The sequence below is a fragment of the Gobio gobio genome (genome assembly GCF_949357685.1).
Source record: "Gobio gobio genome assembly, chromosome: 19".
In the NCBI taxonomy this organism is placed as follows: domain Eukaryota; kingdom Metazoa; phylum Chordata; class Actinopteri; order Cypriniformes; family Gobionidae; genus Gobio; species Gobio gobio.
The window spans coordinates 12,472,952-12,617,130 of record NC_137112.1 but is presented as its reverse complement, the minus strand read 5'-3'; the positions used below and the strand labels follow the sequence as shown (position 1 = coordinate 12,617,130).

The 144,179-nt window shown below is 40.5% G+C and overlaps 3 protein-coding genes across 4 annotated transcripts; all 3 read right to left on the bottom strand.

Moving 5' to 3' along the window:
• Positions 1-1,093: 1,093 nt before the first annotated feature.
• Positions 1,094-7,753, bottom strand: LOC307143246 (E3 ubiquitin-protein ligase DTX3L-like). Its single transcript, XM_079844623.1, has 5 exons — positions 7,679-7,753; positions 6,664-6,736; positions 3,616-4,536; positions 2,880-3,097; positions 1,094-2,752 (listed from the first exon to the last, which is right to left on the bottom strand). The coding sequence occupies exons 1-5, from the start codon at positions 7,747-7,749 to the stop codon at positions 2,683-2,685; spliced, it is 1,353 nt and encodes a 450-aa protein (XP_079700749.1). The 5' UTR covers positions 7,750-7,753; the 3' UTR covers positions 1,094-2,682.
• Positions 7,754-19,901: 12,148 nt separating this feature from the next.
• On the bottom strand, positions 19,902-32,113 carry LOC307143247 (zinc-alpha-2-glycoprotein-like). Of its 2 annotated transcripts, XM_079844624.1 has the most exons (11): positions 30,601-30,691; positions 29,206-29,748; positions 28,195-28,467; positions 27,762-28,049; positions 27,387-27,671; positions 27,119-27,244; positions 26,696-26,758; positions 25,397-25,450; positions 23,531-23,593; positions 22,269-22,322; positions 19,902-20,583 (listed from the first exon to the last, which is right to left on the bottom strand). In XM_079844624.1, the coding sequence occupies exons 2-11, from the start codon at positions 29,267-29,269 to the stop codon at positions 20,531-20,533; spliced, it is 1,323 nt and encodes a 440-aa protein (XP_079700750.1). In that variant the 5' UTR covers positions 29,270-29,748; positions 30,601-30,691; the 3' UTR covers positions 19,902-20,530. The 2 variants fall into 2 exon arrangements, with proteins under 2 accessions (XP_079700750.1, XP_079700751.1); XM_079844625.1 differs by lacking the exons at positions 29,206-29,748; positions 30,601-30,691 and adding an exon at positions 31,818-32,113.
• Positions 32,114-64,320: 32,207 nt separating this feature from the next.
• Positions 64,321-143,119, bottom strand: LOC307143245 (uncharacterized protein). Its single transcript, XM_079844622.1, has 16 exons — positions 143,031-143,119; positions 142,386-142,485; positions 134,744-134,803; positions 134,109-134,210; positions 133,890-133,940; positions 133,234-133,284; positions 114,950-115,030; positions 114,465-114,509; positions 94,738-94,833; positions 94,563-94,610; positions 77,394-77,498; positions 76,866-77,091; positions 72,323-72,477; positions 67,279-68,712; positions 66,172-66,389; positions 64,321-65,521 (listed from the first exon to the last, which is right to left on the bottom strand). The coding sequence occupies exons 2-16, from the start codon at positions 142,446-142,448 to the stop codon at positions 65,452-65,454; spliced, it is 2,805 nt and encodes a 934-aa protein (XP_079700748.1). The 5' UTR covers positions 142,449-142,485; positions 143,031-143,119; the 3' UTR covers positions 64,321-65,451.
• Positions 143,120-144,179: the final 1,060 nt, after the last annotated feature.

Sequence of the window (144,179 nt, the reverse complement as noted above, 5' to 3'; positions counted from 1 at the left end):
TCTTGAAAATACTTCTTTACTTACCAGTGAAGGTGACTCCAGTGATTTCTTTGTGGGTGATTAATTGGATGGAAATTAGTGAAAAATGCACTTTTCATTGGAGAAAATATGGAGCCATGTGACCTGTGCACATGTGCTGGAACAGGACACAAAATGGACCCCTGTGGGTCATGTGACCACTATTTTCCACTTTCATTGATTAGTATTTGAGTTCTTCTTCCCTGAAATAAGTTTGAACAATAAATTGGTGTTTCATTTTATTACAAATAAACTAAAATAGACTAGGTTGCCTGGAGGCAACACCGTACACTCTCAGAAAAAAAGGTACAGTGGAGGTACAATTTTGTTCCTTGGGGAACAAAACGCATAACTGTACCTTTAAAAGTACACAATTGGTCCTTAGGGTACAATTTCCCCTACAATTAACCATTAGCAGGCAAGTTCGGTCCTAGTGAGCCGATGTCCTGCAGAGTTTGGCTCCAACCCTGAAAGACATCTATAGAAACTCTTATTGAGAATTATCAGAGGTTTAGATGTTGGTTTTATTGAAAATTATGGCAATCTGTGTTTCCTTTAGTTGGGCAGTTTAACTCTTGGCTTTTTTATTTGAGTTTGTGCTTTTTGTTACAGTGTTAACAAAACACATAATCTGTTCAAATCAAAAGAAGCCATAAACAAAAATTGTCATAAATAAAGATGTTTGACTGAACTCATCACTGACTAAAACTATTAATAAATTATATTCACCAACAATGCTTTCTTGCCACAGATCAGGCATTCTGAATTTAGATTTTTAAATACATTCTAGGGGAAAAAAAGTTTAGATGCACACAGATATCAAGAATCAGCATATGAATCTGCAATGCATGCTGGGAGACATGCGTTTTATACTGTGGTGGCTTAGTAGGGTTGGCGCTAAACTCTGCAGGACATCAGCTCTCTAGGACCGAACTTGCCTACCCCTGACTTAGAGGTACAAAAATGTACCCTTAAGGGTACCACCCCAGTGACGGCCACTTGTACCTTAAAAGGTACAATTTTGTACTCTTTTTTTTTAGAGTTAAAAGGAAAGTACAGGGTTCAAGAAATAATTAGTTAACATCTTGTTTATTGGAGAGAAAAAGAAAACACCCTCACTGTTACAGTAAGGCTTGTATTTACAATAGAAGTAATAGAACCAATCTATAAACGTAAAAATACATTAAAATGTTATAGCCACAGGACAAACACGTTAACATGATTTCAGTGTGGGGTAAAAATCACGCAACCTTTTCTGTGTAAAGTTTTATCCAATATTACAAGTTTGTTGCCATGATGATGAGGTTTCAAGTAAACCCATCAGTAAGCAATTCTATAACACAAAAATTGTGTAGAACAAGAGGTTTCATCGCACTAAAATCATATTCACTTTATAAAGACCCCATTCACTTCAATAGTACAAATTTGACTATAATCATTTTATAACATTATTTTTTAAATAAATTCTTGTTACTTGTCCTACAAGTTACATGTAGCCTACTTAGTAATAATAAATTATGCATAATTACATGCAAATCTAAACCAATTCCTAATCCTATCCCTAACCCTACATGTACTTAATTAATATTACCCAGTACTTAAATATATAATTACTCTGTAACAATGACAACTTTAAATAGAGTGTAACCAAAATATTTTATTTAGTAATCAATATTATGGTACAAATTATGTTGACTGAGCTAAATGAGGGTTGATGAGGGTTCGTCATGATGAGGGTTGGTATACGGCCTGAAAGAGTTTGAAGGCTGGACATCAGTCCAGCCAGACAGGACCAACAGAGGATGAAGTTCAAAGATGGAAAATATGGTGAGAAATGGCTCGACATGAAAGTCTATTATTATTGAGGGTGGGCTCTGGGTCAATGTCTGGCATGAGCTCTGGCTCTCGGCCCATGGCGGGCGTGTGTAAGCTGATGGTTGCTGGTTCGATCCCAGCGGTCACCACCAGTGTGTCCTTGAGCAAGGCACTTTACTCCATGTTGCTCCAGGGGGATTGTCTCTGTAATAAAGGCACTGTAAGTCGCTTTGGATAAAAGCGTCTGCCAAATGCATAAATGTAAATGTAAATGTAAATGTGGTACTCAGGGATGAGGGCTGATGACACAAGAAGGATAGGAGTGGGCTGGGGGCTGCGACCAAATGGCACCGTTGCCTTCATCCATTCATACCTCACTGACAACATAGAGAGAGCCATGCAGCCATAATCCACATACCGAGCCAGGGTACAGGTGGTCGCTCCCACCGGCGTTAGTTGGGCCAGATACACTTTAAAAAAACTTTTTTGATTTGAGTAAAATCAAAACATTTACTGTTTACCCAATTGATTTGTCCAATGTATCTTCTCCAAAAACGTGTAAATTATTAAAACTTTGTTTTTTTTGTGACTATGTTTACAATGTCTTACAAAAAATATTTACAAAAGTTAGAACTCTAAATAATTTCTCTAAATCAAGTTCAAAACAAAAATCAATATTTATCATTGGAATCTGAGATGCAATTGTCTTTTTCTTTCTGAAATCAAGAGCTAAAAACGTGGAGATATTTACTGTGAAAAAGCAAACATTTTAAAAGGAAAAGCAACATAACATTAAAAAACATAAATACTAGGCTTAGATGTGCATTTGGGAACATATACATCAAATCGTCATTCAATGCCTTTGGCCTTTAACTCATCTTTCACTCTCTTCAGGTAGCCAGGGTCTGGATAGCCATAACTGTGGACAGAAAACAATAATAGAAATGCAAGTTCAAAAATACTGCTGTTCAACATAAAATTCAAGTAAATATGAAATGTTTTGCTGGACATGGTGGACAATTGAATGAGTTTACATGAATTGGTACCTTTGGGGCCCACCGTATTTACTGGTCTTATGATGAATATCATTCCAGGTGACCACATTATCTGCACCCGTAGTTGTAGATCTCCCGACAGTAAAGATCAGTTTTTGATCAAAAGCTCTCTTCAGCAGTGCAAGCACTTCATTTCCTTCACTATTGTCTGGCAAGTTTGCATGGCGAATTGCTCCATGATAAGGCTTTCCCGGGTTTGGATGCTCCTTCTAAAATTGATTTTAGATGTATTACTGTACCACAACATTAAAAAAAAAACTCTGTACATATAGAAAATGATCTACAAGGAGGTCACATATATCAGAGGATGTGTGGTTTATAAATAACAGCTAATTGTGAGAAAAGAGAAGTGTAGAAGTTACTTATACTTTGTACTGTATAGTGTGTTTGTGTTTTCAAAGTGCTTCCTCTACATCAGGGGTGTCCAATCATGCTCCTGGAGGGACGCTGTCCTGCAGAGTTTAACTCCAACTCCAACCAAACTCACCTGAACCAGCTAAGCAATGTCTTATTAGGCATAATAGATACTTCTAGGCATGTGTGTTGAGGCAAGCTGGAGCTGAACTCTGCAGGACAGTGGCCCTCCAGGAGCAGGTTTGGACACCCCTAGCCTAGAGGAATGATTTCTGCAGACCTTCTGCAAAGTGCTTGTCATATTTTGTACATTGTGATTGTGATTTTTTTATTAATCACAGGTCAATCACAATTCAGTTTGACGTATTCTTACCGTTTGAATACCACTTGGTAAGTTGTAGTTGATTTCAATAGTGCCACAATCTGGATATCCAGGGAGTCCCGATCTGCTCTTTATTACAGTCATTGTTCCATCCGGTTGGTTTCCCTCCAATATCCCATACACTTCCTTACACACAGGACAGATGGATCCCAGACTCTTCTCTGACGCGCTTATACAATCTTGACAGAATTCATGTCCACATTTCAGTTTTTTCTTGTCGGTGAAGCTGTCCATACAGATAGCACACATCTCCTCTTCAGCTTGAGCGTCTTTACTCTCATGTCTAGAACTGTCTTTTGATTCTTCATTGAATCCAGTGTCTGCTTCACTTCTCCTTCTAAGATTCACTCTCTCGTCCCATTCTGATCCTCCCACTGCTCCTGATCCATAATCAGGCGTCTGATGCCTTTTGATTCCTCTTGCGTGATGAATGTCCTCTGAGTAACCAATCGCTTTCTTCTTCTTGTCATCAAACACACTCTTCTGAAGTGACTTCTCAATGGCAGCAATGGCAGGACCGAGATGTTCTGGCAGTCCAACGAGCCTCCAGCGACTCAAAACATCTGCTGCAACAACACAATGATGCTGCTGCTGAAGTTTCACTAGTGTTGATGCCACAAGAGTTGATTCTGTAGGGTTTTGGAGTTCACAGGTGACAGCGGCTGAGGCAAGTTTCTGGTAGAGTTGTGTTAAAGCTCTGATGGCATGACTTTCAAGATTAACATGTTGATTTCCTTTGGATCGAGCTTGAACTTTAATGGTTACATTGTTCTGCGGTTTGTCTTCATGAAATGACACTCCGTACTTTGTTTCAAGCTGTGATAATTGCTCCTTATAGGAAAGTTTCATCAGATCCCAATGAACCGTGTCCATCTCAAGTTGAGCTGGAAGGTCCTTTGTGAGCTGGAAGACCTGCTTTGTGGAGAAAAGTTGTTGTCTTTATTCATTTGACTTGATTTGTCATTGAATTGGATTTCCATTCTTGCTTCTTCTACCCCTCTTTTAATTGTGTCTGTAAATTTATTTGGTCCAAAGAACGGGTTACTGGCAGATATCATCATCTTTGTCTCTTCTGACTGGATGTGACGAATGACCTCCTTCACAATATGAATGCATGTGACCAAGCAAATAAATATAGTAAACAATAAGATAAAAACAAAGTTTTTTGCCACAAAATTACATTTTATTATGTACTGAAAGCACATACTCTTTCTCCCGCTCTCTTTCCCACTCAAACACACACAGATTCAGTACGGACACTGTTGTTGTCAGCGCTGCTCTGACGATTTTATCTCTAAAATACTTAAAAGCTACATGGCATTTCTCACTTCTAGTGAGGTAATAACGGTGCTATTGTTGAAGCAGATATACGTACAGTTCCGCTATTATTAGTAGAGGCGCTGTTGCCGAAAACTGATGAGATGCAGACTCACATACGCTTTTCTAGTATGTGGCCAGATTTACTAACATCTTGCGTTAGCACAAACCCTCTTTTGGCGTTAAAAAGCTACTGTCAGGATATACTAAAGACACGCTGTGATAAATTAGCACTGAAAAGGCTTGGACAGGGTTATTTTTGCGGCTGAACCTATTGCATATGCATTTGTAGGAGTTTCCTTTTCAGACGAAAAATGTATGGGAGGAGAGTATTTAAATTACTCATGTAAGGTGATTTACTAAGGTTTGCGCTTGTCAATTTACTGGTATTTGCGCCATTATTTACCACACAAAAAAGCACGTCTTAAACCAGACGCTAACGGGTAGATTGTGTTGGTCATTATGGAAATGATCCGTCTGTATCTGTATTCTTTCATTTGTGTGTCATCAGTAGATAACGCTGTGCCAGGAGGGGCGTGGTGGAGTTACTGAGTTACTGAAAGTATTGTTTGTGCGAAGTGAGTTTTGTTAAGCGACATTGAGCGTGTTTATGTTTAAACACGCTCAATTGTTACTAACGCGCTGAACTTTACACTCCCATCTGCGCTTTTTTTTGGAATTGCGCTCTCATGCTAATTTGCTCTGCTAATTTGCTCTCTTTGAAATCTGGACCTAAACGTGGAGCTAGAATCAAGCTAAATGAAACTAAATTCTAATAAATTAAGTGAATTTTACAGAAGCTGTTTAATTCTGTCGTTGGGTCAATGTGTGGTCCATACAAGCCAAATGGATTTTGAATGTAAATTCCAAAAGACAAAAAAATAAATATTTTTAATTTGATAGTTAAGTTCCCTGATTAGGCTATTGTACTTAGTAATAGTAATAGTGCCCGAAAGTGCTTAATATGTCTATGTGACTACATATGTAATTTAGTCAACGTGATTACCAAATATTAAATACAACACAGTCGAAGGGTTTTTGCATTTAATGAGATCCGTATTATATATCAATATAAATGTCAGCCTTTTGTGAAAATGACGCCATATAATCTGTGTAGCAGGTGTGGCATGATAAGGAAAACAGACAACAGCCTCTGATTCACAAAATGAGCTTCCAAACACAGAGATAAGGAGCAGTTTAGCCTTGTGGTGTCCAAAGTCCTCACTTTAGGACTCTAGACACAGAATATTGTACAGCAGAATAATGCACAATATTTCTTATTTAATTTTGCTTCCCAGTATGTGTACTTTTGAATCCTAGTTCAAATATCATATGTACAAATCTTAAAATTGAAGGCAAGTGTAAAATATTTTAAACAACACCACCCATAAATGCATGTTTTGTATGTGAGAATAATTTCCACTTATTGATAAATTACTTCTAACACCAAACTGCCGCAAAACTTCTATCCCATTGACCACACTTTAACCGGACAGGACACTTCATCATGCACCTCAGAACACAATATGGGATGGACCTTATAAATGCTTAATCATTTTACAGTTTGATTAATATCTGTCTGTTGTATAAACAATTACAGCTTTCCAAACTAAATATACAACTTTTATGATGCTTTGTTCATAAGATATACAGTATATATTTATATAATCTGTAATGTCTTAGGTTATTTGTGATTCATGAATGAATTCTAAAGTTACTTACATTTTCGTCAATATCCATTGGCTCCTCCTGTGACATGGCTGTGAGAGAACCTCCAATCAGCAGCTGAAAGGCTCTAAGTAAATAAAGTAAAACAAACCAGATCATCAGATTAATTAAAGGGGTCATGAAATTGAGAATCAGGTTTTTCCTGATATTTTGACATACTGTAAAACTTAGGCTACTGTAAGTTTCAAAACTCAAAGCTTCCTCTCCCATCCAAAAAGAGCATTTGTTTTTATGCCTTATTTCCAAGAACATTTGTCAGAGAACTTAACATACAAACCACAGAAATCAATGGCATTGTACTTAAATGGAAAGGCAAGTCTTGGTGAACATTAAACAGCAATTAAATGAACAACAATAAAGAGATTACTGTAATAATCATAACAGCCAATTGATGATTGATGCCATATGCTGCAGGGATCAATGTGTATAATTAAGTCTACACCATGTAACGTTTGGCATTCTATTGGTTGAAAAAAATAAACTTTCAAGTAATTTGGATAGGAACTTTGTTTTGGAAATTACCAGCTATGCTGTTTTGTGCGGATGAATCTGATGGCTGATGCGTATAGCCTATAGCCTACCGGTGTGCAGTTTCCCATATGCTCCGAGAGCAGTATAAAAATAAATTATATATATATATAGGCTTTCCATAATATTAAGCAACCCAAAAACTGAGCAGAGGGACATGCATTAGCTAGGCTACTGAAGCGACAGTTTTTTGTTTCATTTTCGTTTTGAATGCTAGGCTAGTTTATACAGATTTATGAAAATAAATAGGCTAGCCTATTAAACATTATATTTAAATTTGTGTTTCTTTATGTCTTCATACATATTTTTACTTTTTATAATTTAGCCTATAGCCTACTGTAGATGGCGGTTGTTGATGACGGTATGTCCTTTGGTTATTAAATTTATATTGCGCATTTAGGCTATTGTCAACAAGTAACTATAGTGAACCATTAGAGAACAAATAAAAGGGAAAAAATCTGTCTTGTAGTCTTGTACTTACCGAAAACAGTGAGCTTTGTGAGCGGTCAACCTCTCTGCACGAGTCAACCTGATCAGCTGTTTCACTTTCATCAGTCGACGCGAGCGGAGCAACGCGACGCGTGCGACAGGTCCCAGACAGTTTTATCTTATTATTCTCTCTTTCTCTCACATTAATTCATTTTTGGTAAGCTCTGTTGTCTTGTGAACAAATGTTGTCTTGTGAAAGAAGAAATTGCATCATTGTACGTTTTCGAATAGCTATAGACACGAAAGACTATCGGCTAAAATGCAGAAAATTGTAACATGTTCATGGCTCAAGCACAACATGCTCAACATAAACTGAATATATAGTAGGGAAGAGCGAGGCACAACAGCTTTGTGACTTTCTCAGTTTGTGTAAATCCACTTGGTGTTCAGAGTATTTTTCCCACATTAATTTCACACGTCTAGTACAATTATGTGGTTTTGTTTCATTAATACAGTGTATAGCCTACTTTTTTCTTGATTTACCCCAAAAGAATGGAAGTGAAATGTGACATTCCCCAGGTGGCCCGGATTAAGAACACATAGGGCCTTGGGGCTATAACAAACCCAAGGGCCCCCACAGTGCCACGTTTTCTACCACAGAAATAAATATTTTTTTTTTTTTTTTTTTAACAAAATCTTCAAAGCAAAGAGATACAATGAGTATATACTGTCTGAATATTCAATTTTAATATTAAGTAGGCCTAGGCTATATATAAATATCCCAGGCTGCAAGACATTAACATCATAAATGCATTAACTCCAGATATGAGGTCAAACGAAAAAGGTTTCCGGAAACGACAACAACTTTTGAACATGCAACTGCCTTAAGGAGTTTTAAAACCTGTAAGGTCCCAAATTTAAGCTATTTGGGGGGGAAATTTTGATTTCTCTGATCTATATTATGTACATTTTAAGATGTTTAAAGGCTAAAAAAGTAAAAAAATTAATAGCTTTCAAAACCATGTTAGTGGGCAGTAGATTATCTGTCATACCTGCTCTCTCCTCATTTAATGAATCTCATCATTTCCATCACTCTTTCACTCTTTCTTTTTCCCTCCTAAAGCTGAGCTCTGACTGATAGTCTTTTCATTGTTTAACATTTCTATCCTAAAACAGCTGTCAAATATGAAATGTTTAGTTATATCTCGCACCATTTTACTGAAGCGTCACGCGACTCATGCAGCAGCTTCTGTGTACATAAAGGCGCCTACTTTAATTTGATTGGTCATCTCAAATATTTTGACATTGACGATCGGTGAGTCGGTGACAGACCGCAGGCAGGCCAGCTCAGATGAGAAGATATCCTTGCAGCACTAAAGTAGTGTTAATACTCTATTAGTCAATTATTTCACAACATGTACACCTCGGAAAAATACAGAGGTCCGGACCTTGGAGACCTCATATGGCCATTGTGTAGGCAGCCTATAGTTTACCTCAACACTTCAGCACTCCAGTAGCTTAATAACAGCGCTTAATATGTGGGGGTGTGGTGGGGTTTGGCGAGCGGCCCACTAGGAAAGGTTTAGCAGTCCTTCCAGAAAAATGCGGCTGTTTTTTGTGATTATTGCGGGCAAAAATCCTTGATTATGTTTACAAAACATTGAGTCAAATTGAGTTACAAAAATTGAGTTAAGTTCTGTAGCTTTACAAAAGGAATATGCTACAACTTCTGAAAAAATGAATAAATAACTTCCTGTTTTACAGAGGTAGCTATACAAAACAGACATTTGAGTGCTTCCAATACTCAAAGTGCTTAAAGGGTTAGTTCACCCAAAAATGAAAATTCTGTCATTAATGACTTCCCCTCATGTCGTTAGACACCCGTAAGACCTCCGTTTATCTTCGGAACGCAAATGAAGATATTTCAGTTGAAATCCGATGGCTTAGAAAGGCCTCCATTGACACAATGCACTGTGCACTCTCAAGACCCATAAAAGGTACTAAAGACGTCGTTACAAAGTCCATCTCACTACAGTGGTTCTACAATAACTTTTTTAAGCGACAAGAATAGTTTTTGTGCGCAAAAAAAACCTAAATAACGACTTATATAGTGATGACCGATTTCAAAAAATAGCATCATGAAGCTTCGAAGCGTTATGAATCAGCGAGTCGATTCATGATTCGTATCGCGTGTCAAACTGCTGAAATACGGGACTTTGGCGATCCAAACCGCTGAATCGACTCACTGATTCATAACACTTCGAAGCTTCATGATGCTGTTTTTTGAAATTGGTCAACACACTAGGAAACTGCTTTGCGCTGTCTTTTGCTGTTATTTTTGTTGAGAAAAGGGGAATTTGCATGTTTCATCATGGTTTCACCGATATCTATGGTTTCACCACAGGGTTTGCAGCTTTTCGATGACGTTCACGTCGGGTAATTACGTCACTTCAAAACGTTCCCATGGCAATAGGGGGAAATGGCGACTCTTGTGTGAAGTAAACAAACATTTTTCAACTTTCTGCTAATATATATGACTTTTTTGCAACGAAAATGTGGGGATTATGAAATCATGCTAGCCCCGCATATTTTGCACACGGAAATAGGCAATCTACGCGGCGAATGTGCGGCGTATTTGAAAAAATGCGGCCCCCGCATAAATATGCGGACTTTGGCTGATTATGCATTAAATCATGCGATCGCATAATCGTGTTTTTCTGGAGGGACTGGTTTAGGTGCTCCTGATCGATTGTCAATCATTTCCTCAGCCAATCATGGGCCCCCTCCGTGCTCCTAGCCCTTATGTTAATCCGGCCCTGCAGGTGGGGTCCCAGCAAATAGGCGTCATTTCGCCGTCTCTGTATAGACCTGATATAGTACGGCTATGCGTAACCCACTTTTAGCCAAACTAACCTTGAATTTGGTTACACGTCGTTTTGGCCAAAATAACTTGAAAAAAGATGTATGATATTTCATAATGTAAGCAACAGTGTCAACAGTGATTAAAGGTGTTTAGTTTATTTTCTTTCACATTCAGGGTTGCCAACTCTCACGCATTTGGCGTGACACGCTTTCAGGCTCTGTCTCACGCTCTCACTCTGCCCAAGTAAATCTCACGCAAAATTGCCAAACCTATGAAACAAAGTCTAAGCTTTTATTCAATATTTTTTAAGTTTTAATACGAAATTCAAACAATGAATGCCATTTTGGCGCACAATGTGGCATAACAGTTGAAGCCAGAGCAGTTGAAAAACAGAGTTGTGACATGCTTTCATCGCGCGGTGTACGGCGCGGCGGTCGTATGGTTCATGGAGCTCTCAATAGTTCTAAACAAACCAGCGCTGTCAATACATTTGAATGGCTTAAGCGGATAGACAGCTTCACTATACAGGTGTTTGCAGCTATTTTTGGTAAATTTGATTTGATTATTTAGACATGACTACCGGCAACGTGCGACTTGAAAGTTAACGGAGATCACTGTTGCCAGATCTCGCGAGAATTGTTTCAAATATAACATTAGATATGGGTAAGTCACTGTTTGCTGATGATGGGGCGTTATGGAAAAGAGGAAGAAATATTGAGTATAGAAGGGATAAATCAATTGGAAAGTTGGGGTGTAAAATGGGGTTTTAAATTTTCAAGTGAAAAGACTTGTTTTTTTTACAAGGAAAAAGATAAGAGGAAATCAGTTGAAATTGTATGGGAATTGTTTAGAAAAAGTTGAGTGCTTTAGGAGTTTATTTTGACAAAAAATCAACATGAAAGCAACATATAGTATACCGTTTATAAGTGCAGCAAAGTAATAAATGTCATGAGATGCCTCTTGAAATATATGTATATCGCAATGATAAGATCAAGATTAGAATATGGCTGCACTGCATATAGATCAGCATCAAGGTCTGTGTTAGCAAATTTAGACATAGTGCAAGCTCGAGCTCTAAGAATATTATTTAGGAGCTGTGATAACCACACCAGTATGTGCAATTCAGGTGGAAGCTGGGGAAATGCCTTTGGGGTTAGCAGCCAACTATTGGATTAATATAAGAGGGCGTAGGGAAAATCACCCAGTAAAAAAATGTCTTACAATTGAGTTGGGAGAAGGAGAAAGTACAAAGAGAAAGCTTTGGATGGACAGGACATCAAATAGCAAAAGATGTAAGAATATACAATAAAGAATTTGAGGAAACTGAAATATGGCCAATTAAACCACTAGAGTGTCCAAAGGTAGATTTAGAGCTACTGAAGATCAGACAATATGATAGGACATATGATATAATAGAAGAATACCTTAGATATAGCGATTACAAAGAACTATATTCAGATCTTTACAGATGGTTCTAAGGAAACAAGTAGAACCGGTTTAGGAGTTACTGCGCCTAAGTAAAGAACAACTGACTATCTAAGTGTGTATGCTGTAGAGTTAGTTGCCATTTGGAAAGAAGTAGAGTGGATTGTAGAAAGCGGTGCCAGTTTTTTAGTATAGTGACTCTGCCAGGGGCGTGGCACCAAATTTTGGGCCCTGGGTACAAACCATCTTGCTGGGCCCCCGTACCAAATACCATAGTGATACCAATGGGTGGGGTAGGCTATTGCATTTTTATCATAAAAACACTTAAAATGTAAAAAAAAATAAGCCACACTCTGATATATATATTTTTGTTTTATTGTCAAAAGTACTACTACTTACTGAGATGACAAAAGGTCTAGCAGGTCCAAACCTGGACTAAATCATATATACTGGCTATATCATCACTGGCTAGCATTTGAACAATAGTTTTCCTGTGCTTATCAGTAAGAGTTGATGGCCATAATCCTGGGTCCTCTGACAATCCCTCACCAGTATCCCTAAGTCTCTCATTCTCTTCTCTTTCCTCTTCAGCTCTGTCCTCCTGCTCCTGACTACCTTCATCACATTCTTCACTTTCCCTCTCATCACTTATATGAATATCAACCTCATCTTCTATTTCTGCCTCTGCTACAAGAGGAAATAAGCAAAATGGGTACATTGTTATTGTACACATTTAAACTTTAAACTGTAATTAGTAATTAGTTTAAAGGGATAGTTCACCCAAAAATGAAAATTCTGTCATCATTTACTCTCCCTCAAGTTGTTCCAAACCTGTATGATTTCCTTTCTTCTGCTGAACACAAAAGAAGATATTTTGAAGAAAGCCGGTAACAAACGACTGATGGACCCCATTGACTTCCATAGTATTACCAACCTTCTTTAAAATATCTTCTTTTGTGTTTAGCAGAAGAAAGGAAATCATACAGGTTTGGAACAACTTAAGGGAGAGTAAATGATGACAGAATTTTCATTTTTGGGTGAACTATCCCTTTAAAGTTTAAATGTGTACAATAACAATGTACCTATTTTGCTTATTTCCTCTTAACACTTAATTACTAATTACTAAGTGTTAAAACAGGCAATTCTGCTAAAAGCTCACCTTGTCTCACTGTCACATCCATGGGCGTGGTAGTGGGGGGAAAAATGGACCTGACTACCCAGGGCCCCGTCTAGGGAGAGGGCCCTTTGAAAAGTCTGGAATATATTTTAACATCGAACATGGGGGCCCATCAGGACTGCTTATGCATAGGGCCCAGGATTTTGTGCTACGCCACCTCACTGTCACTGCTTTCACCTGGCCATGAGGGGCCTGCTGCAGGGTCTGAAACTGAAATATATGGCTTCAAATGGTTGCTAAAATATCCTTTATTGTCACAATACCTTTTTTAAAGTGTAGGCTAAGTACAAGTTAATTGCTGATTATTTGTCTGTTTAAAATAAATGCAGACTATAGAATCACAGCCCAGGGTACACTAACCGCCAAACTAGACATTCAGTCTTTGAATTACGTTTTAAAATAAGTCATTTTCAATCATTAAGATGTGCATTAAACTGAGAACAATCCTGTAGCCTACTTAATGCAGAGCTGCCAACTCTCACGCATTGGCCGTGAGATACACGCATTTGAATGGTTTCACACGCTCACACCCCACACCCCTGGTTTCTCACGCTGAAGTGTCAACCTGGTCGGTCAAATGCCTGAAAGATGAGTTTATAGATCTACCAGTTACCAGCTACTCGTTATCGACTATGGTAGTTATGCTTTCAGTTTTGGGGTTCAAGATAAATTTGCAAATAAATAGGCTACGGCGGCGTAGTGCGACCAAAAGCTACATTCCGGAAGCGGTGCGGTGTGACGCTCAGCTCAAATCTCACGGCCCAAGCGAACACTCTAAAAAGAGATGTTCAAATTTAACACAATAAATGTGTAAGTCATTTTAACACACAAATTGTGTCAGGTAATCACATACTCAGATGTAATTTTAAATATAAAGTGAAACTAAATTATTAAGCATTTAATCAATAGTCGAGTACAGAACGCACGTGCACACAAGTACAATGTTTCAAACTCTATGACTCTATAAACTCAATTATTCACACTTCAACACCACATCGATGCCGCTTTTGAGAAAAGATCATGAAGAGATAACAGTTGACAGAGTTTGCGCTTTGAATTAAATTAAATTGTAGCAACTGATAAAACATTCTATATAAATAACTTTGATTTACTCAGGCCTGTTTGTTTGAGAACATAAACACTGCATACAATGCACAATGATGGTGTGTGTCGCGCTTTATAATATGATGTGTTGAGAACAACACAACCAGATGTGTTAAAAATTGACACGTTGTGTCAGTTTTAACACATGTAGTGTGTGTGCTCAGGGACAACACATTTTGTGTAGATTTTAACACATGTAGTGTGTGTGCTCAGGGACAACACAGGTTGTGTAGATTTTAACACATATTGTCTGTGTGTTCTCAGGGACAACACATGTTGTGTAGATTTTAACACATGTAGTGTGTGCTCAGGGACAACACATGTTGTGTAGATTTTAACACATGTAGTGTGTGCTCAGGGACAACACAGGTTGTGTAGATTTTAACACATATTGTCTGTGTGTTCTCAGGGACAACACATGTTGTGTAGATTTTAACACATGTAGTGTGTGCTCAGGGACAACACATGTTGTGTAGATTTTAACACATGTAGTGTGTGTGCTCAGGGACAACACAGGTTGTGTAGATTTTAACACATATTGTCTGTGTGTTCTCAGGGACAACACATGTTGTGTAGATTTTAACACATGTAGTGTGTGCTCAGGGACAACACATGTTGTGTAGATTTTAACACATGTAGTGTGTGTGCTCAGGGACAACACAGGTTGTGTAGATTTTAACACATGTAGTGTGTGCTCAGGGACAACACATGTTGTGTAGATTTTAACACATGTAGTGTGTGCTCAGGGACAACACAGGTTGTGTAGATTTTAACACATGTAGTGTGTGCTCAGGGACAACACATGTTGTGTAGATTTTAACACATGTAGTGTGTGCTCAGGGACAACACAGGTTGTGTAGATTTTAACACATATTGTCTGTGTGTTCTCAGGGACAACACATGTTGTGTAGATTTTAACACATGTAGTGTGTGCTCAGGGACAACACATGTTGTGTAGATTTTAACACATGTAGTGTGTGTGCTCAGGGACAACACAGGTTGTGTAGATTTTAACACATATTGTCTGTGTGTTCTCAGGGACAACACATGTTGTGTAGATTTTAACACATGTAGTGTGTGTGCTCAGGGACAACACATGTTGTATAGATTTTAACACATGTAGTGTGTGTGCTCAGGGACAACACATGTTGCGTAAAATTTAACACAAAACCTGTGTTGTTTCTTTATCACAGATAATGAGTGCAGATAATGACAATAATATTATAATAAATAATTATTAACAGTGCAAATTACTTTTTACAATAAAGTTTCAGATATCAAACACTTACTTAGATCAGCAAATGTATGCGATGATAACATTATCATCTGATCATAGTTTTCTCTTGGTTATTTCTGCTGCTTCAAATGTGCAAAATAAACACAAAGTCACAACAAACAGAGAAAACCTGAAGTGACAGAGTCAAGGGTCAAGAGCTCAAATAAAGGAGCCACTAATCACGATTCTGGTGACTTCAGATGAAACAGTCACTGAATCATCAACACCAAATCCTGTTAATCTCAGTAAGAGCTTCTGTCTGACAGAAATAAAGTCAGTCCGGTCAGTGATAACAAGTGAAAAGCGGGGAAAACATTTGAAAAAGACATTGAAAAAAAGGCATGATGTGATTGGCTGCCAAAACACCCACTGCTGTTCATCCAGAGTAACATATAACACACATTTTGTGTTATATCTACACAACATGTGTCAAAATACCATCAACACACTCAGTGTGTTGTTTTTTTAACACATCTCTTTTTAGAGTGAATGCTCCACTCATGAACTGCGTGCTCACCAGTAAAACAACGTTCGCTCAAATCCAGTTCTGACATGAAATTTGCCTGTATTTGTTGTAGGTGGGTCATTCCACGAAATCGATGCCTTTTGTGTCCCTAAGAAATAATCAGACATAGAATTATTATAACAACACATAAATTTGTGATTTAAAAACATAATAATACTATGTATTGTTTCCTCAATATTACATTAAATTAAAGTCAATTAAATATTATTTTAAGTAATTAAAATTGCTTCTAAGATGATAAGGGTAAGGTTTTTGCCATGTCCCTCGATATGATTGTTCTTTTTCAGCAGGACTTTTAATTTGCAAACTGAAGGCAAAATTATTCTAAAATCACATTTGCATATAGCTATAAGTATATTCTCATTGTTAAGCAGTGTTTGGGCATAAGTATACTTATTTTTTATTTTTTATTTTTTTTTTTACATATAAATCATTTTATCGTTGTCCCTTGATTCCATGTCATTCCTGTTACCCTCACCAAAAACCCCTTTAAAATAATTGTACAATCCAGTGACATCACTTCCAGAAAATTACATCATCTCTCATCATTATTCCAACAGTTAAAACACAAGTAATTTTCTCTCTCTCTTTTATAATGTTCTATTTTTGATGATTTATGAGGGTTGACTGAGGTGGGGACATCATGCAATGTCAAAACTGTTCCCATTTTTAAAGTATAAATTACAATTATTATTTATTTAACATAATGAAATCAATATCTACAAGTAATATCGCTTCAAAGTTTACACCATGTGCTTTTGTGGTATTGACTGTTAGCTAGCAGTTAGCAAATTAGCTTGAATTTGTCAAACCTGTTACCGTCAGCCCTGTTACTTTTCTAGTAACAGGTTTTGACATGTGGGTAACAGGGATGACATGACATGTGTCACCTAAGCCACACTGTTTTTAAAGTTTATCTGTGTAAAATGCAAACATTTTTAAATGTCATCCTGCGTGTATTATTGAGCTAATGCCTATATTATTCAGAGTGGGTGGTATATGAGGATCAGTTATCAGTTTTTAGTTAGAATTGTTGGTATTAGTATTATTGGTAATTAAAGTGTTAACTGTTTAAATAGTTTTAACATTTGTGTGATGATTTAAATTTTATTTTATATTTGCACTTTAATGCACTTTTTCAGATGATAGTAGTATGCCAGATGTAGTAAGTGCAGCAGAAAAACAAATGATATTGGAAGAATGTTTGTAACCAAGCAGATCTCGCCCTCCATTTTTTTCCTACTATGGTAGTCAATGGTAGTCAACATTTTAGATATCTTTGAAATGTAATGTGCTTCACTAATACAACTATGCCAAGTAAGTGCAAAAAATATAATGCAATTTAAAAAGTTTACAATATTATGTAAACAAATTTGTGCAGTGTATGCTGAAGAATGTGTGTCCTGTCATCCCTGTTACTCTGGTCAGTCCTGTTACCATGATGTCAATCCTGTTACCGTCATTAATTTTATAAAAAATATTAAACTTATATTTGAAATGGCCTTCCCAGTTTTTCCATTGTAAACCTATCAACATAGTATTTTGAACAAAGTCCTTCTTTTAATATCTCTCTTGTAAAAATATACATTTTTCTTAATTGGCATGTGATCATCCTCTAAAATTAGTAAATTCTTGGTCATCTGAATGACAAATATAAGATTGAAAAAAATTATCCAAAATTTGAAACAATCCAACTGAAAAGAGGGACTAAAATACTGCTCAAATACGTTAAAACTATAACATATTTCTAATTAAAACTATTGTATATATTAACGCTTGTGTCTGTAACAGGGATGACAAAAATATCAAAACATGAGGTAGATAAATAGTCATAAAATAAAAAATTTTGGAGCCTGAGATGGCACAATAGAATTGTCATTTTAAGCTGTCTTCATTTCATGGATATTTTTAAAACATAGATTAAACTTATTTTATATTTTAATTTTTCTAAGTTGAAAAGGCACCGATTTCGTGGAATGACCCAGCTATTAAATGTAGCTATTTTTTTTTAAATGTTTTATTAGCCAGTGCTATTTTAAATTTCATCTAGGCTATTATGAAAAGTGCATAGACAAAGTCAAAGACATAGGGTCAGAAATTATTTTTAATTTATTTAAAGTTAATTTCGTTTTGTATAAATTGTAGCCTATCTTAATTTTAATCAGTGTTCACTTTGCAGATGAACTGGAGCGCGTCTCAAATAAACCCAAACTCAGCAGCCTACTTGCCTCACAGACATGAGAAGTAGGCCTATAGAAAGCTTGAAATGTTACAATTTGTCCTAAACATGACACAGGTTTTATATTGAGGGCTTCAAAATAACTGGTAAGATATTTCACATGTAGGCCTATAGTTTAAAGCAGCTTGCCCTTTCAGATGCTCTGAGAGAGATAGGCTGACAGATATCTTTAAATAGCCTACTTGCGGTGTTTGTGGTGAGATGTGGTGCTTTCCTCAGTGCATAAACATGTAAATGTTAGAAAGTCGTGCAAATATGTCAATTTTGCTGTCTGGAGAGGACGAGCTTCTGCAAGTGAATCTCCGCTAAAATTCAAGATTCCGTGATCGAGCGCCGCCACCTGCAAATAGCTCAATAATTCTGACTAAAATATACACGTTTCTAAAATATTTGTTGTTGGACAGTAAATGTGCCATATGTGGAATTTTAAACCCACAAGTAAATATATTTTTATGAAAGTGACCATTATGGGGTAATCAAGTATTCTAATGCAGGATGTGAAATAAAATTATTAAAATAAGTACAGATTTATTTTTTCCAAATAGAAAAACTTTGCCATTGAAATGACTGGGGAAAAATGTCCCAATAACCCTGAAAAAAAAATAGCTTTGTACGGCGACAAAATTTTGGTTGGCCCCACCAAATCTCACTCCAAGATTTTTCGAAAAGTTGGCAGCTCTGGGGATTTAGATCATTTGTAAAGAAGTTGGACCCCACCTATGTTCTGCCAAGCTGTAAAACTGTTAAGATGATGGTCAGAGAGAAATACAAAGAGGAGAAGGGAACATCTGCAGAACATCCCATCTGTCTGCCTTACAGCTGATATGTGGACCTCCCTCACCATGGAGTCCTATCTGGGGGTCACATGCCACTACACTGACAGCAACACAGAACTTGGCTCAGTGATGCTGGGAGTATCAAAGTTCCCAAAAGCACATACAGCTGACAACATCAAAGAGGCTTTGTCAGATCTGATATCTGACTGGGAGCTCACAGGTTCAGTTGCTGCCATGGTGACAGACAATGCGGCCAACATGGTATCAGGAATTCAGAAGCTGGGACTACGGCATCTCTCTTGCCGATGTGCATACCATCAATCTCATTGTTAAGAGGTCAATTGAAGAACATGAGGTGTTTGCAAACATCCGTAAGAGCCAGGAGAGTGGTGTCTTTTTTCAGGAGCAGCACTAAGCCCACTGAAAACCTAATCCTTATCAGTAATTTAGTTTAAATGGTTAATTTAGTTTACATTTTTCAACTAAACATCGAAATAAATCTAAATAATAATGCTGATGCCATCATAGAGGTCAAGAGATCTGACTTATATAACTGACCCCCCTGGGTCCTGGGTACTCGGTTCCCTTAACCCCCCCAGTCCGACGCCCCAGGCTGTAATGTGCATTTTGGAAGTGTTTTGCCATAGGATAATCCAAATTGGCTTTTTTGATAGCATTTTTGTGCTCTGATACTCTATCTTTAAGACGTCTCATGGTCCGGCCTACATAAAAGCATGTTATACATCTATATGTTAGAAAATCAACAGTGTTAGGGAAGTTTTAGGTACTCTTAACCTAGAGTGGTTAATTAGCTACTTTTAAAAACGACAATATGGTTAAAGACACTTCAGTGTTCAGTGAATAAGTCATTGATATTCACAATTCTTAATATAGTTCCTAGTAGTTTTATTGGCTGTTATGAAAATGTTTACATAAAGCAAAATGAGTATTCATTAGATTGCTCAGTTTTTAAAGTAAATAAGACCAAACCCCTTTTATTACAAGTTTATATTAGCATATTAAAACATCAGAAACAAAACCACGTAGCCTACAAGAGTGGCTGTACCCTTTTTCCCATGAAACCCTAAATTAAACAGTAGACAGCAGATTATAGACAGTCCATTCTGACAGTACAAACTCTAAACTGTAAAATCATATTTTTTTGTCTAATAAAAGGTAAAAGTGCTATAACTAAAACCATGTTAATATTATAGTCTAAAAATATAAGAATAAAGGGATGCCACATAAACAACAGCCATATACTGTGCAATCAACTTAATATCATTAAAAATGATTGTATTCAACATAATTATATAATGCAATATTTCACAAGACATTCAAGAGTTTAAAAGAATACATATAATTTGTATTGGCATTCAGGATGATTATTGGGATTTATTTCTCAGGTATGCTCAGGATTATTTACATTGGTATTAAAAAGATCAAAAATGGTAAAGATAAAAAAAAATGCTTGTAGAACTGTCTATGTTGACAATGACAAATACCATGGATCTGCCATCACAATTTTTCCATGATGCTTGGACAAGGATTGCCATCATCACTCCCTTTTCCTGTTGAGGAACAGTGAAATGTCAACATGTTTCTCCAGTGCAATGCATGAAATCACATTAAATAGGGATGCACCAAAATTTTGGCCACCAAAAAAAAAAAAAGCAGAAGGAGGAAAATCAGTATGAGAAACAGTGAAAAGCATGCATAAAAAGCTCATGAAGCTTTTCACTTCTTGTATGTGATGAGATTCAGGAAGTGTGTATGTGATAAGATGTTTGGATTTCAGGAAGACAAATTATTAATTTTTTAAGTGATGAATTTTGAGTTTGGTGAATACTGATAAGCAAATGTGCATGATATAATAATCGTGCAGGTATACACTGCCGTTCAAAATAAATATTATTAATGTTTTTAGAAGAAGTCTCTTATGCTCACCAAAGCTGTATTTATTTTATTAAAAATACAAAAAAAATTGTATTGTGAGATATTATTCAAACTGTTTTCTATTTGAATAAGTGCACTGTAAGTCACTTTGGATAAAAGCGTCTGCCAAATGCATAAATATATTTAAAAATGTAATTTAATGCTGTGATGCAAAGCTGAATCTTCAACATCACTACTCCAGTCTTCAGTGTCACATGATCCTTCAGAAATCCTTCTAATATGATGATTTGCTACTCAAGAAACATTTATGATTATTATAAATTTTGAAGACAGTTGTGTAAAACTTTTTTTCATGATTCTTTGATGAATAGAAAGTTCAAAATTTCTAAATTCTAAATTTCTAATTTCTTTAAGTTCTTTCCCTAAAACAAAACAAAAAATAAAATAAAATAAAACAATTTTTACTGACCCAAAACTTCTGAACGGTATAGTACAATGTTGCAAAAGCTTTCTATTTCAGATAAATACTGTTCTTTTGAACTTTCTATGCATCAAAGAATCCTAAAAAAAATGACACAACCGCTTTCAACATTTATAATAATCATTAATGTTTCTTGAGCAGCAAATCATCATATTAGAATGATTTTGAAGGATCATGTGACACTGAAGACTGGAGTAATGATGCTGAAAATTCAGCTATGCATCACAGAAATAAATACAATTTTAAAATATATTATAATAGAAAATTGCCATTTTACATTTTAATAATATATATATATATATATATATATATACACATACATACATACATACATACATACATACATACATACATACATACATACATACATACATACATACATACATACATACATACATACATACATACATACATACATACATACATACATACATACATACATACATACATACATACATACATACATACATACATACATACATACATACATACATACATACATACATACATACATACATACATATATATATATATATATATATATATATATATATATATATATATATATATATATATATATACAAATATTTTTAATAAAATAAATGGCGCCCTGGTGAGCTGCTAAATGAAATATCTAAAACTTAATAATTAGCTAAATGATTTTCTTCCTCTTGAGATCTAGTGGCATAATTGAAAAAACATACATATAGAGCTCATGAAGCGTTGCACATCTTGTATGTATGTGATGAGATTCAGGAAGTGTGTATGTGATAAGATGTTTGGATTTCAGGAAGACAAATTATTAATTGAGTGATGCATTTTGAGTTTAGTGCATTATTAAAAAACCATGACATATATTTAAATAAGGGGCATATTCACCAGAGTCACTTGAAAGGCTTTCCTCACTTCCAGTTGCCTCATCTTGTCCCTTACCTACACATGTAACAGAGATATTCAAGTTAAGCAGCAATACAAGTCACATCAGAGATTTTAAACTGCACAGTGAAATGTACTTTGATTCTATGTATTTTTAGCAATATTTACTGCTGACATTTAATGAACAAGTTGTAAGTACATACAATAAGGGTTGGAACGGTATGAGATTTTCACGATATGATCACCGTCCCAGGAAATTTCAAGGTTTCACGGTATACAGTAATAAACAATGAGTTATTATTATCATCAGTTAATATATGATAGTTAAATGTAGGAAAACAGGTTTTTGATTGAACAAATGCTTTATTATAACAAACTTGTTTTGTTTAACAATACTTGATTTAATAATTGATTATGGATTAGATTAACAATAATAGAGTCCTATGAAATGTATTTTATTCAGAAAATGTGCATTTCTTTTTATGATTTAATACAAATATATTATCAAAAATGGTGATAATCAAATGAATACATAAAACTAATAATTGAACTCATATTTTGTAATATCATGTAATCAAATGAAAATGTAACAACTTTTATCCTTTTATTTTTGGCAAAGTACAGAGATTTACTAAATTAAAACATGGACAAAAAATTATATTCCTTAAATAATGTTTAAATAAATTGTATTATTATTATTTTGAGAAGTACATTCTGTTGTACAATAGTTCTTTGGATTTTGGAAAGACAAATAATTTATTTAGAGATGCATTTTGAGTTTAGTGCATTTAAGTCAGTCAGTTAAAAGCCTTCTGTCACTTCCTGTTGTTGCCTCTAGGTGTCCCACATCTAGACATGTAACCAAGATTTTCAAAATAAAGTCACATCAGAGATTTTAAACTGCATAGTGAAATGTACTTTAAAAAAAAAAAAAATAATTTTTGGCAATGTTTACTGCTGACATTTAATGAACAAGAGTTTTAAGTACATACAATTACGGTTGCAACGGTGTGAGATTTTATGGCATGATGACCGTCCCAGGAAATATCACGGTATACAGTTTTAAACAATCAGATATTATTATCATAATCAGTAAAAATGACAGTTAAATTAATGAAAGAAATGCTTTATTATATATTATATTATAAAACATAATAAGCTAAATGATTACCTTACTCTTGAGATCTATTGGCACCATTGTCTCATCTAACAACATCACCTGATACACAAGACTGATTAAATATTGAGAATGGGATAGCTGGTACCTGACAGAAATTTTTTCTTTTCATCTTCTTTTTGTTCCTGGACATCCTTTTTGCCATTGAAACCTAAAGGACATGGCAGATAAAATCATTTCTGAATAATCTTTGCACTGTAATACTATTTTTTTTAAAACAGTGGTACAAAATAAACACTGGGACAGAAGCATGTTAAGGCAAATGACGTAACCCACTATAAAATTATTTCAAGATCCATCCAATAGTATTTGTTCAAACATCTCTATTTGGACATTTATTTGTTAAAGCAATAGTGAAATGAAATCTGAAAATGATGTCATAGCTGTCAACATTGAACATTGAAAATAATGGAGATTTCCCAGAATCCATCCACAAAATAAGGGATTTTTTTTTACACGATTCTTACCCACAAACTAAAAAAAAAAGAAACACTAATCATTAACAGTCTAAAGAGTTTATAACTACACAATATATTTAGATTTTGGCCGTCAGCGTCCTGATCCATCATCGCACATCACACTCATCTACTCTACTCTCCTTGAAGTTCACTTCCCGCTACTTTTTCCCTCTTCCTCCCGCCTGCCGCTGCAACTGTTTTCTTCTTCGATAGTAGCCTAAGCCAGTGTTTCCCTACCTTTTTTCAGTCATGGCACCCTTTGAAAATGTGCTCCATTTTGTGGCACCCCCTCGCATACGTTACACTAGGGGTGTAACGGTAAAGATTGCTCACGGTTCGGTTTGTATCACGGTTTTGGTACGGTTCAGTATTTGCTGATTTTTTTTTAATACCGATAATCAAATGTGCATGATATAATTATCATACCGGTATGCACTGCCGTTCAAAAGAATATTAATGTTTTTAGAAGAAGTCTCTTATGCTCATCAAGGCTGTATTTATTTGATTAAAATACCCCCAAAAAATTATATTGTGAAATATTATTCAAATGTAAAATAACTATTTTCTATTTGAATATTTTAAAATGTAATTTATTTCTGTGATGCAAAGCTGCATTTTCAGCATCACTACTCCAGTTTTCAGTGTCACATGATCCTTCAGAAATCATTCTAATATGATGATTTGGTGCTCAAGAAACATGTATGATTATTATCAATGTTGAAGACAGTTGCATAAAACATTTTTTCCTGATTCTTTGATGAATAGAAAGTTCAAAAGAACAATATTTATTTGAACTAGAATCTGTTGTAACCTTATAAATGTCTTTACTGTCACTTTTGATACATTTATTGCATCCTTGCTGAATAAATATATTAATTTCTTTAAGTTCTTTCCCTAAAACAAAACAAATTAAATTAAATTTGTACTGACCCAAAACTTCTGAACGGTATATAGTACAATGTTGCAAAAGCTTTCTATTTCAGATAAATAATTTCAGATCATGTGACACTGAAGACTGGCATAGCGATGCTGAAAATTAAGTTTTGCATCACAGAAATAAATACATTTTAAAATATATTAAAATAAAAAATTGGCATTTCACAATATTATTTTTTTTGTTTTTTGTTTTTGTATTTTTAATAAAATAAATGCAGCCCTGGTGAGCATAAAATACTTCTTCTAAAAACTTTTGACCGGTAGTGTACCTTTACAACCCTTCATACAATTGACATCAACCTGCTAAACGAAATATTTAAAACTTAATAATTAGCTTAATTATTTCCGTCCTCTTGAGATCTAGTGGCATCATTGAAAAGTATGCATATAGAGCTCATGAAGCGTTGCACATCTTGTATGTATGTGATGAGATTCAGGAAGTGTGTATGTGATAAGATGTTAGGATTTCAGGAAGACAAATTATTAATTGAGTGATGCATTTTGAGTTTAGTGCATTATTAAAAAACCATGACATATATTTAAATAAGGGGCATATTCACCAGAGTCACTTGAAAGGCTTTCCTCACTTCCAGTTGCCTCATCTTGTCCCTTACCTACACATGTAACAGAGATATTCAAGTTAAGCAGCAATACAAGTCACATCAGAGATTTTAAACTGCACAGTGAAATGTACTTTGATTCTATGTATTTTTAGCAATATTTACTGCTGACATTTAATGAACAAGTTGTAAGTACATACAATTAGGGTTGGAACGGTATGAGATTTTCACGATATGATCACCGTCCCAGGAAATTTCAAGGTTTCACGTATACAGTAATAAACAATGAGTTATTATTATCATCAGTTAATATATGATAGTTAAATGTAGGAAAACAGGTTTTTGATTGAACAAATGCTTTATTATAACAAACTTATTTTGTTTAACAACACTTGATTTAATAATTGATTATGGATTAGAGTAACAATAATAGATTCCTATGAAATGTATTTTATTCAAAAAATGTTCTTTTCTTTTTATGATTTAATACAAATATATTATCAAAAATGGTGATAATCAAATGAATACATAAAACTAATAATTGAACTAATATATTTTATATTTTGTAATATCATGTAATCAAATGAAAATGTAACTTTTATCCTTTTATTTTTGGCAAAGTACAGAGATTTACTAAATTAAAACATGGACAAAAAATTATATTCCTTAAATAATGTTTAAATAAATTGTATTATTATTATTTTGAGAAGTACATTCTGTTGTACAATAGTTCTTTGGATTTTGGAAAGACAAATCATTTATTTAGTGATGCATTTTGAGTTTAGTGCATTATTAAAATAAGGGGCATATTCCCCAGAGTCAGTTAAAAGCCTTCTGTCACTTCCTGTTGTTGCCTCTAGGTGTCCCACATCTAGACATGTAACCAAGATTTTCAAAATAAGCAGCAATTCAAGTCACATCAGAGATTTTAAACTGCATAGTGAAATGTACTTTTAAAAAAGAATTTTTTTTTTAGCAATGTTTACTGCTGACATTTAATGAACAAGAGTTTTAAGTACATACAATTACGGTTGCAACGGTGTGAGATTTTATGGCATGATGACCGTCTCAGGAAATATCACGGTATACAGTTTTAAACAATCAGATATTATTATCATAATCAGTCAAAATGACAGTTAAATTAATGAAAGAAATGCTTTATTATATATTATATTATAAAACATAATAATTAGCTAAATGATTACCTTACTCTTGAGATCTATTGGCACCATTGTCTCATCTAACAACATCACCTGATACACAAGACTGATTAAATATTGAGAATGGGATAACTGGTACCTGACAGACATTGATTCTCTTCATCTTTTTTTGGTTTCTGGACATCCTTTTTGCCTTTGAAACCTAAAGGACATGGCAGATAAAATCATTTCTGAATAATCTTTGCACTGTAATACTATTTTTTTAAAACAGTGGTACAAAATAAACACTGGGACAGAAGCATGTTTAGGCAAATGACGTAACCCACTATAAAATTATTTCAAGATCCATCCAATAGTATTTGTTCAAACATCTCTATTTGGACATTTATTTGTTAAAGCAATAGTGAAATGAAATCTGAAAATGTTATCATTCATTCACATTCACACACACCTGGCTATGTTTGTTACGTGGAACTTAAAGGCATCATATGATTAAACAATGGTTAAATAATGAAACCGACAATAAAAATGTGTGTATCATAATTACTCAATCACTACTCACTAATAATATTTTTCTTCTTTAAGATGACAACCACCAAAACAACAACTAACAGCACAAGCAGACCACCAATCACTGCTCCAATCATAGCCGAGACTGTCGGTGGCGTGCAGTTCTGGCATAGTCCATCTATACAAATGCAAAAGATAAATATTTTAAATGAAGTGAGGATAATACACACTGAAATAAAGGGGGAAATGGAAGTTTGCAAGTTCAACCCTTTTTATATAATATTGCTATTTCTGTTTATAGGCGTAACTGCTTTAATTACCCCATTTGACGATAATAGGTTCTTTGAGTGTACTGTGGGACACAAAACAATCATATTCTGCTTTTTCATCCTCCTTGATCTTTACAATCTTCCTTTGCTGGAAGGTTCCATCATGGTTTGGTCTGATTCCTGAGGATTCAATCTCATCTTCAGGCAAGGATGTGCGATATTTCCTTATGGTAATTTTCACATCTTTGGGGAAGAAGCCAGTGGCCAGACAGGTGAGTTTCAGCTTGGTCTTGTCACTGGTACACTTTTTTGCAAACACATGCACATTTGGAGGAGCTGAGGACACAGGAATCAGTTTATCAGTGAGTTCTATATATATGACAGCGGCAGATAATCAACAAATACACATGCTGTACATTTACTCACAGCCATTTTTCAGCTCCTCATCTCCATATTCTCTGAATTTGTTGAGCCAGTCCACACACTCTTTCTCCAGGTAGCCCTTGGTGTACTGGTTTAGGATGGGCACATTATCCCACTTCTTCTTGGTTGGAAGAGCTGCATCAACGGGGGCAACCCACTGAGACTCCTTATCATCAAAAGACAGGAAGTTCTCACCATCATAGCTGTACTCATCAATGCCTTTTGAAAACTTCAATTCATTTCCCAGTTTCTCGATTTCACACCCATGTCTCCACTGAAGAACATGGACATCTGAAACAGAGAGAAATTTAAATGTTTCATGGATGATGATGATGATGATGATGATGATGATACAAAATTATATTAAAAAAGAAAATATCAATAGAATAATATAATTATATGTATATGCATTTTAAAATGTATCATTGTTCTTCACCTGATTCATTCTGTCTCATACGGTTCATCAGAATGTTGACATTCACATTAAACCACTGTTCTTTGCTCTTTCTTGACTGGGTGCCTTTTTCCCAGTAATCCTCCTGCATTTTCTCTTTCATCCAGTGCTGTTTGGGAATCTTTCTTTTGTCCTTGCTATTATAATAGTCAATCTGTCTGTCATCTAGCAGACCCATAGCAGTGAATTCATGGATGCCCGGCAGATCGACAGGTTTGGACAAAGCTGTGTATATGTAGTACAGGGAGTGTTTGTCTGCAATGAGAATGTAAAAATGAAATACGTATACATATATACATTATATATATATATATATATATATATATATATATATATATATATATATATATATATATATATATATATATACACACACACACACACATTTACTCAGAATAAGGGGATATAACTTAACTAAAATCAGCCATGAAAGTTTTTAATCCTCCATGGTCCATTATTTCAGTTAGATCTTATTTGTTTCCCTTTTAGATGCAGATTAAAACGTTTTGTTTCAAGAACAACATGTCATTATACTAGGCTATAAAATAAAATAAAAATAAAAAACGAATTCGCTTTTATTACGATAAGTCGCAGGTTAAAAAATCATTTTCATTTATTTCATTTCATTTAATTAATCTTTTCCATTTTAGTAGAGTAGGGCTATAAGATCTGTCAAAGTAAATTAACTCTCTTTCTGTCTTCAATGAAGTTAGACAGGTTCCTGAACTGAAAGTATTTCGATACCTGTCTACCTGTTTACCTGCGCCATTTTCCCGACACACCTTGAACAACGACGCGAACTAAAAACTAACAGACTTACTAAAACTTGGGCATTTATTAAAGTTAATTAAACACGTATATTATGATAATATAGTAGTAGCCTACGCATGTTGAGACATTGCATTAAATGATGACAACGCTTGTTTTGCTTTCAGTTTTAAGAAATAAAATAAACGAGAGTAGGCTATTCTGTGTTAATAACAGCAGACTCACCGCTCCAGGCAGGTACAACAGCCCCGAGGAGAACTGCCGAACACAGAACGGAGAAAAGTGTCATTTTTCAAGCCTGTTAAGGCTTCAGTGCCTTCTACGTCTTCTTCAACAGACGGCTTTCCTTAACTGATACCAGTCGAACAGGTACTCCGAAGTCCAAACTCCCCTTCCACACACTCCAGAGATTTTAAATAACCAATACTAAAACAGACAGTTCGCAGCGTCACCAGTAACCACGAGCGAAGGTAGTCACGAGTTTCTGCTCGTCTTGTGATTTCCTACTTAAATATATAGTCACTACTGTGTATGTTGCACTTTACTTCTGAATATGTTCAAGGTTGTTAAATTTAAAATGTATGTAGCCTACTTCGTTACAGTCCAACACTGTTTATTTTGAAAATGAAACTAACAAAATGTATTGTCAAAATATTAGCCTACATATATATATTATATTAAAAAAGGTTGCTAACTAGAGGTGTCCCATGTCAAAGTTTCCAGCCGAATCGTACTGTGGTGCATTTTCCCGAACAACGACGTTACTCACTGCCAGAGGTGGACAGTAACTAAGTACATTTACTTGAGTACTGTACTTAAGTAAACTTTTTGAGTATCTGTACTTTACTGAAGTATTATTTTTTAAGGAAACTTTTACTTTAACTTCACTACATTTGAAAGACAAATATCGTACTTTTTACTCCACTACATTTCTATCAAGGTCCTCGAAGTCAAAAGTCATTTCTGTAGCAGCTTTGCAAGTCAGTGGATGATTTTTTTTTTTTGCAAAATGTAAATATCTGGGAGAAAGAGAAGCAGACATATGGATGAATCTGAAAAAGCATGATGAAAGAGTTCAGTCTGTTTTTTTGTGCCTCTGAGATGCCAGAATTCGAGTACTGAATAGAGCTTTCTTTTGTGTTTTTTTCGCACTTAAACAGACCAATACACACAAAATGTCACAATTTTCATTTTGGAAAGTATTCACGTAAACAAAGTTGATTATGTCTCAAGTGAACGTAAACAGTTGGGGGAATATCAGATGTGTATCAGTGTGTAGGATTTGTGCATTCAGCCTTAAAGTGACAGCAGCTTTATAAAAAGCTTTGTAACTTTTAAGTATTTAAATTAGTTCAAGGTGGTCGTATGCTAGCATGTTGGCCCATGATGGAATAGCGTGCATTTATACAACAATGCAACAATAATGAAATAATGCATTGACATAAAAAAGGAAATTTACTTTTGATACTTAAGTACTTTTAAAAGCAAGTACTTCTGTACTTTTACTTAAGTAAAAATAGTTTTTAACAACTTTCACTTGTAACAGAGTAATATTTGACAAGTGGTACTTTTACTTTTACTCGAGTAATGGAGTTGTGTACTTTGTCCACCTCTGCTCACTGCTCAACTACCATAGTACAGTTGAAGAAATCAGCTATAGTCACGACTGTTTCCCGAAACCGCATTGTCGCCACATCTGTCGTTCAATCACGTTGGTTAATTTTTTTTTTTTTTTTTTTTTTTTTTTATTGAACCTTTAACATAGAATACAAGAGCTCGTAGAGGTAACCGTACCAAATGTAAACTCAAATACAATAATAGTCAGGAGATCTGCAATAAAATTTAAGAAAGATAAATAATAATAATAATAAAAAATAAAATAAAGCAATTCAATTAAAAATAAATAAAAGATACATTTAAATCACAAGAAACTTTGACATGTCCGATGATACTTTCAGAGCACGACAGTTTTTCAGTAACCCCAATGAGGAGTAAAATAATTTGAATTCACACATAAAATGTTCAAAGGATGGATGAGTATTTCTCCACTTACAACAATGAATATGGTATTTAGCAAGTAGGAAAACAATATTCACAATGTCTGATGTTGAATTATTTAAACCATCAACATAAAACAAAATATGGTAGATGCTGAATACAGGAATGTTTGACATTTTCAAAGTTAGCCAGTCTCTGACATCACTCCAGAACCGGCTTGAAATGGAACAGGTAAAGAATAAATGTTCTAGAGATTCATCAGAAAAATCACAAAACGCACACCCCGCCTTGTCAAATTTAAATCGCTTATGAAGAAAATTGGAAACTGGATAAATTTTGTGACAAATTTTCAAATGTGTTTCTTTGACCTTAGGAGGAATTGGCCATTTAACATATTTAGAAAATGCCTTTCCCAACAGTTCAGAAAGGTCTACAGACACACAGTTTTTATTATAATCATGGAACAATTTAGATTTAAAAGCATCTGTAGCAACCTTATTATTAAATGTTTTATCAAGTAACTTAAAACGACCAATTAATAAATTCGGCAATACAGGAGTGACATTAGAGTAAGTCAAGTTATTCTGTATTAGGTGGATCAAGGCTAAAGGAATAGCTTTACAAATTATTTGATACTCTCTATGAGTACAGATTAAATTATAACGTTCCACCACACCGTTATGAGACAGTAAAACACCATTACGAAAAAAAATAAAATAAAATCTAGAAGCACAGACCAATAGAAAATTAACAAAGAGTAAGCGCAGGAATGAGAAATCTTACTAGCCACAAAAAAGCCGTGGTAAATTGTACAGGCCTTATAACAGGTAAAAACATACCTTACAACAATGCCATTAATGTAAACAAAAAAGTCATTCTGGGTCCACCCTCTTGTTGTCGATTAGCGCATAGCCTTCCTTCAGGTACGCCCGCTTCCCCCTCCGACGGGCTTCTTGAACCACGGGCCACAGTTTAGCACGGGCTAGTCGGTCCTCCTTAGAGAAGTCTTCCTTGAAGCTGATGTGTAGATCTTTACAGACTCTAGCATCCTTGGATTTTCTCAGAACTTCATCCCGCACCGTGCGCATTCCAAACTGAATGATGACAACTCTGGAGACGTTGTTTGAGGTGGCGGCACTCTCTCTCTCTTGCCCAGCCTGTGCACGGTATCCACGGTGTCACGTAGTTTCTCATCCGATATCGGGATAATCCGTGTCAAAATCCCGATGACCGTCTCCCGAACATTCTCATCCTCTTTTTCAGGCAAGCCGATCAACCTTAAATTCCACCTTCTCTTATAACGAGCGTGTTCTTCACACGCGCTCTTCAGCAATGCATTCTCTTTTTTAAGATGCACTACTTGGGATTGCAGATCTGATATGTCCTTCTTATTCTTGTCGATGGCTAAAGAATTGACCGCAATCAGCTTCTCAAAGCGTATGAAACGCTGAGTTTGGTCATCCATTTTTTGAGTTAGCTCGTGTACCGCCTGGAGAATCGCGTTTGCCGTGTCTTCTTTGGCATGATCGTTAGGAATGTCATCTTTAGCAAGGTCGTCTTGTGTCTTGCTTCTTTTAGTTTTATTTTTATTTTTTATCGGTGTGTGTGGTCCCAGTTAACCTTGTTATCTTTAGACATGACCTTGTCATCGTTATCGTTAGCTTTAGCCTGGTCTACTTCAATCTCCACAATCATGTCTTCGTCACACGCTTCATGAAGAGCACTCAGGTTGTAAACATGGTCCGACATCATTGTTAGTAGATAAAATTACGGCTATTACAAACAAACTGGATTAAAAAATTGGCTAATTTGAAGTTTTGATTCAGAGCCTGCTGAGAACACGACCTCTCACACCGCCATTTTAGGACCTCCCCTCACGTTGGTTAATGGTGTCACACAGGTGGTGGAGTAAAAACTGCTTTTAATGAATTAGTTTAAGTTCGAATTCATGCTAGAATTTTTGCTATAAATTATGGACATGGCATCTGAGGACTATTCTTATTTTTCTCAGTTATTTTGCTTTATTTCAAGATTCATATAGACTCGTTCTTAGGTAGCCTACTAGAGCACGTAGCCTACATGCATGCGCACTCTTCAGGTGCTTTAAATCTCTTGACAAACTAAAATACATAAATTACATTTGTATGTATTCAAAATAAAATATATAGATTGTACTAAATGTCAGCTTGTTTATTTTGCTCAAAATAAGGATTTCATGCAAACAAGAAACTATGCTTCTAACCACAGGTCAAGAGCAATCGTTGCAACCACACAACTTTGCAAACAATTCAGTCAAACATACAAAATAAGCATAGTAGCTATAATGGTTAATTATCCTAAATAGCCTATATAAACTTCACTTTGCCCTTTGCCAAAACGATTTCCCAGGGAACAAATTATAGATTCATGAGACCAAAGATTGCCAGTTAGATATACACAAGACAAATTCTATCTCATGGCTAACCATTACAGAGACATCAGAGCCAGCAGCAAACGTCAGAAAAAGACTAGCTGAGCAAAGTGCCTGGTGATCGCCTGGATCTCACAACTCCAAAAGTCAGAACAAATTTTCAAATAGGCGCTATCTTTATAAATAAACCACAGATTTTAGCTTTAACCCTCTGGTTCTCTTCATTTAAGGGTCACACTTGGCTTCTTCTCGGTCTGACCGAAGCCTTAAAATGTATTTACTTAAAATGTAAAATGTTTTTTTTTATGTTGATTTGAAGTGTCAGTTTTTGCATTAATTTGATTACATTCAAACCTGAGCAGAGAGGAGAACATTTTGAATATATAACATCAAAATTAAAAAAAAATGTAACAAAAATTAACAGGTATGTTTTATCACAGCATAATAGATATGAAGCTAGCGCAAGTTCTGCCAGGAAGACTCAATCGTTACGTCACTATTTACCTTCTCTTCTATCCAATTATATCCTTTTCTGTAGCATAAAAAGGTAGTAATCACTCATGTCTGAGTTCGCAGATACTGTTGCTTCAGCAGTTGACAATCCGGATGTTCCGTAGCGGTCGATCGCTGGTCCTATTATAAAGTTAACAACAAGTCCTCCAACCCATACGACCATAAAGGTCGTGTGTCCATACCTTTAAATACGACCCAAACAAGCGTTCTCTATATTAGCGCCCCTACTGGCAGCTGGAGATATGTCACTCACAGAAACTCAGTGAGAAACTGGTTTATTTCTATAAAATATGGATTTTGGATTATGGATGACTTCGAGACACATACAGGTAGGGGTATCATCCATCCCGTAAAGTAATTGATCGTCCCGTATTTATGAATGAAATAAGGTGTCGTGTTTCCACACCTGATGCATTTTGTCAGATTTTTTCAAGCACCGGACGCCAGCATAGTTAGTATTTTTTATTGTAATATTAATTTGAAATTCGCATGTGGTGGGAAAGGGATCACGTTAAAAGTCCACACATAAAACCCGTCTCCAGCGTGATGACTCCGATTATTTGAATATTCCTATTTAATAATTGTTTAATCGACAGATCATCCTCAATAAACCTGTCTGCGGCTTGATGACTCCGATCTTTCAAATATTCCTATTTAATAATTGTTTAATCGACACATCATCCTCAGTAAACCTGTCTCCGGTGTGATGACTCCGATCTTTCAAATATTCCTATTTAATAATTGTTTAATCGACACATCATCCTCAATAAACCTGTCTGCGGTGTGATGACTCCGATCTTTCAAATATTCCTATTTAATAATTGTTTAATCGATACATCATCCTCAGTAAACCTGTCTCCGGTGTGATGACTCCGATTATTCGAATATTCCTATTTAATAATTGTCCAGTGTCGGCTCCGGCCCCAGAGACCAGTCCAGTGTCGGCTCCGGCCCCAGAGACCAGTCCAGTGTCGGCTCCGGCCCCAGAGACCAGTGTCGGCTCCGGCCCCAGAGACCAGTCCAGTGTCGGCTCCGGCCCCAGAGACCAGTCCAGTGTCGGCTCCGGCCCCAGAGCCAAGTCCAGTGTCGGCTCCGGCCCCAGAGACCAGTCCAGTGTCGGCTCCGGCCCCAGAGACCAGTCCAGTGTCGGCTCCGGCCCCAGAGACCAGTCCAGTGTCGGCTCCGGCCCCAGAGACCAGTCCAGTGTCGGCTCCGGCCCCAGAGACCAGTCCAGTGTCGGCTCCGGCCCCAGAGACCAGTCCAGTGTCGGCTCCGGCCCCAGAGACCAGTCCAGTGTCGGCTCCGGCCCCAGAGACCAGTCCAGTGTCGGCTCCGGCCCCAGAGCCAAGTCCAGTGTCGGCTCCGGCCCCAGTGCCAAGTCCAGTGTCGGCTCCGGCCCCAGAGACCAGTCCAGTGTCGGCCCCGACCCCAGAGACCAGTCCAGTGTCGGCTCCGGCCCCAGAGACCAGTCCAGTGTCGGCTCCGGCCCCAGAGCCAAGTCCAGTGTCGGCTCCGGCCCCAGTGCCAAGTCCAGTGTCGGCTCCGGCCCCTGTGCCCGCTCACGAGCCTGTCCCCGAGCACGCCAGTGCTGCCCAGGGGGGCGCACACGAGCCTTTCCCCGAGCTCGCCAGTGCTGTCCAGGAGGGCGCTCCTGGGTCAAGTCCAGTGTCTGTCTCTGAAGCTCTGGAGGGCCTTTCCGCAGCCTCCGAGTCTAGTCCTGTGTCTGTCCATGAAGTCTTGAGGAATGTTAGGTTGTTTCCTGAGTCTGTTCCCCAAGGATCCACCTTCCCTGCCAATGCAGTCATGGCCCCTGAGTTCTTCCCTAAATCTTTCCCCAGTCAAGAACTTTTCCCTAAGACTGTTTCTGACACCAAGGTCACCTTCAAACCCCACCCATTACAGCAAACCCATGTTCCCAGGAGGACCCCTAATTTTGTTCCTACCCCTCCCATCCCGCCCTCCCTGTTACCTGGCCCTTATGGGTTCCCAAAGTCAGCACCTCCCTGGTCAGTCCCTAATTACTCTCCTGGATTATTTTCCTCCCCAGTTCTGCCCCCCGGGTTTCCTGTCTGCCCTGGTATTCCCAGTTTTGTTCCCCGCCCACCCTCCCAATTTATACCACCTCTTTTTCCTTTGCCCAGTGTGGACGCAAGGAGGCGTCCGTTGGGGGGAGGGTACTGTCAGGATCCTGCCCTGACAGTCTTGTCTGTTTAGTGTTTCTTTGTTTGTCTTGTGCTTGAGCACATGGCTGTGTCTTTGTTTGTGTGTTCCTCTTGTCCTGCCTCCTTGTTTCCCTTTACCACGCCCCCTTGTTTAGTCCTTGTCTAGTCCTCATTTCACTAATTGTGCTCACCTGATCCTCATGTGCTCTGGTCCCTTTATATTGTGCTACTTTCCCTCATGTCCTTGCTGGTTCGTTGCGTTTGTTTGCATTCGTTGTCTGGCTTATCTTGTCCTTGTGATAGCTGTTGCTCTTGCCTAGTTATTGTTCTTAGCCTTATTTTCCCTAGCCTTATTTTTTGGTTTTCTCTAGCTTTGATTTTGTTTCCCTCTAGTTTAGTGGTCTTATTTTTCTCTCTCTAGTTTCCTGCAAGTTTGCAATTTTGTTTTATTTTTGTTCTAGTTCCAGTCTTTTATTTCTAGTATTTATCTTGTTTATTTTTAAATTATATATTTATATCTCTTTTGTTTTCTTTTTAGATTTCTGTTTCTTAGTTGCATTTTCCCTATTCTTTGTTGTTATTTTTGCTCTTGTTTATTTCTTGTTGTCTTGTCGTGTGTGTGTGTGTGTGTGTGTGTGTGTGTGTGTGTGTCTTGTGTTGGTTCCTGTCCTGAGTTCCCTTGGCCACTCTCTCCTTATCCCTGGCAATCAAGACTGGAGATGATTCTGGGAGAGGACATCAAGTCTCAGTTTCCTGGTGTTCCAGCCTGGGTTGTCCCACCATCTGCCTGGTGTTGCCTTCCAAGCGTCGTCAATTTCATGGTCTCCCTGGACTGGTCTCAGTGGTCATCCTCCCTGCCTGTCATCGTGGTGTCTGTCCCCTGCCCTGCTGTTTGAACTCTCACCTTACCACTTCCTTGTTGTGCCCTGTCTAGAGTCTTGTTAATAAAGTCTTTGATGTTCAATCTGCATCTGGGTCCTCAGTTTCAGAAACCCTGACAAACCTGTCTCCGGCGTGATGACTCCGATCTTTCGAATATTCCTATTTAATAATTGTTTAATCGACAGATCATCCTCAATAAACCTGTCTCCGGCGTGATGACTCCGATTATTTGAATATTCCTATTTAATAATTGTTTAATCGACAGATCATCCTCAGTAAACCTGTCTCCGGCGTGATGACTCTGATTATTAGAATATTCCTATTTAATAATTGTTTAATCGACAGATCATCCTCAATAAACCTGTCTCCGGCGTGATGACTCCGATTATTTGAATATTCCTATTTAATAATTGTTTAATCGACAGATCATCCTCAGTAAACCTGTCTCCGGCGTGATGACTCTGATTATTAGAATATTCCTATTTAATAATTGTTTAATCGACACATCATCCTCAATAAACCTGTCTGCGGCTTGATGACTCCGATCTTTCAAATATTCCTATTTAATAATTGTTTAATCGACAGATCATCCTCAATAAACCTGTCTCCGGCGTGATGACTCTGATTATTAGAATATTCCTATTTAATAATTGTTTAATCGACACATCATCCTCAATAAACCTGTCTGCGGCTTGATGACTCCGATCTTTCAAATATTCCTATTTAATAATTGTTTAATCGACAGATCATCCTCAATAAACCCGTCTCCGGCGTGATGACTCTGATTATTAGAATATTCCTATTTAATAATTGTTTAATCGACAGATCATCCTCAGTAAACCTGTCTCCGGCGTGATGACTCTGATTATTAGAATATTCCTATTTAATAATTGTTTAATCGACAGATCATCCTCAGTAAACCTGTCTCCGGCGTGATGACTCTGATTATTAGAATATTCCTATTTAATAATTGTTTAATCGACAGATCATCCTCAGTAAACCTGTCTCCGGCGTGATGACTCTGATTATTAGAATATTCCTATTTAATAATTGTTTAATCGACACATCATCCTCAATAAACCTGTCTGCGGCTTGATGACTCCGATTATTCGAATATTCATATTTAATAATTGTTTAATCGACACATCATCCTCAATAAACCTGTCTCCGGTGTGATGACTCCGATCTTTCGAATATTCCTATTTAATAATTGTTTAATCGACATGTCATCCTCAATAAATCCATCTCCGTCGTGATGACTCAGATTTTTTGAATATTCTGATCTAATATGACCCCTGACCTGTAAAGTTGCCAGAATAATAATAATATGCGGTTTGTTAATTGGCCAGAGGAGAACTGCCCCCCTGACTGAGCCTGGTTTCTCCCAAGGTTTATTTTTCTCCATTATGCCCTGATGGAGTTTTGGTTTCCTTGCCACTGTCGCCTCTGGCTTGGCTTGCTCATTTGGGGACACTAAATTTTCAACTAAATATAAAAAAAAAAATTTAATTACTAAACTAAATGAACTACATCAACTAAATTACTGATCTGCCCACATTGTCACTGTATGATAATTGAAATGAGCTGATGACATCACCGTTTTCTCCGGAGCGGCTGTACGGCCGAATGAAATTCTGTTGCATTATTTTCCTGTTTAACATTGTGAAGCTGCTTTGAAACAATCTGCATTGTAAAAAGCGCTATATAAATAAAGTTGACTTGACTTGACTTGACTTTGGAATTTGGCCAGGAAGCAGGTCTGAGGCCAGAGATGGTGGAGTCTTTGTTGGCGGGGGAGGATTCTGTGGGTACCAAGTCCAGCACTGCAGCCTGAAATCATCAGTTATCCAATGTGAAGACTGCATTCCCAAACAGCTCTACTGTGACAGCTCAGATGTTATGCCCCATGAAAGTAAACATCACAACCATGAGACAGTTGTTGTGGAAGAAGTTGCTTTGGCCCATACCTCCAACAACCTCCAACATGAGTCAATGGTAAGTCCAGTGCAACGATTATAAATAATACTATTGTTTATTTATTTACCACCTCCTAAATGCATGTTTTTTTATGTTAGGACTTCATCCCCTGTTTGAGAAAAAGCTACACTGAATCAGTAGTGCTGAGGAACTATTTGAGCTCTGTGTTCATATCACTGGTGACCAGTGACCACACATGGCCCATCCACACTGATGCTGTGCTGAAGATGGTTCATCAGTGTCTTTTCTTCCTCAGACAGCTGAGGAAGTTCAGTCTGAGCCCCAGAAACCTCAAATCATTTTATACAAGCACTGTGGAGAGCATCCTGACATGAACTGCACCACCCTCAACTGCAAAGCTCTGCAGAGTGTGGTACAAATTGCACAGAACACTGTGGAGCTGAGCTTCCCTCCCTCCAGGGGTCCATTCTTCGTACCTCGCCTAATACATCTGAGATGATTTAACAGATCCCAGATCTTTTAATCGTGATAACTGATGTCTCGCTAATTTGGTTCTTCAAACGAATTTGCGGATTGGATTAAAATATCTGGATTAAATGATCTAAGATCGAAGAACCAAACAATCCAAGATCATGCCAAATCGTCAACAATCAAATCCAGCTTATTGAGTTAGCGAGGTACGAAGAACGGACCCCAGGACATCTACACCAGGTGGTGTGTGAGGAAAGCATGGAGGATTATCATAGACTCCAGCCACCCGAGCGGTGGCCTGCTCTTACTGTTACCATAAGGCAGACCTTGCAGAACCTGCACCAGCTGCACCTATACCGTCTGCGAGATGAGTTCTTTCCACAGGCAATCAGACTGCTGAACTCGTACCAGTAATGCCACACACAGCAACCCTCATATGCACTGCTCTCCATCAGTTACACTGACTGGACTCTGACTCAGTATTATACTGCACCCTGACAATCTATTTGCACTAATTCATACTGAACTGCAACGGTATATGTATACTGTGATTTATTGTGTTTATTATTGTTTTCATTTAGTGCTCTGTGTATAGTATTGTACCATATATGGTTATCTACCTGTATCGAGTCCCATATGTATACTGTGTATATTGTTAATACTGTATATGTGTTGCGTATATATTCTATACTTGTCATGTGTACTGTCATGCTGCGGAGTTTGCACAAAATAATTTAATCACCTGTACATTTGCATTCATGGTATTGTGACAATAAAGTGATTTTATTTGAATTGGTTACGTCTTTTGTTCATCGTTTGTTCTGCAAAGTGCTGGATAACAATTGCAAATTGTATATAGACATGGAAGAAGAAGATTATGATAGGGACATGGACAGGCAAGCAAGAGGAAGAAAACCAGTATAGTTCTGATGATGAAAAGCAAAAACTGGATGTGATTTCACCATGCATGCATGTGTGTGGAGGCTTCATTTGGGAACTGATAAATATCATGGTTTTAACATAACCCATTTTTATTTCTCTTGAATATCATGTCTTTTATATGCTACGTTATCTGTATTCTCAAGTAAAGTTTTGGATGAAGTATGGTGACTATTCCGTATCAAGGATGGTGTTTAGTAGATACACAATTTGATTTAGTAAAAAAAATACATAAAATTACCATGATTGTTTTAATTGAGACATGAACATTTAGTCATATTAATGACATGTAGGACAACAATTTGCTAGAATGTAACCACTGCATATGCTTAGTGACCTAGATGCTGTGTCGAATACAGTAAATATGCCACATTTCAGTGAAGGGAAGGCTGAAAGATGCATTAGAAGAGACTCTATATGCTGTATTTTTACAGGCACTTCTGACACACTGAGGGTGATATACCAGGGAAAGATTAACATGGATCCTGTACTACAAGCAAGATGAACATGCATACAGTACAATGAAGTAACACAAGGTGTATTGCTTGTTTAAATAGATGTATTTGTTTATTGTTAACACTGTATTCTTGTTCTAATTAAATAAACTGATAAGCAGGTTCTAAATGAGCATTTATGTTAATTTTGGGGGTTTATTCTTGTTCTGTTGTTAACTATGACTGAATGAACTTATACAACAACTTATTACAAGTCGTTGAAAAGACAATATAAATTTGACTCAACACACTTGTCCATGATGAGAATACATCTGCATGTGTTTTACTGCCCTTCCATCCCCAGGGGCCAGATATAGTCCCCCAGAAGAGCAAAAAAAGTGCACAATTCAAATGGCTGTAAATCAAAGTCTGATTATAGTTTCAAAAAGAAAATTAGCATGACAACTATTTACACTGTGTTTACTAAATAATGTTGGACCCCTTTTAAAATATATGTAGGAAAAGGTGGTATAAAGTTGTTTTTGAAAATGCTCAAGTAAAATACCAAATTGCAGCCTGCCTCTCAAATATCTCATAGAGGTTTGCACAATGAACATGATTAGATATCCCTTTGTTCATTAAAGATAGTATTTTTTTCAATTTCTTTATTACACGTTTTAAACTACATTACCCATAAGCCTCTGTCACTATATTGATGGAAAGCTATAGTCTTTGTTTGTAGTTCAGTGAAGTCACACTTAGGGTTAGGGTTAGGATCTCGGTAAAGGGGTCATTTCACACAACATAGCATAGCCGCATTGTTAACTGAATGGATTACTGACGTGATAATAACAACAAAACGTACTTAACAACATTAAACGCTTTTTAATATGTGTTAAAAGGTTGTCCAACCACAACCAGTCCTGTCGGTGTCAAGGCCAATGACAATCCAGTTGAGCAGATGCGTCACACTTACTTGCCCATATATGGTCTTATAAGACAGAACCTCCAGGTTCTTGTGAAGAATGGACAGATTATCAGTTAAACATGTATGTGACCCCATTAAATATAAAACTAAAATGACAGATTGCATTGGAGGGTAGACCTGATGCAGCAATAGATTTGTTGATTACAGTGATTTTAATTTTATTTTCCCCAAGCAAGGGCCTAATGGTTTCTATTGTATACATTACCCTACTATTAATTCATGCATTTACATTTAAGCTCAAACATTCTGCAGTTGCACACTGTAAGACAAATAAATATAAAAATAATTCAAAACGTTTCCTCTGTTTTACAAAAACTACTCCTCTGATAATTATTCAAGCATGCAGTATTTCTGGACCAAAGATAAGTGCAGCTAATATTTAAACAAAGCGAATGTAAAATTAAAAAAACAAACAAAAACAAAAAAACAATGAATGTACACATTTTGTAGTCATTTCACAATGTTTTTTGATATGTCAAACTGTTTAAAGACAAAAATAAGTGCCCAGCACAGCATCCTCTGTCACCCAGGTACTTCTCCAGTTTGTGGCACTATAAAGAAATGAAAAAAAATATATATTAATTTTATATATACATAATAATGTACTACATAATAATGTACATACCGGTAATATAATTTTATATAACTCTATTCAAGTACAATTGTTTATATATATATATATATATATATATATATATATATATATATATATATATATATATATATATATATATATATATATATATATATATATATATATATATATATATATATATATATATAAACAATTGTACTTGAATAGAGTTATATAAAATTATATTACCGGTATGTACATTATTATGTAGTGATTAATATAGGTGTACAATTATACATTATGTACAATTATAGAGAAATATAAAAACTTAAAAAAAAACATTGATAAAGTAATATGTAACTGTTACTGTTCAGTTACATAAGAAATATGTAACGATTGATAAGATTCATAATACTTTTACAAACCAGGAGTTGCAAGGCTCCTATTTTCTTCCCTTTAAGGAAAAAACAAGCAAAAAATGGTTAAGAACAATAATTTACAATATTAATTTAAAACTATACCTCCTGTAATCATAGTTTGCTTCTATTGCAACTACATGTAGGTAGATAATGCAATTCAATAACATTACTGTAAGTTGACACAATGAAGGAAATAATGATCATTTTTACATTACCATTAATATTTTTCCTTGTCTTCCTCTGTTATGTAGAATAAAGTGGTGGTAATGACAGTAGTGCTCATAGTAGAGATTGGACTGTGTGTGTGTGTGTGTGTGTGTGTGTGTGCGCGTGTGTCTGAGTGAGTGAGTGTGAGTGAGTGTTAGTGAGTGAGAGTTAGTGTTAGTGAGTGAGTGTGTGTGTGTGTGTGTGTGTGTGTGTGTGTGTGTTTGTGTGTGTGTGAGTGTTAGTGAGTGAGAGTTAGTGTTAGTGAGTGAGTGAGTGAGTGAGTGTGTGTGTGTGTGTGTGTGTGTGTGTGTGTGTGTGTGTGTGTTAGTGAGCGAGTGTGTGTGAGTGTGTGAGTGAGCGAGTGTGTGTGTGTGTGTGTTAGTGTTAGTGAGTGTGAGTGTGTGTGTGAGTGTGTGTGTGTGTGTGTGTGTGTGTGTGTGTGTGTGTGTGTGTGTGTGTGTGTGTGTGTGTGTGTGTGTGTGTGTGTGTGTGTGTGTGTGTGTGTGTGTGTGTGTGTGTGTGTGAGTGAGTGAGTGAGTGAGTGAGTGAGTGAGTGAGTGAGTGAGTGTGAGTGAGTGAGTGTGAGTGTGTGTGTGTGTGTGTGTGTGTGTGTGTGTGTGTGTGTGTGTGTGTGTGTGTGGACTGGTAATCATCACGTTATGGGGACAAAATGTCCCCACAAAGATGGCAATATCCGAAATCCTCATCCTTGTGGGGACATTTTTAGGTCCCCATGAGGAAAACATCTTATAAATCAGACAAAGTGATGTTTTTTGAAAATGTAAAATTGCAGAATGTCTCCTGTGAGGGTTAGGTTTAGGGGCAGGGGCAGTGTAAGGGGATAGAATATACGGTATGTACGGTATAAAAACCATTACGCCTATGGAAAGTCCCCATAAAACATGAAAACCCAACATGTGTGTGTGTGTGTGTGTGTGTGTGTGTGTGTGTGTGTGAGTGAGTGAGTGAGTGAGTGAGTGAGTGAGTGAGTGTGAGTGAGTGAGTGTGTGTGTGTGTGTGTGTGTGTGTGTGTGTGTGTGTGTGTGTGTGTGTGTGTGAGTGAGTGTGTGAGTGTGTGTGTTAGTGAGTGAGTGTGTGTGTGTGTGTGTGTGTGTGTGTGTGTGTGTGTGTGTGTGTGTGTGTGTGTGTGTGTGTGTGTGAGTGAGTGTGAGTGTGTGTGTGTGAGAGAGTGAGTGAATGTGTGAGTGTTAGTGAGTGAGTGTGTGAGTGTGTGTGTGTGTGTGTGTGTGTGTGTGAGTGAGTGTTAGTGAGTGAGTGAGTGAGTGAGTGAGTGAGTGAGTGTGTGTGTGTGTGTGTGTGTGTGTGTGAGTGAGTGTTAGTGAGTGAGTGAGTGAGTGAGTGAGTGAGTGAGTGTTAGTGAGTGTGAGTGAGTGAGTGAGTGTGTGTGAGTGTGTGTGTGTGTGAGAGAGAGTGAGTGAATGTGTGAGTGTTAGTGAGTGAGTGTGTGTGTGAGTGAGTGTGTGTGAGTGAGTGTGAGTGAGTGAGTGAGTGAGTGTGAGTGAGTGAGTGTGTGAGAGAGAGTGAGTGAGTGTGTGTGTGTGAGTGTGAGTGAGTGTGTGTGTGTTAGTGAGTGAGTGTGAATGAGTGTGTGTGTGAGTGAGTGTGAGTGTTAGTGAGTGAGTGTGAGTGAGTGTGTGTGTGTTAGTGAGTGTGTGTGTTAGTGAGTGAGTGAGTGTGAATGAGTGTGTGAGTGTGAATGAGTGTGTGAGTGTGTGTGTGTGTGTGTGTGAGAGTGAGTGAATGTGTGAGTTTGTGTTAGTGAGTGAGTGTGTGTGTGTGTGTGTGTGTGTGTGTGTGTGTGTGTGTGTGTGTGTGTGTGTGTGTGTGTGTGTGTGTGTGTGTGTGTGTGTGTGTGTGTGTGTGTGTGTGTGTGTGTGTGTGTGTGTGTGTGTGTGTGTGTGTGTGTGTGTGTGTGTGTGAGAGTGAGTGTGTGAGTGAGTGAGTGTGTGAGTGAGAGAGTGTGTGTGAGTGAGTGTATGCGTGTGTGTGAGTAAGTGAGAGTGTGTGAGTGTGAGAGAGTGAGAGAGGTGGAAGTGTTAGCTTTTAAAAGAACCATTGGGTTTGATAATGTAGAGAGCTGATGGAGAATGACTAAACAATCCATGAGAAATCCTGCAAGACAGAATGAAAGATAATTTTATTAAATTAAATAAACAATAAAACCATTGACAGCCAATCAGAATCACAGCTTTCTAAAGCTTGATCACTTAAAATGGCAGACAACATAACCAAAGCATGTGCTTATAATAAACAGAACTTTATTGCCCGTTGGTGAGGATGTTAAAATAGTTATCATCATTATAGTTATTGGGCTTGGTGTGAACGAACTTAAGTGATCTGATGTGTCACGTGACATGTTAAATTAGCATTTCCAGACTCTTGCTTCTTAAACAGATGTGTTCAATAAAAATCAACATGGAGAAAAAAAAGGCAGACTATGAGGTGGTCAGCAAATATCATGTACGGTTGTTAACGGAAGAGATATTCCCAATTTGTAAAGGTTAATAAAGAATAAATTGTAAATTACTTAATATAAACTTTCTGATATAAACTGTCTGACTACTTACAATGGGCACGAGAGTTGAGGCAATAGCCAATGACAGCAGCAGGAATAAAAGCTATAGAATTTTGTACAAGTTTGCTTGTCCAATATCTTATGAATTTGCTGACATGGTAAATTGTGTGAATTATGGGCTTTTTTCACACAGAAAGCGTGTTTGCTTTTAAAAACGCGAGACACGGGCAGTGGAATGGGGACGACCACAAGGTCTCGTAACGAGAAGTTGAACTGACTTTAACTTGAGCTCCGAGTTTTTAGAATGTTGCAAAAGATGTAAGGCGTGAGCGCACCGGTTATACACATCAGTCTAGTGCGTGTTTACATATAGAATAAAATGGAAAAGTAGCGCATTGGAATGGAAAAACTCGATCTGTGTGAACTACTACTATATCAACATGACACTTTATTACAGGGTTCCTCAAACTCGGTCCTGGAGGGCCACTGTCCTGCAGAGTTTAGCACCAACCCTGATCAAACACACCTGAGCAAGCTAATCAAGGTATTCAGGATCACTAGAAATTCACAGGAAGGTGTGTTTGATTAGGGTTGGAGCTAAACTCTGCAGGACAGTGGCCCTCCAGGACCGAGTTTGAGGAAACCTGCCTTATTAGGTTCTTACTGATGGGGCAGTGTGATATGTAAAGTAACATCCAATGCTGTGCAAAATGTAACTGCTGTAATGTTCAATCAAGGGCAGTGTGATATGTAAAGATACATCCAATGCTGTGCAAAATGTAACTGCTGTAATGTTCAATCAAGGGTTAAGACCAACTCAGACATACCACTGGAAATGTTTGCCGTTGCAGCTTTTTGTCTTCTCCATAAACACACAAGATGGCCAAATTCATCCCTCTCCATGAACAAGACAGGTTTAACAAGCCCTTGACATCACTTCCTTTTCAGCTGAAACAAAGAGAAATTATAATATATATATATATATATATATATATATATATATATATATATATATATATATATATATATATATATATATATATATATATATATATATATATATATATATATATATATATATATATATATATATATATATATATATATATATATATATATATATATATATACACACACACACACGTTGAGACAGTGTGTTAAACATGATCTGTGATCAATATATATATATGAGAGGAAGGACTTTAAGTAAAGTTAATAACAATAAAATATAATAAAGATACATTCCTTAAAGCAAATCTGTTACAGCTAAATGTGTTCAACATTACCTGTGAAGGGTTGAACCTTTGAAGGACTTGTTCAGCCTCCATGGCAGCTTCTTCAGGATCAGCATTGGGAGCTTTGAGTTCAAGTTCCCTGTTAATACAAGCAGCTTTCTGACATAAATGGTCAAAATTTGGTTTTGAGTTTTAAAAATATGCCAAGATGAATAAGAGAAAGAAAGAGCAAAAACGTGTAAATTAATTACAAATTCAGTTCAGAAAAACAAACAGTAAGTGAGCTTTTGTGAGAGATGGCTTCTTAAAAGAGCTGTTGGATTTAAGGTTGTTGATGGAAATGGAGATGGAGGAGTAGGTGATCTGAAGTAACTGCAAGACAGAAAAAATATTAAATTACAATAACATAAATATTGAATTACAAAAGAGCATTAAAGGCATGGCAAGTGTTGTAGTCATTGTCATAAAACTATGGTAAGGTGTTGTTACTATGCTTTTACTACAACTACCACGTTAAAACTATGGTTACTGAGGTAAAAGCATGGTAAGTGTTGTGGTTACTGTGCTTTAACAACAAATACCAGAGTAAAACTATGGTTACTGAGGTAAAACCATGGAAATCGGTGTTTATTGTGCTTTAACAACAAATACCAAAGTAAAACTATGGTTACTGTGGTAAAACCATGGTAAGTGTTGTGGTTACTGAGCTTTAAATACAAAATACCACAGTACAACTATGGTTACTGAGGTAAAACCATGGAAATAGGTGTTTATTGGGCTTTAACAACAAATACCAGAGTAAAACAATGGTTACTGTGGTAAAACCATGGAAAAAGGTGTTTAATGTGCTTTATCAACAACTACCACGTTAAAACTATGGTTACTGTGGTAAAAGCATGGCAAGTGTTGTGGTTACTGTGCTTTAACTACAAAATACCACAGTACAACTATGGTTACTGTGGTAAAAGCATGGTAATAGGTGTTTATTGTGCTTTAACAACAAATACCAGAGTAACACTATGGTTACTGTGGTAAAACCATGGAAAAAGGTGTTTAATGTGCTTTATCAACAACTACCACGTTAAAACTATGGTTACTGTGGTAAAAGCATGGCAAGTGTTGTGGTTACTGTACTTTAACTACAAAATACCACAGTAAAACTATGGTTAATGAGGTAAAACAATTGTAAGTGTTGTGTCACCATGCTTTATAATAGCTAGTAGCCTACACAGTGAAACCACAGTTGCTGTGGTAAAAGCATTGTATAAGTAGTTACTGTTTTAACTACAAATACCACAGTAAAACCACAGTTTTAAAAGCATGATGCTTTGTTCCTATTATTTAAATACAAATACCACAACAAAACTACAGCTACTGTGGTAAAAAATATGGTAAGCTTTGTGGTCACTGGGCTTTTAATAACAGGATTGAGCTAACGTTAGTTACCATGGTAAAATCGCATTCGTTCAGTGGCATTCGCAAATTATTTGTCAAACTGCACTTACACATGACTTGCAGAAAATCAGAAAGATAACTTACAAAGAACATAAAATAAAACCCACCTGGATTATGAGGTTCAGGGTCACTCCTTCCTCTCATTCACCGCGGTCAAAGTTCATTTGATGACGACACACCCGACGAACGAGACTGTCGTTATTCATCAGGCCGCTAGAGGGAGCTCCATTTCAAAACGTGAATATAGGTCGTAACAGCTGCACCTATGGTGTCGTTTTTCAGAGGAGGACAGGCTGAAAGTTAATAATGTGCATACAGTGGCGCAGTAAAGTCCATGTCAGCCTATCATTCTGTTCACTGGGCTGCTGCGGCAACAGACGCGAGTGCCTTCACTAACAAGAGCAAAATCACACGTCAGATTCAGAACAATCACTTTCATGGAGGACTATCTGGGCATGTTATCAAAGACACGGCTGTGATCTTCATCACCATTCTGGCGTCATCACTACATCAGCATTCATCACAGTGATATGTATATGGTTATGCATTCTGATGCCGATTGGGTGTAGTATCTTACTCTTTCTCAATTTTGTCACAAGCATGTCTGTATAGAGGAGACACATGCATCGTATGAGACGCACACAGGTGTCTGCCGGTCTGCTTGTGCACCGTGATCGCTCATTGCTTGTTGGGTCGTAACTATCCATAGTGCTCGTAAATGATTCGCGTGACACTGGTTACCGTCATTTTTGTTTAGAAAAGCTGAAACAGAACAGATGGCACAGCATATTAGACTCTATCATTCTCCCAACGAATGCAAGAAAAACAACACGGGTTTTATGCTGCCTTCACGTGCTATCGGAATTATCGTAAAAACGAGTTTCCTAGGTAAAAATTGCACATGAACGCCCTCTGATGTCGTGTTTACCACTGGGAAGTACGGAAATAATTTTGATACCCCAATTCCCGAGATGGGCGTGTCATAAGCTTTAAGCCCCCCATCCCCCCCCCCAAACAGCTAGGTCGTCTTGTCTTGACATTAATGTAGTACATATTTACATGTAAGAGTAATCATATGAAGCGTATTGTATGTTTGGTACACAGCGAAAATAGCCTGCATCTGACAGATTCAGCAGAAAGCGGACTATCTGGAATGTTAGTACATATTTAGTACTATGTACAATGTTAGTACATAGTACATATTTTTCACCTGGGTATAAGATTGTCGGTGCATGGGAGACTACATATGATGTTGGTTTTAATAAGATTTTCCCAATAAATAGGCAAGAATAAACTGGTGTCCACCATGATTCCTGTTCACTCCGACAACAAAGCACTTGAATGCAACAAGCTCGTAATCACGACTCCTAAAGTGGGAATTAGGATATTTCCGATAGCACGTGAAGGCAGCATTAAAGCAACATGCACCCATTTAATCGGGGCTTCACGACGAACTGAAGTTAAGCTGAAATCGCGAATGGGTTCAGTGTTATCAGATCGCTAAAATTGAATTTAAAAACTATGCTGAGCAAATTAGCATATTTAAGTACAGCACCGACACATATTATTAAAGGGTTAGTTCACCCAAAAATGAAAATTCTGTCATTAATTACTCACCCTCATGTCGTTCGACACCCGTAAGACCCCCGTTCATATTCGGAACACAAATGAAGATATTTTAGTTGAAAGCTGATGGCTGAGAAAGGCTTCAGATAGGCCTCCATTGACATTCAGTACACTTATACTCCCAAGACCCATAAAAAGCACTTAAAACGTTGTTACAAAGTCCATCTCACCACAGTGGCTCTACAATAATTTTACGATGCGACGACAATACTTTTTGTGCGAAAAAAAAAAATCAAAATAACACTTATCCAACTTGTTCTTGTCTTCCGTGTGTGCCTCCACGACGCATGCGCGAGAATATGACGTAGCGCCAGCGTTCGGGAATCCATGAAATGCACACTTAAGCCCCATTTTGAGAACTACGCCGAGACCTAAAGCACGATCAATGTAGAATTCAACAGCTTAGACACGCGCGTCTTCCTCTGCTTGTAAACAAATCGCTTCTGGATCATGTGTCCGAGCGCCGGATCTGCGTCATATTCTCGCGCATGCGTCGTGGAGGCACACACGGAAGACAAGAACAAGTTGGATAAAGGTGTTATTTTGATTTTTCTTTGTAACGACGTTTTAAGTGCCTTTTATGGGTCTTGGGAGTATAAGTGTACTGAATGCCAATGAAGGCCTATCTGAAGCCTTTCTCAGCCATCAGCTTTCAACAAAAATATCTTCATTTGTGTTCCGAAGATGAACGGAGGTCTTACAGGTGTCGAACGACATGAGGGTGAGTAATTAATGACAGAATTTTCATTTTTGGGTGAACTAACCCTTTAAGTGCTTTGAGCCGTTCCGACTCAGTGTGTTAGATTCATCTTCCATGCGCTGTGAGTTCGTCACATACAACATGCAATTAAACTGACACAACATAGTTTCAAGCTTAGAAGTGTTTTGGCCCGTCATCCAGCAGAGTACACATTTTGCTCAAACATACGGGGCACCCAGTGTTGGAATGGCTTCCTTTCGTGATTCGACATGGCTTTCTTCCCTATGAGGAAGAACTGTAGCGTTATGTGCACATATAAAGGTGCTTTTCTTATTGCATTATAAATATGCGCTACATATTAATACATTTGTTTAACAAATGTGTATCTCGTTGTACTCTCAGCACATATGTCGGGTAAGGTTTGCGAGCAGATTGCGCTCCCTTTATAAACGCATTAAACTGTCAAATGCTTCAGTTCAGATTAACTCCTACACCAGTGGAAACTGCTGTGGCCAATCTGACTACACCGAATCATGAATCTATTGCATGTTCTATTCTTCGTTGGTCAAACGTATGCACTAGAAGGCAGAATTAGCCAGTGAACAATCGCTGAACCATTCAACCCTGATTGCGTGTATTCTGTGATATGTTAACTCCTCCAATTAGGCATTGCATTCAAGCGCTCAACAGACATTTACATTTACATTTATGCATTTGGTGGACGCTTTTGTCCAGGGCAACTCGAGTTGCATTCAGGGTTCACATTTGGCATTTTTTTCGGGTCTTGCTTTCCCTGGGAATCGAGCCCGTGGCTTGGCGTTGCTGGTGCCACGCTCTACTGTTTAAGCTACAGAAAGACATGTCAGTGATCGGCTCCACTCGCATTGTAAACGGCAACTTTTTTAATTCTATCGAGACTAACACAATATACAGGGGAGTAAATATAGCATTGACCGCTTGACACAGTCTGCACATGCGTATTGATTCCTGGCTGGACCGCAAATGACGAGCTCTCTCGCAGTGAGCTTTTTCTCTTCACTAAAGCTGGCACACACGGTGCGCTTACAGTCATTGTGATTCGTGCTTTTCAGACTATGATTCTGATGTCACACTGTGGGACCTCAGTGCATTAATGGCAGGCTGTACGTTAATCAGACGCACGAGGACTTGTCCGGAGTTTTACATCAACCATTCACCTTAGTGAAATTATTTAGGCCAAAATTTTATCATGGCGTTGGTGAGCATGTCAAACTAACTATTAAAGCATCAGATTTTATTCCAGGGTCAAAGGAATTTTTAGGATTGCGATATTTGTCTCACTGCCAAACGTGGCCAAAATCACACAGTATTGTCCTGGCTTAGGTTATCAAATGATGAATCTCGCATTGATCTCTTTCATAGGTTCGGTAGCTGTGTCGGGTTCTATATAGCTAGTTATGGTTTTATTAGCTAGTAAAGCTTAACCATATAAAACATTCTTTTCTTTTGCAAGGGCATCGTCCGGTGTTCTCAATCACATGCGCATGTTACGTATTTGTCATGCTGATCTGGTTTATTTTCTTTTGGGGGTTCTCTCAGCAGGTTTGACGGTTAGATGGCGTCTATCAAGCTGTGAGCGGGAGCTACGCCCAGGGGTTTATAATCCTCCTAACTGCAGATGGAATGAAATGTGTTCTGCAACTCACCTGTGCATGGGCCATTCTTTCAGATTGGTGTTGCTACGAATATAGCTCAATGTGTGGAGTTGGCATCCTCTACCAAGGTCTCCCCTATCAAGAAGCATCTGAATGCGGGATTCCATGATGGTCAAGATGGGTTTTTTTTCCAGCAATGCTCAAACCATCAGGCATGTTCAGTAAACTCTCCCATAATTCCAAAGGTAAAACTAAGATTACCTACTTGTCTTAACAAGCGGCAGGTAATTTCAAAGCTTTTATTTTAACTCCTAACACTTAAATCGTAAAGGTCGCTCTTCCACTTACACCGATATTCTGCTAGAAGCCGTGTTTTATCAGCCCTTTTCGGCTTCATGTGTCCAGGGAAATTCACTTTAGAAACTAATCAGTTTGATCCTACTCTCTGTCTTTCCTATTCTGATCTTCACTTCTCACTCAATTTCTTTACTCTTTTCCTTAAGCATTCTATAATGACTCCTAAGGTTCTGGTATCACATTAACAATTTCTAAGATGAAGAATAATCTCTGTTCCTTCACTTCCACGGTAAAATATCTTCACGTTTGTCCTAAGACTTCCGACCACTCCCCCCTATTTTATCTATTGGAGCACCTCTCTCTAAGGCCTGGTTTCAGACCCACTTTTATACTGACCTTAAAAGCTGCAGTCTACCTCCTTCTCTTCATAACGGACTTTCCTACAGCTACGACTGTGGAATTTCTAGGCCAGCATTCAAGCTACGGGGGAGACAGTGTTCTTCTGCATTCAAGTCTTATATAAGACCTGATTCAAAAATCATCCTCAAGGCTCAGCAAGCTCGAGTAATGGTTCAGGTAAATCCCTATGCAACTACTGGTGGTGGTGTTCCTGCCAATTCGGCTCGATACGTTATGATAGCGTGGTCTTTCTACTATATCAAAAGATGGCCTGTGGTCCATGTGTCCTATCAAAAGATGGTCTGTGACCCATGTGTCCTATCAAAAGATGGCCTGTGGCCCATGTGTCCTATCAAAAGATGGTCTGTGACCCATGTGTCCTATCAAAAGATGGTCTGTGACCCATGTGTCCGATCAAAAGATGGCCTGTGGTCCATGTGTCCTATCAAAAGATGGCCTGTGGCCCATGTGTCCTATCAAAAGATGGTCTGTGACCCATGTGTCCTATCAAAAGATGGCCTGTGGCCCATTTGTCCTATCAAAAGATGGCCTGTGGCCCATGTGTCCTATCAAAAGATGGCCTGTAGTCCATGTGTCCTATCAAAAGATGGCCTGTGGCCCATGTTTCCTATCAAAAGACGGTCTGTGGCCCATGTGTCCTATCAAAAGTTGGCCTGTGGCCATGTGTCCTATCAAAAGATGGCCTGTGGCCCATGTGTCCTATCAAAAGATGGCCTGTGGTCCATGTGTCCTATCAAAAGATGGCCTGTGGCCCATGTTTCCTATCAAAAGACGGTCTGTGGCCCATGTGTCCTATCAAAAGTTGGCCTGTGGCCATGTGTCCTATCAAAAGATGGCCTGTGGCCCATGTGTCCTATCAAAAGATGGCCTGTGGTCCATGTGTCCTATCAAAAGATGGCATGTGGCCCATGTGTCCTATCAAAAGATGGCATGTGGTCCATGTGTCCTATCAAAAGATGGCCTGTGGCCAATGTTTCCTATCAAAAGACGGTCTGTGGCCCATGTGTCCTATCAAAAGTTGGCCTGTGGCCATGTGTCCTATCAAAAGATGGCCTGTGGCCCATGTGTACTATCAAAAGATGGCCTGTGGCCCATGTGTACCCTGTGGCCCATGTGTCCTATCAAAAGATGGCCTGTGGCCCATGTGTCCTATCAAAAGATGGCCGTTGGCCCACGTGTCCCATCTGTGAATCTCGTGTCAGGAACCACGATGGCCGGTGGTTTCGCATCTTAACCCAAAATAGTACATGGTCTAAAATCTATTTTTTTTTTCTTCTCCGTTAGGAACTTAAGGATTCAGGACCCGTGAGTATACTTCATAAACCGTTCTTTGGGGGTGGGCCCCGTACCCGGTGGATCCTCCTTCCACCTATATTTGGGGGTGGGCTGCGCCCTTGCCTTCGTCTTCAGGCAGGATACGCAGATTCCGTACCCTCGGAATGCGAATTACGAATGGGGCCTACGCCAAAGAACTTGATTGCTTGCTGAGCTCCTAAATAAATGTTTATTGTTACAGCATTAATTCTCCCGAGTCTTTCTGGTAGAAATGAAGCTAGCGCAAGTTCTGCCAGGAAGACTCAATCGTTACGTAACTAATTACCTTCTCTTCTATCCAATCTTATCCTTTTCTGTAGCATAAAAAGGTAGTAATTACTCATGTCAGAGTTCGCAGATACTGTCGCTTCAGCACCACCATCCTCCCCACCACCACCAAGATGGGACCTTTCCTCCATCCCCTCCTACACCACCAGTCGGGCCCTCCTATCATCCTCAACACCATCAGATGGGCTCTCCCCTCTACCCCAAAGACTTCAGGATGTTCTTTTCCTCCATCTACCACACCACCACCAGATGGCCCCCTTCCTTACTTCGCGGGGGTGGGCTGCGCCCCTGCCTTCGTCTTCAGGCAGGATACGCAGATTCCATACCCTCTGAATGCGAATTACGAACGGGGCCTGCGCCAAAGAACTTGATTGCTTGCTGAGCTCCTAAATAAATGTTTATTGTTACAGCATTAATTCTCCCGAGTCTTTCTGGTAGAACTTATTTTAACGTCTTATTTGAGAATTTTAGTTCAATTTTACCACATTGATACAGCCACACCAGTTCATTTGTATGGGTATTATATTGTGGTTTGTGTGTGTGTCTTTGAGTGTGTTTACATGAGTGTGTGTGTCTGTTTTGAACTCTTGATGTTTTAGAGTGTAACCTCTTCCTTGCTGTTTTTATTTTTTTTTACTGCATTGTGGCTGAATTATTGATTTTGTTTCACACATTTGCAAAAATGTGCTCTGTGTTATAGTCGCACTAGTTCATATATGTGTGGGGGGAGGGGGGTGGGGGTTGGTTGTGTCTATTTTGCACTCTTGATATTTTAGAGAGTCACCCCTACATTGCTTTTTTCTGGATCAAAAAAGTCCACAAGAACACAAATACAGACAATAACGCATATTGAGAATTTGGCTTGTGTTGTTGCTGAGTATTTAAGCAGTCCCTTGATTGAAGTGCTAATTGAAAACAGGCGCGGGTGATCAGTCCAGGGAGCTTTGCAGGGCAGATGTGACACCTGACCAAGGGGAATCCAGAGGGACGAGGGAGCTCGGCAGACCCTGATGTTTGACAAACCACCGTGGAGCCAAGGGAGATGGGAATGGGTCAACAGGCTGAGGAGGAGTCATGGGTTCGGAGGCCCGAAGTGTCTGAGCACCTGGGACAAGCTGAGGAGTGGGAAGCCCAAGGGGGAGCTGGATAGAGCCAGTGGAAGGGGATGAGCCAAGGAGCTGGACAGGAGCAGCGAGGGCTTTTGGCGACCCCCAGTGTCTTAAGCCAGCCTATGTGGCTGAGATAAAGGAGCTTGGAGGCTGGACACCAGGAAAGGAAGAACTTTGGACAGGACTAGGAAATCAATTCAGCTGGATGGGACCGGCAGCGGATGAAGAAGTTTGAGTGTGGAAACTATGGTGAGAACTGGCACAGCATGAAAGTCTCTTAACATCTCCTCACTTGCCTGTTTCAAGGTTGACATGGCTACAGGCTCCGGCTCCTGCGGGGATATGGTGGAAGACTCTGAGACAGCTCTGAGAGCAGATTGACTCCATATTGAGTGTGGGCTCTGGGTTCATGACTGACATGGGCTCTGGCACTATGGTGGGTGTGATGAGGAGAGGGCACAGACTAGGGAGAAGTTCTGAGCTGATGTGGTACTCTGGGATAAGGGCTAATGACACAAGAAGGATTGGAGTGGGATGGGGAGGGGGCTGCAAACGAACGGCACACCATCATCTTCATCCACCTCACTGAGGATGTATGGAGAGCCATACAGCCACAGCACATAACCCACATACTGAGCCAGATTCAACAACAACAATCCCATTAAGTTCAGTCAGGAATCTTGGGGAAATTTTTGATGACCAGCTGACCTTCAAAATCATATTGCTACAACGACACAATCATGCAGATTTGCACTGTACTACATCAGGAATATCCAGCCCTTCCTAACTGAAAGTGCAACACAACTTCTCGTCCAAGCCCTTGTCATTTCTGGCTGGACTTTCAACATGTGCAATCAAATGATTCAGAACGCAGCGACTCGACTGGTCTTCAACGAACCTAAAAGAGCCTGTGTCACAACTCTGTTTATCTCTCTTCACTGGCTCTCGGTTTCAACTCACATCAAGTTTAAGACATTAGTGGTTGCCTACAGGACAGCCATGGGCTCCACACCCTCCTGCCTCTGCTCTCTCTCACGACCACACATGCCCTCCAGGAGCCTCAAGTGAGCAACGCCTCGTGGTACCATCACAAAGAGGCACAAAATTGCTCGCAAGAACGTTTTCATTCACCGTTACTTGCTGAAATGATCTTCCCAACCCTAACTGGACAGCTGAATCCCTGACCGTTTTCAAGAAGCAGCTGAAAACTCATCGCTTCTGTGAGCACTTAACTGCAATTTATATATATATATATATATATATATATATATATATATATATATATATATATATATATATATATACTACTATCTACTTAAATATATTACTTTGTCTATGCTCCTACTATTTCTTAATCCTTAGTTTGTACTATCCTGAGTGATGACTAAAGCTTTGTATTTTTTACAGTGTCTAAGCCTTGATCATGAATTCCCAACGGACCATTTGGTAAGGAAGAGGTGGCAATAAGGAATACAAACATCTTTCTGTAAGACTTTACCCAGCAATACTACCTCCAACCGCTAGGGGTCACACTCCTGCCATGATCAGCAGTATGGCTCCCAGTCACAAGGGGGCGCAGGAGGTCTTTTGCCTGCAATCCTCCTCCCAGTTGCCAGGGGGAAACCATTGGCAAGGACTCTCAGTTGTACCTAACAATCAGTGTTGATGATACTCACCTGTGTTGGGCCCTATTTAAGTTTGCCTTCAGTCATTGCTTTTTGTTCAGTCTTGAGCCTACCTACCTGTGTATCCCAGTGCATTCCGTGAGTCTTTTGTGAGCCATTGTGCTTGTTTTGTTTTCCTTTTTGTGACCATTGAAAGCTTTGATGCTAGTTTTTTTGTTTGTACTTTGTTTCTTTATCATTCTACAAAGTAAAAGCTACTTTGAGTTTATACCGCTCGTCTCCTTGATATTTTTGTTATTCCTCTGCACTTGGGTCTCAAAATCCTCAACCTTGAGTTAGCTCACTCAGGAAGAACATCAGCTCTGAGTCCAGGAGACCGGGGTTCTAATCCTGTTAAAAACAACATTCAATAGTTCCTGCTTCTGTATCATTACAGCAAGACTGAACCAAACGATGGACCCAGCAGAGAGTCAAGGCCCTTCATCAAATGTGGAGAGAATACAATCTGAGCTCACCAATCAAGCAACCGCTATTCAGCATCATGAACAGATGCTCGCAGAGATTCTTCAGCGGTTGAACCTTCTAGCTTTGCCTCAAAATCCTCCATCCCAGGAGGTCTCTGAGTTACCCACGCCACCTCTGGTACCTCCAATTTTTCCCCAACCTCAACCTATTCCGGCAGTTCCTCTTCTCGAGCCCAGGCTTCCACCTCCTGAGAGATACGATGGAAATACCAGGGGCTGTCGGGGCTTTATCACTCAGTGTGCCCTAGCCTTCCAACTTCAACCCAGTAGTTTTCCTACTGACAGCAGTCGAGTGGCTTATATCATCACCTTACTGACTGGAAGAGCGTTGGAATGGGCTACAGCTCTCTTGGAACGTTGTTCACCATTTACTTCTAACTCTGAGCAATTCCTAGCAGAGATGAGGAGGGTATTCCATCATCCAGGAGGAGGAGTCGGAAATGACCAACGATTACTTCAACTCACTCAAGGAACGCGCAGTGTAGCAGAAATGGCTATTGAGTTCCGTACCCTGGCAGCGGAGAGTGGCTGGAATGAGCAGGCTCTTCAAGCAGCATTTCATCAGGCCCTTGCACCGGAGTTAAAAGATGAATTGGCCTTCCGAGATCCTGCATCTAACTTAGATTCTCTCATTGATGTTGCCATCCGAGTGGATAACCGAATTAGGGATAGGAGGTCTGAAAGACAACAAGACCGACTCACAGCCCAAAGCAACTTCAGTCCAGTTCAACCTGCATTCCAAACTCTTTGCACAGAGGAACCCATGCAGCTTGGCAAAAACCGCTTATCACAATCTGAACGGGACAAACGTATGCGGGAGCGGCGCTGCCTGTATTGTGGAGAACTGGGGCATTTTCGAACAAATTGCCCTGAGCTTGTGGGAAAAGAGATTTCTCGTCCAGAGAGAGGGGGGCTGAGACGAGAGAAATAACTGACCCCCGATCTTCAGCTGGCTTTTCGACGGTGATGCACTTCTCCTGGGGTAATGGTTGGCACAAGAGTTCTGCATTCATCGACTCAGGTGCTGCTGGCAATTTCATGGACAGTACTCTGGCCAAGAGCTGGAAGGTACCACTCATAACTCTCCAGGATCGGCTCACGATAACCTCCTTAGACAACAGACCTCTGGGGTCCGGCCAGGTAACACACCGTACCATTCCCATTTCAGTTGAAGTAGACTCTCATCAAGAATCACTGTTTTTTTTTATCATTGACACACCCGAGTTCCCAGTTATTCTTGGTTACCCTTGGCTAATTTCCCACAATCCTCAGATTGACTGGCCAACTAGCCGTTTCACCAGATGGAGGTGTGCATGTCCAACGGCTGGAATTCGTTCATCTCCTGATTCTATTTTGGGGCCTAAACGACAACTCGGGATCCAGCATGAGTCTAATATGCCAAGAACTAAGGTACTAGCCGTTCCTCAGGTCAAACTTACACCCCCTGCTCAGGTTGTTCCTTCTCCTGACCTATCTCGAGTTCCTCAGGAATATGTTGATCTCCAGGATGTGTTTAGTAAGTCGCGGGCCGATACTCTTCCTCCTCACCGACCCTATGATTGCGCCATTGAGTTGCTGCCAGGAACTTGCCCTCCAAGAGGTAGACTTTTCTCGTTGTCAGCTCCAGAGAGGTCGGCAATGGATGAGTACATTCAGAAGGCACTAGAGAATGGATTTATTCGGCCTTCCACGTCACCTGCAGGGGCTGGCTTCTTTTTCGTGGGTAAAAAGGATGGAGGTCTTCGGCCATGCATTGACTATCGTGGCCTAAACAACATCACCGTAAAGAATCGATATCCACTGCCACTGATGGCCACAGCTTTCGAACTCCTCCAGGGCGCTACCATCTTCACTAAGTTGGACCTCCGGAATGCGTACCACCTGGTGAGAATCCGGGAGGGGGATGAATGGAAGACGGCTTTCAACACCCCTACTGGGCATTACGAGTATCAGGTAATGCCCTTCGGGCTAGCTAATGCCCCAGCCGTCTTCCAAGCCCTTATTAATGATGTCCTGAGAGAGATGTTGAACCAATGTGTGTTTGTTTATCTCGATGATATCTTAATATTTTCCCAGAGTTACGAAGACCACATTCAACACGTTCGGCAAGTTCTATCTCGTCTGCTCATGAACAACCTCTTTGTCAAGCTGGAGAAAAGTGAGTTTCATGTCACTACTGTCTCTTTCTTGGGTTTCATCCTTTCATGTGGCAGTGTGCAGATGGATCCCAGCAAGGTTCGTGCAGTCCTGGAGTGGCCCCGCCCTGATTCATTGAAACAAGTCCAACGCTTCCTGGGTTTTGCCAACTTTTATAGGAGATTTATTCGAGGCTTCAGTTCCATTGCAGAACCTCTCACAGCTCTCACCAGGAAGTCTGGCACACCCTTCCAGTGGACCGAGAAGGCTAACCAGTCATTTGAACAACTCAAACGGCTATTTACTTCAACTCCCACATTGACTCTACCAGATCCTGAGTTACCATTTATTGTTGAGGTGGACGCATCAGATGTTGGTGTGGGAGCCGTTCTATCCCAGAGAGTGACTAGGGATAATAAACTCCATCCTTGTGCCTTCTTTTCACGTCGGCTGACAGCAGCGGAGAAGAATTATGATATTGGGAATCGGGAGCTGCTGGCTGTTAAGATGGCATTGGAGGAATGGAGGCACTGGTTGGAGGGGGCAAAACACCCATTTCTGATATGGACAGACCACAAGAACCTCACCTACATCCAGGGAGCCAAAAGGTTGAATCCTCGCCAAGCTCGGTGGGCCCTTTTCTTTAACCGTTTCGACTTTGTCCTCTCTTACAGACCCGGTTCCAAGAATATAAAGCCCGATGCTCTGTCAAGGCAGTTCGAGTCACAGGGAGAAAAGGACCGGTCGGAACCCATCATACCAAGGTCCAGAGTGCTGGCAGGCATCCAGTGGGACTTGGAGACGGCAGTACGAAAGGCTCAACATCGCCAACCTGACCCAGGTAATGGCCCATCGGGTCTCCTCTTTGTGCCAAACACCATCAGGTCCAAAGTACTGCAGTGGGGTCATGCCGCACCTTCATCTGGACATCCCGGAGTCCTTCGAACCCTGAAGCGGATCCAATCTAAGTTCTGGTGGCCCAACATGGGGACTGATATCCGGAGATTTGTTGCTGCATGTTCCACTTGCGCCCAGAATAAGGAACCTAGAGCCCTCCCTCAAGGTAAACTACATCCCCTCCCTATCCCGAGACGACCTTGGTCCCACATATCCATGGATTTTGTTAATGGCCTACCCAACTCTCAAGGTAACACAGTGATTCTTGTAGTAGTCGACAGATTTTCTAAGGCATGTCATCTCATTCCCACCTCTAAAATTCCTACAGCAGGCCAGACAGCAGAACTTCTCATGCAACATGTCTTTAGAATTCATGGTTTTCCTCAGGATATGGTCTCTGATCGGGGTTCCCAGTTTACCTCAAGATTCTGGAAGGCTTTTGGACGTCTAATCGGTTCCACCATCAGCTTGTCCTCAGGGTTTCATCCCCAATCCAATGGTCAGACAGAGAGAGTGAACCAGGAGATTGAGAAGACCCTCAGGTGTCTTGTTTCGCACAACCCGAGCACATGGAGTTCCCAGCTGGTCTGGGCGGAATTTGCCCATAACACTCTCCATCACTCATCATTGGGTATGTCTCCATTTGAATGCCAGTTTGGGTTCCCTCCCTCTATTTTCTGAACAGGACGTACAAGCACCGGTTCCAGCAGCGGCCCAGTTAGTCCAGAGGTGCCGGGGGATCTGGCGGAGAGCTCGGGCAGCCCTGTTAAAGTCGTCCCAGGAACAACAGAAACAGGCCAATCGACGTAGACGGATAGGTCCATCGTTCCGTCCTGGACAGAGGGTGTTGCTTTCAACTAGGAATCTGCCATTGCGCCTCGAGTCACGGAAACTTGGTCCTAAATACATTGGACCTTTCAAAGTTCTCAAGAAAATAAACCCGGTTTCTTACCGACTCCTATTGCCCAGGTCCATGCGCATACACCCCACATTCCATGTCTCATGCCTCAAACCTGTCATCTACTCTCCTTTGTCTCCTGTAGGTAGACTACCTCCAGTTCCTCGGATGGTGGAGGGGCAACGTGTTTACTCCGTGCAAAGATTATTGAACATGCGCAAAGTACGGGGAGGGGTCCAGTATTTGGTCGACTGGCAGGGCTATGGTCCAGAAGAGCGCTCGTGGGTACCAGCTAGAGACATACTGGACCCGGACCTCATCAGGGACTTCCACAGACAACAGTCAAACAGCACTAAGAGGAACGTCAGGAGCCGTTCATCAAGAGGGGGCTCCTGTAAGACTTTACCCAGCAATACTACCTCCAACCGCTAGGGGTCACACTCCTGCCATGATCAGCAGTATGGCTCCCAGTCACAAGGGGGCGCAGGAGGTCTTTTGCCTGCAATCCTCCTCCCAGTTGCCAGGGGGAAACCATTGGCAAGGACTCTCAGTTGTACCTAACAATCAGTGTTGATGATACTCACCTGTGTTGGGCCCTATTTAAGTTTGCCTTCAGTCATTGCTTTTTGTTCAGTCTTGAGCCTACCTACCTGTGTATCCCAGTGCATTCCGTGAGTCTTTTGTGAGCCATTGTGCTTGTTTTGTTTTCCTTTTTGTGACCATTGAAAGCTTTGATGCTAGTTTTTTTGTTTGTACTTTGTTTCTTTATCATTCTACAAAGTAAAAGCTACTTTGAGTTTATACCGCTCGTCTCCTTGATATTTTTGTTATTCCTCTGCACTTGGGTCTCAAAATCCTCAACCTTGAGTTAGCTCACTCAGGAAGAACATCAGCTCTGAGTCCAGGAGACCGGGGTTCTAATCCTGTTAAAAACAACATTCAATAGTTCCTGCTTCTGTATCATTACACTTTCTTAAAGGAACACGCCACTATTTTTGAAAATAGGCTCATTTTCAGAGTTAAACAGTTGATTTTGACCATTTTCGAATCCATTTAGCCGATCTCTGGGTCTGGCAGTAGCACTTTAAGCATAGCTTAGCAAAGATCTTTGAATCAGATTAGACCATTAGCATCCCATGGTACAGCAGCAAAATTCTGTGATTATTACGCAGTAATGAGAGTATTGTTCCAAACCATATTAGCCTAGAAAATCACAACTTTTCATTTTCTGTTGGTCTTATACACAATCTAACTACAGAAGAGTCAAGTTTTAAATAGGAAAAATATAGAAACTCTTTGGTAATTTTTGAGCGAGATGCTAACGGTCTAATCAGATTCAATGATCTATGCTAAGCTATGCTAAAAGTGCTACCGCCAGACCCAGAGATCGGCTGAATGGATTCAAAAACGGTAAAACTCAACTGTTTAACTCGAGGGGAGTTGGAAAATTAGACTATTTAAAAAAAAAAAAGTGGTGTTCATTTATGTTCAGTCCAAGAAGAGAAACAAACTATAGCAAAAACTTGTAAATTATTAAAAGATTATGCTTTGTTTTATTTGTGACAATATGTTTACAATGTCTTACAATTTTTTTTCCCAAAGTTAGAACTCTAAATCATTTTGTATTATAAAAGTTGTCATTTCATCATGTCAGAATTTGATTTGAGATGCAATTGTCTTTTTCTTTCTGAAATCAAGAGCTAAACACATTGAGATATTTACAGGGGAAAAAGCAAACATTTTAAAAGGAAAAGCAAAATAAAATTTCAGAGACAGTGTACAAAAGTTACGGTCCCCCTTTATATTAGGTGGCCTTAACTACTATGTACTTACATCAAAAAATAAGTCAAATGTGTTCATACTGTATTGCAAAATACTTTTGCTGATATTGAGGTGGGATGCGGGTAAAGTTAGGGACAGGTGTGGTGGTGTGGGTAAGTTTAAGGGTAAAGTTAGGGACAGGTGTGGTGGTGTGGGTAAGTTTAAGGGTAAAGTTAGGGACAGGTGTGGTGGTGTGGGTAAGTTTAAGGGTAAAGTTAGGGACAGGTGTGGTGGTATGGGTAAGTTTAAGGGTAAAGTTAGGGCAGGTGTGGTGGTATGGGTAAGTTTAAGGGTAAAGTTAGGGACAGGTGTGGTGGTATGGGTAAGTTTAAGGGTAAAGTTAGGGACAGGTGTGGTGGTATGGGTAAGTTTATGGTTAAAGTTAGGGACAGGTGTGGTGGTATGGGTCAGTTTATGGTTAAAGTTAGGGACAGGTGTGGTGGTATGGGTCAGTTTATGGGTAAAGTTAGGGACAGGTGTGGTGGTATGGGTCAGTTTATGGGTAAAGTTAGGGACAGGTGTGGTGGTATGGGTAAGTTTAAGGGTAAAGTTAGGGGCAGGTGTGGTGGTATGGGTAAGTTTAAGGGTAGGGCTAGGTGTAAGGGAAGTGTCAACAGTGTAATTATAAATGTAACTACAGAAATGAATTACAGATGTAATTACATGCAGGTAATTTTTAAAATTTAATTACAGTGTAAAAACATGCATGTACACAATAAGGGCATTGTATCAAATTATTAATTTAAATGTTAGTACATAGTAGTTAAGGCCACCTAATATAATAACTGGGTCCAAAGTTACTACCTTCCACCACTAATTTGTTCTTTATGAATTTGACCATTACATCCATATATGAATTTAATATATATATTTAAAAAAATCACATTAAAATAAGTACTAAATATGTTTTATTATTATTTGAGGGTCATGACAAAAACACAGGTGCCTTCACTTGTACATTATTTGCTCACTTGACTCTTCATATTTGCAGCAATATAACTTCAGCGTGAAAATCACAAGAAAACTAGGCTAAAACATTTTATTACAATTAAACATCATGAAAGCCCATCACCTAAATTAAAACATATAAAGTGCCTGGCAAAAGTATTTAGACCCTCTGAAAAAAATGTCTCCGTTTTTTTTATCGCATATTTATCTGCTCTAAGCAAAGCCAATATGAGGTGATGAACTGAATATGAGTAAAAGTGAAATATTTGACTTGCATAAGTATTAAAACCCTTCACATTAATAGTCGATCTAGCCCCCTTTTGTTGTTGTGGGTTAAATATCTATCAGTATTGCACACTGACTGTAATATTTTCCCATTCTTCACAGCAGATTTGCTCATGTACAGCTCTGGACCACTTAAGGGTTCTCTTAATTTTTTCCAGAGCTGTATGTTCCGGTTGGTTGTAGACTACAATTTTAAAATAGCACCACAGATTGTCAATAGGACTCTGATCAGGACATTGACTGGGCTACTGGGTAGTGAATAATTGGGTGTGATATTCACCTTTTGGTTTAGCCATTCCAATTTGACTTTTGGCTTCAGATTCCTGCTGAAAGGAAATGTTCTCCCAACCTTCAGATTTCTAGCAGAGTAAGGCTCTCCTGCAGTATTGCTGTGTATTTTGTTCAAAATCAAATGTAAGTCATCAAGAGCCACAAAAGAAAAAAGTCTTTGATGTTGTACTCTATTTCACCTGTGTAAACGTGGAGCTCCAGAGCAGAGGGACTGCATGTTTTGCAGACTGAATATTTTATTTTTAATTAAATCCAGAGTCACTTTTTAAGATGTATTTCACTTATTTTTGAGAGTAAAATATTTGCATATTGAGTTTGACAAAAAATATAAGTTCAATGTATAGATTGTTTTTTTTACTAAACTGCTCAAGGGTCTGAATACTTTTGAAAGTAACTATAATATCAAAAATATGTATATTAAAATCTAATAATCAATAAAGCGTTTATTGGTAAATATTAGGCTTAGATGTGCTTCTGGGAGCATACAAATTAAATCCTCATTCAATGCCTTTGGCCTTTAACTCATCTTTCACTCTCTTTAGGTAGCCAGGGTCTGGATAACCATAACTGTGGACAGAAAAAAAAAAATAGAAATACAAGTTCAATACACTGCTGTTCTACATGTAAGCCAAATAAATATGTAGTATGTAATGTTTGATAAGTGGTTTTGCAGGACATTATGGACAAATGACCATTCGCAAAGACCCAACCCCTTTAGATACTGTTGTTATTTCCGACAAGCCGCGCTCTCACACCACACACACGTTCTCACGCAGTGAAAAACATATCGCAGAGCAAAGAGGATACTGAAAACGCACTGACAGGACAGAGCAGGTTACTTTTAATATGAAACAAAGACTCAACTCTAAAATATTGTCATTTTTTAAATAAATCTAAACAATCAATACCGTTTTGTGGCTCTTTAATGTTTGGTGACAGGTCGCTGTAGCGCCTCAGTTAAAGCTGCTTGTGAACCCCTCATCTCTTCCATCGAGTTAATTTATAGTATCAAATAAACATGAATGAACTTCAGAAGGAATGTTGTTTCAACCGCAGAAAGACATCAGTACACACCGTTAATCTACAAGCTCTCTTGACTGCTTTGTGGGACAAAAATGGCGGATTCGGTGAATGGTGGATTATGATTGATCAGATCGCCTGTCAATTAAACTCCTGGCGAAGGGTGAATTGAAAGCATACTTTAAATGAACTCATACCTTTGAGGCCCACCGGATGTGTTGGTCTTATGATGAATATCATTCCAGGTGACAGCATTCTCTGCACCCGTAGTTGTAGATCTCCCGACAGTAAAGGTCAGTTTCTGTTGAAAAGCTCTCTGCAGCAGTGTGAGCACTTCATTTCCTTCAAGGTTGTCAGGCAAGTACGCTCGACGATGTGTCCCATAATAACGTTGTCCCGGGTTTGGATGCTTCTCCTAAACATTTTTAAAAAGATGTATTGCTGCACCATAACGTTAAACAAAACTACATAAAAATAGAAAAGGATCTACAAGAAGGTCATAAATATCAGAAAGGGTTCTGGTTTAGCTAATTGTAAGAAGTGTAGAAGCTATTTACACTTTTTATTGTGTTTGTGTTTTCGTTATTTTTTTCTGCAGTTCATGTGCTTATATCTGCTGGGGCCACTGTCCTCCATATTTTAGCTCCAACACACTTGTCTGGATGTTTATTGTAACCCTGAAGACCTTGATTATCTGGTTCAGGTGTGTTTAATAAGCATTGGAGTTAAACTCTGCAGGACAGTGGCCCTCCAGGAACAGAACAGCTGGTGTTGTAAAGCCCAGCAGATTTCATCCTAAAAGATTGTGCATATGTGCATCACCACCCTGTCTCCTCCCCAAATATGCTCCATATATTGAGCTTACAACCCCAGCTTTACTATACATAACTTCTTCATTTAACTTTATCTTCATTTAATTTTCTATATGCATATTCCCATCCACATAATAGCACATTTAACAGTAAGCTACAAAACATCAGGAAAATATGAGATACGAACTATAAATGCAGTTTGCGCAATCAGATTACATTGTTAAAATCAGTCAGTATTGTTTGAAAATAAATACTATATACTACTACTATATCAAAATATGCTGTTTTTTTATTTTATTTGATAAATTACGGTACGTGCATTTAAAATAGCCAATGCAGTTTTTTTATACGTACGCAACATTTATACATCATGCCCCAGGTTTTCCTAAAGGAATGGCTTATTGGCATAACAGTCTGCAGACCTTCTGCAAAGTGCTTTGATTTTTGACAAATCATTCAGTTTTACATGTTACACATGTTAAACAGTCTTACCGTTTGAACACCATCGGGTATGTTGTAGTAGATTTCAATAGTGCCACAATCTGGATATCCAGGGAGACTCGATCTGCTCTTTGTTACAGTTATTGTTCCACGTGGTTGGTTTCCCTCCAATATCCCATACACTTCCTTACACACAGGACAGATGGATCCCAGACTCTTCTCTGACTCGCTTATACAATCCCGACAGAATCCATGTCCACATTTCAGTTTTTTCTCGTCTGTGAAGCTGTCCATACAGATAGCACACGTCTCCTCTTCAGCTTGAGCGTCTTTACTCTCATGTCTAGAACTGTCTTTTGACTCTTCATTGAATCCAGTGTCTGCTTCACTTCTCCTTCTAAGATTCACTCTCTCATCCTGTACGGATCCTCCCACTGCTCCTGATCCATAATCATTCTGATTCCATTTGATTCCTCTTGCGTGAGGAATGTCCCCTGAGTAACCAATCGATTTCTTCTTCTTGTCATCAAACACACTCTTCTTAAGTGACTTCTCAATGTCAGCAATGGCAGGGCCGAGATCTTCTGGCAGTCCAACGAGCCTCCAGCGACTCAAAACATCTGCTGCAACAACACAATGATGCTGCTGCTGAAGTTTCACTAGTGTTGATGCCACAAGAGTTGATTCTGTAGGGTTTTTGAGTTCACAGGTGACAGCGGCTGAGGCAAGTTTCTGGTAGAGTTGTGTTAAAGCTCTGGTGGCATGACTTTCAAGATTAACATGTTGAACTCCTTTGTCTCGAGTCTGAACTTTAATGGTTACATTGTTCTGCTGTTTGTCGTCATTAAATGACACTCCATACTTTGTTTCAAGCTGTGATAATTGCTCCTTATAGGAAAGCTTCATCAGATCCCAATGAACCGTGTCCATCTCAAGTTGAGTTGGAAGGTCCTTTGTGTCCATGTCCAATGAAGACCTGCTTTGTGGAAAGAAGTTGTTGTCTTTATTCATTTGACTTGATTTGTCATTGAATTGGCTTCCCATTCTTGTTTCTTTTGTCTGTCCTTTAATCATGTCTGTAAATTGCTTCGGTCCAAAGAACAGGCAGTTTCTGGCAGACTTTGTGAACATCAGCTTTGCATCCTCTGACTGAATGGCATGAAGGGCCTCCTTCACAATATCTGAATCCATGTGATTATGATTAATGTTAGCATCACTAAAACTACCCACACATCCCTGAACAAGTTTGTTAAAGTCCTCAGTGGCTTTAGACACAGAATCAAACCTTGAGCTCTTGGTAGGATTGATGAAGACTGACACTTCTGCACAAATAGAGACTCCATGCTGTTTCTCAATTTGCTCCAACTCCTTTCTGTGAGTGTGATGCATGTACCAGTACTGATAGAGGGGGACAGGGAGTCCACTGTTAGTTGCAGACACGTTCTCAACATTGTTTTTGTCTTCTGATGCTACAGCGCTGTCCACCTAAAAACATGTAATAGGATTTTATTTAATCTACCCACAGTGACATTTAAAAAATAACTCAATTAAAATGCCAAATTATTGTTACATGTCATAAATGAGTTCTCTTCAGTGGAGGATCTACCAGGGTCACAGAAAAAGCATTGCAACCCCAGAATTTGGTATCCCAATGTATAATATATATATATATATATATGTAAATGTAAGCAGTATAAATTATCCTCGTGGACACACCCAGTGTAGTCCACTTCAAGAACAAATGGCTAACGAATCAGCTCTTTTAAGTTTGTCAAAAACAAACAGTGTATTCCAATATGTGAAAAAAAAAAAAATGTGAATCTGAAAACTAATAGGTTACGCAACCTGTTTTGTTCCATTGACTTCCATTTATACGCGTGCGAATGCGGGAGACTGGAAATGCAAGGTCATGTGAAGAAGTTTCGTATTTCAGCACGTTTGGTGAACTCTGACCTGTTAATTTGTATCACGTCAAGACGGTGTGCCAATATAAATTCAGTAAATGTGACCTCTGTCCTGGATTAAAAGAATGCACAAATTTTGCAATTAAGTTCTATATTTTTACTCTTTGGGATTTATTATTTGTTATATGTGGAAATGATGCTTAAAACACACCTCAGAATGTGACATCATATCAATGTCCATAGATATTTCACATGCTCAAAGTCTAGCGTTACCACGGCTTAACTCTGAGGTCCTCTGATCTAATCCCATCCAGACAGGATGTTTGTGCTTTTGGTTTTATTATCCACAACAATTCTCGTTTAATTTGATATTTGTTGAGTACCATAACTAGCATTTTCTCCTGGCCCACGGATTCTGCAACTGCTCTATTATCATTATAAATATAGACCAGGGGTGCCCAATCCTGATCTGGGGCTAGTTGTTCAAAAAAATGTAATCTGGATCAGAATGATCTGGATTTGGAAATCCCATGGAAATTTGGAAATCCCATGTTTTGCTTTCCAGGATCAGATAATCCATCTTGTTTTTGTGCCAGTTGTTCAAAGCAAAATTGGATAGGATCACCTTGATCCAGATACACATTTTTTCAGATTACCAAATCTGGATTACTAGTGCTCTACGGAGCCCCTAAAATGACATGAAGATGAAAAAAACAAAAAACAAAAAAACATTTCAATGCCCTTGCATTCTCTCCGAAAATGTTTGCATTGTGCCAATGTAGTTTACAAACAGTGATAAAAATAAAAATAAACCTTTAAAATTAAATCTATTTTTGTTTGATATTTACAGCTGTTTGAGGATTATTTTATGGCACCAAAAACAAATTTTTACTTACTGTAGGCTACCAAAAGGCTTAATAGGTAGCCTAATGTCTACTTCAAATTTATTACTTTAACAGTTAAACTAATCAAGAGCTAAATCAAAAGAGTGTGTGTGTGTGTGTGTATATTACATGATACATATGTTTTATTTTTTTAACCAATTTTAAAGTTTTAGTAATTTCTTGTTCATGAAATCGTCTTGGGTTACTTGACTGTAATCCTGTTCCCTGAAAAAACAGAAACGAGATGCTGCGCTTGATTTTAAGCACTATGGGGAATGCCTTTTGGTGTGACCAGCTATGAATATGTGTGCAACATGTCAATGAAATTGACTTTGAACTTTTATAGCCTCTGCAGTGATCTCGTCGGATGTCGTCCTTTCTTTTACTTAAATTTATTTTCTTTCCGTTGAGTCTCGTGTTCTAAGTTAAGTTTCGCTGCAAAGTTCTCGACGAATCTACAGTGAGCGCGCTTCAACTTCAAACAACTGCACCCACGAGACTTCCCATCCAGCCGCCAACACGCCACGTGATTGGCTTCCCAAAACCTTGATCAAAAGACACTATAAGACCTTCAGTGAATCAACGAACCGGGAAAACCCCTCTCCAGCCAGGACCGAAAAGGGAATTCCCATTCAGACGACACGAGACACAAATGCAAGTAACCTCCAGATTCTAACTGAGCTGGTGCAACTGATATCAAAGTTAATAACCCCGCCTAAGAAACGATAGGAGGGTTAAATGAATGATCGATGGTTCATTCAGGGTATGTGTCATAAATGCATATATTGCTAGCAACTTGGGATTTCATAATTTCTCTCTCTTAAAACTCCTTCTTTCCTCACTTTCTTTCTTTCTGCAACGTGTGTGAATGTGTGAGTGCATGTGTTTGATATTAGTTTTACGTGTTAGAGTTATCAATAAAGTTTTGTTTGTATTTAAAGATAAGTGTTCTTGTGTTATGTGCTTACGAATTTAATGTCTTAAACAGCTGATCTATGTTACCTGGCTATTTAAATAGTGTTTCACTATTGTTTGGATAGGGTAGGGTAGTCGGATAGTTCGGATTGTCAGGGCTGATGAATTGAGAAATCAACTTTCCCTTGAGCTTTTGATATATAAAAGGTCATGGTAATATAAGACTATCCTGTACGTTTCAGAGCTGAAAACTTCCTTGTTAGTCAAAGAAAAGCTTTTATTGACACCAGGCCCAGCAAACGATCAATTTCAGAATGTGCCCGGCTATGACGTGAGAGTGTAGTGAAGCACCGCCTCAACAGAAGAAGAACAACGCCTGATTCTGTAGCCCCGCCCACCGACTCGTGCCACTAACATGACAGCAAAGAGCAGCATAGAGCTAAACAGCATCGAATTTCTAAGCAGTAAACATACCACATAAGCTTTTCGGATTCTGATTTTTAAGCATTCGGATTCCAATATTATGAATGCATGGATGAACTTTATTTTTAATGAATATCCAGCTCGCGTGGGGAAGACATTGCACATATGTCGCACATATGCACATTGCACAGTCGTTTGTAAACAAGAGACTGGATTTGCAGACAGGATGAGATTACATGAACGAATGAAGCAACACACTAATGTGAGTAAAAAATGTTTTTTTATATGTGATAGTATTGCATTGTTACAGATCGTTTGATATCTATGGATTATGTTTACGTGTCTAACAGAACATACCTTAGCACGCTGTCACAGGCTGGAGAATCCTTTATGTATGGTGTTCTTGGTTCATTACTGTCTTGATGTGCGTTGTTCACTCTCTTGACTCGATATTTGAAGGGCGCGTGCGTGGGTGTGTACGGTTCGCGGTTATATGATCGGGTGGGCCAAGTAACGTTAATAAAAAATATATTTCCAATCAATTGCGGGTGGATGAGAGATAAATCATTGTGTTTTGCAAGCCCTGGCTGTGGGCTGGGCGATTCATTCTGGTTGCCGTTTCGCTTTGACAGAGTCCCCTTTACTATCCCATGAGGCCACAGGAAAGGATTTGTGAATGACAGTGAAACGATGTAACTGACATCGTGCATGACATGACGGCATAACACATGTAGTGTGTCCGGATCACACGCATACTACATAGAACATTCTTTTTTAGCGGTCGCAAAGTAATTACTTATTTTGAATATGATTTCAGACACAGCCTGAAACAGGAAATAAGCACAGGAAACTAGAAGACAGTAACAACAAAATGAAAATAACTTCAAAATAAGAGTCCTCCAGAACATATACAGAACAATGCAAAGAGTTGATTGTGCCCTTTGCCATAATTATAGATTAAGTAAGTACCTTTGTTGGTGAAATTCTTTTCTTGTCCGGCATGGATGAGTTTTGTGGTACAGTCAGAGAATGTGTTTCATCCTGACAAATCAATGCAGTCACTTCCTTTTTATCATTTTTTAAGGTCAAAGGTATAGACTTGAGCTTTTTTAAATCTTCCAAAGCTACAGAGAAAAATAAGAGAACATTTAATGCACAGTCTTAAAAAAGTAATAATACAAATTTGGCAAAAAATAATGGACTACTGCATGGACTACTTAAACTATGACATATAAACTAACAAGAAACAAAACATACTCAGTCCCTAATGTAACCTCGGTTCCCTGAGATGCATCATTATTTGCCGCTATGGGAAAACTCCTTTATCTCCGAAAACTGAAGCCTGATTGAATCAAGCAGTGAAACTGCACAAATCTATGCTACTATATATCTTCAATCTTTCGATTGAAAAGCGGTGAGCACTGAGTCAGGCAGTGCAGTAGCCCGGCCAGCTATGCAATACTCGTTCCAGTTATCTCAGGGAACCAAGGTTACGTTAGTAACTTAGTACGTTCCCTATCGATATGGTTCACTCATATTGCATTGTTATTTGACGCTATGGAAACGCAATCCATTAGCACCGTGCTATAAGCACAGAACAACAATCGTTCTATGGCCCTGACCAAAGGCACTTGAGGATAAGGGCCCTGAAGGCAAAAGATAGGGTGAGGGGATTCACCCAAGACTAAGGGGCCCGGACCACGAGGTCGGAGCCCTGAGGGATAACATTGAGGGATAACATGCTTGCATAGAGGTTAAAGTCCAGCTAAACAAACAGGACTCATGCTTGCAGAGCAGGGGCGTCCAAGTTGTAAAATCTGGCGAAGGTGGCCGGACAGATGTTGCCAATGTATACTCCACTGGACCCTGCCCAGGAGGAGGCCATGCCTCTGGTGGGGTGGGCTCTCACTCCGATGGGGCATTGAAGGCCCACAGAACCATATTCTAGCGCAATTGCATCCACTATCCAGTGGGATAATCTCTGCTTTGTGACCGAATGCCCACTGGTGCGACCTCTGAAGCACAACAAAAGCTGCTCTGACTGCCTGACCTGGAAGTGCGCTTGATATATACACTTATATATATCCTGATATGAACCAGACAGAGTAAGTGCAGACCTGAAAGTGCAGAGTAATGACATGTGCTCTGAACAGAGAGGAAAGCACCTTAGGTACATAATGTCATACAGACATACAGTCATTTGGCCCGAACTCAAGGCAAGACGCACTCACAGAGAGTGTTTGCAAGTCACCCACTTGCTTGACTGATGCTAGGGCTAGCTAGAAGCTCGGCAGACTAGAGTGGCTCGAAGGGTAGGCATCGGAGGGCCCTAAGGACTGTAGACAGGTCCCATGTTGGAATAATAAGGGGACTGCACACCAGTCAGAGAAGACAGACCACTTAAGGGCATATAGGTTTCTAGTGGACGGGGCTCTAGCCTAATACTCTCATGGGGAGGCTCGTAGGCTCCTGTCGAGGGGCCAGACATGGAGGGCCCAGAACTCGGGTTGGGGGTGCCAAATTGTCCCTTTCGCCTGGGAAAGGAGGTCCTTCCTCGGGCGGGGTGGCCAGGGAGCTGCTGTCAGCAGCTGCATCATCTCGGGTAGCCATGACTGGTTCTGCCAGAGAGGGGCCACCAGAAGGACTGCACGTCTGTCCTCCCTGATTCGTGAGACCGGGGGGAAAGATTATAGGGGAAGGCTGGGCCATTCGTGGCTCCCTGTCTTTTGAGAAGAATATTGGGCAGTGAGAATTATCTTCTGAGGTGAAAAGGTCGACCTCTGCCCTCTCGAAGATGCTCCTGGTCATGTGAACCATCTGGGGATGGAGCATCCATTCCCCTGGGGACACATTCCCCTGGGACAGCATGTCTGCCCCTTGGTTCAATCTGCCAGGCACATGCGCTGCCCTCAGCAAGTGTAGGTTGTGCTGTGCCCATAAGAGGATGTGTCTGTTAGGGATGGGCGATATCTTATCGTTTGCGATATACCGGTAAAAATTCTCCCCACGATAAGAATTTGTTTTCCCTTGATAATAACGATAAAGCCTAGTTGATGGCGCGACCCATCCGCACAGTGCCGCCGCTGGCCGTGTTGATGCCCTAAGCGTTATTACTTTATGATGGCCGCTGTGGCTGCGTTCGTCACTTTGTATAGCTGAACTTTTCTTGTGGTGCCCCCCGCAGCATTGAATCCGCATCTCACGTGCAGAGCTGCGGAAGAGTTTATATCTAAACGAGGGGCTACATGAGGGCAATCTGAACCTGTACATACAGATGTATTTTCACTCGCTGAGCACTTGGACTGAGCGCTTAAGAGATTCGCTCTGTCTCAATCGATCGGTAAAGCACACTATTTCAGTTAATCTCAATGAATGCGCAGTGTATTTGACGCACAATAAACACTAGTGTGAGGCGCGCGACTGAGAGCGCTCAGTGTTTCACACACACTCAAAGAGAGAGCGAGAGAGTCTTACACAACAGAAGAATTGACGTGCTACATGTAAACAATATCCTTTGTTGTATTTTCCTGTAAAATAATGGTGTTTATTTGGAATTATTCAGCCTTTCGTGAACAGGAAGAAACGAATGCACAAACGGGAATCTCATTGGCTGGCGTGCACCTATTACTGTGCCTGTTTTGATTTCAGCAAATCAGTTCGAATGAGCGCTGACAACGTGATTAATATTCATGAACCCAGAAGCTCATTAATCCTTAGTGCAGTTTATTTTTATTAGTTGAAGAATTCGTGGTATTATTTTATCAACTCAAATTACTGAAGTTCTATCATTAAATCCTTATTTGTAACTTTTTTGTAATCTGAAGACATATTTGGGATAATTACTTTTGCTGTTTCAGCTATTTTTACCACTGTTTGCACCATGAGTGTATGAATAAATACAGAATCGGTTTATATTTAAAAGTTGTCATTGATTTGAATTATTATTGTTTGTATTGTGTGATGTTTTTCAGCACAGTTGCACTATTTCAACATTACCTGCACTTTTACAGAAGACAACTATATCTTCAACTTTTCCATTTCTGAAAAGGCTGGTGTGGAATTTTACATCAAAAAAATAAATGTATATATATTATGTATTATAGGAGCCTATTTGATGACAGGTACATTTTACTTAAGATCATTGTTTGTTTTTCTGAGTCTGCATGCAGAATGCATGCAGCTCTCACTTGTATCCAAAAACATGGGGAATGATACTACATTTATCGTCATTGATATCGTTATCGCAATAAATACTAAAAAATATCGGGATACATTTTTAAGTCCATATCGCCCATCCCTAGTGTCTGTATAGAGGCCTCAGGTTGAGTCCACCTTGGTGGTTTATGTACAATACCACTGCCATGTTGTCGGACCGGACTAAGAGGTGGTGCCCCTTCAGGTCTGACAGGAAGGTTTTGAGAGCCAGAAAAACCGGCAGCATTTCTAGGCAGTTGATATGTCGTTGTTTCTCCGTGCTCGACCAGGAGCCGGATGTCGGAGCCACGTTGGATGCATCTGTCGTGAGCAGTGGCTGCATGTGCAGCAGGCCCAGCAGAACTACTGAGGATACGGCCACCATTAGGCCCAGAATCCTCTGAAAAGCTGAGGGGAAGGGAAACCCTGACTCTGAGAGCGTTCTGGCGTGAACTAGGCCCACATTTGGGCCAAATCGAGAACTGCTCCCAGGAAGGAGATTTGCTGGCTGGAAGACAGTGAGCTCTTGGCTAGGTTGATCCTGAGTCCCAGACATTCCAAATGGCTGTGCGTATTCAACTTGACCTCCAACTGGGCCAATACAAGCCAGTCATCGATGTAATTCAGGATGCATACTCCCTTCTGTGTCACAGGGGAGAAGGAAACATCCATGCACTTTGTAAATCATGTACATTTTAGTGCTGTCAATACGTCAATATTGTATGTTTAAGTCATTCAGTGTCTATGGAAACGTAAGTAAATGTACTACGCTTTACGTAAAAATACACACGAATACTCATGAGATCTGCCTCTCACACCAAGGAAAATAACAATGATGTCAACTATAGCCATGAAGTTTTAAAAATCGCTTTAACTCTAAGAGAAGAGAATAGAAGAGTCTACACTATAATGATAACCACACAGAGGAAGGAAGGAATCACTTTCAGAGCAATTTTTTTTTCCAGCTAATGAATGTTAAAAAACACTGACAACAAATCAAAGTCTATCTGATTTTAAAGCAGTTATGTTCACAGAATGTAACTGAAGCGCATTCTTAGAATAAACATATCGTTATCATTCTTTGGTGTGGATGCTAATATACTTGTTATACGTAGTTATATAGCTATAGTCATCGCTTTTGGTTTGAAAGGCACCTTAACAGTTCTTGTCAATCGTAACTTTAAAAAGTAGCATTTTTCTTAATATATTACTCTTTATTTTGATGGATGTATTCTGTAACTGCTAGTATTTCAGATGCTAGCATGCATGAGATTTAAACTGAAAAGGTATTAAAGTGAATGATCATAAAACATATCACCTGTTGATGGTGTTATCTGCACCTCTGCATAGCATGGATTATCCAGGAGTTCAAGACTCTGAACAGATGGTTTTCCTTCTTGTTTGAGCAACCAGCTCTGAAGGGCTTTCTGTAATGTTGTTTTCCATTTATCTGGAAATGGTCCTGTCCAGTCCACTTTGATAAAAAATTTAGCAATATCCAGCGGTGCTGAAGGTTGGGGTTTATCCCCAGCTTTACAACTGTCCTGTTATAGGTAAAATAGCTATGAATGCAGATTCATATTTCTATGTGGAAACTCAAGTAGTGTTTATAAACTATTTTATGTTAAAGAATAGTAAATGCAGACCATAAACTACACCATATAATTAGTACTTAATGTTTTCTTATTTTATATCGTTTCTATCATATATAAGAGCATTTTGTTTTGTAGCTTTTAATTGGACAGCTGGCTGTAATAATAAAAAAATAAAGTAAATTTAAATATGACACTGCCATCCATGATAGTTTAATAATTATTGACTATAAACGCTACTCTTCAGTCAGTACCTCTTTTGGCAGTGAGTCTGATTTGTGTGTTTGATCCATTGTGTTCTTCCTGACATCCAGAGTTGGTCTAGAGTCTTGACCTTCAGCTCCTGCTGTATGTGAGCCCTAAAATTCAAAGAAAATCTACATGAAACATCATATAAAAATAATTTTATATTTAATGTTATATTTTAAAATAAAATAGTAAGTAAAATATATCAAATCAATATGTATAGAAAGGAGGTTTTTTTTTGGCATCAACAAAAAGTTTTAGTTGTAATTTATTCTTCTCAGAGTTTTTATTTATTAGCTTTTTAGATTAGTTTACAACTGTTTACACCTGGTATGCGTTTTGGTCGATCGGATCACAAGTAGACGAGGGAGACACATTCCCGTTTACACCTGGTGTTTTAATCCATCTCTTTTGTCCACCCTAAACCACTTCTGTCCTGATTTTTTCGAGGGGAGGGTAAATACTGTATATGTTTTTTTAATTCAGATCTTTGGATCTAATGGACGAAATAAGCTTGTGCAATTTACATATGAACACAACCAGAGACAACGGAAAAAAACAGAGAGCAGCAGCTTTCATCTCTGCTCTGACAGCCACAAGACCAGCCGAATGCTGTGAGTGTGTGTCTGGAATCAGGAATGGTGAGAGAACATTATGATTGATACGTTTTTCATCTTCAAATCAAACTTGGGTCTTCAGCTGACAAAGTTTAAATCCCAACTGGCTAGAGTGTTTGTTTACGCATTAGGTCAGTAGGCAGAGAGTAGACAGTCACTTGTGATCCGATCGACCAAAATCCATCTTAATACCAGGAGTAATATGTGATGTCACCACGTCGTACTTGCGTTCTGCCTGCCTAATGTGTTTTCTCTCCTAATCCGTGTTCACATACTGTATTTTAAAATAATATAATACAGCCGACTGTACAATAAATATGTTCTCATTTCCTATTTCTTTTTGTCATACAATAGAACGAGTATAATATAGTGAATGACAAAATTTTTATATGTGTAAAATAATCTGACTTGAGAGATGTCATAAACTGGATAAACTAAAGCTCTGTGATAATAAGTAATATAAGTGATAAGCACAAGAGAAGAGCTCGCAGGACAGTACTGGCAACATTTTTAAAGTAGCTGACGTTTGTTCAAAAAGTCGCTAGATTTGTCGCTAGTCCCTTTTTTGAAAAGGCGTTAAATATAGTGACAAAGTCGCTAAATTGGCAACACTGCGCATCAGAAATGACTGATGGAATTAGATACGGACTATAAATGCCATTTGTGCCTTACACAGTACATTGTTGACAATCATCCAATATCTTTTTTATGTTTTAGAATAAATATATCAAAATATCCATAAAAACAAAATTGTATAAAATACTTCTCAGATATTTTTTTTTAAATAAAGTTAATTAATTCATTTCCAAGGGGCAAATGTTATTTTAATTTAAAATATTTTGTTAGTTTTAAACCCTTTGTTGGGGAACAATTTAATCACAGAAGATTTAATCTTCCAGACCTGTTTTCTCTATTGTGTTTTAAATGAGTCAAATCAATGAGGCCCCACCTGTGGGAGCCCAGACATTGCCCCTTTTATCTTTTATGGCTCTTGGAATTGGAGTTCCTGGCTAGCATCTATGCGTTTGAATAGTTATGCTGATTAGGAGTAGGTGATACTCTGTCTGTTGTTACAGATGAAGGACCATTGTGTTTCTTGCTTTTAATTGCTCAAGGCGAAACCTTCAGTGGGTTTCGCCAGATGTATGGAAAATTACTGAGGGGGTTTGTTAAAGGGGTGGTAAAACACATTCTTTTGAAGGTTGTATTGTGTTTGTGGGGTGCACTGTAACATGTGTTCATGCTTGGTTTTAAAAAAAATTGCCTTATTTTTCATATATTTGACCTTTATTCTACACTGCTCTGTCCCTCCTTGTAAAACGGTCTGATGCTTTCCGGGTTGTATGAAGCCAGTCCCTCAAAAATACGCAGTGGGCTCTGATTGGTTAGCTGGCCCAGTGTGTTGTGATTCGCTAACCGCAGTGCACGTCGGAAACGTCACGCCCCTTACCTTTACCGGAGGCTGTTCAGTATTAGAAACAACGGCGTCAATAAAACCATATGAGCTCGAATCAGACCCAGAACATTTGAGTGAAGATGATCGAGCAGAACCTGTTCAGTCCTCGAGAGTAAAGACTGCGGATCTATAATGATCGCTACTGAATGGCACTGTTACTTTTGTATTTTTAGAACGATTATAGCCAAATATCTGTCACAAGAACTAACCCAAAACAAACACTAAGCACTGGCTTTAACTAGTAAGTTAGCCAAATCACACACAGAACCATGTTTAGCAAGCCTGTAGATAAACAATATATAAAAGCTCTAATCAAAGAATCATTTACACTAATGCCAGGTTCGCTGTTGAGATTTTAACGTTAGTGTTTATAACGATAGGTGTTCGTCGGATAACGTTAAGTATGAATGAGCATTTAACAGACTGGTTTGCAGAACAGTGTTGTCATCTGTTTACTTCCTTGCTACAACCTATTACAGGAAAACACATCGATGAAAAATAAATCAGACTTACAGGTTGTGGCCCGTGAACAGCTTCTGTTTGTAAATCCAGCTTTCAGGACAAGCCATTGTGCATATCCTGTATTGAACTCGCGAAGTTTGTGGAAGATTGTGTTGTCCTCCGTGAAATGTGCAGCGCGTGCGTCGTGCATCCACGCACCGGCAGTGTTTTTTTCACGCAGCTGACGTTGTGCAAATCTGGCATTGAAATCGCGAAGACGGTGGATGCAGGGAGCCCTGCGCGCGCCTGATTCCCCGCTGACTCAAACACACGTGCATATAACATGCTGTATGTTAAAGGCTCTGCAACGCACCCCCGTCCCTATGAAGGCTGAACAGTGCAAGTACCCCAGACCTGCAATCCGGATGAAAATAACAGCGTTTCTTCGACATTGCGGCAAAAACACAGCCTACTAACGCTTCCCCGCGGCGATACAAAATTGCCTCGCCCCCCTTATTTCATATTCCCCGGAGGAGGGGTTTATGTAAATATTGGGCCTGGTGATGTCAGCAAAACCTGGGTGAATGTGTAGTAGTCCCTAGCGGCCGTTTGCTGTAGTCCTTAGAAACTGATTTCTTTAAAAGCAAATATCTCCCTTTGCTTTAAACTTTGAACGTTGTAACTTTGCAGATGTTGTTTATGCTCAAGCAGCAACATTACACGTTAGCTAAAGTTAGAATAGTGAAATCGTGGTTTACCACCCCTTTAAAACATTGAGGGTATAAAAGTTTGTGCTTTCCTTTGTTTTAGCAGTTCACACTCAAGGTAGCCTCGAATGGCTACACTGACCGTGGCTCTTTCTTGCAAGAAAAATAAATCTTTATAAAGAGAATTGGAAAATGGTTTGTCTCTTATTAGTGATGTCAATGAATTAATTTTTGCCATAATAATTGGTGTCAGAAGTGGGATTCCTTGGATGTGCCTTCTGGACCCCGAGAGCAGACAGTGACCGATCATCCTGGACTTAGAGTCACAGCCTTACCCCGAAGGATTGAGGGAGAAGGACTGACTGCTCTGGGGGTGTCCAGGGGGTCCAGACACTGGAATCAGAGAAAATCCGATGGCAACGGGGCGCTTCTGGTAAGAGACAAATTTTTCTTTTTTAAATTCAGGGGGAAATGTTTTTTATTTTATAGAATTTGGTTAAATTGAAAATTTAATTGATAGGGATAAACCATTAGGCGAGTCTGACTCTGTGGCAAATGCAGCGTGAATTGATGTTTTTTACGAGGTAGAAAAAAGAACTGAAATCACGTGGGCGAATAGGGGGACTGAGTTGTGTGCAGTCCGGGGACTGAGCTGTGTGCAGTCCCGAATTGGGCGCTATTGCGAGCGTCCGCCCGGCTGATCTTGGGTGAAGAGATCAGATCTGTACGGAGACGTCCAACAGATTAATAGCGCGCGCGTGAAAAGCCACAGAATCAGACTGCCAATATGGGGAAATCCCAAAGCAAGCTAGCTGAATACGAGACACCGGTATTTTATCAAATGAGAAATTATATGGCCAGAAATGCATGCAATGTATACGAAGTTCATTAAATGTCATGATTTGAGTGTCACCGCTGAGTGGCCAGACTGGGACTGTGAAAGAGTCAGTTGAAGGAAAAGGATCAATCGATGGGTTGTTGTGAGAAATGTGAGCAGACACTGAAATGCTGGGTGTGAGAGGCATTGACTGTGGAGAAATCAAACGGAGAAATTAAAATGTTGTCTCATCACGCAGAAGCCACAGCTGTTTAAAGATCGCCGGTGAGTATGAACTTTGACTAAATTTTAGCTAACAATTTGAGTGATATGATCAGTAATTTGATTAGATGGGATAAAGATTTTGAGAAGAAAGAGAGCAAATGCTGTAAGCAGCTCCGCTCTGAAGCCCTGACTTCATAGAAATTTGCTGGACTGATGAAGGAAATGGGCAGAAATGTTTTTATTGTAATTAGAAAGTTGATCAGCAACTTGACTGGCTACAAACAAAAGAGAGAACAAGAAAATTCAAATTTCTAGATGTTTGTGCTTATTCATTAATTTATAAAATAGGTGAGGTATCATACTAGAAGGGAAAATCCCAGAAGTGACTGAGATATAAAATTGAGTAACTAAAAATGATGTTGGTGAAAAGAAGAGTAGAAAGTGTGGCAAATCAGGCCACTAGACTAAATTCTGTAAACGAAACTCAGTAAAAAGAATAAAACAGAGATTTACACTCTAAGAAAATGAGAAAATAATAGGCTTAATAAAGTCTTTAGTGATTACTTTTGAAGGACTTGAGATAATTTTAATATGAGGTTAAAATTAAAGATAAAGATGATAAAACATGTTGCAAAAATATATAAATCCTGATTAACCGAGTTTTAAATGAAAAAGATATAATAAATATGTTCTTGCTCTTCTCACGTTTGCAAAACTCTGAAAATGATGATTTGACTGAATATTGGGTTGTTGAAATAACTATAGGTGTTAAAATGTTGAAAACCCTAGAAGCTGATGTTTTGTTTTCAAAAGATGAGCTTGTGCTGAGCTAATAAACAATTTGTTATCTCAATCCGGCCACCATGTGGCCTAACTTGAGTAACAGAGACTCAATCTGAGTGGAAATTTAGTTTCTAAATTCATTATGGGGGCGAAAGACAAATATAAAGTTATGATCATTTGAAAATGGGATTTCTGTCTAAGGATAGAGTTAAAAGGAAAATGTCTGATGTTTATTTGAAAACAAAGCCAGATCTCACACTGAGCTAGTGTGAAGAGTGAAACATTTATGAAAATGCAGTGTACCAGCCCTGAAGGCCTCAGAGTCTCTCTCTCATCCCAGACCAGCTCAAAGCTGATATCTGAGCCTGTGCCACAGATGATAGTAGATATTGATGAGTAAAAGCACAGGGTATTATGTGAACATAATAGACAGTTATTTGTTAAGATATAAAAAAGGTGCCATCAAGAGGGCAATAAGACATGTTTTAAAAATACAGACTTTTAATGTACTGAAATTTTGATTAATGTATGATACGACCAGTAACTTCTGTCTACTCTTAGCCTTCACCATGTACAGAAAGTAAGGCAGTGGCCTTAGTCACAGATGTAGCAGAACATTAAATGGAATGGAGAGTTGTTTTGGCTAAATTCACTGAGTGTAATCCACGCACTGTTAGGTTGCGTCTTTGAAGAAGTATGATGGATTTTAGTGATTAAGTTGTGTTATAATTAACCTCTCTCCATATTTTTACTAATTTGAAAGCAGACTAGATGGCTCTGGTGACTCTTGAATGCACTTTCCAAAAGGCTCCAGAAAATATCTGATCCTGTTGAGGGTCAAAGATCTCAAGCGATGACCAAATGAGCACGAGGTGGTTTCCCAAAGACGGGTAAGACTTCCTACGGCCTGACAGGTAGCAACCCAAGCCAGGGAAATCACGATAAGTTATTTGGGACCCAAAAAAAAAAAAAAAAAAAAAGGAGGAGGAGGGGGTTTTATGTGAGGTGTGTATGAGAGGTGAGGCAGATGTCTGTGAGGCCAGCAGCATCACTGGTGTTGGGAGGAGAAGCTGTGTTTCGTAGGGGCCAAGGTCAAGACTGGACACAGCAGCCCCTGCCCTAATAATGGCCCCTCTATACCGCTCACCAAATACCGCATAAATTGAGAGCCAGGAAACATCCTGAAGAAAAAAAAAGAGCTATGAATGAGATTGGCATTCAAGAGCCAGCTGAGACCATGCTGTGATTGTGATTGATAACTTTGTGGAACAGAACAAAATTTATTTGGATCAGTAAAACTGTATGATATTGAACTAATATGTCTCTATCATAGTCTTAATCCTGCAGGTCATTAGGATGGCAGAGGATAATTTGGAGACATGGTGATGGCTTTAAGATGAGGACGGCTTTTGAAGTTTAAAGAGAAGGTCTGAATAACAAAGAAATCTAAACTAAAGATAACTTGAAACAATAAGTTACACTACGAAATTTCTAAACTTTGTGAAGGGTTAATGATTTAAGGGTTAATGAATTTAACATTATAGTTAAAGTCTTAGAAGACTGTTGAAAAGATTATCTGGGTGAGAGAGAGAGAGGCTGGAAGCAGGGACTGTACTCTATCTGTTATCGCTCAGTTAAAGCTGAGACTACACAAAAACAATGATATCAGAACAAAACAACCCAGCTGACTTTTCTAAAAATAAATAACTAATGAACAGACATATTTGAAACTGGTTAAGAGACCATGTAAAAGCACATTTTGAGAATGAGCAGTTCATATTTATGTGTCATGATTGAGTGTAGTGTGTCAATAACCTCTGGAATTAGTGTCTTTATCATTACAGATGGGTTAAGTTAAACAAAAAAAACTTTAGAGGAAGTTGATTATTCCGAGTGAATCTGATGAAAAGATGATCAGAACATGGGACGAGCTTTAAGTGGATTGGACATCCAGCTCTGTCTGTCACTAGTAATTATGACCAAATTTGTCATGGATGAAGACTATTTTAATTTATCTTTGGATTAATTAAGAGACAAAGTGACAATTTAACTGAAGTCACTATACAAATGATCTAGAGACTCCCTCATATTTATGAAAGGCCGGAGGGCGAACCAAAAAGATAACTTCTAAAAGGATATCTAGATAACTTCTAGACATATTTTGATTCATACAGGAAACAAAAAATAAATAAAAAAAAAAAATTTCTGACAGGGATTATGAACAACCAAAGTCAAATTAGGCTAAAATGGATATTGAAATATGAATGCTTTTTAAAATACATATTGGTTTTAACCAGCGTTAAAGAAATTGATGTGGCAAGTTTGATGATAAGAATCACTGCCAAATGACATGATGTAAGAGGAGTTTTAATGGACAGGGCATGGAGAAAAGGGTACTTTAAAATAAATCCTAATTGATCAATTAATTAATTTTGTATACTGATAACAGGAGCTGAAAAGATTTTGATAAAGAATTGGGTATTGAGTATGATTAAGTATGATGTCACGAGATAAAGATGAGCGAACGAGCTGATTGAACGTAATACGAATTGATAATTTTGTCATTTTGATGAAGTATATTTAACATTAACAAATTTAGATTTATATTCGTTAATGGTTAAATATGATGTGGGCCATGATGAGTGAAAATGGGTCTGTTGGAAATAGTAAGTAGGGTAGTTTGTGAAGAATATTGAAACGACTGACTGAAGGAAGGTTGATAAGAATGTGATGCACAGTGAGAAACTGGGCAAAGCACAAAATGTAAACTGAAGGATGTTTTATGTAGAGATTTAAAGCGCTAAGATGGATTATTATCTATCTTACTTATTTGTATTGTTTAGTTTGAGTTTGAGTGAATGCCAAAAAGGTCTGTTATGATTTTGATTAATCAAAAGAACCACTGATTGTTTGTTTTTCAAATATGTTTTCTAAAGCGTTTAGTCTCTGAGGAGTGACTGTAGGTCTGACCTAGGGATGTGTGTGTCGTCAAACGGTTGATAGCAGAAAGTTGGCATGTTTGGATTTTGGAGGTATCACACACCCCTAACATGATGGGAGAGCAGTGACAGTGATTACTGACTTAGCCCGGCTTACAGAGATGAAATATGGATTTGTCTTTCATTTTATTAGATATTTTCAGTATGTTTATAAGTAGGGTTGGGAATCGTGAGAAATTTTCCGGTTCCGGTTCCGGTTTCGGTTCCGCCTAACGATTCCGGTTCCGATTCCGGTTCCATTAAAATTATTACACAAATAGTGGTAAAGGAAAAAGGCACAATACGCAACTCAAACAATCCATTTTGTGTTTATTACTTGCTCTAAAATTAATTTACAGGTTGGCAATATCAAAAAAGTCCTGTACTGTACATATATTACAGTATTAATTAAGCCATTCTTGCAACACATTGTTTTTCAAATGAACACCTCTGAAATTGTCTTATTACATTTTATCTCTCTGTCTCTGAATAAAACCAAGTTATAAATTATATTTATTAGTTATATTTATTAATTAGTTGTATATTAATTTAATAGTAATTCAGTTATTCAGTGAACTTGTAAATAATAAATTGCAATTCAGCATTACAAAGGTAATTGTGCCTAAACGCTTACCTAAACCATGGTGACTCAATATATATATATATATATATATATATATATATATATATATATATATATATATATATATATATATATATATATATATATATATATATATATATATATATATATATATATATATAGGCATTTCACTATAAATCTGGTATAAGCCCTGAGGCACTCTGTGCTGTAGCAAATGTTTTGTCAAATTGCTAGTGCAGCCTCCTTTGCATGTTATTAACTTTTCACATTTTGCTTCATTATCATTCATTCTTTGGAAATGAATCCATACTTGTGACTTTCTCTTCGCCATGCTGGTGGTCAACAAGAAAATATCTGACGCAAAACCGTAAATGTGTAGCGCGAGGGCTTTCAGGCTGAACTGCTGCACTCCTGGAAGCGGCAGGCAACGTAATTAATATTCATGATGAGGTGAGCCAGAGTTGCCAGGTTTTCACAACAAAACCCGCACAATTGCACAATCGCTTCAACCCGCGGACATGAAACACAGCCCGCGGCAACAGTGGAAAACGGGAAAGCGGTAAAACCACGGACTTGGCAACACTGGCTGTCACTCGCTATGAAAGGATACGCTTCCAGCGCTTCGCACACACATTGCACCAGAACCGTTTTCGGAACCGAAACTTAGGAATTTCGCGCGGTTCCGGTATTTTTCAAAAATCAGTTTCGGTTCTGAATAAGAACCGGTTCTCGGTTCCCAACCCTATTTATAAGAAACTTTCAAGTTAAGACTTAAATGCGCAGCGTAACTAACAACAAAGAGTTTATTTCAAAAGGAAACCGTGAGAGCAGATGCGGCTGCGAAGGCCGCGGCAGCACAGCAGTCAAAGGAACCAGAATGTATTTTATTATCTGAAACTAACAAAAATGGTTTGATTTCCTTTCAGAGTATGCAGGCATTTGCCACAGCAGCGGAGAAGCACCTGTGGAGACGTGGCTGGAAACTTATGAATGATGTGTGAATGTGCAAAATGGCGTCTAGACAAGAAGTGATGGCAAGCCTTGTTTACCCCAACAATATTTTCAATGATTATGATAAATGGCTGCATGGGCGAGCCTGCAGCCAAAGGGGGAATTGTAATGGTAATGGTACTCAAATGAATGAAGTTTATAAGGGGGTTACAATATTTAATGGTAATGGTAATGGTACTCAAATGAATGAAGTTTATAAGGGGGTTACAATATTTGCTGAAAATTTCGCATTTTGATGCATATTGAAATACATGAAAACGAGAAAAGGCCTTGAGTAAATCTGAGCCCATTTGAGACATTTTTGGAAGACCACCATTCATGGGAATGGAAGGGGGTAAACAATAGCTTGCATCAATAGAATTGTGAATTATTGCAAAGAAATGTCTTCTCTGTTGTCTGGTGTATGTGTGCAGGCGAAAGCTGCTACAGGGGAAACCGGCTGAGACTCCCTTGCATAACATCAAGCCAGGAGATCACGTGGTAAAACAGGACCTGAGTACGAAGAGCTGGAAGGCGGAAAGGTGGCTAGGGCCTTTTGTCAGGCTTCTGACGACACTGCCGTCAAGGTAGCGGAGAGAGCGACGTGGGTGCATGCGAGCCATTGCAGAAAGGTCCCACCAGTGATCGGGGAGGAGGAGCCAAGAGGAAAGAGAAGCAGGAGGCAAACGTCTGTGCGGGCAGAGATATAAACATCATTTGCCGTTATCATCTCAGGAGTAGAGACACTGGCACAACGTGGTGCTGAGCCAACCAGTTTTCAAGTTAAACCCTATTTCAAGCCTACAGAATCCAGTAGGTGGTGCTTAGAGCTGCAGCGGACATCGAGCAAGGGAAGGTTCCAACAAAACATCCAACGTCTGCTCGCAAGAGAACGCAGCGGTATAACCACACAGACATGTTGATTACACCATTGAGAGTGATGCATGTTCAAGGAGATGTGTGCGTGTGCTCACGAGACTGAAGCTGAATGTGAAAGCAGGGTGATCTGACTGCAGAGTCAGAATTGACATCAAGAATTCGACCACAGGGAACTGCACAGCGGTGATAGGCGGTCTCACAACAGGTTTTACCTGTACGTTTAGCAAACCAAGTGACACTTCGCATGCGGTAATTTGGGTTTGTGGTGACAGAAACCATTTCATGCCACAGAAAGACTGGACAGGTTGCTGTTACCCAGCTTTAATGAATGTGATGAGTGACTTCAATTCGCCTGTTCTATTATTTTTATTTTATCATTATTTATTTATTTTTTTCATTGTTTTCTAATTTTTTTTATCATTCCTTTATTATCACTTTATTATTATTGTTTTATTACTACTTTTCAATAAATATTTTTGTTCTCTTTTAATGTTTTATTCTTATTGTTTTATTATTACTACTTCTATTTTTATTATATACACATTTTACATTTTTCTTTTTTGCAAGTTATCAAAGAATGATAAAAGGGGGAAATTGTTGGGGAAAAATTTAATCACAGAAGATTTAATCTTCCAGACCTGTTTTCTCTACAGGGAGTGCAGAATTATTAGGCACGTTGATTTTCTGATCATATTTTTTTTCCAGGCACATTTGACCAATTCCAAACCACAGTAATCCTAATAACTACTATTGATTTAGTATTTAATAATGTATAAGTGATATATAATTGTTCATGAAGGCTGGAAATGAAAATCACCTTATATTCAGGTGTGCAGAATTATTAGGCATGTTTTCTTTTACAGATAAATGGAGCCAAAAAAGAGATTTAACTCAGACTGAAAAGTCAAAAAGTATTAAATGCCCATGAGAAGGATGCAATACTAATGCAATACTAGACATTGCAGTTAAGGCATGACCATTGGACAGTGAAATGCTCGTTGGGTCTGCAGGATCTGACAAAAACAGGTGGTGAAGAAAAGACACCTGTTAACTGCAAAAGAATTAAGAATTAAGGTGAAGAATTAAGGTTGAAACCATCAGGAACCCTTTAGTCTCCAGCGCCACCATTTTCCAAAGCTGCAACCTACCTGGAGTCTCCAGAAGTGCAAGGTGTCAGGATCTCAGAGACTTCAGTTAGGTAAAGAATCCTAAAAAATGACCCCCACTAGATAAGAATCACAAGCTGAAGTGTTGTAAAATACATGAAGAAGGTTTTTTTATAGGCTTTATGGACAGATAGGTTGAGAGTGACTCTTGAAGGACCAGCACCACATCCTCTAGTACCACTGTTTGAAGAATTCATCTTCCAGAATCTGGCAGTACGTTTTGGGAGTTAATTTTAGTCCATCCTGAAGTCCGTTTTGCAGAGATGGACTAAAAATGAACATACATGAAAGATGTATGGAAAATTACTGAGGGGGTTTGTTAAAACATTGAGGGTACAAAAGTTTGTGCTTTCCTTTGTTTTAGCAGTTCACACTCAAGGTAGCCTCGAATGGCTACACTGACCGTGGCTCTTTCTTGCAAGAAAAATAAATCTTTATAAAGACAATTGGAAAATGGTTTGTCTCTTATTAGTGATGTCAATGAATTAATTTTTGCCATAATACCTTCAACTCAAATTCATGCAGTTTTGCTGATAATGTGAACATACAGGATGTTTAGGCTATTTTAATTTAAACAGATAGGCCTACTTATTTATTGTAGCGTAAATACAATCGTCTGACTCAGAGTGTCACTGACGAAGTATTTTAAAAAAAGAAACGTGCAAATCTTAATTTTTTCTTCAAGTTGTATCCTTCAAATACAGTGGTATTTTTCATAATTTTGTGAAGATGTCTTTACTCTCCGTGTCCGTGCAGCTGTGGTTGTACAGTAAGCTTATCATTGGACCTATTCAAACCGGATAATGGACCGTTCGACCACCGAATCCTGCAGTGTATGTGATATCGAATTAAGTGTGCGTAACTGATCATCGTTCTCGCTAAAACATATTTTGTCATAACATGAGATCTGCAGTTCCCTTTCGAAAGGGAACTCTCGCTGCATCAGCTGACGCTACGGGGAACGCCTCCAGCGTGACAGCTGTCTGAAGCTAGTATCGAATCAAGTCAATCCTATTGACCGGCGACAGCCCATGATGTCATCAATGTACGACCCGGAAGTATATAAGGGTGCCTTGCCAACACATACACATCCTCTCGTCTGAAGGGACTGTTCAGCAGACAGGCCCCGAGGCATGGCAACGAGACGCAGCGTTTCGTTCCCTGTTCTCAGGGAACAGAGGTTACATACGTAACTTGAGACGTTCCCTTTCGAAAGGGAACTCTCGTTGCGTCAGCTGACGCTACGGGGAACGATATACCAACGCCGCCATGCTGAGGGGAGTGTCTGCCTATTGGCAGTGACAACAGTCAACACAAGTTAATTCAACTGAAAAACCTGAGCAACTCCCCCTCAGGTCACACTGGGCTGTCAGCGACAGCATTCCCTACGGTCATAGCCCAAGCTATGCACCTAAACGGAACCTTAACGCAACTGCGTGAGGTTCTATCTAGACTGCTCAAAGGCCCGGGACCACTACTTCAACAGAAGGGGTCCCTTTAAGGGAATGTGGCTAGGGGACCCGAAGGAGCCCCAGCCAGTCACTACTCGGGAAACAAGTTATCCCGAGTGCCACAAGGGAGGCCTGACCTGGTGCCCTAAGTGTTATGGACACTTCGGTTTAGCCAACCCTGTCTGTTCAGAAACAGAGCCTCTGGATGGTGCCCTGGAGGCATCCAAACTAAGGGACGGAAAAACTGGCAGACCTACTCAGCCCGGAACTCAGAGACGGGTTATCCCAAAGAGCAACACTCAGTGTAGTGCTTTACAAGCCTTGCTAGCGAGGGGAGTCTGCCTGCTCAAATCAAGGATCTACCAAGTGCTTGTGTTCCAAAGTAGTAGGGCGGCCGGGAAGGCCTACGGACTGATCTAACAAGGAGGCCTCACGAGAGGCCTGCGACCGTCTGACCAGGCTCAGGCGACTGAGTGCTCATAGACGACCCTCAGTGAGGGGAGCAGCTGTAACCCCCAGCTGTAGGCTGAGCCACCATAGGTTCTACTCACAGAGAACTGGTAACCGAGAAGTGCCTCGACTTGGGAACTTCGCCTTCAAGGAAGCCCCGTAGGGCCTACTACCTGATAGCAGTTGAAGCCGACTGTCAAAGTAGTTGGAAAACGGAAACTCGTTTTCTCAGGGAGGCCTAATGAAGGCCTACTACCTAACAGTCAAGCTACATCAGCTAGCCGAGCATCCTGACTCGGGAACTCACCCTCAGAGAGGCCTAGTGAGGCCTACTACCTGATAGCAAGCCTTTAGGGAGGCCCGGAACGGCCTACTACCTGATAGCGAGCTATGCTAGCTACCCGAGTATCCTCACTCAGGAACTCGCCCTCAAGGGAGGCCTAATGAGGCCTACTACCTGATAGCGGGCCTGCAGGGTGGCCCAGTGCGGCCTGCTACCTGCTAGCGACTCGTGCTAACTGTTTCTCAGGTGACTGGGTCCCAGGAACATGCCCTTGGGGAGGCCTGGTGAGGCCTACTACCTGCCAGCGAAGCATGCTAATCCTGAGCAGCTGAGGCCACCTCTAGGGAAGCCCAGTGCGGGCCTACTGTCAGATAGCAATTCATGCTAACTGTTCAAGTGACCACAACCTGGGAGATCACCCTCAGGGAGGTCTAGTAAGGCCTTCCACCTGATAACCTGCTAGGCCGCATACCCGGACGCCGTACGTCGGTGCTCGCCTTCGGAGAGGCCTGGTTAAGGCCTTCCAACTAACAGCAGGCCTTCAGGGAGGCCTGATGAGGCCTACAACATGATAGCCGGCAGGCTAGCTGTCCCGATGTGAGGAACATCGGTACTTACCTCCAGTGAGGCCTGGCGAGGCCTTCCAACTGATAACATGCCTTATCCAGGAGGCCTGGTGAGGCCTTCCACTTGACAGCCGACCCTCAGGGAAGCGCAATGGCCTATAACCTGATAGCCGGCCAGGCTAGCTTTACCTCGATGCCAAACATCGGTACCTGCCTTCAGGGAGGCCTGATGAGGCCTACCACCTGATAGCCTGCCAAGCTAAAATACACCCGATGCCACACATCGGTACTCACCTCCAGGGAGGCCTGGCTGAGGCCTTCCACCTGACAGCCGACCCTCAGGGAGGCTTACTGTGGCCTATAACCTGATAGCCAGCCGGGTTAGTCATTACGATGCGCTGCATCGATACTTGCCCTCCAGGAGGCCTGGTGAGGCCTACCCTAATAGCAAGTCATGCTAGCTGCCCGAGTATCCTACCCCGGGAGCTCACCTTCAAAAAGAAGCCTGACGAGGCCTTCTATCTGATAGCAAGCCTACTAGGGAGGCCTAGTGAGGCCTACCACCTGCTAGCATTTACTTTACCATGCTAACCGTCAAGTGACTGAGACTCAGAGCACTCCTCCAGCGAGGCCTAGCTTTAGAGGCCTGCCAACTGATAACAAACATGCAAAATGTGAGTGTAACAAAGAAGACCCTGGAAGCTCGTCTTCACGGAGGCCTGATGAGGCCTACCATCTGATAGCCAGTCAGGCTAGCCATACCGATGTCACACATCGGCCCTCGCCCTCAAGGAGGCCTGATGAGGCCTACTACCTGATAGCAAGCCATGCTAGCTCCCCGAGTATCCCACTCAGGAACTCGCCTCCAAGGAGGCCTGGTGAGGCCTACCACCTGGTAGCAAGTTTACAACTGACTGCTACGAAACCCTTAACAGTTAGACCACTGGCTGACTAATAACTACCCATTGCACTGCTATGGGGACCCGTCCTCAGGGAGGCTTGTAAAGCCTACAAGCTGTAAACGAGTCTTACAATAGTCCAACGTATCTGCCAGACATTTAATAAAAACTGGCCGCTCTGACCAAACGACTCTCAAGTGAGAGGAGGCTAACATACACAGGGATGGTACAAAGGGTTCAGAATCACTTAGTGAACAGCCAGAGGTAACAGTGCCTCAGCAACGCACCTCCCTCATCCACATAGCCTAGGCCACATGCCCAACTGAAGCTCCAGCGTCAGTCTCTAGTAAACACACTCTAAAAGAGACAAACTACTCTAACGTGCGGTGGCTTAGGGAAACCGAAGACACATAGTAAAAAAAAAAAACCCTAAGCGGTAGAAAAACACTCCATTCTCCCAGAAGGGCGTCCTACCGCTTAGTACTCTGCAAACATTTCAAAGAAAAGAGCGGCGGCCTAAACACCACTCTCACCATGAGAGGAGGCCCTAATTACATACATATGATACCATGAGCAGTGGCCTGCCTCGCGATATCTTGACCACCAAGGGAAAGCCAACACACGCTCACCTCCACAGCCCAGCTCCTGGTGCTGCAATAAGCCACATGCGTGCGTACACTTTTAGTAAGGTTTATACGCAAAGTTTTATAAATGAGACCCCGGGTCTCCACTGCTCTAGAGTCCAGTGGTGGCGTGCTTTACACCCCTGCATCCGACGCTTTTCATTGCACTTGGTGAATAAGGCTTGGATGCAGCTGCTCGGCCATGGAAACCCATTCCATGTAGCTCTCTACGCACTGTTCTTGAGCTAATCTTAAGGCCACATGTAGGTCTGTAGCTATTGACTCTGCAGAAAGTTGGCGACTTCTGCACACTGTGCACCTCAGCATGCGCTGACCCCGCTCTGTGATTTTATGTGGCCTACCACTTTGTGGCTCAGTTGCTGTTGTTCCCAATTGCTTCAACAACAGTTGACCATGGAATATTTAGTAGTGAGGAAATTTCACGAATGGACTTATTGCACAGGTGGCAACCTAAGTCCATAGGTTGAGAAACTTCAGAGCAACTTCACAGTACCACGCTTGAATTCACTGAGCTCCTGAGAGCAACCCATTCTTTCGTCTGCATGCCTAGATGCTTGATTTTATACACCTGTGGCCATGGAAGTGATTGGAACATCTGAATTCAATGATTTGGAGAGGTGTCCCAGCACTTTTGGCAATATATAGTGTACTAGCCACAGAGCAAAAGCACAGAGTAACGTAAACATAACTTTCAACGCACATGTATATTTTGTATGATTTTATTGGGGACCAGTAAAATAAGTAAAACAGGCCTGGGTTACCTCACAAGTATGATGGATGTTAAACATGGATGTTTAACATGACTTTAATCATATCTTTAACCATAAATAAAACATAAACAGAATGGGAAAAAAAGTGGCAGAGTGCAGATTTTAAGCATAAAGACAGGCTTTCGGCTGGCCCTGTTTTATACCACAGTAACATTATCATAACTCTAATACGGGACTGAATTGAGCTTATGACTCAAACACGTCATCACGAGTTTGTGAACTGCCTATGCAGCAATGTTCTCAGGCAATGTTGGTTCTTTATAAAATACAGATACATGATTAAATTTAGACCTAAATTCAATGTGTATTCAATTCAAATACTAAAAGAAAAAAGTATGACCAAAAAAATAAGATAAAAGAAGCATGTGAACAATAAAAACTACATTTTACTGAAATATGCGTTAGAGGTGAAAAAGTGTATATTTCAGTTGGGGATGTTTCTGTTACTCACCTGATCCTTAGGAAACTGACCATAACTGCTTAATGAAGATGGGGTCTGCTGAAAAAAAAAAGTTTCCTGTTTTAATATTAATACAATCAATAATAGCAACAGTAATTTGTTCTTATTTTGTTCTCTGCCACAAGACTCATTATCTATGGGCCAATTTCTGCTCTTTAGTCAGTACCTCATTTTGCTGTGAGTCTAAACTGTGTGTTCGATTCATTGGGGAGTTTTGAGTTGGTCTAGAGCCTTGATCTCCAGTGGGTGCTGTATATAAGTCCTAATATTCAGGAAAAAAACCAACATTCGAAAAATATGCAGTTTATATATTTTAAATATATGTTTGTTTTTAGTAAAATTCATATTTGTCAAGTGATACTTTGGATTTATGAATTTAACAGACACTCTCATCCAGAGCAACTGCTGCATTAAAATAACACATTTTATCAGTTCTTGTATTCTTGAATCAGGATATTTTTACAATTATCTCGATTTTTTTTGTCTATCCATTTACTTTTTGTTGTGCAGTAGCATACAAACAGCACTAGAAAAGATTGTTTCAAACTTTGAATTGAATTTACAAAAAAGACAAGACAAGTAAACAGTCAATAGTCAGTAATAAAACTATTTACTTTAGATAAGTAAATAGTCAGTAATAAAAAAATAGAATAATAAAATAGACAGTGCTTTAGTTTTTTCAGGTGGGTCTAATAGTAATATTTAGGTACAGAAATACTACAGAAATGGAATCAAATGTAACATAACACTGGACAGTCTTGTAAAAATTAAATACAGAATAATCCTTACAACTGAAGTTAAAAAGGCAAGAACAGTGAGTGATTTTATCTTTCTTTTGTTGTTTGATTAACATTAATGACAGACAGTCGCTGGTATATTAGGCTGCTGTCACTTTAACTGCTAATGGGATCCAATATACTGAGGCCCTGTCCCAAATGGCACACTTCATGTGCACTTGCAGTCCACAAGCCTGGGCTCAGAACAAGTTCCAGAACAAGCAGTGTACATTCAGGGTCGGTTGAATGTGGGAGCAGATTTACTGTCCAGACAGAATTACAGATGGGGGGGGGGGGGGGGGGACTCCACCCAGAAGTAGTCAACAGACCTGGACCAGATTTTACAGAGCGGTGGAACCTTCATGTTTGGCCCCTGATGGGTACCAATTGAGGGACACTGGGGCTTTTGCCTGCAGTTATTGAGAACATCCTAAGTGCTAGGGTGTCCTCCACTCTGAGAGTTTATGCAATTAATGGAGTGTCTTTGAAAGATGTATGTATGACACATAATGCAGACCCAGTCAACTGCCAGGTTGCTTCAGTTCTGGATTTTCTGCAAGAGAAATTGTCATCAGGCATTTGCCCCTCCACTCTCAGGGATTATGTGGCCGCTCTATCGGCTTGCCACGCCCTGGTGGATGGGGTGCCGCTCGGGAAGGCATCCTCTGCTCGCTCGCTTCATTGTGCCAGGCAGTTGAAGCCTCCAGTAGGAACCAAGATCCCTTCATGGAGCTTAGTTATAGTCCTTGAGGGTCTGGTTGAGACCCCTTTTGAACTGTTAGAGTCAGCGTCTGGCAAACTTCTGACTCTAAAGATGGTTTTTCTTATGGCTATAACTTCTCTGAAGAGAATTGGTTATATGCAGGCTCTGTCAATATCGCCATCCCGCTTATACTTTGCCACAGGCTTGGTGAAAGTGATTTTGCATCCTCATCCTGACTACCTTTCTAAGGTTCCTTTTTATTCTGTACATCTTGTCACTCTTGAAACCTTCTGCCCTCCGCCGTTCACAGCGCCGGATCAGGAGAGACTTCATAGACTGTGTCCAGTCCGTGCTCTTCAGGCCTACGTCCACCGCAATAGCCAGTGGCATAAGTCAGAGCAATTGTTTGTTTGCCATGGGGACCGTAACAGAGGTTCTGCCGCCACCAAACAAACCATGTCACATTGGGTCACAGATGCTTTTGCTCTTGCCTATGAGGCTCGCGGTCAAGCTTTGCCTATAGGATTAAGGGCTCACTCCACCAGGGGAGTCACCTCTTCTAATGCGTTAGCAAGGGGTGCTCCCTTACAAAGTGTTTGTAATGCGGCAGTTTGGTCCTCTCCGCACATATTCATAAGATTTTATAGCTTGGATGCTCATGCCACTCCGGGCTCTCATGTCCTTGAGTCAACATCACAAGCTAATGTTTGAGGATTCTTGCATCCTTGTGCACACCCACACAACCGTAAGGGTGTCCAGATACCATCAAGCAGTGTGGGTATTCTCGTTACTATTTGCATAAGCTTATGCAGCATTGAGTGTAGCTTTTGAAAGGGAACACTTGGGGTTACTTGACTGTAACCCTGTTCCCTGATAAAGCGGAACGAGACGCTGCATCGCTAGACCGTGCTGATGATGCTCCAGGCCTGGTCTTCAAACAAAAGAGATCTGATGGCTACAGCTGGAGCTCATCTATTTATAGCCTCGTGCAGCAGGTGCGCCTATGATGTCACCGGCCCAGGGCTATGAATACTAATAAATTTAATTTCATTGACGTGTTTTCCCACTATTTTCAGCAGCTGGTCGTGATACGTCACTTTCTATTTGCATAAACTAATGCAGCATCTCATTACGCTTTATCAGGGAACAGGGTTACAGTCAAGTAACCCCAAGTGTTTCTGTTACTCACCTGACCTAATGTGACCAAGATGGCGGCGCGAGTAGATCGCGAGGCTCAGCGTCTCTCCAGATTCTGCAATTTTGCGGTATTTTTCTTGTTCATCTCGGGTCTGTTCGTACAGAACAGTTGTGCTTTTACATCGTACACCCGTTGTGAGCTTTTGGATATTGGTTTGCGAATTTCCGACAGTTTTGTGGACAATCTTCAACTCCTTCCTGAGATCGCTAGGACGCCCGAGGCGATGCGCTCTGCCCGGCCGGGTGGAAGTGCTAGAAGGCGGCGCTGTGATCGTAAACAAAGGCGGGGTAAGCGTGGAGGTCTAAGAGCTAAGCTAAGGCTAACTCCTTACCGGCTCTCTTTACCCAGCATTTTCCTTGCCAATGTACGATCGCTAGTGAACAAAATGGAGGAGATTCGACTCAGCATTACACACAGTAAGAAACTTTTGAACTGTAACGTCCTAATCTTCACTGAAACCTGGTTAAACAGCGGAATACCGGACACCGCTATTGAGCTAGCGGGACACCACACACTCCGGGCGGATAGAACACTAGATGGCTCCGGGAAGAGCAGAGGGGGTGGATTGTGCATTTATATTAACAAAGCTTGGTGCACAAACTCTGCTATTGTTGGGAGTCATTGTTCAGCTAACCTGGAGTTTCTCATGGTTAAATGTAGACCGTTTTATCTACCGCGGGAGTTCACCTCCAATATTATCACTGCGGCCTATATTCCTCCGGATGCTGATGCCAAGCTTGCTATGAAAGAACTTCACACAGCCATCAGTAAACAACAGACTGATCACCCGGAAGCTGCGTTTATTGTTGCAGGTGACTTTAATCATTCAAACTTAAAGTCAGTGCTACCCAAGTTTCACCAGCATGTTTCCTGCCACACCAGAGGAAACAAAACCTTAGATCATGTCTACACAAACATTGCTGGAGCTTACGTTGCAACACCCCTCCCCCACCTGGGACAGTCAGACCACCTTTCTTTGTTCCTCAGCCCCAAATATTCACCCCTCATCAACCGTGTGAAGCCATCAGTGAAGACCATCAAGGTGTGGCCTGCGGGGGCAGACTCCACACTCCAGGAAAGGTTTCTAAACACAGACTGGAGTATGTTTGCTTCTCAAGCCACCAGTGGTGCTCACACGGACATTGACTCATTCACTTCCTCTGTATTGGATCATATCAATACCACCATCGACAGTGTTACAACCCAGAAACAGATCACCACATACCCTAATCAGAAGCCTTGGATGAACAGGGAAGTTCGACTCCTGCTGAAGTCACGCAATACTGCCTTCAGATCAGGTGATGCACAAGCCTACAGTACATCCAGAGCTAACCTGAAGAGGGGCATCAAAAAGGCCAAGCACTGCTACAAGCTAAAGATAGAGGGTCACTTTTCCAACTCTGACCCTCGACGCATGTGGCAGGGCATCCAGGCCATCAGTGACTACAAACCCACCCACTCCACCCCCGCAGCCACTGATGTCAACTTCCTGAACGAGCTAAATTACTTTTATGCTCGTTTTGAAAGAGACAACAGAGAAACTGCCACCAAGCTCAAACCCTCAGCTGACCACCCACCAATCACACTCTCCTCCACAGATGTCTGCAAGGCACTGAGCCGGATCAGCGCGCACAAGGCTACTGGACCAGACAACATCCCTGGACGTGTGCTCAGGGCATGTGCGGAGCAGCTCGCTGGGGTTTTTACAGACATTTTCAACCTGTCTCTTGCCCAAGCAGCTGTACCGACATGCTTTAAACGCACTTCCATTGTGCCAGTGCCGAAAAGCTCTAGCCCGAGGTGTCCTAATGACTACCGCCCTGTAGCACTCACACCCATCGTTATGAAGTGCTTTGAGCGGCTGGTCCTGGAACACCTAAAAGACTCACTACCATCCACATTGGACTCACACCAGTTTGCCTACCGCAGCAATAGGAGCACAGAGGATGCAGTTTCCATGGCACTGCACTCTGTGCTCACTCACCTGGACAATAAGAACACTTACGCACGTATGCTGTTTGTTGACTTCAGCTCAGCATTCAACACTGTCATCCCATCCAAGTTAATTGCCAAACTTGGAGACCTGGGCATCAACACTTCAATGTGTAACTGGATTTTGGACTTCCTAACTGACAGACCCCAGAATGTTCGATCAGGATCCACCTGCTCCACGTCCATCACACTCAACACTGGTGTACCACAGGGCTGTGTGCTAAGTCCGTTTCTCTACTCCCTCTTCACCTCCGACTGCAAGCCTGTGTATGGATCTAATTCCATCGTCAAGTTTGCGGACGACACTACGGTGATTGGGCTCATCAGCAACAACGATGAGACTGCCTACAGGGAAGAGATCCAGCACCTGGCCACATGGTGCGCTGATAATAACCTGCTCCTCAACACCACCAAAACGAAGGAGCTCATCGTGGACTTCAGGAAGGAGTCAAGAGGCACACACGACACCATCCACATCAATGGAATGGCTGTTGAACGTGTCTCCAGTTTCAAGTTCCTGGGGATCCACATCTCGGCGGACATGTCGTGGACGACCAACACCTCCAGCCTGGTCAAGAAGGCTCACCAGCGCCTCTTCTTCCTGAGGACACTGAGGAAGGATCAGCTCTCCTCGGCTATCCTGGTGAACTTCTATCGCTGCGCAATAGAAAGCATCCTGACCAACTGTGTCGCAGTATGGTATGGGAGCTGCTCTGTTGCGGAGCGCAAGGCTCTGCAGCGGGTGGTGAAAACTGCCCAGCGCATCACAGGGACTCCACTGCCTGCCATCGAGCACATCCAGAGGAAACGCTGCCTGCATCGAGCTCGCAGCATCCTCAAGGACTCCTCTCACCCAGCACACAGACTGTTTTCTCTCCTGCCCTCCGGCAGGCGTTTCAGGATCCACCGGACCAGGACCAGCAGACTTAAGAACAGTTTTTTCCCCAGAGCTGTCTCTTTATTGAACTCAAACCCCCGTTGATCCACTTCCCTCATAAACTGCTAACTCTCCTACCTCACATCTTCCTTCACTTTGTTATTTGCACTACCGACTGTTTATCACAGTAACAACTGTTTACATATGCATCTTGCACTGCCATATCTTAACTGGATTATGCTCATTTGCACTGCCGACTGTATTTATAGTACCAATGTTTACATTTGCATTTTGCACCGTATTTCTAACTGTAATATGCAACCACTTTCCACTGCACTTTACACTTTTTTTTTGTCCGGATAGCTCTGTCCATAATTTATTGCACTACCCTAATCCACTGCTATTCCTCATATTAGCCTAACATATTATTGTATACCTCTATCTGTAAAATTCTGTTTATAGTAATAGCCATCTGTATATTGTATTCATAGTACATATTCACCTGTAAATTCTGTTTATAGTAATAGCCATCTGTATATTGTATTCATAGTACATATTCACCTGTAAATTCTGTTTATAGTAATAACCATCTGTATATTTATTCACTGTACATATTCACCTGTAAATTCAGTTCTGTTTATAGTAATAACGTCTCTCTATTTATACATATTTATATATACTCAGTACATATCCATGTCCTGCACTTATGCAAACGTTGTATATCCTGCACTTGCTGCTATTGCACTTCTGGTTAGACCTAAACTGCATTTCGTTGCCTTGTACTTGTACTTGTGTAATGACAATAAAGTTGAATCTAATCTAATCTAATCTAATCTAATCCTTAGAAAACTGACCATAACTGCTTAATGAAGAATGGGTCTGCTGAAAAAAAAAGAAAAAAAGAATGTTCCCTGTTTTAATATCAATACAATCAATAATAGCAATAGTAGTTTGTTCTTATTTTGTTCTCTGCCACAAGAATCTGTTCTTTTCGCTTTCCCTCATTTTGCTGTGAGTCTAAACAGTGTGTGTGTTCGATTCATTGGGAAGTTTTCAGTTGGTCTAGGGCCATGATCTCCAACGGGTGCTGTATATAAGTCCTAATGTTCAGGAAAAAACACCATTAAAAGATATGCAGTTTATATATTTTAAATCTTATTTTCAGTAAAATGCATATTTCTCAAGTGATACTTTGGAATCAAACAGTTGTATAGATTATTTTGTTTGTTTTAAAGTTTATATATATATATATATATATATATATATATATATATACACAGGTGCTGGTCATTTAATTAGAATATCATCAAAAATTTTGATTTATTAAACTAATTCCATTCAAAAAGTGAAACTTGTATATTATATTCATTCATTACACACAGACTGACATATTTCAAATGTTTATTTCTTTTAATTTTGATGATTATAACTGACAACTAAGGAAAATCCCAAATATCGCATCTTCCTCTTCACAATACTACACTACTCTTCTCCATCTACACTACCTCATTGGGACCCATCATTAAGGCACATGGCTTCTCATACCACTGCTATGCTGATGACACTCAGCTCTACCTTTCATTTCACCCAGACGACCCCACAGTAGCTGCACGAATCTCCAGCTGTCTGGCTGACATCTCTGCATGGATGAGAAAACATCACCTGCAGCTTAACCTGGCAAAGACTGAGTTTCTCATCTTCCCCGCCAGTCCCACCATACAACATGACTTCACCATCCAGTTAGGTACATCCTTGATTTCCCCATCAAAGTCAGTCAGAAATCTTGGAGTAACATTTGATGACCAGCTGTCCTTCAGAGAACACATTTCTAAGACAGCTCGCTCATTTCGGTTTGCGCTCTACAACATCAGGAAGATTAGACCGTTCCTAACAGAGCACGCAACACAGCTTCTTGTCCAGGCCCTGGTTATTTCTAGACTTGACTACTGCAATGCGCTTCTGGTTGGACTCCCCTCTTGTGCAATCCAATCACTTCGAATGATCCAGAATGCAGCAGCACGTCTTGTCTTCAACGAACCCAAAAGGACCCACGTCACACCTCTCTTCATTCAAGATTCAAGATTCAAGAGTTTTATTTGTCACATACACAGTTATATACACAATATACAACTGGCAGTGAAATGTAAACAGGTCCGCTCCATGGACAGTGCAAATAACAGTTACAAGAAATTAAAATAGAAATAGAATAAAATTAGAATAAAAAGTATTAACATAAGTAGAATTATAAATAAATCAAGTAAAAGATAAAAATAGGAAATATGATAAAAATAAAAATATAAAAATTAAAATATAACAATATAAAAAATAAGTGGATATGATAAGTGAGATAAACTGTAGACTTAAAAATAAGTGGTTAACATAAAATATATATATATGTATATATAAAGAAGTATAATGTGCAAGGTTTATTACAGGTTGTTACGCAGTAACAATAGGAAAGTAAAGTGCAGTGCAATGGCAGTGTGTGGATGTTAATGTTAAAAAACTGTATGTTTATGCGTGTGCGGGGTGAAGTGAAGTCACGTGACTGAGTTCAGGAGTCTGATGGCCTTGGGGAAGAAACTCCTCCTGAGTCTTTCAGTCTTTGCCATCAGGCTACGGAAGCGCTTACCAGATGGCAGCAGGGTGAATTGAGAGTTTGCAGGGTGATTAATGTCTCTGATGATTTTAGTAGCTCTACCTCTGCAGCGTTTGGTGTAGATGTCCTGCAGAGACGGGAGAGCTGAGCCTGAGATGCGCTCGGATAAGCGCACCACTCTTTGCAGGGCTTTGCAATTGTGACTGGTGCTGTTCCCGTACCACGCTGTGATGCACTGAGTCAGGACACTTTCTATCGCCCCTCGATAGAAAGTTTTCAGGATGGCTGGTGAAACCCTGAATTTCCTCAGCTGGCGCAGGTGGTACAGTCTTTGCCAGGCTTTTTTCACCTGTGTCTGGATGTGTGTAGTCCAGGTCAGATCCTCGGAGATGTTCATCTCCCTGCACTGGCTACCACTCGCTGCTCGCATCAAGTTTAAGGCGCTGACGCTTGCATACAGAGCCACCACGCGCTCAGCTCCTGCTTACTTTGACTCCATTCTACAAAACCACACCCCCACCAGAAGCCTTCGCTCAGCAAAGGAACGACGGCTTGTGGTCCCATCACAGAGGGGAAAAAAATCCCTTTCCAGAACATTTTCATTCAACGTTCCCAGCTGGTGGAACAATCTTCCCAACACCATCCGAAACGCAGAATCATTGACATCATTCAAAAGTCAACTTAAAACTCAGCTCTTCCGTGATCACCTAATCTCATAAAAAAATAAAAATAAAAATAAAAACTCTTCCTCTTTCTTCTTCCCTCCCTACTCTAGCCTGTGCTACTCTGAGCAATGTACACGGTCTCAGGATTTCAGGCTCTTATTGCGCTTCTCGATTCTTCATGACCTATCGCTTCATGTATCCCCAAGTTGTAAGTCGCTTTGGATAAAAGCGTCTGCTAAATGCATAAATGTAAATGTAATACCCCATAGATTTTCAATGGGGTTAAGGTCAGACGAGTTTGCTGGCCAATTAAGAACAGGGATAACATGGTCCTTAAACCAGGTACTGGTTGCTTTGGCAACCTTTGTTGGAAAATGAAATCTGTATCTCCATAAAGTTGGTCAGCAGCAGGAAGCATGAAGTACTCTAAAACTTCCTGGTATACAGCTGCGTTGTCCTTGGACCTCAGAAAACACAGTGGACCAACACCAGCAGATGACATGGCACCCCAAACCATCACTGACTGGAAACTTTACACTGGACATCAAGCAACATTGATTGTGTGCCTCTCCTCTCTTCCTCCAGACTCTGGGACCCTGATTTCCAAAGGAAATGCTAAATTTACTTTCATCAGAGAACATAACTTTGGACCACTCAGCAGCAGTCCAGTCCTTTTTGTCTTTAGCCCAGGCGAGACGCTTCTGACGCTGTCTGTTGTTCAAGAGTGGTTTGACACAAGGAATGCGACAGCTGAAACCCATGTCTTGCATACATCTGTGCGTAGTGGTTCTTGAAGCACTGACTTCAGCTGCAGTCCACTCTTTGTGAATCTCCCCCACATTTTTGAATGGGTTTTGTTTCACAATCCTCTCCAGGGTACGGTTATCCCTATTGGTTGTACACTTTTTTCTACCACATCTTTTCCTTCCCTTCGATTCCCTATTAATTTTCTTGGACACAGAGCTCTGTGAACAGGAGGCCTTTTTGCAATGACCTTTTGTGTCTTGCCCTCCTTGTGCAAGGTGTCAATGGTCATCTTTTGGACAACTGTCAAGTAAGCAGTCTTCCCCATGATCGTGTAGCCTACAGAACTAGACTGAGAGACCATTTAAAGGCCTTTGCATGTGTTTGGCACCAGGTGTCTACAATATTGAACCTTTTCACAATATTCAAATTTTCTGAGATACTGAATTTGGGATTTTCATTAGTTGTCAGTTATAATCATCAAAATTAAAAGAAATAAACATTTGAAATATATCAGTCTGTGTGTAATGAATGCATATAATATACACATTTCACTTGAATGGAATTAGTGAAAAAACAACTTTTTGATGATATTTTAATTATATGAGCAGCACCTGTATATATAGGGATGCACCGAATCCAGTTCGGAATATATTAACCGTTAACTGATAAGATAATATTGAATTGGCATTAAATAAAAATACGATTGACGAGTGTCTGTGACCCATTAAAAAGACACTTTTTTCACTGGTTTATTTTACCGTGAAAACATCATGTGGTGAACATCATAGGATGGCATTCCAGAGACCAGTTTATGGCAAGGCCCCTCTCTTACTACCCGTGTGGAGGAAGAGGTGCCACACTGTGATTGGCCCCTTGGTGAATGAACATAAACAAATGTTCAGCAACATCAGATAAGATGCCAAGACATCTGCCAGACACCTCTTACTGGGCAGGAAGGGGGACCTTCTGCACCCACCACCACCACCACCAAGGAGAGGACTCTCATTGGTCTAAAAGTTGACTTTAACCACCAAACTCATTCCTAAGGTTTAGGCAAGAGCTGCCATAAAAATTCCTTCAGGACCTCCTGGATGCAGCAGCAAAAGAGAGGCCACAGAGATCTATCTAAATCCATTCATACAAATGTTTGGAGGCCTTAAATGTATATAAACTGCAACTCCTCCACTTCATCTTCACACAAAGCACTGTTTATGTTAATGGTCATTGACTGTAAACGTAACAGTCCACGGGACAGATACATTAACAGATAAACAAATGTGTGGATGACGACTTAACCGTTTCTTATCATGTTTGGTCTCTATCTGTTCCATATGCCTTTTATATTTTAAAAGAGGTTTGGTAAAGAAATAATGCATGGGTAAAACATTAAAGACATTGTCTTGACATGCCACTTTATGCTATGCAAATGAGTTCCACACTAGGGTGGGCAACATCGGGGCTACTTCGGACATCAGTAGCCAATCACACTCCAGGAACGGAAAGGCGCCGGATTTCAATCTCCTCCTCATCAGAAAGGGATAAATATGCCCCCCGGGTAGACACACCCTTGTTCTGCGTTTCTAACCCGACGGGGAAGGAGACACTAACAAACACATCACGTCCTGAGTTTCTGACCTGACGAAGAAAGAGACTACAAAACGGTTGAGGTTAAGCTTTTGCGAGCAAAACCTTTTATATTGCTTTCGGCTGCACTCTAGCTGCAAGAAGGGCTCTCTCACTGAGAGATCTTATCTGACCCTTTCGATGACTCCAGCAGCACAGCCCAGTCCACCAAGGACCTCTGCATCGGCAGACATTGCTGTCCCACACGGCTCGTCAGTGACGCAGCCAGCCTGCAACGGACCCTGTGAAGATTCGACTGACCCAGCTGCCTGGTCCATTTCCTAAGGACTCTCTCTGCGCAACCAAAGTTCTGCATCCTTCAGCCCAGCGTGGCAAAGACTACTGGATTGCAGCTCTGCGCCTTCCCACTGCATGCTACCCGCATAACCAGTGGAAGACGTCTCTACTGCCGGACCGATCACCCGACTGTGTGGAACGTAAATATAAACTTACCAAACCTCTTTCTAGAGACCTTGGCATTAGTTTATACATGCAGCATGTGTTTTTCTAACCTGCTTAGATAACAGTTACCCGAGGTCAGCTTGTTACAAATAATAGGTTTCTAAATAAGCATTTATTTAATCACCATTTGCTGGAACCATTAGGTGGTTTCCATAAGAATCATTCCCATACAATTCTCTTCCATTGCTACATTCTGTTCAACAACATTGCATTTATCCATTCTGTGTTCACATCATTTATCGGTTTTATTGTTTTATTCATTACTTTTATTTTTGGTTATTAGTTTACTCTCTTTAGAAGTGCATATTCATTACTAGCATTATTAATCATTGAAGTATTTACTCTTGCATATCAATTGTTAATAAATTTAATTCATTACACTGTGTCTTCATTGTGTTGATGATCAAAGACTCTACTAGTTGTCCAGACTCACAAATCCTTCAGATAAATCAGCTGACCAACTCCCTCTAATTTACATTAATTCTGAATTATTGAACAGCTCCTTTGAGAGTGTTCTTATATTGTTAAGATAGTATTCTTAGCTGGTGCCCTGTATCAAAAAGGGGGAGGGGTCATCTGATACACTCATAACCACACCTTAAGTGACACGTGATCTAAAAATCACTGACGTCATCTGTGAATTGAGTAATAATCACTAAAATCAGCATATGATCAGATCAAATATAGATAAAAAGAATAAAATAAATAGGCTTACACTAAATATTTTTCACTTACATAATTACCAAATTAAGATGACAAAACGAAAATACATGAATCCTTTTGAAGCTTTGAAGAACCGGAATAGTTTTTTTGTCAAATAAAAATAACAGGCCTCAGAGCCGGCCCAAGGCATAAGCGAACTAAGCGGCTGCTTAGGGCCACCAGGGGGCCCCCAAGAGCACATGAAATTACTTCTGCTGTATGTTATTTTTTGATTATTGAAATCGCAAAATGGCCTTAAACAATTACTAAATAAACTGCAAAATGTGAAGTTTTCTAATATATGCACGGATTGATTCTAACAGCACTGCATGAGCTCGTGGCGCCAGCGCCCGGACGCTTCTTAGCCAGGGTTCAAAGTCCAAAGTGCGAGAAAGTCAGTGCTAAAACATACTACTCATCAGTTTCCCGGTAACCTTTTTATGAATGGATGGATTTAGTAAACACGGACTGTAGTAAACAAATACGGACATTCAAATGATTGCGTAACACGTGAAAACAGGGAGTAAATGCAGAATTAAAATGACAGTTTGAGTGGTCATTTTGACACGCTTTCTTGTGATGAGAACTGTGACTTATTCAAAGTGGAAACACCATTTAAAGCGGCACTCCTTAGTGAAAGCGCAAACATTATTTAAAGCAGAAACACCATTTAAAGCGGCATTCCTTAGTGAAAGCGCAAACATTATTTAAAGCAGAAACACCATTTAAAGCGGCATTCCTTAGTGAAAGCGCAAACATTATTTAAAGCAGAAACACCATTTAAAGCGGCACTCCTTAGTGAATCATTTAAATCACCAGCGGCCTCATTTGTAAAACTTTGCGTAGGATTTGTGTCAGAAGTGGCGTAGCCTACGGATGAAACATAGGACGTGTGTACGCACAGAAATATTTGGATTTATAAATCCGTGCGCACGCACATCCTACGCAGTTTTCCCTTAATAAATCACAATCAATTCTAAATGTAGCGCAGCTTTTGCGGCTTCATGTCACGCCCATAGTTGCCCATAAACAGTCCGTGAAACGCCCACAAGTTAATATTCATCGATTGCGAAATCATGGCAAACACAGAGAGAAAATAAAAAAAACGTAACTTCACTCAATGTGAAGTAGAAGTTATCGTTGGCGAGGTGGAAAAGAAGAGAAAAATTTTGTTTTGGAGGGCACAGTGTGGGCATTACTAATGCCAAAAAGGCACTTGAGTGGCAAAAGGTTGCAGACGCCGAAAATGCTGTAGCCTCACAACCTTGGACCATGGCCGAAATAAAAAAGAAATGGTCGGACATCAAAGTCGAGGCAAAAAAGCGTCTAGCGCTCCATCGCCAGAGTGTGTCCTCGTTTGCCAGCAAGTCTTCTTGCTGTCTGAAGATGCGTTCACTCTGAATCCTCCGGCGTATGTCACGCGCCTTTTGCCTCTATTTCTCACATGGAAATCCATAAAAATAACTGTGCAGATTGTGCACGCCACCTCAGTGATAAAACCTCGCGCATTCGGATTGTTATTTATTCACGGTGGTGAGGAGAGTTTTGTGATCGGAAACGCGCTGCTCTCGTGCTGCATATCTCGTGCAATTATAACATGATTGTATATGCTGTAAATAAAATGTCATATGCTTGGTATGATAAGAATAAATGCTGCCGTAAATAACGGCCCAATTCAAATGTTTACGTGCTTTTCTTCTTTTATTTTTTGAGCGGTGATGAAATATTTTACTCTTGTAAACACTTGCCAGCAGAACTTGCCAATTTAGAAGTGATATATTCTTGAAAACTCAGAGATGTGGATTCGGACAGCAATTACATTACCACACAACCTTGTTGTTTGTCAAAAGCAGTCGATAATTCAGCCTTGGGTTTTTTCGCGGGTGGTGGGAGACGGACGGCTTCAGCCAACTCCTTCACCACTAACGGAGCGAGCTGAAAAAGACTTTTCCCGGACCACAACATCATGGCCACCAACAAAACTCAGCAGGGATTGTTCTTGCTCCGTGCAACAGAGTTCTTTTGTTCAGGGAATCGGCGAACGTTTAACAACTTTTAATCAAATAATAAACACAAAATGAAAGTAAAAGCGCACACATAACAAAACATAAACAAAACACAACTTAAAATCCAGGCCTAGTTCTCTCTTGTCCTTCACCGGTGTCGCTCGTCCTTATATGCCTCCGTGCTCCCTCATGAGAGGACTCGAGACCGGTGTGTCTCATTCTCAATCACGCACATCGATCTCGCTCACTCCTCCAATGTCTCGCTCGTCCACCTCGCCACACTCCGGCTTTAACTTCTGGACATTCGTCAGCGGTGCCAGTGCCACACACTCGCATCTTTCACCGCCGCCATTACTGAACTACAACTCAAACGAGCGCACAACATCAACGTCATCGCTCTCAGCCACTCCCTCTGTTCGCTGATTGGACCGGTAAAAAATTGTTCGGGAGAAAACCTAAGCATATACAGCAGTACCAGACGGAGTACTGAAGGAAAATGAAAATTGAGCGGAAGTACGTAGGAGGGCGGAGCCAGGCTAGAATTTATCATCATTACTCCAGTTTTCAGTGTCACATGATCCTTCACAAATCATTCTTATATGAGGATTTGATGCTCAAGACACATTTATGATTATCAGTTTTTATATTACAATATTTGTAGGATTCTTTGAAAGCTTTATATATAAGAGAAATGCTATCCTTTTGAACCTTCTATTCATCAAAGAATCCTGGGGAAAAGTGAGCATATTCAGCATAAGAGACTAGGCTACTTAAAAAAAAAGAAGATTTTTTTTTTTTTTACATATCCCAGTCTGAACTGTAGTACTGTAAGGCTTTGAAAATTAACATCTGACCACTCTTGTGGGTTTGCTACTGTCACGATTAAAAACATGACAGGCAGACATTATGTAAGCAACACAGCTACAACTACTAACAGTGATATACTGGGTGTGCGAATGATCCAGAATTGACAATAGTCAGTCGTATTGGTGGCACCGAGGGGCCCCCAAATAAAATTCTCCTTAGGGCCTCATAAGGGCTTGGGCCATCCCTGACAGGCCGACCTCAATCCACACCTTGTATGTTTTTTTGTTTTTTTTTAAGTAACATGTCTAAGTGATGTGGGTTAGTCTGAAGCACAGCCTGTTGACAGCTAAACCCACGGCAGAAAACAACCTCTCAATCCTGGTTTATACTTCCGTCTGTCTCCTCTTCTGACTGTGTGCGCGCCTTCTGCGCTCTCCGTTGTGCTGTTCTTTGAAACGACAAAGGGTGACTTGGCGTAATTGCATCAGGAAACAGCGGCGAGAAGAACATACATGACAATGTTTACTTTAGTAAACTTCACCAAAACCACACTACGAAAAGCCTTAAACAAGGAATCAGATGGCACTGGTGTCCCGGGAAAGAGATAACGCCTCGCTAGAGTGGCCAGCCTCGGGAAGTGCCTTTCATTTGCTTTCCGCCAGTCAGGAGCTTGTACTACTAACTGTATTTTAATACTGCATAGCATATTTTGCAAAATGAGCATCCCTACACTGCTGTGGACGTTGTTTACCTCATTAATGTGTTTACTGTGATAATCAACTGAGGATGGGAGTCGGCATTCGGTTTCGGATTCGGCAGAATCTTAACCAGTGGATTCGGTATTCGGCCGAACCCCAAAAATCTGGATTCGGTGCATCCCTAATATATATACCGTATTTCCTCAAATAAAAGCCGGGGCCTTTATTTACCTGAACTGCAGAAGGTCATCGGCTTTTATTTGAGGCAGGCTTTTATTAGGGGCAGGCCTGTATTTCGAATTCCATCTATTTGAAAAAAATAATTGTTTTAAATAAACCGTTTTAAATGAAAAGCGATAGCGTTCCAGAGGAAAGATATCACCAGGGGCGCGGGAAGTGGGGTGCTTTCAAAGGATTGCAAATGCAATGCACATTTTTTTTTTCATTTTTGGAATTTAATAATTTATTTGTAATAAACATTTTAAGTGGCCCATTAAAAAGTATTATTTATAATTTGAATTGTGTTTTTAAAACATACATGAGGTCATATTGTGACTGTGCGGTGTGTGCGTTGAAAGAGCGGTAATATTTCCTCCAGTGGAGAGCACCTTTCTGAAGATTCCGCTCATTTCTGACGCTCATTCCGCTCAGCACTGCGCGCTCAACCCAGAACTCCCTTTGTGACATGCTGGATCAAATATAGGTCTATCTGAAATAAATAGTAAGGGCTGCCCCTGACTAAAGTTTTTTTTTTCTTTTCTAGTAGGCTAGTTCATTTAAGCCATTGTTCACGCTGCGCCGCCGCCTCCGCCTCCATGTCATTGTCTGTTATAGGCTATTTGCTTGTTATTTATTAAATCCGGGCAATGTGGTTGATAAAACATAGATTAAAATTAAGATACAATTTATACAAAACGAAATTCACTTTAAAGAAAGGCTTTTCTGATATTTGTTGTTCTTTCGTGTTTTATATACTCGATATAAACACTATAATTTCGTTGTTTTACTAACCCAACTAATGTGCTTTCTATATTCCACGTGAGGGAAAAAAGCTTCCTTCCACTTAAGAAGAGTTGTGTTCCTTTAAGCACTTTTTATTTGAATATATATCTCTTTACATAAATATTATTTTCTACTTAAAAAAAAACTATAATTTCGTTATTTTTCTAACCCAACTAATGCACGCACTTTTCTCAATCCGTTATGGAGCTATTCGATTTTGATTTTGCATATTGTTTTTTAAACATTCGTTCGTGTAGTTCAAATGACCACTTTACAATATTTAAATTACATAATTTATTTTGAAGCCTATGCTGTTTTCTTGAACAAAATAAAATAGTTTAAGTTGAATGCAGAGTAAGATGTGTAAAAAAGACAAGAGGCCATCAGATTGTCTAGATCAATATTTGTGTAGCCTGCCTGACACGGTATTTTCACAGACTAACACACGTCACATCTCTCATAGACTAAAGAATTTAAAATAGCATATATGCATCAGTAATATTCTCAATTTAATTTACAGAGCAATCCCTGCAAAGTGTTTAGGTTAAGTATAGAAGAGACCAGGATTAGTGTGCGTCGCACTCGCAAGATTTAAAGCGGGGGGCGATGGTCACAATGGTTTCACTCCTTCGGCTCAACCCTACTGTACATTATGATTAACTTACATGCACATTAAATGAAAGGAAATAATTTTTCCCCGGCCTTAATTTGAGACCGGCCTTTATTTGTTAGTGCTGGCCACGCCCCCGGCAACTATCAGAGGCTATTTTTCTATTTTTAGAGTTTACACCGAGAAAAATGCTGTTTTATAAGAGAAATCACAGACAATTACATGAGGGGTATGATTCAGTTTACGGCACTTCTCATTCATTACTACAGTATCCGCAAAGAGTGATTGAATGTCACACAACTCATGATGTCAAGGCTGTAATGTGATTGGTTATCAAGGCACACATGACCCAAGTTAGCCGTTACGCTTTCTCCAATGGTAGAGCCACGGTCTTTTGTATCTCCCAATAATTAGATAATAATGCTGCCTTCACATGCTATCGGAAATTTCCTAATTCCCACCTCAGAAGTCGTGATTACGAGCTTGTTGCATTCAAGTGCTTTGTTGTCGGAATGAACAGGAATCATGGAGGACACCAGGTTTATTCTTGCCTATTTATTGCGGAAATCTTATTAAAACCAACATCATATGTAGTCTCCCATGCACTGACAACCATATAAACATTCCAGATTGTCCGCTTTCTGCCGATTCTGTAATTTCAGTCATGTGCAGGCTACGACATCAGAGGGCGTGCAATTTTTACCTAGGAAACTCGTATTTACGGTAATTCCGATAGCACGTGAAGGCAGCATAAGACCAGCCAGTCGAAGAGCGAGTGTCAAATGCTTGGGCAGCTCTCAACTTTATGCAAATTTCAAGCGAAAAAATGCAAGCTGCAGTCAATCTCTGAGATATGGGTAGCGACGTCTGTCTTGAGTGTCTAAAAATATGTAGATCATGCTGAAGTTTTAAAGGAACTGTATGTAAGAAATGTATTTCAATTGATCATAAAATCGCCCTGATATGTCACTAGACATTAAGAAATCATGTTAATTTCAAATACTTATATCACTAACAACAGTAGTCCGGCCAGGATATTGTCATTTAAAAGTGAAGTTGCAGCCCTCAACTGATGTTGATGTTGACATGTTGTGTTTTGGCCTGAAGCCACCCTTCACTTATATACCAATCACGAAGTCAGTAGTGTTTCGGCATCCGGGTTGCCAGCTCTGCTCTAGTTACCACAGCTGCAGCTACAAACTTTTTGGATAAAAAATTAAACTTTACGAAACCTAAAAGACCTCGTTATGAATCAGAAAAACGTTGTGACAATGAAAAAAAAAACTTGCTGTGTAGGACTCGTCACTTGCCATTGGAAGCTCCTTGTAGCAGCCTATGTTCCTGCTGGATCCTGTAGCCCAGTGGTTCCCAACCACGTTCCTGGAGGCCCACCAACAGTGCACATTTTGCATGTCTCCTTTGCCTGACACATCCACATCAGGTTTTGGAGTCACTACTATTGAGTGGATGACTTGAATCAGGTGTGTTTGATTGAGGAGACATGCAAAATGTGCACTGTTTGGTGGGCCTCCAGGAACGTGGTTGGGAACCACAGCTGTAGCCTGTCTGGCAATCTCCAGTCAGGGGGGAGGGGGAGAGGGGATACACCGCTCTACAGTAATTTGAAAGTGATTGCAGTACCAGTTTTGGCCACAATCTTACATACATTTCCTTTAACTGGATTTAGTGTGTACATCATATTGTTTACATGTTGGACGCTTTACAGTTATGTATGTTAAATATTGCACTTTTGATACTTTCATTGTGATTATACTGGCTGAGTTTACAAAAGTTAATAAAACTGACAGCCTATCTTTACTTAGCTTGTCGCTTTCCAACAGAAATTTCTTGTTTCTTTGATGTATATATTGACGTTTTATAACAACAACAAAAAAAACAGATTAAACACACTCGAGTCACTACAGACAGAGAGAAGAGAGAACAAGAACGAGAAAAACGCAGCTGGTATCGGTGTACCAAATACTGCAGAAAAGAAGTATTGGAACAGTTTCAGATATTTCAGTATCGGTACGTTTTGAAAAATGTATATTTTGACAGGTGAGTGGAGAGAGAGAGAGGAATGAGATAATGACTCAAACATGTCATGTGCTCGTGAACTGCCTATGTAGCAATGTTGGTTCTTTATAAAGTACAGATATGATTTTGTTTCACATGATTAAATTTAGACCTGTATTCAATACAATACTAACAAACAGTAACAGTATTAACAGAATGAAAATAACAAACCAATTTCTGTAGATTTGGGTATTCTTTCTTGTATTGTTTTGCACTTTAAAGCAAACAATTTTTTCTACAGACCAATATTACAAAAAAAGCTAAAAGAAGCATGTGGAATTACACTAAACTGTATAAAACTGTAAGGTTATAAAGTGTATATTTCAATTGAGAATGTTTCTGTTACTCACCTGACCAAGAGAAAACTGACCACCACTGCTTGATGAAGGTGGAGTCTGCAGTATTTTTGTGAAATAACAGGTAAAATAAATATGTCTGTAAATTTAGTCTGATGGGATGGGTTTCAGTCACTGCATTCTAAATGCTTTCAGTGGTTTATAAGACTTTATAAATTAACACTATAACATAAGTCCTAAATATCATTCAACACCTCAAATTAAGCACAAACATCTCAATTTTAAATAATGTATCCTAAAGAAATATCAATTATTTTTGTTGGTTAGATGAAACTTCAAAAAACTGTAACAATACAGTACATTTGATATATAACTTATTCATCTATTCTAAGACAGAGATGTAATGAAAATTATTTGAGTCATAAATGATAGAAAACAAAAGTGGGAACATTTAAGCTCAACCAAATCCTAGCTGTATTTGTGATGCATTTCAATAGTAGCTGCATGTCTTAAATGAGCAAATAAACACCAGTATTTACCGGATGATCATGTCTCATCTTGGAAAGGGATTGTTCATTTATTGGGATGGGTTGTTTAGTAACTGTAGCATCACTGACACCCTGAAAGAGAGAGAATATTACTCAGTTTGTGAATCTTGGTCTTGTTTCAGTAATTGGTGTGGAGAGACAGGATATAACCACCTGGCCCCACTTCATATTAGGTGGCCTTAACTACTATTTACTTCCATCAAAAAATAAGTACAATGTACTTATTGTGCTCATATTGTATTGCAAAACGTCTCGGTTACGACTGTAACCTTAGTTCCCTGAATAGGGAACAAGACGATGCGTCACCGCTTTGGGAACGCCTCTGCGTGATTGCGTCGTGAAGCACGTATGTAATCAGTCCAATAGAGAGACGGAACGTCATGGGCGGGTGACGTCATAGACCCGGAACTATAAAGCATACCGGCAAACACACGCCCTCAGCTTCTGAAATAGGATGAAACAAGGCGCTTGCGGGCATGCGGGGAGTATGGCAGGGCTATTCAGGGAACTAAGGTTACAGTTGTAACCGAACTCGAGCTGCGTCACCGCTTTGGGAACGAGACTATACCCACGGCCCCATAGGAGCCGGATGCCCGCTTGTGACATAGTCAGGGCGAGCACCCGAGCCCCAGGAATAGCACAGATGTCGAGCTCGAAGGACTTGACGAAAGTGAGCAGAGAGGAACATCCTGCCGCATCACAAACATCCTGCAGGGAACCCCTGCCAAAAATGCCCAAGAGGCAGCAATACTCCTGGTGGAGTGGGCCCGGACAGCCAAAGGAGAAGGCTGCCCGGCCACCAAATAAGCAAGTGAGATAGCCTCGACTACCCACTCGCTCACCCTCTGCTTAAAGACTCCCCCCCCCCCCTCTTCCTGGTGTGACGTCAGAAACGGAGGACAAGAGGCCTGCAGTGCTAAGGGTCTCACAGGATTAGTGGGAACCTAGGAACATGAACCAGCCTAGAATGTAGGGGGAGCAAATTCCAAGCACAAGAGTGCAACAGAGAGCAACTTCTCAGAAATGTCCTCGAGCGGCTCAAAGGGAGCTTCGGAAAGACCTTGAAGGACCACAGAAAGGTCCCAGGCCAGCACCCTGGTGCGTACTGCAGGTCTCAACCTCAAAGTGCCACGGAGGAAACGAGTAACCAGAGGGTGTCGCCCCAAAGAAATACCACTCAAAGGAGTGTGGTAAGCTGCAAAGGCCGCCACGTACACCTTTAATGTGGAGGGAGCTAACCCAGCGGAGAACCTCTCCTGCAGGAACTCCAGCACTGCAATCGCAGGGCAGTTAACTGGATCCCACAAGCGATCTCTACACCATAAGGTGTAGAGTCTCCACTTCAGTGCATTCAGTTTCCTCGTGGAGGGAGCTCTAGACTGTAGAATGGTCTCAACAACCTCGGTTGAGAAACCAGAACTTATGAGCTGGGCCCCCTCAGAGGCCAAGCCCACAGTTTCCACAACTCTGGGCAAGGGTGTACGAAGACACCGCCCGCCTGAGAGAGAAGGTCCCTCCTGAGCGGAATCTCCAGGGGAGAGCCGTCAAGGAGAGACATGATGTCCGAGAACCATACTCGGCCCGGCCAGAACGGGGCTACTCGCAGTAGACGGGCCCCGTCCCGGCGCACTCTCTCTAGAGCTCCCGGAAGCAGAGCAATTGGGGGACATGCGTACAGGGGCAGCCTCGGCCACTCCTGTACCATAGCATCCAGTCCGAAAGTGGCTGTAGGTGCTAGGGAGAACCACAGACGACAATGAGAATTCTCGTGAGTGGCGAACAGGCCCAATTGAGCCCTGCCAAATCTCTCCCAAAGGAGCTCCACCACCTTGGTGTGGAGACTCCACTCCCCAGGCCTCGGCCCCTGCCTCGACAGGATGTCTGCTTCCACATTCAACCGCCCAGGAATGTACATAGCCCTCACTGAGAGCAGTTTACCCTGGGGCCAGAGGAGAAAAGGCACGCCAACTATAACTGGCGAGACCTCAAACCCCCCTGATGGTTGATGTAAGAGACCACCGATGTGCTGTCTGTGCGAACGAGCACATGATGGCCCCTGAGATATGGCAGGAAGTGCTTCAGAGCCTGAAACACTGCCAGCATTCTAGACAATTTATGTGCCATGAATGATGGTGTTCCTGCCATAAGCCCTAGGCCGAGCAACCACTCATGGTCGCCCCCGAACCCGTAAGGGAGGCATCCGTGGTCAGAGATACTCGCTGACACGGTGCCCCCAGTAACGGGCCTTGGGCCAGGAACCAAGGATCCTTCCACACGACCAAGGTGTGGAGACCCCGCCGCATAGCCTTGATCACACGAAAAGGACTTCCCCTCAGGGAAACCCCGGTCCTGCGTGCCATAAGCCCTGCGCTGAGCAACCACTCATGGTCGCCCGCCAGCCCATAAGGGAGGCATCCGTGATCAGAGATACTCGCTGACACGATGTCCCCAGTAACGGGCCCTGGGCCAGAAACCAAGGATCCTTCCACATGACCAAGGTGCGGAGACCCCGCCGCATAGCCTTGATCATGCGAAAAGGTTTCCCCTCGGGGAAACCCTTGGTCTTGAGCCACCACTGTAACAGTCACATGTACAACAGGCCACAACACTGGACGCTGCTGCCATCAGACCCAACAGTCTCTGAACTGTTGACAGTGAGCGGCTGGTCCAGCTTCACCCCTTTAAATACGTTATTCTCTGAACTGGAGAAAGAACGCTGTTCTTGGATGAGAGCCTCAGCCCTAACCTCCAAAATGCGTGACAACGACATCTAAATGTCGAACCCTCAGACGAGCTGACAGTGCCAGTTGCCGAAAAATTGAGAATGCGGATCCCCTGCATACACAAGGAGACTAACGCCGCATCCACGCACTTCGTGAACATGCGGGGTGAAAGTGCAAGACCGAAGGGAAGCACCCGAAATTGGTGCGCTCTCCCCTAAAAGCGAACCTCAGGTACTTCCTGTGCTAGGGAAGGATAGAAACATGATATAAGCAGATCTATCGTGACAAGCCAGTCATCGGACCTGATTGAGACACGATGTATGGGTGTAAGCAACCTTAATATATAGAACACACAGATCTAGATTAGGGCGCAGCCCTCCATCCTTCTTTGGTATGAGACATAACCAGAGCCAACAAATGTATAATCTGTAGGACCCACTAAGATATATCTGGCAGATTCTCCCACTCTGACAGAAATCTAGTAAGCGTACCAGCCTCTCAAGACCGGCCTCTGATGTACTCTGCACCACGAGTGCAGCGCCCTGAACAGCTGACCGGCAGGGAACAACTGACTCGACAGCGCCACCTTCCTCCTCGGAGGGCACGAGAGGGCTCTCCACGCCCCGGCACTCGGGCGGGGTTGGTGGATTGACCCTGTGAGGGCACCGAAAGCAGACGTGCACCTTATGCTGAGGTGAGCTCCGCCTGCCCCCGGGGGGGACCGCCCTCACCGCCCTGGGTCCACTGGCGTCAGGGCTTCTTGGACACAGCCTTCCTTGAAATAATGACGGCCCTCAGAACCGTAATAATCTTGGGAAGCTGCGCCTGAGGGTGCCAACCACCGGCCCACCCTCTTGAGGGGGGGGGGGGGGGGGGGGTTGTTAACGCTCTGTTTCGCTGCGCCCGGTGTGAAGAGCTCGTACCCGGTGTCTGCTGCTCCCGCACCACAACAGATGAGATCTGGCGTTACACACCCAGGTCTTTCAGCAGGTCAGCTTAGCATGCACGAAGCCATAGTGAGCAGGCATGCGGCAGCCTTATCCGCTGCCGAGTACGCTTTGCCCACCAGGACTGCTTATAAACCGTATATGCAGTACATTTAAGTAATATAAATGCAGAAAATGCTCTTAATGGCTTGGTAGGCAAAGTCGGGGCTTAATGGCCGATGCCGAATCGGGAGAGAGATGGCTCGCAAGTGTCTCCTCCACCCTCGGCACCGAACCATAACCATGTCTCATCAGACCCGTAATATTATTCTATACACAGATGTGGGGGCTGGAAATTTATTTAGGCATGGACCGCTCCCATAATCTCGACACCTCGGTGTGGAGATTAGAGAGAGACGGCAAGCCCCGCTATGGAGGCTGAATAGTAGGCACAAAGAAAGCGCTCATAAGCCTGCTTTAACTGAGGCGCGCTCCTGATTATAAATATATATACACATAAGATATAATGAATATATACCATAATATTTAACTGCTTATTCACCACCTCCAACTCCTCTCTTGCAAGGGATTGAAGTGGTGAGTCTTCACATCCACCTGCATTGATACTGCAGATTTCAACCTCCTATTTTACTGTTAGAGCTAGATAACTGCAGCATCGCGGCCGCCCTCCGGGCGGGAGAAACTGCAGCGCGGGCTCCCGAACTCAGAGAGGAAGCACCGGACCTGCCAGATGAAGGCAGAGAAAGGGATGAACCCGTCTCTAACCCCTCTGACAGGACCATGCGCGAGCCCCGCGACACAAGCTGTCGCTGCCTCGACAGCAGTGGTGCTCATGCCGCGGGAAACGCGCGCGCCGCGGCGCCCTCCCCGAAGAGCGCCCGGCGAGATAGCAACATTCCTAGAGGCAGCGCCTCACAATGCTCACAACCGGCCCCCTCGAAAGCCGACTGAGCGTGCTGCTAAAAAACAAACAACAACGCACATCAAGTGTGTATCCCCACTCACAATGTAGCTAGAGCAGGGAGGAACACACTTTCTGCACTGTTGTTCGTACTCGTCATAGTGTCTCTCTTTTATGTGTCAGTATGTGTTGCAAACTTGTTATATGAAAACAAAAAAGTCTGAACCCAGACATAAACATAGAGCTGACAGGGACAATGTTACATAGAGAGCTTGTTGAAGACAACAGAAGCTGAGGGCGTGTGTTTGCCGGTATGCTTTATAGTTCCGGGTCTATGACGTCACCCGCCCATGACGTTCCTTCTCTCTATTGGACTGATTACATACGTGCTTCCCGACGCAATCACACAGAGGCGTTCCCAAAGCGGTGACGCAGCTCGAGTTCCCTTGAAAGGGAACACTTTTGCTGATATTGAGGTGGGATACGGGTAAAGTCAGGGACAGGTGTAGGTAAGTTTAAAGGGTTACTTCAGCGATTAGCATTAAGCTTTGTGTCAGTAGAAACCCAATAGTATATTCGAATTATGGTACCCCCCCCCCCTCCCCCCCTCCCCCCTCATATCCCCGAGACGAGAGAATTATGCATTTTATTTCTGGAAAAAAATCCTCTGATGACGCAAATATCATTTTGCGTCATCTGAGGATTTTTTGGCCAAAGCCTAAAGACTACAGCCAGTAGAGGGAGTTAGTTCCGCATGTTTTCAACACGCCCACAGGGGTGGGATCTCACTCACAGAATGTAAATTAGCACTTGTATATATATTTATAATCAGGAGCGCGCCTCAGTTAAAGCAGGTTTATGAGCGCTTTCTTTGTACTGTAGCACTTGGATCATATCAATACCACCATCGACAGTGTTACAACCCAGAAACAGATCACCACATACCCTAATCAGAAGCCTTGGATGAACAGGGAAGTTCGACTCCTGCTGAAGTCACGCAATACTGCCTTCAGATCAGGTGATGCACAAGCCTACAGTACATCCAGAGCTAACCTGAAGAGGGGCATCAAAAAGGCCAAGCACTGCTACAAGCTAAAGATAGAGGGTCACTTTTCCAACTCTGACCCTCGACGCATGTGGCAGGGCATCCAGGCCATCAGTGACTACAAACCCCCCCACTCCACCCCCGCAGCCACTGATGTCAACTTCCTGAACGAGCTAAACCACTTTTATGCTCGTTTTGAAAGAGACAACAGAGAAACTGCCACCAAGCTCAAACCCTCAGCTGACCACCCACCAATCACACTCTCCTCCACAGATGTCTGCAAGGCACTGAGCCGGATCAGCGCGCACAAGGCTGCTGGACCAGACAACATCCCTGGACGTGTGCTCAGGGCATGTGCGGAGCAGCTCGCTGGGGTTTTTACAGACATTTTCAACCTGTCTCTTGCCCAAGCAGCTGTACCTACATGCTTTAAACGCACTTCCATTGTGCCAGTGCCAAAACACTCTAACCCGAGGTGCCCTAATGACGACACCCATCATTATGAAGTGCTTTGAGCGGCTGGTCCTGGAACACCTAAAAGACTCTCTACCATCCACATTGGACTCACACCAGTTTGCCTACCGCAGCAATAGGAGCACAGAGGATGCCGTTTCCATGGCACTGCACTCTGTGCTCACCCATCTGGACCATAAGAACACTTATGCACGCATGCTGTTTGTTGACTTCAGCTCAGCATTCAACACTGTCATCCCATCCAAGTTAATAGCCAAACTTGGAGACCTGGGCATCAACACTTCAATGTGTAACTGGATTTTGGACTTCCTAACTGACAGACCCCAGAATGTTCGTTCAGGATTCACCTGCTCCACATCCATCACACTCAACACTGGTGTACCACAGGGCTGTGTGCTAAGCCCGTTTCTCTACTCCCTCTTCACCGCCGACTGCAAGCCTGTGTATGGATCTAATTCCATCGTCAAGTTTGCGGACGACACTACGGTGATTGGGCTCATCAGCAACAACGATGAGACCGCCTACAGGGAGGAGATCCAGCACCTGGCCACATGGTGCGCTGATAATAACCTGCTCCTCAACACCACCAAAACGAAGGAGCTCATCGTGGACTTCAGGAAGGAGCCAAGAGGCACACACGACACCATCCACATCAACGGAATGGCTGTTGAGCGTGTCTCCAGTTTCAAGTTCCTGGGGATCCACATCTCGGCGGACATGTCATGGACGACCAACACCTCCAGCCTGGTCAAGAAGGCTCACCAGCGCCTCTTCTTCCTGAGGACACTGAGGAAGAATCAGCTCTCCTCGGCTATCCTGGTGAACTTCTACCGCTGCGCAATAGAAAGCATCCTGACCAACTGTGTCGCAGTATGGTATGGGAGCTGCTCTGTTGGGGAGCGCAAGGCACTGCAGCGGGTGGTGAAAACTGCCCAGCGCATCACAGGGACTCCACTGCCTGCCATCGAACACATCCAGAGGAAACGCTGCCTGCATCGAGCTCGCAGCATCCTCAAGGACTCCTCTCACCCAGCCCACAGACTGTTTTCTCTCCTGCCCTCCGGCAGGCGTTTCAGGATCCACAGGACCAGGACCAGCAGACTTAAGAACAGTTTTTTCCCCAGAGCTGTCTCTTTATTGAACTCAAACCCCCGTTGATCCACTTCCCTCATAAACTGATAACTCTCCTACCTCACATCTTCCTTCACTTTGTTATTTGCACTACCGACTGTTTATCACAGTAACAACTGTTTACATATGCATCTTACACTGCCATATCTTAACTGGATTATGCTCATTTGCACTGCCGACTGTATTTATAGTACCAATGTTTACATTTGCATTTTGCACTGTACTTCTAACTGTAATATGCAACCACTTTCCACTGCACTTTACACTTTTTTTTTTTTTTTTTTCGGATAGCTCTGTCCATAATTTATTGCACTACCCTAATCCACTGCTATTCCTCATATTAGCCTAACATATTATTGTATACCTCTATCTGTAAAATTCTGTTTATAGTAATAGCCATCTGTATATTGTATTCATAGAACATATTCACCTGTAAATTCTGTTTATAGTAATAGCCATCTGTATATTTATTCACTGTACATATTCACCTGTAAATTCAGTTCTGTTTATAGTAATAACGTCTCTCTATTTATACATATTTATACATATTCAGTACATATCCATGTCCTGCACTTACGCATCCCTTGTATATCCTGCACTTGCTGCTATTGCACTTCTGGTTAGACCTAAACTGCATTTCGTTGCCTTGTACTTGTACTTGTGTAATGACAATAAAGTTGAATCTAATCTAATCTAATCTAATCTAAATGCGCTCGGCTCGACCTCGGGCATTCGTAACGGAGCAGTGCAGAGAAAATTGAGTGTTTCAACTATTCAATTAATTCCTATGAAAGTTTAGCATTTGTTCGGCTCACTCACACTTTATTGAAAAGACACATTCAGTTTTTAATTGTAGTTTCTATTCTCTAACTGAACAAAATTATTGTATTACTATGAAAATCAAAACGACGTGGGGTGGAGCCGCGGTGGGCAAGAGATGTAACCGGTAGCCGTGGTGGCTTGGGAGTGGCCTTGTTGGGCAGCGAAGCAAGTGCATTCTGGGAGTTGTTGTCTTTCATCCACATGAGACTAAAATACATTTTCTGTCTTTTCTCAGTCTAGAAGGCACCAAATAAAAAAATAATTTCACATTTCTACTACATAAATTACCCAGTTTAAATACACATTAATCTTCCCAGCGCTGAAGTACCCCTTTAAGGGTAAAGTTAGGGACAGGTGTGGGGGTATGGGTCAGTTTAAAGGTAAAGTTAGGGACTGGTGTGGTGGTATGGGTAACTTCAAGGGTAAAGTTAGGGACAGGTGTGGTGGTATAGGTAAGTTTAAGGGTAAAGTCAGGGACGTGTGGTGGTGTGGGTAAGTTTGAGGGTAAAGTTAGGGACAGGTGTGGTGGTATGGGTCAGTTTAAGGGTAAAGTCAGGGGCAGGTGTGGTGGTATGGGTCAATTTAAGGGTAAAGTTAGGGACAGGTGTGGTGGTCTGGGTAAGTTTAAGGGTAAAGTCGGGGACAGGTGTGGTGGTATGGGTAAGTTTAAGGGTAAAGTCAGGAACAGGTGTGGTGGTATGGGTCAGTTTAAGGGTAGAGTTAGGGACAGGTGTGGTGGTATGGGTCAGTTTAAGGGTAAAGTTAGGGACAGGTGTGGTGGTATGGGTCAGTTTAAGGGTAGGGTTAGGGACAGGTGTGGTTGTATGGGTCAGTTTAAGGGTAAAGTTAGGGACAGGTGTGGTGGTATGGGTAAGTTTAAGGGCAGGGTTAGGGACAAGTGTGGTGGTATGGGTATCTTTAAGGGTAAAGTTAGGGACAGGTGTGGTGGTGTGGGTAAGTTTAAGGGCAGGGTTAGGGACAAGTGTGGTTGTATGGGTCAGTTTAAGGGTAAAGTTAGGGACAGGCGTGGTGGTATGGGTCAGTTTAAGGGTAGGGTTAGGGACAGGTGTGGTTGTATGGGTCAGTTTAAGGGTAAAGTTAGGGACAGGTGTGGTGGTATGGGTAAGTTTAAGGGTAAAGTTAGGGACAGGTGTGGTGGTATGGGTAAGTTTAAGGGCAGGGTTAGGGACAAGTGTGGTGGTATGGGTATCTTTAAGGGTAAAGTTAGGGACAGGTGTGGTGGTATGGGTAAGTTTAAGGGTAGGGTTAGGTGTAAGGGAAGTGTCAACAGTGTAATTATAACTACAGAAATGAGCAGAGGTGGAAAGTAACGAATTACATTTACTCACGTTACTGTAATTGAGTAGTTTTTCTGTGTACTTCTACTTTTTTAAGTAGTTTTAAAAATCTGTAATTTTAAGTATGTTTACTTAAGTAATCTTAAGTATGTTTTGTTTGAAGTATTTTTTACATTTTAAACCACATCCATTACTGAGTAAAAATAAATAATACAAAGGGGGGAAAATCGCAATTTGGAAACGACTGCATTGAATTGAAGGGCATGAGAAGTTTATGAAAAATCACAAAAAGATGGAGATGGACGGACAAGACAGACGTCAGACCCAGCTGAAAGCAAAACGCCGTCGTGAACCCCTAAATAGTATGGAAATACTAGTATGGCAAAAAAATGTTGATGCAAATAAGGAAACACATAGAACATGTTCGGGAAAACCATCCCTCTGTGCAGATATAGGTAAGTTTATAACTTAAGGCTTGATGTTTTCTGTGATGCAGAGGGAATCCCGGAATCCAGACATGACAATTTAATTAAGAGTATAGTGCAGATTTCACGTAAAACACGCAAACGGATGGATGAATAAATATATTGAAAGTAGAGCTGTACAATAAATCAAATCGCGACATGGTCTGTGAATGTTAAAGCTCAAAACACTGCCATTTAAATATATGATCTGCTTGTTCTGTCTCTGTGTGAATGAGCAGCGCCGTTCCCTTTCAAAAGCTACACTCAATGCTGCATAAGCTTATGCAAATGGGGATGTCTTTGACATAACCAGCTATGAAAATGGTGTGAAAACACGTCAATGATATTGACCCGGAGGTATTTATAGCCTCGGCTGTTGACGTCACCGGGCGCACCTGCTGCACGAGGCTATAAATAGATGAGCTTCCGCTGCAGCAAACCAGGTCTTTTTGTTTTCAGACCAACTCTCTGTTTGGTGTGTTTGCAAAGTCTCTGAAAAAAAAAAAAAAAAACTCTCTACTTAAAAACTCTTTCTCTTCAAACTCAACTCGAGATCTGTGTCAGGAGTTAGTTTTCAGCTGTTAGTGTGCAGAATTTCTCTCTTTCATCTCTGTTTGATCAAGTGAAAAGGAAATACACTAACAGTTAAAGAGAATGAGTCAGCAGAAGCGTTGTGTGCCTCCATGCTCTCGCCCGATAGCGGACATGGACATGGTTTGGGGGAAGAGCACGCGTTGGCTGCATTGGAGTCAGGCGAGTGCCAGCATTGTGAGCTGTTCACAGCTAAGATGCTGCGCGCTCGGCTTGGCTTCTTTCATTCCGCACCCGCATTACAGTGGGGCTCTAGAATGGATTTGACTGATGAGCAGGAGACGGGTCCGTCCCTTTCGACTGCTCATTTGCCAGATCCACATCCCTCTCCGTGCGATCCCGAAGCGCACTCCGGTGCCTCTTCGGCTCGCGCGCGGGATGAGGATGTATTATCTCTTGGGTCTGAGGACTTCGAGCAGCCACTTTCCGAGCGTTCCTCGCACAGTAGTAAATCTGTCGAGGAATTATTGGAAATGGTTACTCGCGCGGTGGCCAGGTTGCAGATTGACTGGCCCCGTGAACAAGAGATCCCCAAACGCAGTAAGCTTGAGGATCGGTTTCTGTCCGGCGGGGGGGAGAGAACGCAACATCAGTCTCTCCCCTTCTTTGAGGACCTCCATGACGAACTATCTAGGTCATGGAGTAAACCATATACCTCGCGTGTGTTTGTGCCCTCGACGTTGACTTTTTCGACTATCGTGGGTGCGAAGGCACGCGGGTATACGGAGATGCCGCATGTGGAAGAGACGCTCGCGGGCTATCTCTCGCCTGGGTCGGCATCTTCGCTTAAGAAACCGGTCCTCCCCACGAAGCCTTGTAGAACAACATCAACGCTCGTGGGGAAAGCTTATCAAGCTGCAGGTCAGGCTGGTGCAGCGCTGCACACCATGGCGGTGTTACAGGCTTACCAGGCTGACCTATTGAAGGATCTGAGTGCGGGGGGGTCGATCGACAGATTTGTCTCTCCGTGCTACCTGCTAGATTCTCCGATCTCCCCCACGGGCTTATTTGGTGGCGCAGTTGACTCTGTCGTCACTAAATTCAGGGAAGCCAAAAAACACGAGGAAGCGTTTACACAGTTCCTTCCTCGCCGCACTCAAGGGGAGGGGCTACCATCCACCCAACCTCCCCCAGGTCCTTCAAGGGAGGTTAAAAAGCAAAGTGTAGTGAGTCGCGCTCCCCCTCGTAAGGACTGGGGACCGTCTCGCCGCCCTAAGCAGCCTCCCAGGGCAGACCTCAGGACCATTATAACACAAAAGAAAAAATCTTCCTGATGGTCTTGCGCCCAGTTTAGTGGGGGTAGCCCCCCGCGAGACGGGGCGCGTCATAAAAAATCTGTTCGCTCCGTCTCGCTACCCTCACGAAACCTCTCCTCTTCCGCCGCCTCTGGCGATTCGGGGGGCAGCGGTTTCCAGCGAAATGTTAAATTTCCCGTGTCTAAATCCTGTTTCCATCCAGGACACGGGACATTTAATATCCCCTCAACAGGAAATATTAAAATTAATACCACTATCAGAAAACCTGGCAGCGTGGAAACTTCTGCCAGGTATTTCTGCATGGGTGTTAAACACGGTACAGAATGGATACAGAATCCAGTTTATTCGGTGCCCTCCGTGTTTCAACGGCGTGGTCTCCACTTCCGTGAGACCGGAGTCAGCGCAAGTACTGTCACAAGAGCTGCAGATTCTTTTGAAAAAAGGGGCCATAGAATATGTTCCTCTTCCAGAGAGAGAGTCAGGCTATTACAGCAGATATTTCCTGGTTCCCAAGAAGGAGGGGGGGTTGCGTCCAATCCTGGATCTTCGAGACTTAAACCGTTTAGTCAAAGCACTCAAGTTCAAGATGTTAACCATAAAGATGGTCGTGTCGCAAGTTCAACATCTCGATTGGTTTGTCACGATCGATCTGAAGGACGCATATTTTCACATAGAAATACTGCCACAACACAGGAAGTTCCTGAGGTTCGCTTTCGGGGGCGAAGCTTACCAATTTCGGGTTCTTCCATTCGGCCTAGCCTTATCACCCCGCACATACACAAAGTGCATGGATGCAGCACTGGCTCCATTGCGACTCCAGGGCATTCGCATTTTGAATTATATCGACGATTGGCTGATTCTACCTCAATCGTGAGAGATGGCGCTTCAGCACAGAGATATTGTGCTAGCTCATCTGGTTTCTCTCGGGCTGAGACTCAACGCCAAGAAAAGCGTTCTTTCTCCTGTCCAGAGAACGACTTATTTGGGGGTAGTTTGGGATTCGAACACGATGCGGGCACATCTGTCTCCCGCTCGAGTCGAAACCATTCTGCATACCCTGAGGAAAGTCAGGCTAGGTCAAAATCTCACTATTCGACGGTGCCAAAGATTGTTAGGTTTCATGGCTTCGGCTTCCACGGTGATTCCTTTGGGGCTGTTGCACATGAGACCGTTCCAGTTGTGGCTCAGGGCCAGGGGGTTTCATCCAAGGGCCAACCCCCAGAGGCTAATAAAGGTGACGCGCCGCGGGCTTCGCACACTAACTATGTGGCTCAGACCCCGGTTTCTTACCTCGGGTCCCACGCTAGGCGTTCCCTGTCGTCGCGAACTGCTAACGACGGACGCTTCCCTGACGGGCTGGGGTGCGGTCTTGAGTGGTCGTCCAGCTCAAGGGGAATGGGAGGGTCATCAGCGCGCCTGGCACATCAACTGCCTCGAGCTGATGGCTGTATTTCTGGCCCTGAAGTACTTTCTTCCCCATTTGAGGGGCTGTCATGTCCTAGTGCGGGTGGACAACACAGCGGCAGTCTCATACATAAATCACCAGGGAGGTCTGCGCTCACGCGATCTAAACAAGATTGCGAGACAGATTTTTCTCTGGACCCAGGACAAGCTCCTGTCACTCAGAGCAGTGTACATTCTGGGGCAGCTGAATGTGGGAGCAGATTTACTGTCCAGACAGAGATTACATGCGGGGGAATGGAAACTCCACCCAGAAGTAGTCAAACAGATTTGGACCAGGTTTTACAGAGCGGAAGTGGACCTCTTCGCCTCTTGTCAGACAGCGCAATGTCCCCTTTACTTCTCTCTCGGTCACCCAGCCCCGCTGGGTCTGGATGCGATGGCTCATACATGGCCCAGAATTAGATTAGATTAGATTAGATTCAACTTTATTGTCATTACACAAGTAAAAGTACAAGGCAACGAAATGCAGTTTAGGTCTAACCAGAAGTGCAATAGCAGCAAGTGCAGGATATACAATGGTTGCATAAGTGCAGGACATGGAAATATACTGAATATATATAAATATGTATAAATAGAGAGATGGTTATTACTATAAACAGAACTGAATTTACAGGTGAATATGTACAGTGAATTAATATACAGATGGCTATTACTATAAACAGAATTTACAGGTGAATATGTACTATGAATATAATATACAGATGGCTAGTACTTTAAACAGAATTTTTACAGTTAGAGGTATACAATAATATGTTAGGCAAGATGAGGAATATAGCAGTGGATTAAGGTAGTGCAATAAATTATGGACAGAGCTATCCGAAAAAAAGTGTAAAAGTGCAGTGGAAAGTGGTTGCATATTACAGTACGGTGCGAAATGCAAATGTAAACATTGGTACTATAAATACAGTCAGCAGTGCAAATGAGCATAATCCAGTTAAGATATGGTAGTGCAGAATGCATAAGTAAACAGTTGTTACTGTAATAAAGAGTCGGTAGTGCAAATAACAAAGTGAAGGCAGATGTGAGGTAGGAGAGTTAGCAGTTTATGAGGGAAGTGGATCAACGGGGGTTTGAGTTCAGTAAAGAGACAGCTCTGGGGAAAAAACTGTTCTTTAGTCTGCTGGTTCTGGTCCGGAGAATCCTGAAACGCCTGCCGGAGGGCAGGAAAGAAAACAGTCTGTGGGCTGGGTGAGAGGAGTCCTTGAGGATGCTGTGAGCTCGATGTAGACAGCGTTTCCTCTGGATGTGCTCGATGGCAGGCAGTGGAGTTCCTGTGATGCGCTGGGCAGTTTTCACCACCCGCTGCAGTGCCTTGCGCTCTGCAACAGAGCAGTTCCCATACCATACTGCGACACAGTTGGTTAGGATGCTTTCTATTGCGCAGCGGTAGAAGTTCACCAGGATAGCCGAGGAGAGCTGATTCTTCCTAAGTGTCCTCAGGAAGAAGAGGCGCTGGTGAGCCTTCTTGACCAGGCTGGAGGTGTTGGTCGTCCACGACATGTCCGCCGAGATGTGGATCCCCAGGAACTTGAAACTGGAGACACGCTCAACAGCCATTCCATTGATGTGGATGGTGTCGTGTGTGCCTCTTGACTCCTTCCTGAAGTCCACGATGAGCTCCTTCGTTTTGGTGGTGTTGAGGAGCAGGTTATTATCAGCGCACCATGTGGCCAGGTGCTGGATCTCCTCCCTGTAGGCAGTCTCATCGTTGTTGCTGATGAGCCCAATCACCGTAGTGTCGTCCGCAAACTTGACGATGGAATTAGATCCATACACAGGCTTGCAGTCGGAGGTAAAGAGGGAGTAGAGAAACGGACTTAGCACACAGCCCTGTGGTACGCCAGTGTTGAGTGTGATGGATGTGGAGCAGGTGATTCCTGATCGAACATTCTGGGGTCTGTCAGTTAGGAAGTCCAAAATCCAGTTACACATTGAAGTGTTGATGCCCAGGTCTCCAAGTTTGGCTATTAACTTGGTTGGGATGACAGTGTTGAATGCTGAGCTGAAGTCAACAAACAGCATGCGTGCATAAGTGTTCTTATGGTCCAGATGGGTGAGCACAGAGTGCATTGCCATGGAAACTGCATCCTCTGTGCTCCTATTGCTGCGGTAGGCAAACTGGTGTGAGAATGCGCCTGTATGCCTTCCCTCCAGTCGCTCTGCTTCCAGAAGTTCTAGCCAGGGTTCGCCAGCAAGGGTCTTGCCTCTTATTGATAGCGCCGCGTTGGCCGAACAGAGTGTGGTTCTCGGAGATAGTGTCTCTCCTCAACGGCTCGCCGTGGGCGATTCCGGCGAGGAGGGACCTTCTGTCTCAGGCAGAGGGCACGATATTCCATCCCAGGCCCGACCTGTGGAACCTTCATGTTTGGCCCCTGAAGGGCACCAACTGAGGGACACGGGGCTTTCGCCTGCAGTTATTGAGACCATTCTAAGTGCTAGGGCTTCCTCCACTCGGAAAGTTTATGCTAATAAATGGGGTGTCTTTGAAAGGTGGTGTACGACACATAATGTGGATTCAGTCAACTGCCAAGTTGCTTCAGTTCTGGATTTTCTGCAAGAAAAGTTGTCATCAGGCACCTGCCCCTCCACTCTCAGGGTTTATCTGGCCGCTCTTTCGGCTTGCCACGCCTTGGTGGATTGGGTGCCGCTCGGGAAACATCCTCTTCTCGCTCGCTTCATTCGTGGGGCTAGGCGGTTGAGGCCACCTGTTAGAACCAAGATCCCTTCATGGGACTTAGCTTTAGTCCTTGAGGGTCTGGTTGAGACCCCCTTTGAACCGTTAGAATCAGCGTCTGACAAACTTCTGACTCTAAAGATGGTTTTTCTTATGGCTATAACTTCCTTGAAAAGAATTGGGGACATGCAGGCTCTGTCAATATCGCCATCCTGCTTAGACTTTGCCCCAGGCTTGGTGAAAGTGATTCTGCATCCCCACCCTGACTACCTGCCTAAGGTCCCTTTTTCGACTGTACATCCTGTCACTCTTGAAACCTTCTGCCCTCCGCCGTTCATAATGCCGGATCAGGAGAGACTTCATAGACTGTGTCCGGTCCGTGCTCTTCAGGCTTACATCCACCGCACTAGCCAGTGGCATAAATCGGAGCAGTTGTTTGTTTGTCATGGGGCCCGTAACAGAGGTTTTGCCGCCACCAAACAGACAATGTCACATTGGGTCAGGGATGCTATTGCTCTTGCCTATGAGGCGCGTGGTCAAGCTTCGCCTATAGGGTTAAGGGCTCACTCCACCAGGGGAGTCGCCTCTTCTACTGCGTTAGCAAGGGGTGCCCCTTTACAAAGAGTTTGTGATGCGGCGGGTTGGTCCTCTCCGCACACATTCATAAGGTTTTATAGCTTGGATGCTCATGCCACTCCGGGCTCTCATGTCCTTGAGTCGACATCGCAGGCTAATGCCTGAGGCTTTTTGCGTTCTTGTGCACACCTACACAACCGTAAGGGGTCCAGGCACCATCAGGCACGGCGGCGTGGGAATTCTCGTTCCCATTTGCATAAGCTTATGCAGCATTGAGTGTAGCTTTTGAAAGGGAACACTTGGGGTTACTTCACTGTAACCCTGTTCCCTGATAAAGCGGAACGAGATGCTGCATTGCTTGGCCGTGCTGATGATGCTTCAGGACTGGTCTTCAAACAAAAGATCTGGTTTGCTCCAGCGGAAGCTCATCTATTTATAGCCTTGTGCAGCAGGTGTGCCCGGTGACGTCACCAGCCGAGGCTATAAATACCTCCGGGTCAATTTCATTGACGTGTTTTCACACCATTTTCATAGCTGGTTATGTCAAAGACATCCCCATTTGCATAAGCTTATGCAGCATCTCGTTCCGCTTTATCAGGGAACAGGGTTACAGTGAAGTAACCCCAAGTGTTTCGTCTACTACCCTACATACTCAAGTATGCAATGCTTGTGGTGTTTAAATGTCTCAAAAACCATATTTGGACATGAACACATGAACATTTCCAGAGCTGATCTGAGACCCCCTAATGAACATTTTCATAATTTTATTTGATTAAAAACCATTGTCAAATACACTCTGAAACAGGTCTTCACTAAAAACCATCAAAATAAACATTTGGTTTAACTAGAAGAAATTGTGACAGAAATATATTACTATTGTAGGCCTACAATAGAATACTTGTCAAAATAATAATAATAACAACAATAATGATAACACATAATTTAAACATTATTTAAGAATATATTTTTAAATCCATGGTTTAATTTAGTCAAACGTTTCTGCAGCGCTTTGCCAAAAACATTAAAGAATAAAAGTTTGTTAAATTTTATTTGATTACCACCGTTTTGGTAATGTACTTGTATTAAATCATGAAAAGAAAAATTTCATAGGACTCTATTATTCTTAAAGTTGTTAATCTAATTCATAATAATTTATTTAATTTAGTTCATTAGACATGTTTTATTGAAATTTTAATAAACAAAACAAACAAATGGTTTCACGTTTGTTATAATAAAGAATTTGTAAAACCCCCCAAAAAATTGTTTTCATTAATTTAACGCCATTTTAACTATCATTTTAACATTATTGTTTAATACCGTGATGCTGTGAAATATCGTGAAAATCTCATTCTATTACAACCCTACACGGGAGAGTCCCCCACCCCGCTGTTAAAAAAAAGTAACTCAGTAACTTTTACTTTGAGTACATTTTAAATGAACTACTTTTTACTTTTACTTGAGTATATATTTAGCCGGTACTTTTACTTGTACTTAAGTAAAATTTAATTGAAGTAATAGTACTTTTACTTGAGTAGAATATAATATTATCTTTCCACCTCTGGAAATGAGTTACAGATGTAATTACATGCAGGTATTTTTTTTTAAATATAAGTACAATGTAAAAACATGTATGTACACAATAAGTGCATTGTATCAAATTACTAATTTAAATATTAGTACATAGTAGTTAAGGCCACCTTATTTAAAAAAGTGGGTCCAGCCACCTGGAAATGCAAGGCGCCGCTATCTCACGGCCCTCGCCCGCCCTGCATGTCACAGAACTATAAGTGAATCTTTTCAAGAATGTCTTCATACATATTTTATTTAATACAATTTCTTCCTCATACATTTTACTAAAATATGTGCTAGAGGTGATCCATTTTATTTCAGCTGGGTGCCTGGTGCTCACCTGAACATATGGAAACTGATTGTTTTGCATCATCTGAACAGGTTGGGCCTGCTGAATCAAAAAAAAAACATTTTCCATATCAATACAATCAATAATAGCCACTGTAATCTGTTCTTGTTGACTGCCCCAACCATTCTTAATAGGTCATGAATGTATTTTGCTTTTAAATGGGATTATCTACAGGCCAATTTCTGCTCTTTAGTCAATCAGGGGGAAAAACATTCGAAAATATTTAGATAATACATTCAAAACTTAAAAATCCCCTTTACATATTTTAAATCATATTATTGACCTATAGATTTAAGAATTTAACAGACACTCTCATCCAGACAACTTCTGCATTAAAGGAACAAATTTTATCAGTTATTGCATTCCCTGGGAATCAAACCCATGACTGATCCTGTTTGAACTATAGTGATCATGTCCCATTTCGGAAAGGACTCTGTCTTGTCCACAGATGCCGGTGGGTTGTTTAATGACTACAGGACCACTGATGCCTTGAGTACCTCAGTTTGTGAAATTACAATAAACTTTAAATATATTGTTTGTTTGTTTTATGTAAAAAAAATGTTTTATGTAAATTCATTTCAACATATTTACTCTATACATTTCACCTGTGCTTTGCAGTTTATTCCAGCTGGGTGCCTGGTGCTCACCTGAACATAAGGAAACTGATTGTTTTGCATCATCGGAACAAGTTGGGCCTGCTGAATGAAAAAATATTAAAAAATTCCCTGTTTCCATACCAATACAATCAATAATAGCCACTGTAATCTGTTCTTATTGACTGCCCCAACCATTCTTAATTTGTCATGAATGTATTTTGCTATTAAATGGGATTCTCTACAGGCCAATTTCTGCTCTTTAGTCAATACCTCATTTTTCTGTGGGTCTGAACTGTGTGCTCGATTCATTGGGAAGTTCTTGTCATCCAGAGTTTGTCCAGAGTCTTGATCTCCAGCAGCTGTATACATGTCCTAACATTCAGGGGGAAAACATTCAAAAATATTTAAATAATACATTTAAAACTTAAAATCCCATTTATATATTTTAAATATTTTAAAATGTTTTAGTAAAACTCACATTGCTCAATCGATACTTTGTAATCAAGACATTTTATTGATTCATTTGTTTGTTTCAAAGCTTTTATTATTGACCTGTAGATTTAAGAATTTCACAGACACTCTCATCGAGAGCAACTTCTGCATTAAAGGAACACATTTTATCAGTTCTTGCATTCCCTGGGAATCAAACCCATGACTGATCCTGTTTGAACTACAGTGATCATGACCCATTTCGGAAAGGACTCTGTCTTGTTCACAGATGCTGGTGGGTTGTTTAATGACTACAGGACCACTGATGCATTGAGTACCTCAGTTTGTGAAATTACAATAAACTTTAAATATATTGTTTGTTTTAAGTAAAAAAATATAAATGTAAATTAATTTCTACATATTCTCTCTATACATTTCACCTGTGCTTTGCAGTTGTAGATGGGACTGGTACTCACCTGATCACTATTATCCTTATCCATTGGATCATCAACATTGCTTGCAGGAGAAAGGGTCTGCTGAATCCCCATATATTAATATAAATAAAATCAATAATAGTCATGGTAATTTATTCCTACTTGCCACAAACCAACATCCATTCTCAGTATATATTAAAGGGGTCATTAACTAGGAAATCAAATTTTCTTGAAGCTTTTGACATATAAGAGGTCATCATACTATAAGAATATCCTGTAAGTTTCAGAACTGAAAACTTCCTTGTTAGTCCAAAAACAGCTTTTATTGTTACAAAGCCCAGAGAATGACTCGTTGTGGTATGTGCCTTTAGATCGGGGAAAGACCGCCTCTGCAGAAGAAGATCCATGCCTACTTCATTATCACAACTTTGGCCCTGCCCACTGGCGTGATAGTGAGATGACGAGGAGAGACGAACAGACTAAAAATAACATTACCTTCCAAAGGATCCTAATTGTAGGAATGTGCTTATTTATTTTCAATGATGTGTGTGAATGTCTCAGTGGAGCATTATCTATTTTTGTATTTGGTACATTTCACTGTTTTTACGACTTGGACTCGACAGTAATGCAAGTAATGTGTTACTTCTAATGGCTGATCTGTGACCAGGGATTTCTGATATGTAATGATTCATGTACAGTCAGATTAGTCAGATTAAAGTCAGTCATGGGAATACAAGAATTACATTTGCTATAGACGTTTACCCAACTATGACGACTTCTGAGAACCCTGGAAATGTGAAACGGGTCCATTAATGCTCACTTTGTTCCCTTATCGGAAAATACACTATAATTCAAAGTTGTTAGTTTGCTCTGACTAGTGTCAATTTCGTTAACAAAAATATGAAAACAAATTTTCATTGACAACCTTTTTTTCCATGACTAAGACAAGACGAGATGACACGTCCTTAAACGATTATTGTGACTATATAAACATGCAATATAAAATAGACGAGACTAAAATGTAGTTAAAAAAATAAAAACTTGAACAAAAAGCACTCTTTGGTTTTGTCGGGGGAGGAGCATTCGAGTGTTCGTGCTTGTGGTTGCCAGATTTCAGTAATTTAAATACCCCAATCAGAGATTTTCTGTTAAAAAAAACACATATTCTATCCGGTGTTTTACTTAAAATGTGCAATCTGGCAACCATGTGCACGCAAGCTCTTGCGCATGCGGATGATCTGAAACGCCAATAAACAAGTAAGCTGCATTTCAGCAATATCCATTTGAGATTTTCTGCTTAAAATGTCATTCAGTCAGTCTCTGTTCTGTCACGACCCACGAGCCACTTGTGCTGTTTGTGATTGTGTTGGCTGAATAACTGCACTTGTGTGAGCTACTGAAATAAGCCTTGCTGTGAAACAGCCAATCAGAGCAGAGCTCAACATTATTATTCATGACCCTTCCAAATAAGGCAAAAACAGACCCTTTCATTCTAGGGACAAATCCTAGGGTTGTAAATGGACATGTAAAACTGTTCCTGGAGAATTTTTGCCCTTACCAAAGACACATACCTTCTATGTAGATATCAGAGAACAATTTTAAATATTGTACCAATGCACTCTAGGGCACCTTTAAAAGTTTGCATAAGTAAAGATAAATATATTTAAAAAATATATTATAAATATATTTTGGGGCCCCAAAATTCTAGGGCCGCCCCTGGTAATATGCACGCTGCTAAGACAAGACGACGGCAGATATGACAAGAAACCTTGTTATGTAGTTGTGTAGTTTGAGCACCACAGCAATTCAGATACTGTTAAAGGCGGCATGAAATCAAATTTCACAATTTGTATTTTTATATTAATATTGTAGTGTTTACTATAACTGATTTATCTGTGCACTTCATTATTTTTTAAAAATTCATTTACCCTTATAATCTTGAATCAAATATGTTAACTTTCCCTCCCCCATGAAACAACCTCTCTTCTCTCCCGGTCATGTGCTATGGCGCGAGGGCGGGGTTATCGCCCCGTCTCGTTTCTGCACCTCCTCTCAGAAACATGTCACTGATCGTGGTTAGGTGCATTTTTCTCGGTATACACAATACCTTCTTCAAGAAGGACTTGAGGCAAAAAGAGAGAAATATGAGAAATAAAAGCTTTTTTTAATGTAAAAATTACTCAATATAGTCGGACGAACAGCTTATCGTGACGACTCGCACTGAGGAATGCAGCGTGTGAACGCGCTTACGGCGCGCCCCCCTTATAAGGGAGAGCTGATAAAAAAGCTTTATAGAAATAAAGCCATAAAAAGCCTTAAAATAAGTAACATCTGTAGCATAAACCAGCGAAAATTGAGGAAACATGCTCAGTAACATTAAGTAGAAAAGATTTAGAAAGAAAATACATTTATTTAAGAGATAGATTGAGTTTTTTTCCACAACTGAGTGCAAATATTCCATTTTGTTAGCAACGCCCAACTTCCAACGATCCAATCAATTCCCAAAGGAAATTAAATTGAAAGTGGGGGATTTGAACTGTGACGATGATTGACAGGGCAGTTTAAACGGTGACGGGACGCACGTAACAGAGTCCGTTAAAGATGACGTAATAGGCTATTTTCTAGCCTGGTTTTGAGGCTCTCTCCTGCACACTCAGATTTTATAGGCGTGCCGCACTGAACACTTGGAAGTAAACGCCCACGGCTAGGATTGGATAAGATTTGCACATTTAATGAGCTTCGGCTCCCCATGAGTACACTTTGAGGGATTGTTTTGAAGCATGTGGGAAAACGGCAACCGGAATAATTCGTCCCACAGGGCTCGCAAAACGTCTTTATCAAACAAACACAATGATTTATCTCTCATCCACCCGCGATTGATTCGAATGTTATATTTTTATTACTTGGCCCGCCCGATTGGTGGATATAAGCGCAAACTGTGCATCACACACACACACACACACACACAGAAAGACACGCGCGCGCCAGTACGTTGCAGACTGCATGATCAAAATTTCCGCAATTATATTTTTCCTTCAAATATCAAGTCAAGAGAGTGAACAACGCACATCAAGAACCACAATAAAGGATCCTTCAGCCTTTGACAGCGTGCTAAGGTATGTTAAGTTAGACACGTACACAATCATTAGATCTATATCAAACGATCTGTAACAATGCAATAATATCACATATGAAAACATGTTTTACTCACATTAGTGTGTTGCTTCATTCATTTATATAATCTCATCCTGTCTGCAAATCCAGTCTCTTGTTTACAAACAACTCCGTGATCAGAGATGAAGGAACAAAAGCAAAGTCTTCCCCACGTGAGCTGGATATTCATTAAAAATAAAGTTCATCCATGCATTCATAATATTGGAATCCGAATAAAGCTTATGTGGAATGTTTAGAAATTCGATGCGGTTTAGCTCTATGTAGGCCTGTGTCATGTTAGTGGCACGAGTCGGTGGGCGGGGCTACAGAATCAGGCGTTGTTCTTCTTCTGTTGAGGTGGTGCTTCCCTACACTTTCACGTCATAGCCGGGCACTAGGGGTGTGACGAGACACTTATCTCACGAGACGAGACGAGATACGAGATCGGGTTCACGAGACGAGACAAGATTTTTACATAGTATTTTAAGAAATCCTCAATGATGAAATACATGATTAGAAAAAATTGTTTGCAGGTGCCTTTGAAATGTTTTAACTCATCATCTTGTAATGAATGTCATTTCAGTTCTACTTTCTGAGTATGAATTATAATATGCAGTAAAATACAACAATACTGAGGCACTATAAGGGTTTTGCCAAAACTCAACTGACTGGCTTCTCTCCTGTATGATCGTCTCTTCTGACTTTAGAACTGCACATGAGCTTCTTTTGACCTCCTAACTGAACTGATCCACAAACTGATCATAGATATTAAGTGCAAACAATAACCATAATACCATAATCAAAGTACTCAATTTTCAAAGTGCAAATAGAGACCACATTTTAATTCAAACATGATACAGAGCTAAGAGATGGTTACAACGAGATAGCTTATATATTGGGAGATATTCGCTTGCCTCAGGGATTTGCTTTCAAACATCGGTAACGTATTGAAATCGCATTTGAATGCGCACTCGAGTTTACTTTCACTTTGAATTTCGCGATCATGTGTACTCTGGGAATAATATTCCTTCCCGGGGAATAGTACTGGTGGTGCTGAACGAGCATTTTCAAATATAAGTCTGACGCTTCTGCTGCGCAACAAATCCTCCGCGTCTATTAACATGTAACACACACTCGTAACACACGCTCAATGCGAGCGCTCGTTTTCTCGACAATCAGTAATCAGTGCTGTGCACTATGTACGGCTCGAACCGCTCGTGTTGGATGAGCTGAATTTAGACATGTGCCGGTAAACGGTAATACGATATACCGCAATAATGAACATGCACAATATTGTTATCGTGGGCACTTCAAAATACCGTGAATATTTATCTATTAGCCTACCTATTATTCCGATTTTTAGAATGCATTTACTTTACCCATCAACTGTTTAAAATGAACAATACGTCAAAGAGGAACGAGCACTGATGTAAACAAAACCCAACGTGCATGAGCACATGGCGGAACGAGTGAAGGACGTTCCTTGAATGAAACGCACATTCACTCCCTGACAGCAGAGGGCGCTGACGCAACAGCAGAAGTGCAGCCGTTTCTCCGGAAATCCCTGCTAAACAAAACAGTTTTCTGTATTCGCTACTGTGATCATCACATAACTATAACTAATACTTAAAGACTTAAGGCTATTCATTTTCAAACTTAAACATTTTATATTTTAATCTGGACTAAATCACATGCCCTAGATATTGTTTGAATATGTTTTGATTGTTATTCAGTCACACACTTTACAATAAGGCTCCATTATTTAACATTAGTTCATTCATTAACAAACTGACAATGAAAAATACTTCTAAAACGTGTATTAATCTTAGTTAAATGTACATTTCAGCATTTAATAACACATTATTAATATCAAAAGTTGTAACTGTATTATTTAATGAACCCGAGCTTACACTGACTAACAGTTGCTTTTTTAACTAACATTATCAGAGAAGAATAACTGTAAAAATGTTGTTATTTGCTCTTTGTTGATGGTAATGCATTAACTAGTGAGACATTATTGTAAAGTGTTACCTATTGTTCTTTATAATTCTTTAGCTCTTTAATCTGTTTTAAATATTTGTTTACTTTATACATTTTTGTGTATTGCTTTATTATATTTAAATGTTTGGTTCTTTTGTTATTAGAAAGTTATTATACCTGTTATAGTATGACACTTTTTTTTGCAACAAATTTCATTATCGTGATAATACCGTATACCGTGATAAAAGCTTCAGCAATTAATCGCAACATGAAAATTTGATACCGGCACATGCCTAGCTGAATTGAAGTGACTGTTATCCACCTGAATTAAATTGTTTTTATTTCTATAAAAAGTTTTTGTGGTTATTTTTATTTCTAAGTTTATTTCTCGTCACAGTTTAGTCTTGCGAGATCTGTCACACCCCACCACATTCTGAAATCGATCGTCTGCTGGGCCTGGTGTCTATAAAAGCTTTTCTTTGACTAACAAGGAAGTTTTCAGCTCTGAAACGTACAGGATATTCTTATATTACCATGACCTTTTATATATCAAAAGCTCAAGGGAAAGTTGATTTCTCAATTCATCACCCCTTTAATTCTGAAGTGAAGATCATGGTAACCCACTAGTAATGACTCAGGTTTTATTAAATCCAGAAATTACTAATTATTTGGATCAGTATTCTAAAGTAAAAAAACACAATAACTCTCTAGTAATTACTGAAGTCATTGCAAACTTTTGACGTTTTTGTAAGGTTTTTGAACTCAAGTTGAATGCCTGTAACTCAAGGAGTATTAAATTTATCTTAATATCCTTTTATATTCTGATTCTTAACAAACTTTTCTTTTGGTTTCTTCATTTTAAAGGCCCTTGATGGTTCAGTCCCAGAGATGTTGAGATCTTAATGTGGCTCCCCGAGCAAATTGGAAAATTGTACATATTTTTAGTGGTCAAAAACCAAATGTGGGTCAATTTGCACACAGCTGATACTTTTTTCTTTTAAAGAGGAATATCTGAAGTACAAAAAATTTAAAAGTTGGAAATGTATCTTGTGTTTTTCTATCAATTGCATAGAATATACCTGTCTGTGTGCAATAATTATTCCTTTTTTTTCAAAGTTTGCATGCCTGTAACTAGTATTCAAGTATAAAAGTATTCAAGATATCTTAATATCCTTCTAGATTCCCATTCTTACTAAACTTTCCTTTTGGAATCTTCAATTTCAAGGCCCTATATAGTTCAGTCTCATATACGTATGGGGATCTAAAAGCAGCTCCATGTTCGAATGGTTGACATTTACCCATTTTCAGTGACCGAAAACCAAATGTGGTTCATTTTGCACACAGCTGATACGTATTATATTTAAAGAGGAATGTCTGAAGAATAAATAATGTTTAAACTATAAATGTATCTTGTTTCCCTCTATAAAACAAATTGCTGAGTGCTGAAAATCCACTGAAAATATTTTTTTTTCAGTAGAAATAGGTGGGCTTTTGTTCATTTTAACAGCTTCTGAAGCTTTTGAGTTCAAATATGCAGTATCCTAACTATACCTTACCCCTTTTACATCTCTATATCTCTGGAATTGAACCATATAGGGCTTTAAAAATGAAGATTTCAAAAGAAAAGTTTTATAGGAACAAGAATCTAAAATTACATTAAGAAATCGTTAACACTTCTTGAATTAAAGACTTGTAAACTTCGGAAAAAAAATGTTTTGGCACTCAGAGTGGCGTGTTCAATTGTTTTGATAGAGGGAAAGAAGATACATCTCTAGTTTCAGTGTTATTTGTTCTTCAGACAATCTTGTTGGTTCTTGACCATTAAATATGTTTAAAATTCAACAATTTGGACATGGAGTATCATTGGAGTTACAGAGTTACAGACCGCTGAAATTGTGTACAATTTGCCACATTAAGATCTCCATATCTCTGGAATTGAACCATTGAGGGCCTTTAAAATGAAGAAACCAAAAGAAAAGTTTGTTAAGAACGAGAATCCAGTTTTGAGGTAAGTCATTCGTACAAATTCATATGAATTCGGCCACTCGTCAAATACGTACGATTTAGCAAAAATCGCATGAATCCATACTTGTGAGGAAATTTGTACATATTAGCCACCTCGTAAAATATGTACAAATTTGTCATGAAATCGGGTTGGCTCTGACAAGGACAGTGATGATGGTATACAAAATGTGCTCAAACTGAACCCTTCCAGCTCCAAAAGGTGACAAAATATGCTTTATTTTATTTGTTTGTAAATGTTACTCTAATATCAGGAGAGTTTTATATTATTGCGACAGGAAGAGATCCATCCGTGTTAGACAGATCTTGGTCACCATCCGAATATGTAATAATGATTGGTAAAACATTCATGCATTTAAGGGATAAATAACCTTTATTTTAAAAGTGCTGTTTGGGAATACCTAAAAAGACCTGAAAAGACCTAATTGATATATCCCATTTGCTTTATGTGACATTGTTATATATAGGTTATATCCACCCTGTATGTGATTCATAAATAACTTGAATAATAAAGTGCTAGGCTACTCACTGCTGTAGGTGTTCCTTCTGTATATTCAACTTCCATTTCCTCCTCTGTCTGTTGCTGTGCCATGACTGCGAGAGACCTCCAAACAGCAACTGAAACCAAACTTTGAAACATGTTGTAAATAAGGTTAACTTTACTCCAAATACGTTAGCAAATTGATGTTAAAATGTATAAGACAGACATGGTAGTTTGAAAAAACGAGAGAGGAAACAAAATATGGCGAATATCAAATAGTCTACTGTTTTAAAAAATGATATTAAAATGTATCCAGCAGTGTTGTCAAATGCTCAATTTGTCAGAATCGTTTATGTAGTTTTATATGTTGCAAGACTGAAGCGATTAAAGAGAAATTAGTTTAGTTTCATTTTCGTTTCGCGTACAAACACACACACACACACACACACACACAATGTTAGACACTTCGTTACAATTCGATATGTCTTGAAGATGAATGTCTTCACACATATTTGCTCACATGTAGCTTTTTATCCTTTAGACTGCAGACAGAGGCTGTCGATGTTAAAAATGACGGCGAATATGCCTATTACATTTACAGCCTAGTTACAGTATTTTACTCGGTCACTCATCAGTAATATCGACACATCGAGCAAATAAATGGACAAATCTGCCGATTAATCTTGTACATACCGAAAAGCGTGAGCTGTGAAGTGTGAGCTGGGAACCTCTGAACTGAGCGATTCTTTCGACCTGATCCACTGGTTTGACTTCAGATAACGAAAGAGAAAGTCATTGGAGGGAGGGTATGAAGCAGCATGATGACAACAGTAGGCCTACGTGTGAGTTTAAAAGACGCCACTGGGGAATTTACACCTGTGTGTAATACATCTGTAGCATATATCTCATACACATCAACATGCTGTCTTTATACAGAGCATATAAAACATAAGAACATGAACACAAGTTATCCTAATATTATAGGGTTATCATTTGAAGGATGTGTCCTTGCTGATATTTCGAAAACACTTGGAGTGTATTCTGTTAAGACTTGACCGAAGATGAAAGAAATACAGCTAGGTTTGGAAAAACATGAGGGGGAGATAATGATATGATTTGTGTGTGGACTGCTAGGTGTCGTCCACATGTCTAACCAATAGAGGGAGCCCATGAGCTGAAGAGAATGGATAACTATTTTGTAATCATTTGTAAGGCTATTTTTAGTTTAAATAATTATCTTCCTCATACTCTTTAGCTGAGAAAATATCCAGAAGGTAGAACCCAGTTGTGATTGTTTCATAGCAGAGCACAATTGTATGGATGGATTACAAACTCTACATTCTTGCAATAATAATTAGGTTTACAAAAAAATCCATAGGCTTACTGTACACGTTTAGTGCTTGTATGCTTTTGTGTTTTGTTCCTGTTGGATTCCTTGATTTATTAAACCCTTCTTTTGTTTTGAAGTCCGTGTCTGTTATCATCCCTGCTGCACTACCAACCCTTTAACAGTGTGATCTTTCAATTTCATTTCATTGTGGCATTTCATTACTATGTTATAAAAAACGTTATATAGGCTAATGTATTTGTATTATTTAGAGATGGTGGGCCTATATAATTAAGTATTTTTCTTCTTATTTTATGTATAGCTTAATTAACAGTGTGGTTATGTGATAAGGGTTTTATCAGTTGTTTAACTATATTTATATAGCTGATACAGCTATAGCTGATAGATTTGATGCTATTCACAAGTGTGTATTAACTACTAACATACACTGGTTGTTATAGGCCTAAAACACATTTTGCAGTGCCAATACAAAATAGTGATCCATTCTGACTAAC

Excerpts from the sequence above, each read along its gene's own strand:
- LOC307143247 (XM_079844624.1), bottom strand. The coding sequence starts at position 29,269 with ATGACACTTTTCTCCGTTCTGTGTTCGGCAGTTCTCCTCGGGGCTGTT. Across the intron at positions 28,050-28,194 it reads TATGAGACAGAATGAATCAG|ATGTCCATGTTCTTCAGTGG; the intron begins GTGAAGAACAAT and ends TCTCTGTTTCAG. Across the intron at positions 27,672-27,761 it reads TGAGGAGCTGAAAAATGGCT|CTCCTCCAAATGTGCATGTG; the intron begins GTGAGTAAATGT and ends CTGTGTCCTCAG.
- LOC307143245 (XM_079844622.1), bottom strand. The coding sequence starts at position 142,448 with ATGGCACAGCAACAGACAGAGGAGGAAATGGAAGTTGAATATACAGAA. Across the intron at positions 134,211-134,743 it reads ATAAGGATAATAGTGATCAG|GACATGTATACAGCTGCTGG; the intron begins GTGAGTACCAGT and ends CCTGAATGTTAG. Across the intron at positions 72,478-76,865 it reads GCAGATAACACCATCAACAG|CTTTGGAAGATTTAAAAAAG; the intron begins GTGATATGTTTT and ends TTTTCTCTGTAG.
- LOC307143246 (XM_079844623.1), bottom strand. The coding sequence starts at position 7,749 with ATGAAAGTGAAACAGCTGATCAGGTTGACTCGTGCAGAGAGGTTGACC. Across the intron at positions 3,098-3,615 it reads TACCAAGTGGTATTCAAACG|AAGGAGCATCCAAACCCGGG; the intron begins GTAAGAATACGT and ends AATCAATTTTAG. Across the intron at positions 2,753-2,879 it reads AAATACGGTGGGCCCCAAAG|TTATGGCTATCCAGACCCTG; the intron begins GTACCAATTCAT and ends TTCTGTCCACAG.